The following is a 143,241-nucleotide window of genomic DNA, read 5'->3' on the forward strand; positions in this document are numbered from 1 at the left end:
GGAGGATATTTCCCTAATTATACTTCAAATTTTGCAGAATAGACATTTATCATCATGAATGCAATTCTGCTCAAATGTATACATTTTAAACGTATTGTTTTAATGGCAACATAATTATAATTTTCTAATTAATCAGCTGTTATTTAATAAAAGAAATAGTGACATGATCCACTACTATATTTATATTTCACATAAAAACCCAATAATGCAAATACAGAAAAAAGGAGAGACACATCACAGTGAGTTGTGAGATTAAGGGAGCGATACAGTCAAATTTTAGATCCGTGAATCCAGAAAAATATCAGTTCAAGTCATGTAAGTAAAGCTTAGAGAGGATTTATGTGGAGCTGATCCTCTGCTCGGGAGGTTTTGTAGGCTGGGAGTCACGATGGCGCCTCCCTCTACATTAATTAGCATTTGTGGGTTCAGAATAATTGGCTGACAGATTATAAAAGGGGACATAATATAATCTAATGTACTCTGGTAATGGACCAAATCAAATCTGTAATTACAACCAGATGCCCTTTAAACAACCGAGTGCACGCACGCCTGCACACGAAATCGGTTACTTGATTTGTTAGTGGGTCTAATATATAAAGAAGGTTATAACGGGAGGAGTTTTTCCTGTTGGAATGTAAAGGGATGTGCTCCCTAACTGAGATCAATGGGTTAATCATGAGTCTTTATTTCCTGCTGAGTCTGGGACTCACTTTCATTATCTTCCTTTATCTCTATATTTGAGTTTGAAAGCCTGATCCAGCAGAATATATAAAGCCCTCTGTGATGCTGCTGCACAGAATATGATGAAGATAATCGTCTCAGCCATACAAATCATTATCAAAGGAGTTCAATAATACTAAATCAGCTGTGACAGGGCCTGACATTTCCTGAATCTCTGGAGCTTCTTTCATTCATAAACATGATGAAAACATGCATTTGATGAGTTAAGTAGTTAACACAGTGAATATGGAGTCAGGAGTTCTCATACTCAGGATACACTGAAGACAAAGCCAGTGCTCACAATTCATTAAAAAGGACCAGCATTGATCAGGCGACCCATTTCTGTAGCTCTACCTGGAGGATCTTTACCAGATGGATGCTCACTGCTATAATCAGTGTCAAAGGTCACAAAGGTTCCAAAACAGCTTCTCATCATTGCGCAAAAACACTGAATTATACCATCATTTACACTTAATGCTTTGTCAATGTTTACATACTAAACACATTGTGAGAATTTGTTTTAAAAAGGGAAGATTCATGACAGGTTTTTCGTTTTCCGTCACGTTTTTTTTAAAAGAAATATTATGTCTATTTCCCCTCCCCCTCTTCTCTGGGTCAGTTAGCAGTATATAACCTTGTTAAGCTGGAACCTCTGACGTACAGTTGCTGACATTCAGTGCCTATGAGGATCATTATATAACACTCCGCCACACTTTGCTTCACATCTTTCCTCAGCTCGCAATATCGACTCCTCTGAATCATCGTTTTGACTTATGACAGGAGGCGAGCCGACATCTTATCTGTTCATGCTCTGAACAGTGAAACCAAACATTGTTGTGGGAGTGTCTGTTGTCCCCCCCAGTGGCTGTCACTAAAACCTCCAGACTGTCTTTTTTTTTTTTTTTTTAACGTTCTGATGTTACAGCAGTGGAATCCAATCTGCCTCACCCAATCCATCCTCTCGCCATCAAACTCTCCTCATCCGCCCCATTCTCTAATCCATACCCTAAAAAGGACTGCAGGGGGTGAAGGTTGGATTTGGATGGGTGGGGTTGGGGATGTATGTGTGTGTGTGTGGGGGGGGGGGTCACACCAGGGTATATACAGCCCCCCATATCTGAACCAGGTGGCATGGTGTCCTGGTCTGACACCTGTGTGGATGCTACTGTCCTTTTGTTGTTTTCTGCCTCGTCTTTTCTGCCCGACTTGAAGCAAACATGACTTTCTACAAGCACTCAGGTAAAATCTGACAGGACAGGAATCGCTTTTGAATGTGTTTTGTTATCAGGCAAAAAAAGTTTAAAAAACCATTAACCCGTGGAGGTTTGGTGTCGTTTGTCAGAGCTGGAAAATACATGAACGCATCTTGATCATCTGACGTATTTCAGCCCTTTAGTCAATTAAATCATTTTGATTCCATTATAAAACTTAAAGAACTATTTCAAGTAAACATTTCGAATATCTTTTGTAGACAGACCGAGATTTTTTTGGTGAAGGACAGCTTTTTTCCCTTCATTTTAATGTTTATTTTTGCCAAATAATAACCTCTTTTGTTATATCTCAAGGAGATTCTGGTAATTTTGCCTGACTAATGCCTCATTAACAATCTAACCTCACAAACCCAGAGAGTTTTGTTCAAGCTTCACTTTAAAAAGTTGATGTTGCCGTAACTCTCAAATCTTTCTCTTTTCTGTTTGGGAATGACTGCCATGGTAAATTGTGCTGCTTTATGTTCTAGAACAGGCTTTGCTTGTGAAAGAAAGAACTACAATTATTTATATTGTTCTTTAAGGAAAGTTGCTTGAATTGAATTGAATTTCAGATTAAATGTTTCTGTTCGTTTGCCTACTGTCATTTCACCAGCTCTAAAATCTTTTGTAGTAGTTTTGATTTTTTTCGCCATCTGCGATGCCAATCTGTATCTGTGAATGTTGCCCTGTGACACCTTTACTCCACCAAAAGATAAACATCATGATATTTTAAAGTATTAGTTAGAAAATATACATTTTAACTCAAGGAGCCTACAATTTTAGTGAATCCTTTCAAATTATGTGAGGCACCAAGAAATCACAGATTAACCCATTGCAGAACAATTTTCCACATCATGAAAAGACCATCCTGTGCCGAGAGGTTCAATATATAAACATCCTTCTTTTAACTTCAATCATCAACACACTTAACAATTTTTCTGATCAGATTGTTCCACTGTAGAAATAGTATGATGGCATTAAAGTGGAGATTCAGATCTTTCCTTGGTGTCACTGTCTTTGGAGGCAGAGAACAGGAAGTTTTAGAAACATCGCTGTTGATATGGTTGCAATGTCTTTGGGCCACTCTTTACAGTTGTTGACTCACCTCTCCATCTGGTGACCTTTATCAGTGACCCCCCCCCCCCCACCATCTCCACAGTGGTATCCTCCTGAGTGTTGGTGCATACCATGCCTGTTTGACGGGGGGCAGCTGTCACTCTGTTTGCAACAAAAGATTAAAGTGCTGGCTGGTGCCACAATAGCTACATACTCCCAGGAGTCGTCACTCCACATCCAGCTACATTTGTTCCCTTCTGGAAGGTCAATGCACTTAAAATAGAAAGCCTGAAATAGACCTGGAGGCCGACTGGGGTCACTAATAAGTCCTGCGTGTGTGATTTTGGAGCATTGACTATGCTGAGTGACACTCGGGACCATGATTGTTTTTGTTGTTGTTTTCATTTGTCATTAAAGTATTTATTCCTTTTAAAATACACAAACAGACAGTATTACTTTTAATACGTCTAAAGGGTTGTGATAAATACCTGCATACATAACAACCAGAGTAGATCTTCAATAATCCTACATATCATCATTGATCTTAGCCAGCAGGTGTTCATATGATACGATCTCTAACATTAGTTCCATCCATTTTTTTTATTTTAATATCTGGAAATGATGTACTTTTCCACAATCTAAGGCTCAGACCCGGGCAGCCGTAACCAAGTCCGACCTTTGCCACTGCCAGGCCATATTTTGATATTTTGGGTATTTCTGTTTGGTCTCACAGTAGGTACAATCTTGTCGATACAGATTCATTCTATGAAACCTAGCAGGTGTCAGATACCTATGTATTAACCTGCACTGAGTAAACTTGCCCCTCGCTTCTTTTATATATTTCCCAGTATTTGTATATATTTTTTTAGCCAGAGCTCATCACTCAGATCACACCCCAGGTCTTTCTGCCAGGTGATACTTAGATTGGGGCTGTGGTTTTTAATGTGTCTCCCCCTGTATTAATGCAGCGTTCCTTTATTTCTCATCATGAAAAAAAACAGCTGCATCCCACCAGGAGTGATTATCGTTTTAACCATACATTGAGATTCTCAACGTTCTCACAGTTTGTACCACCGCTACGACCCAATTAGCTGTCGACTCTTCAAAAAAGTACACATGTTTGATTCTTTATTGATGATTCCTGCCAGACGCGGTTACAAAGTGTAATGCAGTAGCTTCAGAAGAAGAGGAGCTGATTTTAATCATAGAAAACATGAAAGTCATGTCAATTAATACATTAACGATATTATATTCCAAGATTTTTACTGTTTTTGAGAATAGTACATCTTTCCAAATCGATTTCAAATCATGACGCACGCCGCAGTTTGAGATCAATGATCTTTGTTATTACAGACTCTCAGGGAGGAATCGGTGACGGCCGGTAAAATCCACTGCTTTATACCGTTTCTCCCTGACCTTGTTTATCTTATTGTATATCCATTATCTAACTAACTAAACCTTTTAACACTGTTTTTTTTTTACATCTTTCTTGTTATTACCTGCCAGTATCTTTTTTATATTTATTGCTTCATCTGGTTTTATCTCAGTCTTATGCTTGAGTTTTTATGGCCGGCTCAGTTGTCACATTGAGGGACTTTATTAGTGTCTTGCGCTTTGTGACTCACTGTAAACTCATTTTATAGACCAGTGCTTTAAAAAATGACCCAACCTAACCTATCCTAACACCACTGGCTGTACTTTGCTGCCATGAAAGACGACGGGGGGGGGGGGGAGGGGGGTTTAGGCAGAGCATGCCAGCTCTCAATCCTCAGTTATGTCTTCATCCCTGGAGCACAGCTGCAGCTTGCTCCCAACACGGCCCCATTTATCCATCCAGTCACACCAGGGGCTCATACCACTCATCTCCTCCACATGGCTGTTTACCAAGTCTCACTCAAACAGCCAGAGTCTCCTTTCATAAATATTTCCTTGTTCCTATGGTTACTAGGACAATTGCCATTCTTGTCATTGTTCCCTCCGTCGCTCCCGTCCCAGCAGCCGGATTAAAATCATATCTGCCGCAAATAAATAAATCAATTCTGCTAAAGTTCAGCGTGTGCTCAGCTGCCCTCGTCGGCATCCGTGCGTCTTGGGAGAGGGGCTCTGTTAGTGATGAAGATGAAGCTCAGTGAGTCCAGGAAACTGATCCCGCTGAATGCTGATGGATGGAAAAGCAAATGTGTTTTCACAGTTTACACTACAACTTCTAATAGAACGACTGCAGGGAGAAAAAAAAAAAAAAGGCAGACAAAACAAGGAGTGGGTAGTTTGTGGGGGCCGGGCTCAGGAGGGAAGATTAAGATGGGAGTGTAAAGGGAATGAGTCAAGTGGTCTAAAAATATGACCTAAGCTTCCCGGGAGAGCTTGATAAAAAAAAAAAGAAGAAAAAAAAAGTATGCGGGACAACAAGCAGACATCTGCGAGCTGCTCTTTTCCGTCACTCTCACTTCTCTCATCCCTTTGGTATGCCACTACCGAGAGCCGTATCTCTGTTTATTATCGGCATGAGAGGGAAAAAGACGAAACTCTCTCAAAATGTGTATATATTTAAAGTGTTAGTGCTCAGACAAACAGGAACTCTTGAACATTATTAGTTCTGAGGATTTATTGCCTCTCATAAAACCTCCAATTTCATTCCCATCTTTGGTCCTCATCTTTTTTTTCCCCTCTGAGGCACAGAATATAGTGTTTAAAGTTTCATCAGTAGAATGTATCTGTTATATTGCTTGAATGGGACCTTCAGCTTTGGCTCGCACTGCTGTAAGAGTCTGAGCCGCGTTAGAAAAGGCAACACTGTCCCCACCTGGTGTTCAGAGGAAACGTCAGAACCAAAACAAACCAAATGTGTGTGTCCATCCCACTCGTGTGACCGCAGGTCCCAGGAGTTATCTGACCTCCACCATGACCGAACGCTTCGACTGCTACTACTGCCATGACAACCTGCACAGCAAGAAGTACGTGAAGAAGGATGAGAAGCACGTCTGCACCAAGTGCTTCGACAAACTCTGTGCCAACACCTGCGCAGAGTGCAAACGCCCCATCGGGGCCGACTCCAAGGTGAACACAGAGTGTGTGTGTGAGAGAGTGACAAAAGGAGAGGACGGTCACAAAAATTGAAATGTTAAGATCCTGTCTTTTCGATTGATCATTTAAAGACGTCTTTCATATCCGCTCCTGTCCAGAGTAAACCCTGAGTGCCATTGTTTCCACACTGTTCACCCAAGTTATTACGTGAATTTATAGCTGGAAAAAGAAAAAGAAAAAAAACAGTTCGACTTTGTAGGTTTGATAAAGAAGCTTCGATAAGCTAATCCAAAACCCTCAGCTCCACAAACTAAGCAAAAAATGTACGATTCAAGGACATGGGCACTGTGAATTCGAAGTTTCAATCAAAGTTTTAATTCAGTTCTAACAGGAATTTTTTTTTTTTTTTACCCTCTAATGTTTTGAAATAACGATTTTGTCTCAAAATTTAAAACCACAATTTAATATGGAAATAAGGTCCAAGAGTCCCAGTGAGGTCTCTAAAGAAACATAACTAAACTGTGGTTTACCACAAATTCCTTTCGAGTCGAATACAAACAATAAAACACAAAAATCAACGTCACATTCCAGACCTCTACTGCAGAGGCGAAACCACAGACATATTTACGCTCTTACAGATCATAAAAGCATTAAAGTTTGCTGTGTTCTCACAGGACCATAAATAGAATCCAGTTATAGTTTTAGTTTTCTTATCTTCCTTTTTTATTTTTATGTGTTGAGATGAAAAGGCCGAGCTGTCATGAACCATAGGACTGTGATATACGGGAGATCCTGACATACGCTGGAGCCAGTAACGTACATTCACAGCGTTCTCCGGTTCAGCCGGAGGTCTGTCCGTCGTCGAGCTCCAAAACGCTCTCAGCACTCGGCCACAGACCGTTAAAATGTGTGAGAAGAAGTGTCATCGCCGCTAATGAGGATGAAACACTTCATGGCACACTTGGTTTCTCCTCTTCCCCTTCAGGAGCTGCACCATAAGAACCGCCACTGGCACGAGGACTGTTTCCGCTGTGCCAAGTGCTACAAGCCGCTGGCCAGTGAGCAGTTCTGCGCTCGAGATGACGGAAAGATAATGTGCGGCAAGTGCAGCTCCCGGGAGGACGGAAACCGCTGCCAGGGCTGCTACAAGGTGGTGATGCCAGGTGGGTTCCATGTTTTACCTTCCAGATTTGATAGAAATCGTAAAGCGCCAAAAGGTTATTTTTGGAGTCTTTCAATCTCAAGAGATCACGAGCATTATGTATTAATGGTGCAAGATGTAATAATGTAATAAATGTCCAATGTAATTAATTACATAATTATGTAATAATGATGCATTTATTTGTAATAACTTGTTCAATATTGCAAGTTATTACAGAATGCAGGTTAAATGATTAAATTCACTCAGTGGCACTTTACAATCTCGTTTCATTTCTTCAAGGAAAAAAAAAAAAAAAAAGAGTTGGCTGGTGGAAATTGGTTTGTAACTTTAAAAGTGTACCAGCCACAACAGCAGTGGATCTAAAAAGTTCAACCTGAATTAGAGCCTTGAATTCAACATTGGCAGGACGTGAAAAAAATCAAAGACTGACAAACTGAATTTTGTCATTATTAAACATAGAACCATGTATGGTTATATACCTTTTTATAATGTTATATATACATTATATTTTATATAATAAATTAAAAAAAAAATTATATATGTATTTTTAGGTTCAATAAAGGGCAAAAGATTACATAATGCACCAAATGATTACAATTTCTTGAAAAAGAAAGTGGAACCCCCACATTTTGTAACAACTGTTGCAATATGTAACAAGTTATTACAAAATGTGGTGTTTTTACATACCGAGTTGAAAATGTGTTACATTATTACATAATGCGGCGCTACAGATCATTTGGTCCTGGGTTTGTGTTTCAGGATCCCAGAACGTGGAGTACAAGAACAAAGTGTGGCACGAGGAATGCTTCACCTGCTTCGATTGCAAGCAGCCGATCCGCACGCAGAGCTTCATGACCAAGGGCGACGACATCTACTGCACCGCCTGCCACGACAAGAAGTTCGCCAAGAAGTGCTTCCACTGCAAGCAGGTACAGGCCGTTCGCTCCACCTGGGTGGGGGTGGGGGGGTGTCGGACTCGCTCCGTGTAATCCAAAGTGTCCCGTCTGCCGTCCCCCCCAAGCCCATCACCTCTGGAGGGATCAGCTACCAGGACAGCCCCTGGCACTCCGAGTGCTTCGTGTGCAAAACCTGCCGCAAGTCTCTGGCAGGAACTCGCTTCACTTCCCATGAGAACAACGTTTACTGCGTCGACTGCTTCAAGACTGACGTGGCCAAGAAGTGCCACGGCTGCAAGAACCCCATCACAGGTCAGGCCAGCGCTTTGTTTTTTGTTTTTAATGAACCAAGACTGCATGCCAGAGGAAATTAGTTTTGTATGCCCTTTGACAGATGAATCGATTAATATAAACAGAATTTTTACTCAGGAAAGATTTAGGGGCATGAAGCTTCCATTCATGAAGATCAATTTGACAATTTCTTCTAAAAATCGCACTTAAGAATTTAGTACCTTTTTGTACTTTACATAATTGTAGTTCATCATTCAGACAAACTATGTCTTAGTGTAGGATAGTTACATATTTAAATTCTTGTGTGCAAATAATAAAGGTATTTGTGTGCAGGGTTCGGTCATGGCACCAACGTGGTGAACTACGAGGGATACGCCTGGCACGAGTACTGCTTCAACTGCAAGCGGTGCTCCCTGTCGCTGGCCAACAAGCGCTTCGTGATCACCGGAGATCACATCCACTGCCCCGACTGCGCCAAGAAGCTGTAAGGCCACACGGTCACGCAAGAGTCGCACCACAACCGACCCTTCCAGTGAAGAAACAATTCATCCTCCTTTGAGGAGTTTTGGTATTAAAAAAAGCTCAAATTTTTGAAATCGGTCGCTTCAGGTGAGACTTTGCTTCATCTAAATATGTACAAGTGTGCACCATAAAACTAATCTAATCTAATCTAATCCAGGATTCTGGATTTGCTTTGCTGGAATCTTTGAGAAGAAAACGCCTGCAGCTGCTCACACATACTGGCTTTCGTCAATAATCTGTTAGATCTCCGAATGTTTGAACGGATTAGGAGGATTTCTGAAACGCTTGATGATTGAAATATATACTTGCTCGTGTATTCTGAATTTTGCGTGGATTTCAATGAAAATCAACAATAAAAGGAAGCAATGAGAAGAAAACCAATGAAAGAGACTTGATGTTTTTTTTTTTTTTCTTTTCTCAAGACTTTATTGTTTTGAACAGTCCATATCATCGCAGAACACTTTAGATATATTTACAGTACAAATTTTTTTTGTTTTTTATTTGCGAACAGGGCGTGGTTAGTAAATCTTCCAGAGAAATATTCATATTCACAGAGTTGCCCAGTTGAGCGGGCTGATTGTCGAGGCCGAGGTAAGTACGAGCGTTCTTAGCCGACTGATGCAACAAACGTACTAAATTCTCAATCTAAGGCACCGTTCTAGTCTATTGTTATAGACGACAGCAGGACCTGGGATACACGCATTATCAGTTCAAGCAGCAACTACAACAACATCCCCCCCCCCCCCGAAAACACACGCTACTTCCAAGTGGAACGAGGAGTCAAAAGCTTTTGGGGGAACGTTCTGAGTTTGGAATGAAACTCCTACAGGATCTGAACGACAAAGGATGTAAATATCACACTGAACTCTGCCACCAGTCGGTACAGTAAAGCTTCTCCTCAGCAACCGTTCCTCAAACGTCGCAATTAGTTTGTGACCGTGCAAAAGAGTGTCAGGTTTCCTACATGAATAATGTACGAACACTAAAAAAGCCAGCAGCTCGGTGGGACACGGTGAATAATGCAGGACGGTTGGCGGAGTCGGTTACATTCTTCGGGCTTATTAATCAAAGCGAGGATCTAAAAAGCCCATAGTCTTTATGTACAGAGATTTTTAGTTTAGTAGCCAGCCAGAGAACAAGGCAAAACAAAACAAAACAAAAAAAAAGCAAGGTCCCCAAAACCTTGTGCTTTGAAGATTCAAGCAAAAGGAATTTTCTGGATTTCACACACTTTTCGTTTGGTGAGTGCGTTCTCCTTCCTGGTGCTACATGAACAATGGAAACCTGAGCTGATGCGCCACCCATCAAAGACAAAAGTGTCTCTGATGACGGTGACAACACAGAGGCACCGCCACGACTCACGATGTGCGTCAGGCACGTCGACGCCGACCGGGACGCCACTTTCGGCTGTCCGCGTGTCGGCGTGCGATTTGGGGCTTTTTCTATTTTGATGGGCCTGAAATCCACAAACATAACTCGTATGAACACATAAGCGAATCTCTACTCAGCCCCTTCAATTAAACATTGTAGTTAACTGAATCCGAACCAACGGAGCCTGAGCCACTTCACCCTAGACATGGCTTCTTTGCCTAATACTGATCATATAATATATAGTAACGCTTAAATATATTTATGTAGAAATGTATTTTCAGATATAAACACAAACAGCCCAATTCCATACCATAAAAAATAGTTGAAATGCTTTTTTTTTTTTGTTTGTTGTCAGAAGTAGCAGCTGGTGTGAAGTGGAATTAAAAGAGGAAGTCACACCAGCAAACGAATGGTTGGATATTTCCGCAGAGCTCACGCCAAAAACAAAACAGTCTAACATTCAAGTTCAGTAACAAGCTCGTCGAGTATTAAGAGTTTAACTTTGTGTGTTAGTTGAACAGCTGAGCGGTGCAGACGCACACGGTGAAGTCACCACTGTTTATGGGAATGAAACTCAACTCAAAGACTCGTGTAAATCATAATGTTAGTAAACACAAGTCCTATATACATATGTAAAACGAAAAAAAGACCTAAAATTGACCAGGAGCCCAGAATCACCAACGGAAGAGTGAATTCACAACTGATTCAACCTCCCCAAGTGTTTCTGAGCCCTCTTGTGGCCAAGGGAGGAAACACACGACGAGGTGAAGTCGGTGAGAGGAGCGGAGAAACTCCCAGAGTAAAGCGCACGACCGGAAGTTCAACTGTGCGTTTGTGAGCCGCAGCGCAACCAATTTAGAATATTTGCACTTGACGTTTAGAAGCGGGGAGAGAGGAAAATGGTAAGGCCATGTCATGCTGCGAAAAGCAGCTAGTCAAGTAATTTTCACGTGAATTATGCAAACGATGCTTCACCCACTGGAAAAACAAAACAAAACAAATAAAACACCCTGACAAAGCAGAATGTTTCCTCCGATACTTCACAAGAGTTATAATTCACACATTCTAATGTGCACCTGTCCTGGAACGTCCTCAACACAGGAGAAGGAAAACAAAATACTAAACTTAGGATAATAATTACAATAACAAAGAAGCCAAAATTAATAAATTACAACAATGCACCCCTGACAACGACAAAACTCTTAAAAAACATCATCAAAACTCGACACAAAATTGGAAGAAGGAACTCGGCAGAAGAGGAAAGAGACCAGGAGCGAGCAAACGCACTGAAGGAATACGTAGAATTTCCCTGAAGTACAACATTTTTTTTTTGTTTTTTTTAAATATATATAGCTTTTCAATATAGTCGTTTCCTCTTTGTGTCGTGCGCACTCAGGGTGGTCTTTCCACTTCACCTTGTGAGAAGGAGGAGGAGGAAGAGGAGGAAGCCGTCTGGAACTGATAGAAGATTTAAGGAGCTCAGCTGGACAGGAACTTCAGGAGTGCAACAGTAGAAGGCTTCTCAGCGACGGCCGCAGGGTCACATCTCTACAGCGGGAAACGGAAGAAACATTCAGTTGGTTATGGTGGTGGTGCAATGTTCCCAGCTGGCACGCTGTAAGACGGTTTTGCTCTGAGCACGTGCAGCCCCAGCCTCACCTGACATGGCTTCTAAAGGTTGATTAGAGGGATGCAGCGTGCCGATGGCGGATTCCTTGTCCTCGAAGGCTACTTTGGTCCCGTCGGAGTTTCCGTCACAGTTGATCAAGACTTGATTACAGTCCTCGGCCTCGATGAGGGGCCGAGCCTTGGAGTGGGCGTTGACGTCGATGAGCTCTTCGAAGCTCCACTGGTTGGACTTGCCGTTGAGGCTCGAGACCAAACCCACCTTGGAGGAATCGTGCTCGTTCACGAACTCCGATCCCTCCACAAGACGCTCTTTCGGAGTTGGACTAGAGACGGGGGAGAGAATGTTATGACAGCAATTTTGGAATCGGAAAATAAAACAACTCAGCTGCAGGGAGAGCAGGAGAAGTGATTGCATAAAGATGGGGGGGGGGACTTCTGAAGGCGGATTTGAATTATATTTCAAGGAACAATCAGCATATAAAAGGTCAAAAGTAACAGTTTGTTCAATTCTATTACACAACTCCAAGCTGAAAATCACTCAGACCAACGAAGAAAGCGGGAAAACATGCCGCAAATATATAATTTCATTCATTGAAGATTCACTTCTGTTCCTTGATGCATTGTTTTCTACACAAATTTGCCTTTGAGAAAATGACAAACTTAATGTTTATCTTCGGTTTGTGTTGTGAGGCTTGCCGGTGGAATTTTAAAAACAAGCCAACAGACGTGGGTTATCTGAGGGCGACAGTCTCTCTCCTGGTTTATATTCCCAGCGCCGCTGCCGTCAGCAGTGATAAGCAGGTCCTGCGTAGGTTTCTATACTCGTACCTTCCTGCCTCACTCTCATCTGGACTGGTGCCGTTGTTATTCTCCTTGTCGTCCGTCTCTGATTTGCCATTCATGCCGCCCAGAGGCCCGTCCTCTGCCACCGGCTCAACAGAGGACAGATCGCATTCGTCTCTGTCCGCCACCATGTCCGCTTCATCAGAATTGTCCATGGCGTCTGTCGAAGTACAAGCCAGTGAAACGGGTCACAGAGAGAATCAAGCAAGCACATCACACATCCGCACACAAAGCGTATGGAAACGGCGAAAGCCGGCGCTCACTGACCTGCGCCGTCACAGTTCATCTGGTCGTCTCCATCGTCCTCAATGTCCTGCTTGTCATCGTCTCTCTGCGCACAGAGAAAGACCAACTATGAAGGCAACAAACGAAAACCAAAGTTTCATACACATTTTTGAATGATCACCTTTAAGTCGCCTTGATCCCCTTTTCTGGTTCTCTTCATTATCTCTTCAATTCTCTGGAGAGACAAAATATATATTTTCAAAGCTAATTCTGAACACAAAGAAAGATCACATTTGGTCAGTCTCAGACACCAGAGAGCTCAAGAATGGTAGAAAAAGAGAGAAAGTGAGGGTTTTTGCAGGTTTATCATTTTTTTTAAATTTTTATTATTTAATCTTAAAAAGTAAGACAGTGAGAGAAATGGGGAAAAAAGACAAGGATCCAGCCAACCGCCATACCTTCTTTCTCTGCATCCGTTCCTCCTGGTTCTGCTGCATGATGCGCTCTCTCTCCTGACGGACCCTCTCCGCCTCCTCCAGGGCCTTGGCCTCGGCCTCTTCTCGTTCCTTCTGCAGTTCGGCTTGTTTCTGCGCTTCCACTTCTGCGAGTCTCACCTTCTCCTCCTCCGCTAAACGAGTGTCTTCCTCCTCTTTGACTTTCCTTTCCTCCGCAAGCTTCTTCTCCTCCTCCACACGTTTCAGTCGAGCCTCCTCGGCTAAACGCTGCTCTTCTTCCTTCCTCAGCCTGAAAAAAAGAGAAATCAGTCTAAGAAACTAAGAAAACACAAGGCGTAATAAGTTATATAAAAAAAATCTGCTGTGTTTTAGCGATCACGTCAACATTCCTATTTTATAGTAGAATTAAATATCATGATTGCACAAGTAAGACAAATTGAGCAGTGTAATCTTAAGTGTACTGATGGCAAATAAACCGAAAAAACCCATTTAAAAAAAACAGCTCAAACGAGCGCCAAATATTTACTACAATTTCACAACAAATACAAGCGTTGTCGATAGTTTGCTCCTAAAATATGCAATGCATCACAAAACAGACATCTGTGCTTTGCTTTGCATTTATAGACTTAGTTTTATTCATAAATCTGGCTTGTTGCTTGTATGAACTGTTATGGAAGATTCAGATTTACAGAAGGATTAAAGTAGCCTTCATATCAGTGAGCAATACTAAAGCAGCAGTTGATTTAAGAGTAATCAAGTGACAACAATGATGCTTGACCGTCACGGCTTCATGTTTGTCTCAAAAGTGCAAATTCTTCCAAAATAAAAGTTATACATGGAGTAAATTAATAGTATTCTATATTGAGAATTCATTCGAGGTTTGACGTCAAAACTGTGATACAAGTTGAACAAGAAGGCCGTTGCTCGGCTAATCCCCCGCCGGAGGGCTTTATATTTTCTCACAAAGCCAGCTCTAAGGCAGCACACTTGGTACACTAGAGGGTGTTCCATGGGTCCTAGTAGATAATTATGTAGAATCTGAAAGGTCTTCTTCATAAGCTATGTCAAAATACGTCTCCAGAGCCCAAAAGGTGTTTTTATGCACTTAGTGACCCTGTGACCTGATATGCAAATTAGGTCATGGTCACCATGGTGCCCCTTCTCCCCAGGTGGAGTGTCCATGTGTGAAGTTTGGTGACTGTGGGCCCAGGAACTGCTGAGAAATGAGGAGAAATGTTTATATGAAAATACATGGATTTTTTACGGAGCCCCTCTGGTGACATTGGTGAAAATAAAATTATTGCTTAATCGCTTGGCCACGCGTTATTAAGGCGTGGGAACGAGATAAATAAGTCGTGGCCACGCGTTATTAAGGCGTGGGAACGAGATAAATAAGTCATGGCCACGCGTTATTAAACTGCCGTCAAGTGAGCCGGCACTCAATTTTAACTGCGCTTTTATTAACGCCTTTACGGAAAAACACAGGTCAGCGTACGGCCGCAATGCTGACAGAAAGACAGATGGTCTGATTTCAAAATGCAATAAAACGGAATCCTTCATAGGTTTACACCCAATTTCACTTCAGCGCAATACTAGGCATACTCCTTTGTTACTACAAGAACTATGAAAGAATATTACTGTAGAAATTTGGAGAAAAGTACTCTTAAACTTGGATGTGTTGATCGAAAATGATGGTCTCATCTAATTTCAAACTGCAATAAAATGGAATAGGTTTATGCCTGATTCCACTTCAGGCAGTACTAGACATACTCCTTTACTACTACAAGCAGCATAAACGAACATCACTGTAGGAATTTGGAGAAAAGTACTTTTAAACTTGGAGCAAATTAATGAAGGCAAGACCATTATTTTTGACCAACAGATCCAAGTTTGACATTACTTTTCTCCAAATTTCTACAGTAATCTTCTTTGATCTTACTGGTACTGGTAAAGGACTATATCTAGTATTGCACTGAAGTGAAATCAGGCATAAACCTATGAAGAATCTTTTTTAATTGGAATTTGAAAACAGGTGTGAGAAATCATTATTTTCGTTAATTTGCTCCAAGTTTAAGAGTACTTTACTCCAAATCCCTATAGTAATATTCTTCGATATTGCTTGCAGTAACAAAGGAGTATGTCTAGTATTGCCTTAAAGTGGAATGAGGCATAAATCTATGAAGGATTCCTTTTTATTGCATTTTGAAAACAGGCGAGAGATCATTATTTTCAACCAACAGATTCAAGTTTAAGAGTACTTTTCTCCAAATTCCTACAGTAATATTCTTTCATATTTCTTGTAGTAACAAAGGAGTATGCTTAGTATTGCACTGAAGTGAAATTGGGTGTAAACCTATGAAGGATTCCGTTTTGGCGCAGTTAAAATTGAGTGCCGGCTCACTTGGCGGCAGTTTAATAATGCGTGGCCACGACTTATTTATCTCGTTCCCACGCCTTAATAATGCGTGGCCACGCGTTATTAAGCAATCATTTTTTTTCACCAATGTCACCAGAGGGGCTCCGTAATTTTGCAACCACGATGAGCAAACCTCAGACCCTACCAATCTTCAAGGTCAAGGCCAAGGTCAGGTCACTTGGTATGCTGGAGGGTGTACCCAGAGTACTAGTAGGTGTGTATAAAATTTCAGAGCCCTAGCTCAAAAACCTAGGCCTCCAGAGCCCAAAATGTGTTTTTAAGCACTTCGTGACCCTGTGACCTACTTAATATGCAAATTAGGTCAAGGTCACCACAGTATCCCTTCCCCCTCTGAGATGTATCCACATGTGAAGTTTGGTCACTGTGGGCCCAGGGGTTGCCGAGATATAGGTAGAAACGTTCGAACGAACGGACGGACGTACGGAGACTGTTTCAAGATCCCCCTTCGGAGCCTATCGGCCACGGCGGGGGATAATAATGATTCTTACTAATTAAACGCATGTATCTGCACTGACCAACTTGGCGTCGGTGTGTGTGTGTGTGTGTGTGTGTCCATTACTAACAAGACCCAAAATGTTTAAAATCGCTTAAAAACTGCATCATGTGCCAATAACACACTGTGTATATTTGTCCTCAGAGGAAACGTACTTTAACCCAAGTCTCTTTTCCTTCTTCGACAGTAACTTTTGCTAACCGACTCAACCAACAAGGGGAAAGATGTGCATTTGGGAGACAATGTTCATTTCAGTGCCAGTGAACTTACTTCTCCTCCTCCTCCCTCTGTACCCTCAGCTGCTCCTCTTTCTCCTTCTGCTCTCGCATCAGCCTTCGGTTTTCTGCCAGGATCTTGGCAGCCTCGGCAGCTGAGTTAGTGCCCGCCGTGGCCTTCGAGTCTGACAGGCAGAAAGACAAATAGAGAAGATAAGCTTAGCACTTTCTGCTCCGTCTCACGCATTTATCAAAGCGGCGCTGACCCCAGGGCTTGGCGTCAGGCCCTTCGTGGGAAACTCGAGCATGAGCAAAGTCGGAGAAGAGAGGCCGCGATTAGTGGAGGAGGATCGCCGTGACACAGGAAGACAAAAGCATAATAGAAAAGAAAGTGGTCTGATCCAGTGTTGTGTAACTTTCACATGATCATGTCTTGGAGAAAACTCATCTGCACTATTCTCCTGGAGAATCCATATACAGTACAGTACATGAGGCCCTACACTCAAACGACAAATTACATATCAATAAAATAAGCTTATCTATAGTCAGTGCAATCAGTATATTATCAATATGAATATGGTTATACTGTGATTTCTAATTGCAATCATATTAAAAGCCTATTCTGCACGTTCAAACACAATTTGAAGGCTTCTCTGCTACTACCAATTTCTTATGCACAGTAAACAGCCTCGTCATGTGCATTCAATCCCAACTCTTGCAGAACACGAGCTCCTCCAGCAGGTGGCAGAAGCACCAAAACTCCAGATATGTGACAGGATGTGAGACCAGCTGGGACTTCTTAATAGGTCTGCTGCGCCACTGAGATTTATTGCAGCCAAAGCTGCTGCCATGTCACTTTACAACATTCAGGCGAGCCACAGACAACAAACAGAATGGTGTGTTTGTTGTCTGGCTGTAAAAACTGATAACAACAAACCAAAACTGACTGCTTGCTAAAGCCGTGCTAAACCGTGATCACAAGGGAAGTATTTTGATAACACCCCCAAGTAAAAAAAAAACAAACAAACAAAAAGACATGATAAGCATCACTAACGACAGAGAGCCATAATGTATAGAAACTCATGATAAAGACTCATGTTGGGTGGTATACAGAATTTAGAGTGTTATAAAACAGCTATTTCTGGCAACATTAAACGCTGACTAGAAATGAGAGTGATGCGCATTCATGGCTGCCAAGATTAAAAACAAGATTGGTACTGTGCAAAGTGTTAAGAGGATCAGTGACAATATGATGTGCTGAAAGTGGCTGCATGTTTAAATGCCCCAGTACAAATATTGGTACGTACCATCAGCTGACGATGGCTGTTCGGACCCGATACAAAGTTAATTTGTGTTTATATGCTCTCTGATCTCTGCTCACCATCTTTGTCTTTGGTCTTGTTGGAATCGGAGGACTGTGGACTGGTAACTTGCACAGGAAACATATCTTTAGACTTGGAGTCTCTCTTCCGTAACATCGGGGGCCCTGTTGGAGTGAGGGCCGGTTTCTGGATGGGCGGGGGCTTGCTTGATGTCGACTGAGGAGACGGGGGGCGTTGTTTCGTTCCACCCGGTGAGGGTGGGCGCATCTTCGAACTTGACCTGCCAGATGAAAGTGTGAGTTGTGCTTATTTTTGATCGACTTAAATTGAAGGTCCGGCGTTCTCGTGGTTAATGCAAGTGGCGAGGCGTCTTACTTGGCTGCTCCGGGCGAAGGCGTCCTCTTTGGAGCCGGATTGGGGGCTGGGGATGGTGAGCGGTTGCGTACTGCCGGAGAGGATGGGGAGGCGGGACGTTGCCCACCTGGTGATGTTAACCGTTTCTCTTTCTGTAGTACCGCACAGACAAGAGAAACAATACAGAATAGTCTTCCATTTAAAATTATTGGCAAACGCTACAATAAGCATTTACTGTAACATGAGAATGACATGTTAAAGTGATCTGAATCATGTAGCTAAGGTTGGCTGACTATGTTGACTTATCACTGAACAAGAGCCACCGCCTCTCTGGAGCTTTCACAAACAGTAAAAAGGCTCCAAGCACATTTTCACTTCAGAGAATAGAGAAAAAAAGCATTCAGTACATTAACATAGAAAAATTAAATGATATTCTCTTGCATACAAACTTGGCAAGTTCCACTATTTTAAATCAGAAAACACATGAGCAAATAAGTACTAAATATTAAGAATAATGTTGATTTTGTCAGATTTGTAATATTACAAAAAGAAATCATGATAATGGAAAATAATAGTAAAATTAAGGTAAGCATGCGAGATTAAATAAACTTGAATGTCATCTTAATGCAGAGTACTATCAAGTCAATGTGTACTTATTCAAACATACTTGGAGGACAACTAATCATGCACATGTGACCACATCATTTAATGCTCCACCCATTTTAAGAACAGGTATCCTTCAATAGCTCCCTGGGTAGAAACATATAATTTCACTGGGTGCTCCATGAAGGGTTGAAGAGAATTAGCTTCATCTCTTTTGCACACAAACAGGAGTTTGTATGAATAAGCTTGCTGTCCCAAAGCTACAATACAACTACTCTATTGCCAAACCCAAAGTAAACGCAATAGCATTCATTTCTATGTCTTCATCGGCATTGTTGAGTTTGAATGTCACATGATGACGATAAAAGGTTTCAATTGATCTATTTCTAAGGCTTATGAGCTATGTTTAGTTCTGTAAACAGGACAGCGATCACACCAAGGTCAACAGTGTGACGCTTGGACACAAACATCCAAGACTATCCTGTACAACTCAAAGTATTTTAACAGATTACTGAGGCAGAAAGAAAAAAGGTCAAACCTATCATTTTAGATCAATGAATAAAACTTTTCAAGCTTTGGTTCTGGCACCGAAGAGGAAGAAAAAAATATTCCGTTTCTACCAGTGTATTATTTTGTCATACATTTTATGGAGTGGAGCATTGCAAAGACACACAAGCAGCCATTTCTACATTGTGATGATGATGCATTTTCCACAGCATAACTCAATAGGGGGAAAAAAACGGGTGAAAAAGAGTTCCTAAAACATTCAACCTTAAAAAAAAGGAAAAAAAAAGAGACGGAATAATAAAGCTTCCTGACTCAGCAATCATTAAAGATGACTTTAACCTCCAGGCAAGAAAACCTCTGAGTCATGAACATGAAGCTGTGATTTTCAATCATCTCTAAACCTGTGGAGGCATGTGGATGGGAAAAGACAATGACCGGTAAGAAAACACCAAACGTTTTGATATCAGGCGTTTGAGTCTGGGTGGGGTCTGCTTTACATGGCCTGATCTGGGCAGAGTCGACCCACTATGGATTTCTTTGTTTCATGCAATGACAATAAAGCCTTTCACAGCCACAGAGGAGGACAGTCGGGTTGTGAAAGAGCGAGTTCGGCTCTATATGCCGCTGAATGAGAACAGAGAGGAGTTACTGATAACCAGCCGGCGGATAAAACTACAGTGGACCAGATTTAATCATATTCAACCTACAAAGGTTAAAGAACAGCTGCAGGAACAACATTTCCCTATGGTTACCATCCTGCGGAGATACTTTGACAGGCAAATGTAGCTGGATACTTGCGTATAAAGTATATAGTATCCATGTAGTTCTCAGAGCTACTTTATGCACTTTCACGTCTTCAACGCCATCATGTAAATCAGGACCCTCTCAAAAGCGTCAACCACAAAATACAATCATGTTTGCAAAACATATAGCAATTTCCTAGTAAAATTAAATAAAGAAATACCACTGCTGGCAAACTAATTTTACAAACACTGCCTTGCCATCTCAAATTTTACATTCTCAAGAATTCTTAAACTAAAATAATTTACCCGAGCAAATGAGCAAACAGTACCATGGTCTCACTCCTCCAACATCTCTTTACATTTTGGACACAGATACGATCAGATCTGCCATCACATCCAGGCTGATCATAGCAGGACCAATATGACTTATAGGGATGTAAAATAATCCAACATTCACTTACACCATAAATTATTGTTTTCAGATTAAGATCAACAGTTCAAGTTACTTAAGCACACTTATTTTCATTGACGTCCATCTCAAAGTTTCCTTTTGTGGGCCACTGGAACTAGTCACAGCAGTGTGAAGAGGTAATCTCACCAGTGAAGGGTCGAGGGCTCCATCGGCCGACACAGATGTGGTCATGCCGCTCTTTTGTCGGTCGATGCTGCGGCTGCGCACTGGACCACGCGGTGGGTGCAGGGGGCTGGCGGAGGCTGAGCGAGGACACAGGTGACACTCTGGTAAAGGACACGGTCATCGCAGGAGCAGGGGAGCACAACCAATGGGTAGGAGTGAGAAGCAACCAAGTTGGGCAGCAAAAGCAGCAAAGACCCAAAAGAGAGAATAACAGGAGGGGGTGAGAGATGGGGAGGGGTGGGGGGGAGTGAAAGGGATGGCAGATGATTGTTGAAAGAGAGGAGAGTGGTTATGTAAGGGGACAAGAGCACAAAAAAAGCCATTTGTTAGACATAGCACTTTATGGCAGCAATAGCTTGACTTCTTAAGCTCTAGCTTGGCTGCAATCACTGCACATATGACAAGCAAACAAACAAACACCACACAAAAAAACCTCAAAACACACCACAGGTACCACAGCTTCTGCACACAACACCACGGCACACCATACATAAAAACTACCACCGACAACAGGAACACGGCACACACGGATTTATTAGTACACTCAACACAGTGAATGCTCATATTGTAACCTCTTGTGCTCATTATGTCCTTCATACTGTAACATCCAGATAAAACAGGAAGACTAACTTTTACAGATTTGGAGAGAATATAAACAGGAGCCACTACTTTAAAATGTTGATTCTGAAATTTAAAGTAACTACAACGGAAGCACTGTCTTTAACAGCGAGTTTAAATTTAGCCTTTAGAGGAAATAGTGCCCTTCCCTGGCTTGCTGTGTCAGATTGAGAGATTAACCATCGTAATCCCAAGACATGGACAACTCTCCCTGTAACAGCCTGGCCACAAAAGTCTTCTGTAATTCATTCCGACTGCATGCTGAGCATCAGCAGCCACGATGAAATTCAACCAGTCATGAGCCATCACTGCGCCAACTAATGGGGATGAGTCATGTTTCTACTGGGGCTACACTGAGCCGGAGATCTATAGCTGCTAATGGATTTGTAATGGCTGTTCAATAAACAACATAGCCTAAAACCGATGCCAGGTATTCAGTTCCAGCTTGGAGGCATCAGGTTTACTATATATATCCTATTTGGTTACATGTACTGTAGGTTATAACATCACAGATGACCCAATAAAGAAGCCGTTCATATAACATAAAGCGCTCAAGCTAACCAGAGACAAAAGCATCCTCTTGTTTCAGAGTAGAGTTTCACAAAATTTGATTTGTGTGACTTTGAGTGGCTATGGAGTCCCCGACACTCGCGTCCAGAACACACGGGATAACAACAGTCTCACTCTGACGCAACAAGAACCAATAGGTAAGCAGCTTAAGAGTAAATCTCCCAGCATGGACTCTGAGGCTCCTCAGATACTGAAAAATGCTCCTGGCCAAGACTGCCCTGCTCAGCTCAGCTCAGCTCAGCGCACAACAGCCAATTGTGTCAGCTGTGAGGGCGCATGTGAACTGAACCCGTGTGTGCATCAATATTTACTGAGTAACTGTGTTCCCTCACATGAGTGTACTTTGCAGCAAATCATTACAGTACATGCATAAAACAGCTGATCGCGACAATGAAGGCTTTAAAATGCGAGGAGCTGAGAACGGGCTTCTGCAAATCCACCACCAAGACGCCAGCATTCATCTGGAAGGATTGCTCCACAAGCAAAGCGGTCTGCAGCATGGCACTGGGATTAACTCATCTAGCATAGAGACACCGAGGGTAATTGGGCGGACTGTCGAGAGCTAAAATCGCAGCGCTGTGAAATGGAGGAACGGGGTCTGTGTTGAGCCATCCTTTCCTCCCTTATCAGGGTCTCCTAAGCGGAGGTTACCTGGAGCAATTGTTCCTTCAGCGGACAGGGCGGCGGCGCTCTTGCTCCTAGCTAGTGAGGCCTGGGTGGGGGTGAGCAGGCGACTAAGGATCTCTCCTTCCACAGTACTGACCGGTGGCCTGCGAGCTACACGGCCGAAAAATCACCGGAGAACAGCAGAGGAGGACAAAAAGGCCAAGAAGGAAAGAGGAGTGGATGAAAATGGGAAATGGAGGCAAAAGAAAGGTCACCATGTGATTTAACAGGACAGAATTTACATACAGAACCAAAGGTTATGTCTCCATAATCTTACATGGGGTCCTTTTTAATGGTCATTTACTTTAAACAATATTCAATAAGACAAGGGTTACAATCAAAAAACATTAAGTCAAGGGCACCATGGAAAACTACTGAGACAGATTAAAGACCCGATTGTCTGGGAATTGAAGATCAGGTAAAACAGATGTCCAAGTAGACAATTAGGTCTAATCAATGGTTCCTTGAGGCAGGAAGGTGTGCTGACGGGGAAATAAACCATTAATGAATTTCAAGGTCAGCAGAGAAATACTATTGGGATGGAAGATGAGAAGTGAAACAGACTGGGGATTAAAATGAAGGGTCAAGTGATGGCGAGATGCAAGCTCATCAGCTTCTGCTGTGTAATGCTGCCGACAGCTAAGATTAAATACGGTTAGAACTTTTCATGGTACAAATGAAGAGGCTGATGGAAGCTCTTCATGTGGACTTGGTCGTCAGTGCCAACCAAATGCAATATTCACAGCAGAAACAAAATACTGCTTGCTCCCAATAAATGGAAGAATTGAAAATTCCCCATTTAGACTACAAATGAGATATTATACCACAGGATGAGTTGAAGTGCTCTTTCACTGATTCGGCCACATGTCCCTCAACGCTCGCTCCTCAAAAGGACCTATATACTCATTCCCTTTAAAACCCCTCACTGAGAAGACATCTGTTGTCGACAGACTTTAGTTAGCTGCTGAGTGCCAGCCTGTGGTGAAAGACGGCACGTCTTGCTGCCGTGCGTCGAGAAAGGAGTGTCAGTTTCTCTGATCTGTGGTTATGAAGTTAATTCTGTGTAAATTAATTGGGGTTAAATGACTGAATTTCATAGACATAAAATGTTCCTTCGTGAATGACAGGAGATGAGTTGTATTATTACAAGGGTTAACTGCACAAGACACACACATTGACATGGGGGGGGAACAGGGTTACAGTTGCTTCTGTATGATGTCGCTAAAAAGACAAACAAAAGCATTTGTGGTTAATAGCAAAACAGAGAGGTGGCCCGTGCTCTGGGGCTGCGGTGGCAGGATGGCACAGACACACACCACGCTGAAGCACGAGTGACTTAAATCCAACTGTGACGTCATCTTTTGGGGAATAAACAATCAACACTTTGTGACAGGAAAACAATACACTGTGTTAATGCCATCGGGCCACAGAACAAAACCTGTGTTGACATATAAAAACAAAGCAAATAAGATTAATACAGAATCAGCAGTCAGTGAGAAACATGGCACAGAACAGAGTAGTAGGATCTGCAAGGTTCAGACGGCACAAAGGTTAAAGAGCTGTGTTCCAGTAAATTACAAAGAAAAGAAGAACTTTGCAGCTGAAGGGCCAATGGAACAAACAGAGAGAGAAACCCTTTGGAGTACATTAATAAAAAAAAAAGAGGGCAAATGCAGCAAGATTAGATGGCCAGCTGGGAAACATCCTTAAACTCCCGACACTGAACTGAAATGAAGATTTTAGGCCCAATATTTCTTTGCAGGACAGTGAAACAAGTGGATTCAGAATGAGAAAGCCTTTTTTTTTTTTTTTTACATAAGAGCCACATGCTTGTTATTCGAAGAGCCTGAGCCTGAGCAATGCATGCCGATTGTTCATGCTAGCCACCTTGATCATCCGATGTCTCTTTATCAGGCTTGGCAGGGGTCTGTCCTCTGCCCACACTTACTCGCGTGAGGGAAGAACTTCTCTTCTTGACGGAACTGCCTAAGAATATGAAAGTGCAGTTATAGATCACCAGCAGGCACTGGGGGGGGGGGGGGGGGATGAAGTCATGTGCATTCCATTTGGCTTTTGTGCGAGTCACCAGGTTAGCGCTGAATGGACTCATCCCAGCTCCAAAGATGAGTTTGCAGAACAAGACAAGAGTTTGAATTGTCTCTGATCAAGCTACCCGATTCCCTCTTAATCATAGTTTATTTTCAGTGTTAACTTTAACAGGGAAAATAACAAGCAGCAGCATCTTGTTGTGGAGAAGCCTCGGCAGGGACAGAGATGAATGTATAATGTAGTGACAGATCATATACTGCACACCATCTTTGCTATGTAAGCTTCACATGCGATGGAGAGGGGATCTTTTGCACCTGTCGGTTGCTTTTTGCCGTCTTCCTTACTGGCCTGAGCAGCATTGCCATTGCTTGGCAACCGGTTACAAGAGGAACTCCTCGGCTTAACACCTGAGAGACAATGATGAAACACTTATTGACAATATTACATCACACTCTGGTACATGGACATTGGGATATATCTGTATATTATATTAATAATGGTAACAGTGATGTCGTCAGAGTGGAAAATTGATATTGCAGTGCATAAAACCTGGAGAAAAAAATTGGGATACTATGCTGTGATAGCTGGAGTATATACACATTTGGTGCTTGAAGGCCCATAGAGTTTTGAAAATTGAAAGTTATACACTGAATACATTTAAGTGTGTCCTCTTGAACCAGAGACGGCATTGCAGCGCTCCTGTAAACATGTGTTAAACCCTCAGAAATAACAGAGGTCAGCTTCCATTGAATGTTTAAATATTTGTTTCAAGGTTTGCATCAGGTCACCTGGTGTTAGTCATCCGGAAAGCTAACATATACACATAAATACACTCACGTGGTTTATGAAGTAACAATCTCATACATTATATTGGGACAAACAGCACTGAAGTACAGGCAGGGGAGGGGAGGGGGGGGAGGAGAGGAGAAAGAGAGGGGTGGGGACTGAAGGAGCCGAGGAGGGAGAGGAGGGAAGGAGACTTACGTTTGTCAGGTGATTTGATGAGTGTGGCAGAGGAGGAGGAAAGGCGTTTGCTGATACTAGCCTCAGACGGCTGTTTCAGGTTCATGGTGGATGTGGAGCGCTTGTCCACTAAGAGGGAGGAGGAGAGACAGACAAGGGAGGCGGGATTTACACAGGAGGCTAGCCGCTGAAGGAAGGAAAGTGGGTGCACACAAGGGAGTACAAGGTTCTGCTAAATCCTAACTCGCTAATAGACAATGATCCATTTATTCATTATGTTCTTTACTCGTGGTCCCAAGATTAACAATTGATTGATAATCCAATATTAATTCACTTAATATAGTCACTGTACTTTTAAAGCCAGGCACTTTGGTTAGTAAACAACAGATGCCGAATATGTGCCTCTCCGGAGAGGAGAGCATCAACAACATCACACCGTCTGTGCCAGATAAATATGAGTTCTTGACTGAATATCATTCAAGTGAACTTCCATGCAGTCACCCATGTGCATGACAATAGGGCTGGGCAATATCCACTAAAAAGCTCAATCACAATCAAAAAGCTATATTTTTAAATGGAAATTAGATGAACAATACCCATTTAAAAACTACTATAAATTCCTCATTTAAATTGTACACTTTCATACTTTTCAGGTTTTCCCTATATCAGTGCTGGAGGCAAAATATACCTTAAAGGCTTCTACGTTTCAATAGCAAGTCATCGCAAAATTCTGACAATGTTTGTCTTAAGCTAATTCCACGTCTCTTTTTCTGCAGGGTTGTGTAGTTCCAGAACATCCAAAATAGCCTGATTTTTGCATGCCGGCTCTTCCTAGCGTGCATCTCTGCCTCCTTGTTTTTCCCCAACACTGGGATGTTTTCCACTGTCCTCGTGGTCTCTTGCAGATCATGTGCTGCTAGTGTGCATGTGAATATTAACAAAGATTGTGAGCTCTCACTGACAATTCATGGCTGTTTAAGATAGTGGCTTATTATTATTTGTGAAATCTAAAATCAAAACGTTTGCATTTCGAAAGCATAAAAAGGTAGTCTATGTAAAAGGAATTTTTGATGGACTATATCCACATGTGCAAAGGTTACGTTTAATCCATTGATTGGACTCTGCTGCCCAGCCCTATACAACCCTGTGTGGTGAAAAAGCCTGATTCCAGATAATGACCCAAAGCACTTCAGAACAAAGGCTCCCATACAACAATGGTTAGTGAAACACTGCCAGTTAGAATGGTAGTTGGGAAGGTGGAAGATGCTGGGAGTGCCGACGGTGGGAAAGGAGGTAACCAGCTATCTGTAGCGCCAGTGCCAGTCCATGCTGCGTTGCTATATCGGTGAGCAAAATATCAACAGATGGAAAAAAAACCTTGTCGATTCCTTGGCGGCTTTTCTGGCGAGGCAGGAGAGATAACTATAGTTACTGGAGATGAAGCGCTGGCATCAGAATCTCCTGTGGGAACAAACAGCTCTCAGGGAGGAGCACTAAAACACAAGGAGGTGAGGGAGGTTTCGTCTTCATGCAAGGTAAGACGACACGGAGCGGTGAAACCTGGCTGAAAGCCAGCATCCTCTGCTTGACACACTGCCTAAAGTCAGAATACACTGGCTGACCAGTGACACGAGTATTTCTCTCTGTATAACCTTGACCTGGGTGTAAAGCATGCATTGTAGCTTTCAAAAGAATTGATCAAAGATTTTAACTCCAACCATATAAAAGATCATCATATTGTGAACTCATCTACATACCTTCTTGAAAAGAAGCAAGAGAATTATGCTGTAAACATAAAATAGCACCTTTTCCCTCCCTGTTATGACAAGCAGCTTTTACCTCGTTGTGTATCTGAATCTGGGGACTGTCCTCCCCAAGACCATCTTTTCTGCCTTTGCTCCACTCGCTGGCTCCGTTCCAAAGTCCGCCTCATCACCGCCTCATAGTGCTCCTGGAGGAAATGACAAGGGCAGATCAAGAGAGAAGTCATTTAGGAAACTTTAACTGTATCACTTCGCAAACATTTTTATTGAAAATGATCATTTCAACACTGAAATGTAAACTTGTGGCTCTTCGCACATGATATACTTTTCATAAAAAATCCACCAATCGTTCAGTCATGCCTCCATCAATGTTGCAGCTACCTTTTCCTCTTCCTGTTTCTGCTTTCTCTTCTCCTCCACGGCCAGCCGCTTCTGCTCCTCCTTCTTTCGCTGTTCATCAACCTTTTTCTGACGCTCCTCCAGCTGACGTTCCACCTGAAGCTTGGCCTTGCGCTCCCGCTCCATGATCTGAGACTCCCGCAACACTAAATTGACAGGAACGACGTGCAGAGAAAAAGTACAAAAAGTTACAACTATCTGTTTTTATATATGGAAATATTTGTTCAAGTGAAGCCGACAAATACTATAAATAAATAAAAATAAATAAATACATTCTAACAGGCTTTATTAATAATGAACGAGCATGTTGTTTTCCCCCCCAAAAAACAAAAACAAATACACAAAAACATGATTTAGAAAATAGAATTCATAATGTATCAAACTGACATGATTATCTTTCAAGAGAGATGACTAAAACATTAAGATTTATAACAAAAGCAAGACACATTTTGGCAATTTTCTTTACAAAACTGACAATTACTCAATCACAATTTTCCACCATCTTATTGTAGCTCTTCATTAGCCAAAGCTATATGATAGACTTACGGATCACCATCTCACCTTGTTGTTTGTCTGCTTCCTCTCGCCTCTCTTTTGCCACTCTCAGTCGGTCGTCTATTCTAAGTGAAGCTCCGTCAAGGACTGTAAGCATAAACATACATAAAGTAAACATGTGCAGCGTGAACAGAGAACATGAAGGGCATTACAGTGCAGCGCAGTGACACACAGGCTTTGCAGGAGACAGGCAGATGTGTGCATGTGACATGTGCCATTAATGAGCTTTGTCATCTGTTACAGTAATAAGATGATGACTGGGGTTAGCCTGCAGTAAGCCATACTGAGCGGTTGGTGGAAGTGTATTGTATTGCATCTAATAGCTCAGATTATGGAACACAATGAGTAGGCCGAGAGGGCAATATCTGTGAGAACCGAACCCTTTCTGTGTCAAGGTGCGGTGTCGTTTACCTGGCTTACACCCCTGAGGTTTAGCGGCGGCGTTGGTTGTAGGTCCTGGACTGTTCCCTGATAGGCTGCGCCGCTCCTCTGCCTGTGCCTGTGCAGCGGCAGCTGTATGGAAGAGAAAACACAAGACACGGCTTACATACAGTGTCAAACACTGACTGTGTCATGTTTGTCGCAGCAGAAATATCAAATAATATAAGCAAACTAAAAGTCTTTTTTTTCCTGTGCTTTGGTCACTCTCCATAGGAATGCCAGCACGAGAGAGATCCAACGGATTTGAAGCTACTTAACAATCCAGCCATTCAGCCATCAGACATAACCGCCCGCTCATGCTCAACCCTGTAGCCAGCCATACACTGCTCTTTGTGACAGGCGGGGAGGCCGCTGACTGCAGCAAGAGACACTACATTCACACCACTGAAAGCCTCCCAGTATACAGCCAGCAAGAACAGCGTTATAGCTCAGGCTTTTAAAATTCAATCAAACGTATAGGACAATTTTCCACTGCCCTGCCTGGAGTGCATGCAGTTCATATACTCACAAACTACTGCTCCAATTAATCTGTTATGATAGCAAGCAAATCATCTTATTTTCATTCTACAAAGACTACAGACACTGTTTTCAGTCACACATAGGCGCATGAAAAATTGCGGTGAAGAGAGACAAGGTCAGGAAGGAAGGAAACATTGAGGAAATGATCAAGCTTTATTTGCCTTGAAACCAGTCCTTTCTCCGGTTCCTTTCCTTCTTGTTAGTGTCTATTCAGCATTACAGAACTGCTGACCAGGAACAAAAGGATCGGCAGTCCTGTGATAGTCACACTATTGATTAATTCTTCTAAATGTTCTGGAAGTCTCTTGCCCACTCGGCTGCAGCCTTCTGGAATAAAACATAATTTAATGTCTAAAATGTTTTGACCACATTTGCAATACAACATTTTTGTGCAGATTTACTCACACATAACATTATGCGTTGAACCACGATTACAAACATCACAGTGGACGGTGCATAGCTGGGCTGAGATGTTTTGGTCCGGCATGGCCCATTACCAAGTCAAAACCAGAGAGCCGAGTAGAACTGAAATGCGGTTGGTTAAACACATGACACCAACAGGAGCTTTGTTTTTAAGGGCCTTGTAGTAGAGCAGTTGCTAGTATTTCAAACGTTGCTGAAAACCAGTTTTTATAGCTTCATATTTTGGGTGTTCTTTAATATTGCTATCAGTCGCTGCCAAAACAAACCAAAACCTTTTACTGTTATTCTACAGGAAGTCAGTCATACTCAACACTACGACCAAAGTACATATGGTGTCCTCGCTGTATGGAAATCAATGCGACACTACTATTACTATCTTGTCTGAAAACCAGAAAATGCAATGGGCTGTTGTGTCACAGACAGATCCAGTGGTAAGCATTGTTTACTAGGCAGATTACCAAGTACATTGTGGTCACATGTCTGAACCAAAGTAAAATGCACTTTATGACAGTTGAGAAGAAGACATATACAGTAAAAGCCAGCATAATCTTGACATATTGGGATTACCAGGGGCTGGGTATACAGTAGCTGATGGGAGGAAATATCTATGCACTGATTGTTAGTCATATACAGCAGCATCAATAATGCTCTGCAGTCAAAGAAGCTTATAAAAGGTTAGTCAGCAGATAATTCACAGGTCACATCACTATTGCTGACATTTTTCAGGTCCACTGTACAAATGTGACCCGAGTCCAAACAAATACATCTTGTTTGTTGTGTATAAAGTATGCTAAGGTCCATGTGTGCATGTATATCATATCATCGATACACAGTATAGAGAGAAATACATTTTGGTGTGCCGACATTACTTTGAACCTACTGACAACACATTCTCATTATCTTCAGGGAATAGACAAGGAAAACAGGCTCTGTTGCTAAGTGAACCACAGAGTGGCTCCAGCGGATGAAGTGCTTCTGAACCACACTCCTAATAATAAAAAAAAAAAAGGACTCGATAAAGGGATGACTCATCAATGAAGACAAAAGCAAAATTTCTCATTTGTCAGAGTGTACATTTCTAGATAACCAATGGTGGGTGTATCTATATATAATGTAAATCTTTCAGCAAAATTACAGTTTGGATTAATTGTGAAAAATGTGTGTATCCAAAGCCTCTTAAACTGAACGAATTACATGAAACAACTATATTTTCAGTGAGAACAACTGCTATGACATTCATGGGCTCAGCACAAGTCTTACACATTGTGCTATCTGATGTTAGAAAACTACATATTCTGGCTTCTGGTGGGATGGACACCCAGACAAGGAAAGCAAACAGGTTGAGTAGGTTGCAGCTGTCGGGCTTAACAATTCAGACTACTTATGCAAATCATCCTTCACTGAAGTATTTTGTTTAATACGCCTCGCTATTGCCGTCAAGACTTCAGTCAATATCGGGGTTTCAAAACAACATGAAAATGTAATAAAACTCTCCAACCAAACGCACAATGTGTAGATTTAAGGTCTTTTTTGAAGCAATGGAAGACATGCCGTTTTCTCAAAAGATCTCAAGAGGGCCAGGTGTCCTACAAATGAAAGAGCCAATCAGAGGAGCTGTTTCTCATCACTTCATCACTATGGAGATCTGCACACATTAACGTTCATCAACACAGCCAAATGAATCAATTTGGCCACATCTTGAAGACACAAGTAGGACAAAACACCTGGTAATCATCTCAGTCTGCAATAATACATCAGACTAATAAATCATTGTTTTCTGTCAGGTAGAATTGTTGCGTTACAGAAGGCAGCAGGAAAACAATTTCCCTGGAATCACCATGTTCTTATGAAACTATCAGTCATATGAAAAGCAAATTGCACCAAACCTGCACGAAAGGTGCTCTTCAAATAAAGGTCAATCGAAAACCTTTTTACCTTTACTGAGTTTTAGGTTGTATTATATCGTGTTGGAAAGATTGTGCGTCTGATGATAAATATAAACAGCACCGTTACTGCAATGTGTTTATGGTTACAGCTCCGCATTATTAGACTGAATGCTAAAAACCAAAGGAAACAGAAGAACATCCTGAGTGTATCAGATATACAGATATACTGATTGACTGATTAGCTTAGCCTCGGGGCTCCAGGGTTATTATGGCTGCAATAAAGACCACCGGGGGGGGGGGGGGGCTGGTGATGACCCAGCTGTGCAGGCCAGACCAAACACAAAACAGGAAGCAGACCAGTCGGGTTCACAACATAACATTAGGCCCTAGCAAATGGCATTCCTCTAATAGACAAGAAAGATCAGATGGCATATGTTTGACAACATCTGTGACACATATTGTTGGCATTGAGGGCAACTTGTAAAAAGAGAGGAGTAAATCAGTGGGTCAGTACTCTGTCACATGGTTCACTCGTTATTGTGCCCTGCAGCATGGTACGATTAAGCAGCTTGTTGCACAGGAAGTGTCTGGTCTGCTAAATATAAAGTGGACAACCATTGGCAATGACTGCCAAGACTATTCAAGGACTTTTACCTCCAACTAAACACCATCAAAGGTGAACACGGCGAGAAGAATTTCCAACCATGCAACGAGTTCAATGTCATACTGTGAGTTTATAACCTGCAAGAATTTCATGAATAATATCATGAGCTGAGAGCATTGCTGATGCACACTCACAAAACGTGCACACACATGCATGCACACACACACACACACACACACACAAACACAAACACTAAATCTTCTATGGGATTATCAAGACTTGCACATGCAAAGGTAAGCCTTGGCTATTTGTAGTGCTCGCAGGACAACGATGACACATCCCAGTTTGCCGAGTTACCTCCGTGTTGAGTTTCAATCAATTTCTTGAAAGAAATGAGGATCATTTCTCATCCATTATAATTTCTAGTTTCCATAAAATAATATTGATCTTACACATCTTTTTTTTTTATCAGCTATGCTCACATATGTACAATATTTGTACTCCAATTCTCTGCTCGGAGTGTAAATCCAATCATCCGGTTGATATTGTGAAAATCATTGCATCGCTTCCATCATGTTTTGCACAATTAATCATTGATGCAATCTGCGGTTTGAATAATAAGCAAATTGACGGTCCAGGAAAACACACCTGACTCCCCATACACTGTGACTCTTGGATTAAATGTATATTTCTAACTCAACTATCACATACTTCCTGTCACAACTAATACATACATTCAGATCTTTAACTCCTAAATGTGGAATGACGTCAAATGAAAGAACAAAATAATTGCGATACATAAGCATACAAAGATGTGAGTATTCTGTGTGGTTCCGTCTCTGTTGAACTGGAGATCTGTCCTAGTTTGACCTTGCATTAAGTTCGCCGAGATTGGCTCCAGTGCTCCACAAAGCCAAACTTGATAAAAGTGGTGTATGAAATACATGGGAGAAACATTCATTACGTTTTAGGGTGAAAGAAAGTCAGTCAGAAGACTTCACTCACTATGCAAATCAACCTATTTTGCTAATCAAATGTTACATGTACATGTGCAGAAATGTACACACACTATCATCCAAATATGGGGAGCAAAGATAAGTCAACAGATGAAAGAGATTTAATAACTTTACTCTCTCTCTTTATGTTCCTCCTGCTTTTAATTCTGCAGTCATATTTGTTGAGCCAGAATCCAGATAGTGTGGTAGTGCGACTTGCAGCAGTGTGATCTCCCCTCATAATAGCAGGGTTCATTCTCTCCTTCCTTACATTCTTGTGGAAATGAGTGTGCACTTGTGTTAAATTCCTAACATTACATTATTGTATTATTGTGCTCGAACTGAAAGCTGGGCAGACCCTGGACATCATTGTCGCGAAGCCAGGGCCTCCGACACGTTCCTCTGAATTTGGTGGATATTTTCATATAGCCACAAAATTGGGTGGACGTAAATTCCAGATTGAAACTCGTGAATTGTAAAGTTCAGGGAAACAGGAAGAAGATCAGCACTAAATATGGTCCAGTTGTTGCCAGGAGTAAAAGATGCCTACACCCAAACGGGGTATGCCGAGAACTCCCTCATACCCTAAAACACTTAAAAAAACAGCCCGACTGCTGCTCCAGCCATAACAAACCATTCATTCATCCATGCCCGCAGATGCAAACACAGTAAACATCCATGTCTAAGTCGAGAAGGGGCCAACTGAGGCGTGGATGAAAAGCACTGATAGAAACTTTGCTGCTTCAGTTGGCCTGTATAGTACCATTTCCAAAAAAAAGTCCCTTCAGCTTGACAAAACAGTTTGTAACACAGAACCAAATCCTTGTTATCGCAGCATCTAGACATTTCATGAAAGGCAACTATCAGGGCTCTGTGTCTGACAGAGTCTGACCCTCCAGCTTTATCACAAATTCAGGTCAGACATTGTTATAGTTGCCCTCCCGAGAGAGTGCAGGGGGGTAATGCCATATGTCAACAAATAAGCATAACTGCCGACCCGTGTTGAACAGTGCAGGGAAGATCACATCATGCAAGTCGAGCTTCATCAAAAAAAAAGATGCACTGAAGGGTGACATTACAAATCAAAATGTACTTTATTAATCCTTGGGGGAAATTCTTTTGACATAGCTCCACAGAGAATCAAAACAGATAAAGATAGAATAAGTAAAATTAAGTTAAATCCATGCACTGGATTACGTGGCAGAAAGGCTAGGTAGCTTTTGTTTTATGTAATAGCATTTGGTTGTGTTGTTCACCGTTTCAGAATAATTCTAGTGATTTTGACCAAAAGATCAGAACAGTTTGGACTTTTAATGAGTTCACCCTTTAAGTTACAAATATTTTGGCTAAAAAAAGATCTTATCATTGTTCCCTTTTAAATGTTCTACCTCTTTATATATTAATGTTGTGGCACATGCATGGACAGCACTTACAATTCTAGGTATAAATTATTCAAAACCATTCAGAAATTGGGCATATATTTACATTATGTTTGTGTTATCAACAAGATGGAAAGGTACTTTCTACTGCAAAGTTATAGCCATTACCAGTGCATTATGTTTACTGTCATTATGTCCGATGCATATGATTAATGCATTTCATAAACGTAATCACTTAATATTCTTAATCGCCTTGTTGTATTGTATTTACTTCATTTCCTTGTAAGGCACAGGGAATTTCCTTGTGTCCTTGTGATAGTATAGAAATACATATACCTTGCCTACATATACTGCCATGATATTAAAATATTAGGTCGTTGAAATGAAACATGTTGGTTCTAGAATATCAATACAAGCAACTATATATGGGTGAAGACACTTTCTGATATCACTAATGGTGTGCGACATCTTGTTTACTCCACCCAGAGTAAACGAGATGCTTGTTGGTGTCTGCTGTGAGCTCCAAATCAGATCTCTGTCATCTTTAATTCAACAGACATGGCAGCAGCTCCTTCCTGAACCTCCAGCTACAAAGCGGCTTCACTCAGCAGTCAACCTGGCCGGTCTCGTGGCCGCACATTGTTCCATTTAGATAGGAAACGAGTGCAAATTATGATAAAACAGAGTTAATAGTGTCGACAGCAGAGGGGGGGAAAGCAACCAATCGAGCACCAAACAACTTTAGCTAAAGGCTAGCTCCTCTTTTATTAGTGCGTGCGAATTAGTTTTCGCAAAAAGTTACCAGAGTGACTAAAAGTGTAACTTCATTGCCTGTAACTTTTTTAAAAAAGGGTGAAAAAGTTGCAGCATTTTTTCCCCCCACGTTGATTGTCAGTAGATAATGGGACAGCGTGCTAACGCTACTTTAGCCGCTGGCCGCGGGGCGCTCGGCCCCGCCGGCTCGAGGCGGCAGCAGCCCGCACAACATCACCAAGTGACGCCGTCAGACGGGAGTCAACTCACAAAAAGACGGCCACTAAAGTTTCCCTTACCCATCTGGGCTCGCAAGCCTTTGAGAGTCGTCGCTCCCTCCGCCATTTCTGTGAAGTTTCTCTTGTTTTCTAGCGCAAGAGGCGCGTTAACACATCGCAGCCGGTAGGACACGGACAGGCGCGCGGACGTGGACAACAGAGACAGGCTGAAAGTGAGATGGTTCACTCCGACTGACTCCCCGCGGCACAACAACCGAACACCCGCGCGGCTTCTTCTGCGTTGACGGCTGTCAAACTGTGGTTTGGTACACTACCGCCACCCACTGGTGGAGAGGAGATTGCTTTCTGGATCAGTGGCGTCAAATAATATCAAGGCTTGATTTGGTGGACTGGACCAGTAAAAACATTTTTTAATCATAATATCTCATTCTGAGAGTTTTTAGCTACCGGGCTCCCAGTTTCAGTCAGGGAGGCTGAAACAGTCCCACCTTTAAGGTTCGACTTAATACTTTTCTATTTGATAAAGCTTAAGTTTAGGACTGCTTCAGGTCACCTTGGACCATTTTATAGAGACACTGCTATAGGTTTAGACTGAGAGTCTACAACCTTCATGACAAAATGCACCATTTTTGTAATTTTCCAATCAATAAAATTTAGAGCTGAAAAATACGTTCAATCTTTAAAATAAGGTGAACACAGCTCCTAAAGTTTCATATATACACCAGTTATGAAACATCAAACAAACTGTATCTTACTTTGCATTTATAATGATTCAATTACAATATAGGATGGTAAATATTTCATTATGTTTTCAGCCGTTTTGGGATTTTCGAATATAAATATTTTATTAATCCCAGAGGGAAATTCATTTAAGCTTTGCTCTACACAGAATACACATAGAAAGAAAACTGAATGTCAAATAAGAAAGGATAAAAATCGAATTAATTAATTTAGAATATTTATTTATACAAGGCTTATCACTGATAAGATTAATATAAGCACAGAAAGGATTAACTCAACCAAAACACAGCAAACACTGTTTACAGGGAGGAGATATAAAGTCTGATTGCCACAGGAAGGACATTTTTGCCATTTTAATAATTTAATCTTTCTAAGCAATCTTTTTTCCTCTTTTAGAAATTCTAGTCATTTTAGAATTTACTCTTTTTTTAGTTATTGTGCCTATTATACACCCGTTTTTTTATCCAAGGGATAAAAGTCATTTCAAAAATGACTTTGTTGTGTAAATAAAATAAAACTTTTATTTAGCTATAACTTAGTGACATTTTCAGGGAGCCACGGCAAAAACGTCAACAAACCACAGGTTGCAGACCCCTGGCTGACACTGCTGGGAGATCTACACTGAGCTGCTTTTCTTTCTCACTCTCAAATTCACTATTACATTTGTCTACATGCCAATCCTTTTCTTCAGGCAAGTGCAATCTCAGCATGAGCCTTTCTTTATTTTGTATTGTTTCCTTTTTGTTTTACAAAATCTGATGGAGCAAAATAAAATAATTCCTTCCATTTGACGCTTGTAATGTTTTTTATTCCAATATTCTCTTGCCTTCAGAATTGCAACACATTACTTTCCCATTGAAGACCGCACAGTGTGGTTCTTTCTCCTGCCTCCTTTCAATAAATAAAATCAACATAATATCCACCAGTTTTATGGCGATAAAACAGAACAGGAAGATATAAGACAACCTCTGTCAGTCCAGGCTTCGACAGTTCTTTGAGTTTCTATGTTTTCCATGTGGAAGGGTTTAATCTTGATACTTCACACTCACAGATAAGGTAATAACTGCTGACTTGAAATTACCTGGAATAATTTGCACTGTGATGGACCTGCCCAGGGTGCACACTGCATTCGTCTATAGCTGGGATCAGCTCCAGGCCACTGTGACTGCAAAGCTGGATAAACAGCTATGGGAAATCCATGGATGCCTGTTTGAAATGGGAACTATTCACCATATGACTTATAACTTATCAACTAAAAGATCAGGGAACCTCGATTATGTTGGCAATCTATTGCGAATTTGATTGAAATGGCCTCCTTCAAAAAAACATGAATCATCAATATCATCCTTTCTACATCGATCGCCATACCCCTTATGTAGAAAGTCCTGTAAAGGCCTGTAAAGACCTTTAGTTAGCGACAAGCTACGTGCCCACTGGCAACTTTTGTTGCCATTCACAGAAATAAGCCCATAAACAAAAATGATTTAACCCAGGTAAGATTTGTTGGAGGAGGGTTGCTCTAGAGACTTGAATGATTCAATAATTATAAATATGTTTGGGGGGAGATCATGACAAATATATGAAAATGACCTCTTTCCAGGAGGATTTGCATTCACCATGTCTTCAGCTGGAAGGAGCAGGAAGCAGATGATGTCATGTGACAAGAAGCACTTGGAAACTATTTTCTATAAGCCAAAACCCTTGTCTTAGTTGTCTACTGGCATATAAGTGGAAAAAGCTGCATTATTATACCTTTGAGATTTTTTATTGTGAGTAGAAAATGACAATGATACACTTTTGATAGACAATTGTTGCCAATGGGGCAAAACGGGGGTTAAAGAGAATATTGTTTTCCAAGCAGCTCTGAGACTCTGAAGTGTTATGTAAGAGAACAGTTTTGACCACACACACACACACACACACACACACACACACACACACACACACACACACACACACACACACACACACACACACACACACACACACACACACACACACACACACACACACACACACACACACACACACACACACACACACACACACACAGAGCCCTTCTATATCTTGAACCAGGTTTTCATCATTTACAGTGTTTCTTAATGTGACTATAAAAAAGTGGATGTTTCTAAGGAAAGTCTGTTATGATGATCATGTATAACCATTAGAAACATACAGATTCACTGAGTTTATGTGTGCATCGAACAAGCTCAAGAAATGACATCTGGAAAGATCTAGTTCTGCCATCGTCTTGATTTTTACAAGAACAAACTGTTTTAAACTTTTTTAAGGTTTCCTCCATATGCATTTGACAGGCTACCTTTCCACTGCCTAAAGTATTTTAAGTTCCACATCTATATGTGTTGATCTCGTTCATTTCCAGTGTGCTAATGGAAGATTATCCCTCTGTTTTCCCTTAATTTTCCCCCTTATTTTGAGAAGTCAAATATGTTTGCCACACCTCTCTGCACCCATGAATCATTCTGTTTAGTGAGTAGTGGCTCGTCTGTTTAATAGACGATAGAGGCGTTAAAGCGAGTAGAAAACTATACATTGCATTTTCTTTGACGAAGATCAGCGCCCCCTAGTGTCAGCAAATAGTTTACTGCACGTTAATAAAACTAAAGCTTCTTCACTTCACATTCTTGTCCAAAACAGTTAATTCATTTTGGAGCCAACACACCACGGTTATATCGGAAATACAGAGTTTATATATAAAATATATTCGGATATGTTCTTTACTTAGTGAACGTTATCAGTAAAATTAAAAAACAAAAAACAAAGAAACGAAGGAACCTGACATAGATTTTGTATTACATTTACTTTTCTAATAGTTTTTAAAAGTAATCATAGAAGGAAGATAAAGCTTACCAGATTGAATGTGGTGAAATTTCTTCAGAGCAGGCGATAAAGGAAAATGATCAGCTGGCTCCCGATGAGAGAATAACACATTTTCTCAGGGCTCAAGGTTCCTTCTCTTACCATGAACACTGCATCCTCTGTCCGGGTGCGTCTCACATGCTTCAGCCAGAGGGCCCGCTCATCTATTTTACATGGTAAACAGGAAATAACACCGCATGTAGGGTTCAGTTACAGTGACCTGGATTTTGTATTATTTAACGCTCAAAGCATAACTAATGACCTTTCACACTGTATTGTCGCGTCACAAAATGCCTCAGACGTGTATTTATTCAAAAGATTAATCGGGAAGTTTGCACAAGTGGGAAAATACATAAACAAATGTGAATTGTTGGCATTCCAGCACCACTCAATGCATTGTTCTACCTTATAGCGATGACACAAAATCATTTTGACATAAAACATTTGTATATAATGTTTTCATTCAGAAGCTGGTTTCTGTCAGAAGTGTGCCATCAGCCACCCTGCAAGTCTTCAAATATCATCTAGGAAATTATGATTTCCACACATTAACAGATTATGAGCATTTGTAGGTGAAACAGTGGTGTAGTGGTTGGTGCTAAACATGTGACCTTCTAATGTGCAGTTATTGGTGTCCTCTTACAACAGTGAGACTATTCAAAACACTAGAATTGATTTCATCAAACGCCATTTGGCAGATCATCCGGCTTCAGCGTTCACTTGTTCACCACCGCTCTGTGTATTCTCGCCACCACTTCAGCGTTGGGTAAGAGTGCGGCGGCCTGGGCCAGCTGGGGCAGCAGAGTGTAGGTGGAGGTGCGCAGGTAATGGAAGAGGTCCGGGAAGCCTCGGAGACGAGCGGCAACCAGAGGTGGTACGCCCAAAGACTGCCCCAGCCTCCTCAAAATGTTGCTCCCAGCAGAGTCCAGCAGCAGCGACAAGTCCTGCACCGAGTCGTAGTCCAACATCTCGATGCTCTGACCTGAACGGCGCAATGAAGGAATGATTGTTGATTTGCAGTTTGGAAATGGAATGAATGCAGCCTATTGGGAGAAAGACGACGGTGGTTTCAAACCAACCTTGAGCAAGCTCCCAGATTTTCTGCAGTTTTTGTTCCATCTGTGACAGATGGAAGAAAAGAAAGAAAGAAAGAAAGAAAGAAAGAAAGAAAGAAAGAGAGTACATTGTTACATTTAAGTGGCACTAAAATACATTTTCCTTATAAGATTAAGAGAAAGATCACCTGACTGACTTATTCAGATTATTATTTCTATTGTTTTACAGAGAATTATCACATATTTTCAAAATAGTCTAATAGTTTTATAGTAATCCAACACCTGAATTGAAGTGATGATAATTATACAAGCTATATTGTATTTCTATAATTCTTGTCATTGTTTATATTTATCTGAATTTCTCTCAAACATCAAATTCAATCCTGAATATGATGGTGCTATGTAGTTGTGGTATTTTGAACCGTTTTTAAAATTTTACGTAGGATAATTATTAGCAGAGAAATCTGCTGATTTTCCATCACAACATAAACATATAGACAAACCATGCCAACACGTATTCACACATGGGAATTTTTACCAGTTCGACAGAAGAAACAAAAGAAGAAGCAAAAGAAAACATGTATACTCAACATAGAATGTTTTCAAATAGACTCACACCCAGAAAAAAAAAAATAACATAAAAAGTAATAAATTCCCAGTACAATAAGATTTTTGTTCCTATAGCGTAAGACTGAAACAACAGTGTAATTTAGATTGTGCAGATTTCAAAGCACTATACCTCCTCTGTATTGAAGTGTTGCTCTTCTGCTTGTATTTTGTTGTCGTCATGCTGACTGGGGTGCTTGATGTTGGTTGTTACATTGATCACAATCGAAGGAGGATGGAGTTCATTGTCCGTACTCGATGAGTTTTTGCCTCTGAGTAAGAAGAAAATAATAATATTGGGGATTTTAATCGGGGATAAAGAGTAAATTTGAATTTACCTTGCAGGATCTTCAGCCGAAACAGTCTCTGATGCTGTTTCTGCTCCGTCTGCATTGCTGAACAGGGGTGAGCACTGAAGCTCTGCTGCCTGTCCTCCAGGTTCAGGCAGCAGCATCCCGGCACTCTGCTCTGTACACGTCAGAAAGTGTAAGTTGCTCCAATTCAAATACGCAAGCAGAAGGCAAGAGTAATTTCACAGATGTGGATTATCATTTAAACTCACGAAATCTCTCAGCAGTCAGGAGGTAAAGCCAAAGCAGCAGAGCAACGAGGAAAATCAAAGAGGCTGTTGCAGAACCGATCAGAACGACTGGAAATGCTTCTGCTTTTCCTCCTTGAAAGAACAGAAAGTTAGTTTGTTGACTCAAACGCAAGTCTTACAAGAAAAAAAAGTTGCTCAGTCAGACCCATGAAGTTACTTACTCCTCTCTTCAGGCTCTTTGAAACTTCCCAGAGGCAACATAACGGCGTGCTCTGCCAGAGAGGTCAAACTTTACATTCATGATGCATATTCCTTTAAGTCTGACAGCATCACTTGACTGTGCATTTAATAGCCGGTCTGTGGCGCTCACCTGGTTTTGAGGGCAAACACTCCTTATGAACTGTATCATGGCTGTAACACGGCACACAGAGCAACTCTGCTTCACCCGTCATGCTCCTGAGCTCATAGTACCTGAGCACACAGCCACGATCACAAGCTTAACACAAAACCAATTGTGGCCGGTGTGACCGGTGTGACGCTGGCATTGTGGCTGTGACTCACCGTGGGAGGCATCGTCCACAGAGGGTGTCGCTGGAAGGTGAACACACTCTCTCCACCCTGCGATTCAGTACGCCGCACTGTGTGCACCTCCTGCAGGGAGCCACACCCGCCTCGGTGTTGAATCGGCCCTCTTCACACCGGACACAGACGCCTTCGCCTCCATCTCCAAAGCCGCAGTCCTGCAAATGAGGGCAAAAACAACCCGTCGTTAAAAGGCGGGCCACGAGATCTGCAGCGACACTGTAACATGAAGAAGAGTTACCTCAGAGAGCTGCTCTCCAGGCAGACACGTGGGACAGGCGACACAAGAGCCATTAGGATGTAGAAACTCAGTCTGATCACAGCTGGGCTCAGACTGCACCGGCACATAGCAAACCTGAAGAAACCGACATGATTTGAAATGATAGGAGGTGAAAGATGTATTCAATGATTTTATAAGAACGACAATGAGAGCACATAAGTCCTGCATTTGAACTGCTGTTATTCAGTGTATAATGTGCTAATGTACAGCACAGCATTTATCAAGTGGCTTATTTGAAGGCAGTTTTACAACATATATGATTATATTTGCAACACTATCAAATATGCAAGTTCTGTAAATTAACTATATTTCATAATGTTTTAAATTGCGCAGTATCCTTTAAATGGCATTTCATTGGTTTAATTGATCCTGCTCATAAATTTGTGTTGAAAATGTACAAATAAACCTAAAACATTACTATTTTTGTTATTCAACATTTTTTTTCGTCAGCGCTGGAAAAATTGGTCACATTTTTTACTTTCGTAGAAGCACATATTACTTAATTAAAATGTCAACTTCAGTAAAAGCAAGGAGGTACATGTTCTGAAATATACTCAATTGCATTTGTCAGTAGCAAAACATTACAATAATACAACACAAAAATATAACAATATGAACATATAAGCCGCAATGATGGCGACAATTAAAATCAAAGTGAAAGTAAATTTTTCTATAAATATAAAGTAACGAGAGGCTAAATTTAAATGTCCTTATTCTGTGGACATGATTGATAGCGTGTTTATATTCTAGTTTATTATATGTATGTATATAACAACATTGAAATATAATTTATCTGGAAACAATACAAGCCAGGCAATGTTTTAAAAATAAGTAAAAGTGATTAAAGTGAGTAAAGGTCAGACATACCCACAGCAGCACGGCACTGAGACAGAGGTCCATTTGCAGAGTGTCCATGGTTTTTCCTCTAAGATGGGATAAGATCCACCTTTCTCACGACAAAAAGTGCAGAAATAAATTAAAAGAACACAATACGTTGAAAAAGAATAAGTTAACACCCTTGACATACTCTGAAAATTTCAGATGAGGTTTGCCTCTTCACTCATTTGCACTCAGCTGAGGCCAGCGGTAGTGGGAAAGGTCTTTGGGAATCCCCTCTATCCCACATCACTTGTGACGCAGGCGAGGTTCCCAAAACGATCACCAGCCATGGACCAATAAATACAAAAACCCCCACCTTGGCGCCTCACGTCACAGCTTCTCTTCTCACATTCCCTCTGGGGAGCCCATTCAGGCCTTGGCTCTGGCTTCTAAAAACGCAGACCGAAGGGGCCGAAGAAAGGGAATTTAAATTCTGAATGAGACCCTTGTTAACAAACCTGTTCGCAACAGAGACACTTTGTGTTTGTGAACGTGCGTGCAGACGGTAGTAAAGTCCTTAATACTGCCAACATTATTACCCTGTTGGGAGCTCAGGTTCACGTTGCAAATTGCAGTGACGTTGGACAGATTGCAGTGCACCTTTTGACCATCTGGTGGTAGTACAGAGCCAAAAAAAAAAAAGTGACAAATAAAAAAGCCTCCTTTAAAGCATTTTACCACCACTGCATTACAGGATATTATGATCATAAAAATTCAAACACGAGACACACAGAGCTTGTTTGGATTGCTTAGGCTCACGGGAAGGCTGTATATTTAACTCACTTTACCATCAGGTCTATACAGTTGTGACTATGACACTGCCATCAAGGGTATATCACACAGGAAGAGTCAATTAGTTTTGTTTGACAAAGATGGTTGTAAAAAGATGTCCAAGATTACAGGAACTCACATCCAGGTCTATAGAGAGCAAACACATGCATGGACACACATGCTCTTTACCATTGTCTTGGGTAGAAATACAAAAAGTCTGGTTTCACATTTCATAATGTAGATTCAAATAAAATCTGTAGAGATGACATTTTATGTTTCTCCAGCTGACCGTGGTCACTTCTGAATATGGGTGATGGCAGTGTAAATTGACATAATGCAGTTGCATTTTACATCCATGGGCAATTTGGAGTGCCCAGTTAAGGTCAAAAATTGGACTGCGGGAATAAACTATACCTGGATAAAAACCCACCTATACACAGGGAGAACATGCAAACTCTGCACAGAGTGGTCCCGAATTTCAACGTAAATTGAAGATTATCTCCCAAAAAAAAATCACCTCACCCATGAAGTTTGAAATGCTCACCAGGAATGTTACACTCGAGGTCAGGTGGAATCATATTGAAGATCAACTATCTTTATATGTTATTAAAATAATCTTTGCTTGAGAAATGGTTTTGTGAAGACAATGGGTTAACGCTGTCATGTTTGTTAGAACTGTTTATGACGAGTGATTAATGAGTAACTCGGGGGAAACTCGAAGGAGAGGGTGTGGAAATCTTCTTATAGAGAACTAAACAGACGCCAGGCAACATTATTCAATCTTCCAGTGTGTGCCGAACTGATATCGATCGCTTAAATTCTTCAAGATCCATTTCTCTTCTGCCCTGAGCTTTTCAGCTGCGACTATGGTGAGTCTTTGCCACATGTAAACTAGTCCATACAAATCTGGGTTAATCATTGCTGTCTTACGTCTTCAAGGTGAGTGTGATTGGAAAAAAAGAAAAAAAAAAGTGTGTTTTGTCTTTCAGCTGATGAGCACTTGATTGGAGCTGAAAGTTCTTCGTTTCTGTTTGCTGTCATGACTTCAATAAGACTCCTGTGTTACCCAGCCGCCGTCTTACTCATACTGTCAGCGTCTTCCCTATGTTCCAGTAAGATTCAATTATTGATCATTTGTAGAACAGTGCAAAAGGAAGAGTGGCGTTAATATGAGGATCTGAAAGTCTGATCTGAGTTTTTGTCATGGGACTGAACTTTGCGTTTATTTCTTTTGCATGGTTTCTTCAGCCTCAGCCACAAAAAGTTTGTGGGGACAGAAGCTGAAGTTTAAGGGGCCTCCGTGTCTGTGGCAGCTCCGCCCGGAGGCTGTGATCCCGGCCCTGGAGGAGTTCAGTGTATGCATACTTGTGAAACGCCTCCTTCCAATAAAATGGACCGGATTTGTTTACAAAGCTCCAGGTAACAGAGAGGTCGAGCTGGGACTCGGGGGTTGGGGTGAATATCTGACCGTATGGCTGTTTGGAAAAAAGTGGAATTTCCAACTACGTATGGCACCAAGGGAGTGGAACTATTTCTGCATCACCTGGTCAGGCAAAGCTCAGCGGCTTAAGATCTACCTCAACGGAAAGACTCTGGATGAGGCGGTGGTGCCCCCAATCCCATCCCGGCACCTCGCTCCGAATGGGACTCTCTCTTTGGGGGTGTCTCACTTCTCAGTGAATGGCGAAGTCAAGCGAGAGAGCGGCACCGACCTGATCGGTGAGATCAGTCTGTTCAGGGTGTGGGGCAGAGAGTACGGTGCGGGGGAGCTGAAAAGGCTGAGCTGTACGGACGGGGATGTGGTGAGCTGGGCCAAAGACCTCCAGCAGAGGAAATATGACTGTCCTCCCGTGCCTGACAGAAACCTGCAGTGTGGTAAATATATATTTCCTCACAATGTTCCCTCACAAGTTAGTTGAGCAGATCCTCAAATACTACGGTTTTATATTGAATCTCCCCATCTGGAACTATCCATGCTTTAATGTGTGCTTGGGAGAAAACTATAGAGTGAGTAAGTAAGTGAGGAAGGAAGTTTCTTCAGTCAACACAATGCGTAAAAACACAGAAGATAAACCATTTCTGTCAACTTTTTTTGTCATTGAGACAATAATCTTTACTCATAATCAAGCTGCAGTTAAACGTATGTACGTTGATTACGTATCAGCAATCCCAATTTCAGAGAGTGACTTGCATTTTCTTTGCGATTCCTGAAAAAGTACATCTTAAAAGGCCTTTAAGGGAACGTGATGCATTTTAGCCTGGTCCTCCCTGAGCAAGATATTTTTCAAAGAAAAGTGAGATTAAACCGCCTTTTTAAATGTCTTGAACATATTTCATTGTTTTAAATCACCGATCAGGTTGTTCCTCAAACAAACCCTTCTTACAGATACGCATCTACATTTATTATTTGTTCTTGCCTTATTTTTTATGAAAAACTCAACACCTTTGAGGCTATATCGACTCTCTATGTTCAAACATCTTGTGGATATAAGGCGGAAGTTTATAATGAAGCGCATTATACATCACAGCTAGTGTGTTAAGGTCGACAATATATTGTATTTTCAAAGTCTTTAATATAACAAAAATAGGATTTGTTGGAGCACAACAGTTGATTTATGATTCCAATGGCCGTCTTTTGAAGTAAAGAAAATAGGATCAATGTTTGATTTCCCCATAATTCCACACCATAGCTCAGATAAGGAAGAATGAGGGCGTTATTTAATTATTTCTTTGTTGGGATCAACATTATTTATTTGCACATACTGTACGTTCCAATCGTGGGAATAACATCTGCCTTAATCCATACATGTGCACACAGACAAAGGAGGAGGAGTAAGTTCTGATAAAAAAAAAAAAAAATCAAGCCTTCCTTTATAATCTTTTTTCTTTCTTTTTTTTTTAATATATATATATTTCTAGCATGGTCACACTACAAAATCCAAATGCAGACATCTATAGTTCAGTCAAACTACAGTTCAAATTGTCCAGGGTCACTGGAGGAAATCACAGATGTCTGGGTATGTACAACTGGCATAAACGTAAGCAGTCAAATTAATATATCGCTAAAATAAAAGTTTGCTTCTTCTTCTTCTTCTTCTTCTTCTTTTTTAATTCAGCTGAAGCTCATATTTCCAAACAACATTTCTGTCCAGGACATCTCAGTGTCATCTCCAAGGTAACACACCCTTTTTTGTCTCTACAGAACAGCCTCAAACATTTTATTTTATTTTATTTTTTTTAACCCTGAGGCTAAAATAATCAAAAGTAGTTGAGTCTTGAGTAAATATTGTTGTTGCCGTTCTTTATGGCAGTTGACAAAGTGTTGTCCTCTGTGCCATAAACACAAACGTATACCAATCACAACAGCTATTGTGGAATAAACTCCTGTAATGTTTGTTTTCTGTGTTCCCGAACAGCCATTCCTGCTATATGGTTAATAATTCTACTCCTCCACAAGTGCAGCAGCCTCAGGTACATTACTGCTTACAGTCTGTGGTTTGAATTTCCAATGAAATGAGCATCAGTGTCCGCAAAGACTAACAAAGTGCTCTAGAAACAAATGGCATCTGTGAATCAGTGGCATATATTGAGGTCAGCTACGGGCAATGTGGGTTTGAATGTGCAATTTAAGTTCCAGCTTTTAAATGTCAGCCGATACATTAGTGGAATCATAAAGCTTGTCTTAATGGAATGAAAAAATATATATTTTCAGAGCTTGGACACACAATCAAACTCTTCCTGTGACAAGTGGTAAGATCAAAACAAAACACACAAAGTGGAGAATTACCAAATACACCAAATTTAATATATTCATTAATCACATTCCTATTTAAAGTTGTTGTATGTTCTTATGGTTTCTTCACAGCTTTAGCTGTGAAGTCTTAGTAAATGTGCATCCTGCCGCTAAAGTAGACCTTGTTCAGGCACACATCACCACACTGTTGAACTTGAACTCCCCGTCCAAGTTCCTCACCCTGATAGCTGACCCCGACACCATCACCATACTTCCTGTGGGTGAGTTTACTCTATGTAGGACACACTCTATACTGCACATGCTGCACTTTACTCACCGTGTTAAAGGATCAGTCAAAGTTTAACCAATGATTGAGACGTGTGTTGCTGTCTTGAAAACTGATGCCTCCATCCCCTTTTTAAAAAAAAAATCTGGATTAGTGTGAATGTACAATAATTGATCTGTTTCTGTATTTCAATGAACCGAAGCACAAAGGAAGCAGCTGAAAGCTTTTCCTGTGCTTCTTGAGTGGTTACATTAAATGGCGTGGCTTCATCACACGAATGAAAACATGACAGAAACTAGCTCACACTCACCTGCAGGAGTCCATTAAGAGCTGAGGAGTGCATTGCTGAATTTCTAAAATTAGAGAATAAATATTGCATGACTAATGATTTTAAAACTCCTGCAATTTCCATAATTAGATTTCCATTAGGTTATCCATTAAAAATGTTCTATTTTAATGCTCCTACTCTAAAGCGTTTTCTAATTTCCTTTCAGGGTTACTAGCAACAGAGCTTCCACCGACTGTCAGCACTGCTGCATCAGGTCAGTGTTATAAACACCATCATATAAAGTTTTTGTGATTGTCTTGTGTCATTGCCTGCAGCTAAATGTGCAAGACAAACTTTGCTGTTATGTGTTTTGCTGTTAACCATGTCACTATAATTTAGGGACTCCGGGTCCGCCTCCTCGACCTACTAACATGTCAGCAGCCGGAGAGCCTTTAGATCCCGATGAAACTGCTGGTCAGTGATGTTTCTGCGTTTTCCTCATTTGTCCTTTATCATCTGTAAAAAGGGATTACTTTGCACATGCACGCCGCAAGAAAATGTAAGATCACCAATAAACCTCAAACACACCGAAAACTGAAGTGCACAAAGGAAACCAATGCATGCACATGTGTTCAGATGACAAACGCTTTGGAATAGAACAAAATTATGTTTTGTAGACATGTAGATCCAAAATACTATGTTGCACAATTTGAATGTCACCTTATTACTGTTTAGTGAATGTGACAGCTTATGCTCCTTTCCTTTCATGATGTCTATTTTCTGTTACTTGAGTAAAGATTCAAATGATTCACTGACTCAATTCAGTTTCTATGAATTTAATAACGTGTCTGCCTTTGTCTTGACTTGACAGAAGTCAGGGTATAATCCTGTGAAATACTTGACCTATCTGTTTAAATGTATTTGCATAATTACAAACACTGTATAATATACATCAGTGGCTCTGTGTTGTCTGTCTGTTTGTCTCTTCAGTCGAAGCAGATCATTTTTTCAAACTTTATCTGACCTTGAATATGACTGGCAATCCCCCGAATCCAGAGGACACAATTGAACGTTGGGTAAGAGATTCAGCCCTTAAGGTCTGTCAATTTAAATAAATAAACACTAATTTATTTTGTGTTTTTGTTTCTTTGTGTTTTTTCGTTTTTGCTGAAGTTGATATACCAGCTGGAAGGGAATAACACCATGACTGTACTGAACCCCATCATAAAAGACATTTCTGGAAAGTGGGTGATCTGCCTTTTTTTAAATATTTCTCCCTCGCTAGCATTTTGAATTCGACAGCTCTAAAATATTCATCTGTAATATTCTACAGGAACATGAAACAATATATGGGGTTGATGGTAAGTCTGAACTTGATTTAGATTTTTTTTGTAACTGATTTAATTGATATAAAAATAAAATAACATAACCATTGCTATATTAAATTCACCAATTCACTGATATTTTCTTCTTCTTTTTTTTTTTTTTAGATTTCACACCATAAACAAAAACAGTAGGTGACTATAATTATGTAACGACCAACAATCCTCAAATCTGCTTGTATCTGTGACTAACTATGCACAAAAAGTAATGACATTTGTATTTGATAACATGTTTATGCCACTAACTCAGGTACAGAACCTAAATACACAACTCAGCAAACAGACTCTGATCACCACTGGAAGATAAATACAGTTTCCTTACTACATATAAAAAGACAAATTAACCATTTTTCCAGTGGTGCAAGATTCATTGCCGAATAGCTGTTTTACAACAAAGAAATAATCCCTGAAAGACAAATCTATGTGCTTTTGGTGCGTAGTTTAAATTTAAATGTTGTATTTTTAATTATATCTATATATCTCGTGACTTTCCCAAACGAACGTTATGTTAACTGCAGGCTGCATATTTTATCCACAGGTTTGACTGCACTTTTCATGTTAAGGTGTACAACACTATCAGCATTGACGAAGCGACATATTTAATCTCCACTTCTCTGATGTCTATCTATCAAAATGGCTCGATCATAATTTCACCTATGAAGTTGGGAATCAGGCACATATGTGAGTTTTTCCAAGAACAAGTAATACAATGGTCAATAAAAATACACACACACACACACACACACACACACACACACACACACACACACACACACACACACACACACACACACACACAGAGGCACTGAAAATATAAATGTCCATTTGTTTTCCTTTCACAGTTCCTGGAAACTGCTTAGAAGAACAAATTAACTCAACATTTTATGGACAATACGATTGGCCTGAAACATTTCCACAAGACCAAGCAGAGATGATCTGCTGGAAGCCGAGCACAGGGAGAGCTTACAGACTTTGGTAAGACATCTCCGCCTCTCATTTTACCGAGTGTGTAGATAATCCAGAGAAAATGAGACTTTGAATAACCAAATGTCCAGATTAGTGCTGAAACGTGACAATAATGAGTCATATACCTTCTCTCTTCTCAAAGGCTATTATCCTGTGGCAAAATATTGGAAGTTGTATTATATTACACCATAAAACTGGATATTACATTATATATTTCAATTATTAAAAAAGCATATATTTGTCTGTGAATGAGACAAAGGATAATAATATATGGACTTTATTACCTTAATCATCTAAGACAATATTTAACTTGGAAATGAAATATTGAAAGAGAACGTTTATTTATTTTGTTTTCTTATGCCAAAAGTCAATCACACAACAAATATCCCACAGCAAAATTATCCTGTTTACAATCCTCTCAGCCATGCATTCAATCTGACCCAACATGTAATTCTGATGGATCACATCCAGTCTGCAGCTGCAGCAAAAAACAATTTCCGATGAGTGAACTATTAGTGTAATGAATGGCTTCAATCTTTTGTGCACCCTCTCTGCCAAATGAGTTATAAATGTCACTCAAGCAATGAGGGGATAATATGGGTAATCAGTTTTATGGTCTCTTTGTAAAACGCTGGTCTCAATGCTTATTAAGAGAATAAATGGTCAGGGGGGGATTTATATAAATTCTGATCACCCCTTGTCAGTAAAGCCGGTTATAATCTTAATAGCTGTGATACACTGTGATGAACATTGTGCTTTGATTCAAGTAGACAGATGAGAAATGCACCTGAGGGTTTGCTGTCATAACCTTCTCCTTCGATCCTCAGTAAGTTAGACACTGAAACAGACATGAGCAGCTGGGCCGAACCTGATTTGACCGACTGCGAACTGCTGGTGACAATATCCGACCTGGACAATGTGACTGTGACTCCTGGTGAGAAAATCAAACACGCATGCAAGCCCAAGTCAATCACTGCTGCTTCAATACACGCCAGGAGTTGATCACTGTTTTCCATCACTGTTTTCCAGGTAACGCGGACGAGGTGGTGGACGTCATTCAGGAACTTGTAATTGCTGAGCTGGGCAATAGTGAGGAGCTCTCTCCCTCCAACCTGAAATCAGTGGTGGAGAAGCTCAGTGAAGTGGTTGATATAAGCAACATCGGGCCAGCTATTGGAGTCGACATTGTCAATATTATTGCAGATATCCTGAACTCCAAAACAAATGTCACTCCAGTGGCTAACAGGTAAGGCTTTTTTGGTGCTCAAGTTGTGACAGATATTTACTGATGTCATTTAATTGTATGCGTTTTCTGTCCATGGGAAAAGCATCCTTAATTTGGCTGAGAGGATGGGGGACAATATGGATATTCAAGACGAATCTCTAAGCATAGCGGCTCTCTCACTGGCACTTTCTATGGTCAACGCAGAGCCAGACCAATTCAGTGGACTCACATTTGGTGTGTCCTCCGTTTCATCAACATTGAACCCAGAGGTGAGATTTCACCATATCGTCAAACAACAGGAGTTGTGAACATTACTTTACCAGTGAAATAACAGCCTGACATGTTAAATGTTAAATTTTAACATCATGTGACATTGTTTAACTTTTCTTCCTTAGATTTTTCTCAATCAGAGTTTTGTGGGTGACCCTCTTCCCGAGACTGCCGCCACCATCTCTTTGCCTTCTGCTCTGCGCAACTTGTTCCAACCTGGAGAGAACAACACAACTCGTGTTCAGTTCCAGTTTTATGCAACGGACGAACTTTTTGAGGTGCCTTTGTTTCATCCCTCTCATTTTCCATTGCTTCTCGATTTTATATATTGGAAGCTTTCTCCTTTTGCTTCAGTGTGTTAAAAAAGTGAATTTTATCTGTAAAAGAATGAAGTTACAACATGTCATCCATATTCACAAAAAGACCAAACCAAGCTTTAACAGATAATTTGGCCTGAAGGGAAAAACAGTATAAAAAATAACACAGGTTTTAGCTGCATTCTCTAATTTATGTGGCAGAGCTGCCATACAAGATGTTCAGTGTCCAACCCTGGGCAAATTGTGAACGGCCTTTACTTATATAGCACATTTTATTATCACCGGAGCAATGTCAATGCAATTCACATTATGAGTCATTTACACCCAAGTGCTCACACAATCATTCACGTGCACTCCGGCAGTGGCAGCGAGGAGGATGAACTCAGAGTGAACTCAAGAACTAACAGAGTTATTAAATGGATTTGATCTCAGTACATGAGCAAGCAGAGACGTGGTTTCAATTATCTTCTTTTGAATTTGCTGCGATCCACTCGGGTACCTGAGATACAGCAGCTGGATAAATGGAAAAATTAATTCACGCAGCATGAAAAATGGAAAACAGCTCGTTTGGTTTTTTTTTCCTCATGAAATAAAATCTACAATCTGCACTACTTCATGTTCCACCTTACCATATTTTACACAATAACTGAATGGGATTTTTAATAATAACAACAACAATAATAATAATAATAACAATTAATAATACTAATACTAATAATAATACTAATAACTACTACTACTACTACTACTACTAATAATAATAATAATTTCACCATAGTGCCATTCCCATTCATCTGGCATCAGATGGAAGTTTTATGTATTGACCCTGGATCATCGATTGAGTCAAATGATTTCTTTTTAGATAATGGTCTGTAGTACATCTTTGCTCCCTCAATGAAACTTTACTCTTGCTGCGATTTCTAGTTCTTCTCGCTTATTTGGACAAGCGTTTCATTCCTAACAGGATCCGGCCAGTAGCACACAGAGCAACTGGAGAGTGGCTTCCTACATAGTATCTGCCAGTATCAATAACAGTCATGTCATCAACCTGCCGTCAGAGGACCGAGTGGTGGTGACCCTGACCCATCAACCTCTCCAACAGGTGACAAGAGTTTCACAGTGAATTACAAAAAGCATCTGTATGTGACTGTAGTAGCGCCATCGCTTCCCTATTTTTACAGCCGGAAGACCAAGTGCAGTGTATGTTTTGGGACGTCCACATGAATGGTGAGTTAAATGTCTGTGTAACAATATCACTCCACAAAGGAAGTTGCACGTCCATTGATACTTGAGACTGTGTGTGTGTATGTGTGTGTGTGTGTGTTTGTGTGTGTGTTGGGTTGTGTGTGTGTGTCAGATGGGAGGAGCGGTTGGAACGGCAGCGGCTGTGAAACGAGGAGCATCTCTCCGTCTCAGACCAGCTGTCTCTGTGATCACCTCACACATTTCGCCCTGCTCCTGGTGAGTCACACAGACTCCCACATCCACCGACACGCCGAGTGCGAATCGGGCAGTTCACAGCTGCTCGGGTGGTTTTCGTCTAAATAATGAGCTCCTCGCTGTGATTCTTTTATGCCAGTTTATCATTAGGCCCCCTTTTGGAGCAGTTTAATCCTGAGGTGTTGTTGAAGGACATGTCTACAGCTACAAAACTAAATGTCGGTATAAAGATGCACCATGATACATTCAGATAACGGAAAATCCACATTTTGTATGACATCATTTGCCTTATTGTGTATATGCTTTGGAAAGGACAATAGTTTTCTGGACCCAGTAATGACATTCAAGAGCAGTTTTCTGCATCAATAATGCAAAAACTGACTGATGCAATGAGTCCAGACTGTGATGTTTACGATATTGTATAAGTAACACTACATTTCTTTATTTCATCAATGTAGATTTGAGTGCTTTTGTGAATACGATTTCATTCTGTCTTAATTTTTAGCATTGACATTTATATAGAGATCACACACACACACACACACACACACACACACACACACACACACACACACACACACACACACACACACACACACACACACACACACACACACACACACACACACACACACACACAGTGGGGTTACTGAGTTTGTTTTTATTGTGTAAAGCATGCTAGATATCATTGGCATAAAACAACTAGTTATAAATAAAGACTGTGAATGGTGTGTAGGTGAATATGTGACTACTTCTCATGCTGAACTGCAACTCTATGGTAAGTAATTACGTATTGTAGAGAATAAAGTGTTATGATGTTGATTTTCCAGGATGTATCCAGAACCCCCATCAGTGAGACTGACAGTCAGATACTCACAATCATCTCATATGTCGGCTGTGGTATATCCTGCATCTTTTTAGGCGTCACTCTCCTCACCTACCTTTTTTTCGAGTGAGTAATCATATTTCCGTGTAAAGACTGAACACAGTGTATACAATACACACTATACAAGCTGTCTTGGTGAGGAAATTCAAGTCTTTTGCATTACAATCTCATCCAACTATTATAGATTAATGCTAAAAAGCTTAAAGATGCAAATCTCAGTCCATGCATGCTCAAATTGTCTTTTAATTTTTCAATATATTTTTTTGCCACACTTCAGGAAGCTGCGCCAGGACTATCCATCCAAGATACTCATCAACCTGTCAGTTGCCTTGCTGGGCCTGGGCATCGTCTTTCTCGTCAATTCGTGGCTGTCGTCCTTCTCCAACTATGGCCTGTGCATCACCACTGCTGCAACGCTCCACTATTTCCTGTTGGCGTCGTTCGCCTGGATGGGTCTGGAGGCTGTGCACATGTACCTGGCGCTGGTCAAGGTCTTCAACACCTACATCCCCTCATACATCCTGAAGTTCTGCGCTGTGGGATGGGGTGAGACTGAAGCTCTTACTGCAGAAGCGAGCCCGTCAAAGGTGGCGACAAACTCTGTATACGTTGTGTTTCCACAGGTATCCCCTTGGTGATTGTCAGCTTGGTGCTGGCCATAGATAAGGATGTCTACGGCAATATTGTGCCTGAAGATGCTGTAATAACGCTTCAGTCCACTGGTCCATTGTAAGCACTGCACACCGAGCTCCACTGAAACAAACACTGGACGGGAAAATGAGGAAATTATTGTCGGAGTGTCGAATCTACGGCAGCTCCAGCCAAATATAAATAAGTTGCATGTGTAATTGATGAGAAAATAATTCCTAAATGAAACTCGTATAACAAGAGTACATAAATAATCTTGTCATGCATATCCTAGGTTAAATAATATGAAGAACAATTGTCTCCCTCCTTCTCTCCACAGCTGCTGGCTGATAAATGAAGCTTGCATTTATGCGACAGTGGTGGCTTTCATTCTTCTGATCCTGTTGGGCAACGTGTTTGTGTTCATCGTGGTTCTGATCCAGATCAAACGGACCCGGGCCAATAAGCCTTCAGATACCAGCCGCAGCGCTCTGCAGGATTTGAGGGCAGTGGCCAGCCTCACCGTCCTGCTGGGCTTGACCTGGTCAATGGGCCTGTTTTCATTTGGGCCTGGCAGAGTGGCGATGATGTACCTGTTTGTGATCTGCAATAGTTTACAAGGTAAATAAAAGCTGCAGTTTGTTTTTAATCACATCAAGTAGATTACATGTTCAATTTCAGGATGTCTTGATATATAACAAAATGTGGTGTTTTGTTTAGTTTTTTTTACAGTTTTATTGTTTTTCAAATGTTTAAGATAGAATTTGGTCAACTTAGAAATGAAAACAGAGTTATTATTGATTAATAATAGAAACACTTTTATGATGCAGAAAAATAAAGAACCATGTTTTTGAGTACAATTCTGGATTCGATGGTAACATAATCTTAATCCACCATAACTGTGAGGTCATCTTTAAACCTAACCCAGCTTCTTCTTGACTATTGATCTACTTTTACTTAACTCACTTCGCCTTTCACTTGAATTAACTTCTGAATTAACTTTTGACCTCAGTGTTTAACTGCTTACCTCTACAGTTTCCTTCTAAGTTAATGTTTAACTTAACAATTTTTCTGGACCTTGCTTTTAACTGCATTTCACTTAACCTTTGACCTTGTGCAATTTTTAGCTTATTGGTTATCTTTATTTGATGGAAATTTATGTTATGTCAAAACTAATAATATCTCAATGACCAATAATGAAATGAATGCCAGTAATGTAATGATTTGAGCAATTTTTAATGTAATAAAGCCAACAACTTACCAAGTGGGTAATAAATAAGCAAAACATTTCTTCCAACCAGAATTGAGAGAGAATTCAGCATCTCTCAAAGAACGAGTACACACTATATATTTTTGATATGTCGATTGCACACAACCGGGAAATGTAGTCCCATTACAATTTTGACTGCAATTATTGCAATTTAAAAACTTTTTTTTTTTTAAAGTGCCACTCCTGACTATAATAACGTTTTAGAACATTATCATAATGTTATTAGGACAATAAATAAAATTTCCAATTACATGATTGGCAAGTCATTGCATTATTGCCTTTATTACATCTAAAATTACCAATATTACATTGACAACATTACATTATTTTCTTGGAAGGTATAAAGTTACATTAACTTAATCCCCAGATTATCTTTAAATCCTCTTTTATCTTACTGGAAGATGTTTTAGGTTATTTTATTTTTTTACATTCTGTCATAAATTTAGATTCACTTAAAGATCTTATACTGTACATAAGAGTTGTATCATAATTTCGAATAAATCCAGGAGTTCACAGAAAAATAGAAAAACATTTTCAACAAAAAAAAAACCCATTAAGTTATTTGATGATGATGGATTAACATTCTGCTTTTGCTTTTGTTGCAGGGTTTTTCGTCTTTTTCTTCCACTGCTTGATGAAGGAGAACGTGAGGAAACATTGGCGAAGCGATTTGTGCTGTGGACGCTTCAGATTCAACATCAGCCGTTCTGATACCAAGGGTGGTCCTGCCAAAAAGAACAATCTTAATAATTCTGATTCACATTTCCCTAGCAGCACAACCACCCTGGGGGCCTCTGCCACGTCCTCATCAAATAAACACTGCCACCAGGGGGCGTAAGTGCGCCTCTGGGTGGACCATTAAACGTGGCTTTAGCTTTTTATATTCCATTAACCATCCCAAAACCTGAAAGTCCTTTGTTATGAGCAGGGGAGACCAGAAATGCATTCACAGTCAACCTTTACCTTGAATATACATTTAAAACTGCCACAAAAGTGCACTGTTAAAATCTGCAGTTCACCATTCAGGTTTACATGAATACTGTCGGCTGAATATTCTGTTCGTGAAACAGTACTGAATAAATTTGATGTTGTATCGTGTGTATATTTGTTCGTGGAAATGTTGCATCTGTGATAATTAGTCATCGGTATTCAAGTAAAATATATTTTTAAAAATTAGTGAAATTGACCTCTGTATTGTCAGTCTTTCTTTATTTCCCAGTGTATATATTCCCAGACTGATTGTGGTGTTTCCTTTTGAAACGTTCTTTTCATATCTAGTGAATTTGTTTTGTCATGGCTTATATCAATTTCATAATACAATATGGACCCAAAATACTGCTAATTACTATGTATGCATATTTGAACAGCAAAACTAGTAAGTGTTAATCAGAAACTGTCATGCATTTATGTCATATGTTTGCAATTTCATTTTTAATCAGGACTGCTTCGTGTGTAGAACCTTGGCTTGTGATATGAATTAACAAGACTGCAATTATGCTCCACTTCAGATGTTTCTGGAGACCTGGAGTTCAGCTAATTCCAGCAACAGTTGTTTCCATACCTTAAATATCCTGGTATCCTGGCATGTCTGCTAAAAGAACACAAAAAAACTACATCACCTTGACAGGAGTGTGTACAGTTCACAATAGCCCATATCATTAATGGATGATCGCCTCAAATAGAAATTAAAATCTAATATTTGTCTTCCTACTTGTTTCAGCAGAATTTAATGAGTAAATCAATCATTAGATTTATGCGAATAGTGCTGACAGCTCCGCTCATGTGTCACAGCAACACAATAAAACAGCTATGCACGTAATTAAGTCAGCACATATTTGTAGTAGGAATGCAAGACTCACCTTACCACAGAACTAGTTATTTTCTTTTCATGCCACATACTACTGCTAGTATAAATGCAGTAAAATTCCACACAAAATGTGATGAGATATGCTGTATGTAACCTCTACTCCTTCTAAAAAAACACAACATATACAAATAAATAATACAAAATGAAGAGGAGGATCTATTGCAGACTGCAAAGGTTAATTATGCCACCATTGTTTTGTCAGTGTATGAAGATTTTTAGCAGATGTAGCTTTGGGAAATAAACAGTTGCGAAGTTTGTTTTTCACTGTGATATGCCGGCATCACCTGCCTGAGACCACAAGGTCAGAAAGGTGAAAATCACACTGTGAACTGGTGTTTTGTGTTTTACTGAGGTCGTGGAAGTTGTAAATGTCCATCAGGCTCGGGAGAAGGCAGCCAACAAGCCTCCTCTTATCTGCTTCAATGCAGCTCCTGTAACACACGACAATGTAGTGTGTCAGTGGGCTCTAAATAGTAACCATAAATTACAAAGAAAATGTGTTGACTCGAGAGTGTATTTGAATTCAATTTTTTTTTTTTAAAGTATGCCCCATTTCTGTTATAATGTTATCTTTCATGCTTTTCAACTTTGAAGACCAGACAAGGGTTAAATCTGTTTTTACAAACATTTACAAGGTATAATAGACATTAAAAGCGCACACACACACACACACACACACACACACACACACACACACACACACTCAAGCCTTGAGGCCTTTCCACTCGCATAAATCACTCCCTGCACTCCACTGCCAGTCTTTAGTTTCCACCAGTAGAGAAACACAAGACCAGCTCTCCACACACAGGTTGTGGTTCTACTGAATCCATGGCCGTGTGGAAAAGAAGGACCTCAACCCCAAAGTGCTCGATGCTGAATTTTGCAAACCGGAATGCAAACGGCTTGATTCCCATCAGAGTTGCCGTTGAACCGAATGTAACTTGTTGACAGTCTGTCTGAAGAATGTTTTTGATGAGTTGTCATTCAGGTTCCAGAAACTTGCTGGATAACATTCTGTCCATAGTCGTCCTCGCTCACGAAGCATCACACACCCTCTTTGACTTCCACATTAAGAAACGTCTTCAGGCTCGGTGGCGGTGAGCAGGGTGTTTTGTCTGAAGGGGATAGCAAAATGACTTCACGCTGGATCCTAAAATTTAGATGATAACTCGGATGTGTTGAACTGAAACCGGAGTTTGTGGGGTTGTTTTTGTTTTTCTAACAATTTTTGAAACTGCTCCATTTTGGTTGATTCATCAGTCCATGCAAGGTTGGACATTGTGGTCCCATTTGGTCAATCACCAGGTCAGGTAAGAAGAGCAAGTTAAGAATTGCTGCATATTGACATTTTCTTCTGAAAGGTTTGTTTAAATGTTCCTCAATGTCACAAAATCCAAGTAATCCATTCTGAACTAATTCAATTTGCTGAGCTATGTTGGCCTGGAATATTGTGCTAACCATTAACCACGTCAATACTCTTCCTCATCTAAGAGCTGTAAAATGCGTTAATATTCAAATCTGTGATCTGAACCTTTGCCTGTTTTTGTACTGTATTTTTTGGCATTTTATCAAAAACTGTGATTAACCAGTTTCAAATGTAGGTCAGCAGTCAGTGATCTTTTTATTGTGAGGTACAAACTCAGAAGTGAAGAGGTAACTGAGTCCTCAGAAGAGATTATTTTACACAAATAAAACAAAATGAAAGAGAAAATAAAGAGAAGAGAGGCAACGTGATGAGGGAATCCACAAATACCCTGGAGGCTTATTTGAAACCTCTACCTTATTACTTAAAGCTATTAAAAGTCAGACGTACAGAAAAACTACAAAAGAATTTCCAGAATAATAAAAGTAATAACAAACTGCTGTTGATCATGTTTTATTATAACATCAAAAAACACCAATAACTGGTTAACAACAGTAGATGTATGAGAGAGCGAGAGAGAGAAGCAATGGTCCATAATGAGAAAAATACATCACAATAATTAAAACAATTTATATTGTACATGTGTATTACTTTCACTGCTAAAGATAGAGTTCACGTCACCAAAGCATTTTTCAATAATATGAAATGTATGAATTCAAAATCGTATCTACATTTATTTTCACTTTAATGGGAAAAACAAGATACAATGTACATTTAGTTATTTTGCATCCAAATCCTTCATTATGAAAGAAAACATCAAATTCAGTCTTCACGACTGACTCATTTTGCCAATTTCTGATGCGTCTGCTTCATGTTTACAGTCGCAGCTGACCCATGGAGGAAAGAACTAACAGCCCCACGGCGGTTAAAGTGGAGGAGCACTCGCAGTATGTCGTCCTGACTTACTTCCACGGAGACACCAACAGTATGGTGGATGCTCACTTCAGCCGTGCTCTGGGCAAAGTGTGCAAGGCCAAGATGCCCGCGGTGAAGGCGAAGAAACCCCGTAAACCCATTAAACTAGGTGAGTATGGACAGTCCACGTAGTAAGATGGCGCTGCCAGCAGAATCAGAGCCTATCTTGGCTTATATTGCATTTGTGGGTTTTTTATTTTATTTAGATTGACTAAGGGGTGAATGTGAGTGTCTCTTTGTCATGGGCTGGTGTAATGTCCAGCGTGTACCGTGCCTTCGCTCATAGTCAGATGAGATTGGCTCCAGCATGCTGTGCGAACCTGGATGGGATGATAGAAGATGAATGGATGGATTGTGGTTTTCTTTTCTACAGTTGTTTTATGTTATCATCAGTTGTAAACTGTATTTGTATCAACGGAAGGACCCACATGCATGGCTCAAGCAACAATTATCCAGCTCACCAGATAATAGGGCCAACATGGCGAAAGCACAGAGTGATAACACAAAACCTCAAGATAACAAAAAAGTGAGCATCAAACCCAGAGCATGGATGTCTGGAACGCAAATTCAAACGATACACAAAACATTCAAACTAAAATGTAAAAATGATGTGGTCCAGTGGGGACCGGCAAAATGGTCTTGGTTTCCATCCCCCCCCAAAAAATGGGTCTTCATAGACAAGGGGCTGGCTTATGACAGGACATGTGACCTGAAGTGCAGGAGACTGCATTCAAGAAGAAAAACTGACAAAACAGGAAGCAAAAATACTCCTCAAGAGCTTCATGTACAAAGTTATTACAACTGTGGGAGGCGAGTGAGTTCTTGAATGATGGCACATGTGAAGTTGATGGAGACAGACAGACAGACAGACATTAGGCACTAGGAACTCGGGAAAAGAGATGGCCGATACCCAATAGTAACATAATTTTCCTCCTTTCCCTGCAGAAGATGTCAACCCCTGTCAGAGCCGAGTCGCAGACTTGTACTCGGGGCCGCAGCCTCCCACTTTAGCCGGCCACCTCCTGACCTTCAACCCCGCAGAAAACTCCACAAACTCCTGGCACTCCTTCACAACCAGGACAGTGGAAAACCCAGGAGTGCCCTCTGTAACATACTCTCTGTCCCAAGAAGGGCTGAGTCTCACCGGACAGCAATACGCCTCGTCCCTGCTCAACCTGCTGCACAGCGACCGCGGCGAGATGGGACCCGACATGGCCTCCTGCTCCAAGCCGGAGCTCCTCCCCGGCTGGACCGTACCCCCGGGGTTCAGAGAGTCTGTGGACCCCAATGTAAACTACGAACCAGGTAATGCCAGTCTCCTTAAAGCAAAAAAACAAAGAAAACTAAAAGTGACAAGGAGTCACAGAGGGCTCAGTGTTTAGACACGTATTAAGATGGTTTACAGCGTTTCACAGGTGACAAATATCAATAGATCCTCAGAAAAAGAAAACATTAAAAAAAAAATATATATTTTTTTTTTTTGCACTGCACAAAACACAAATTGCCAAACTCACTCTTGGTGTTTTCATCGGGTGTGTTTTTCCCAGATGGAGTCGGGTCGATTAGAGTCTCCAGCATTTTCAATGAGGCGACAATATTTTGGATTTACTCACATCTTGGGAAGTATGAGTAAGGACATGTAGACCAGACTCGGTCACGAGGTCATCTGTGTCCTAATTTCAAACACAAAACTAGCATGGTGAATCACTAATTGGGTTTTTAACCAAATACGAAATGCCAGATGGAAACAAAAACAGAACCCTTCTTCCTTAATGTGTTTGTGAAGCAGGGACTTCCTCCACAAAAAGCAGAACGTTTTACTGCATAAGGTGGGTTGAACTAAACAACTTTAGGGATTAATAGAAAAAAATTAAGTATTTGAAAGCAGCAGTGTTATTCAAAACTAGTGAATCACGATCAAATTTGTTTGGACTTTAATATATGCAGAAGATCATCATTTTCTGTTTGGACCTGATGTCCTTTCTTGTTTCTCAGAAACCATGCAGGAAATTGAAAAACATTTTTTTTTTCTGAAATACACTTCTCTACACTGAAAGAAAATATATATCCTTACCAAACAACTTTCAGCTTTCAAACATGATCATGCTCTTTTGAACAAAACCATCTTTTAAATAAAACCCGTTTCCTGTTTTTCAGACCGCAGACTCGAGAAGAAGGACTTGTACTGGTACTGAAGGAAAGACAACACAGCAGCTGAGCGAGGGGAAACAGCTTGAAAACACACACACACACACACACACACACACACACACACACACACACACACACACACACACACACACACACACACACACACACACACACACACACACACACACATTAATTTGGAAAGCATCTTTATATTCGCTCCACAAGTTCTTATTTTTATTTCTATCAAACAGGCTTGACTTTCCCAGAGTCAGAAGAAACAGCCGTGCAACCCTTTGCCTCCTCGCAGTAAAATCTCCTCAACATGTCCGCATGTTCTAACTAGAACTACCTTTCTGACGCTCTCTGACAAACCGGTTCTTCCGCTCTCTCATTCCTCTTGTGGCTCCTTGAGCTCGGTATACTTATATTGCTTGTTGTGCAGTGGAGAAAGACGAGGGACATTTTTTTCTGCATATGGCAAAACCTTCTGAGCGAGGCCTACACTAGTAAATAAACCAGTATTACGTGTGAATATTGTGAGCATCATAAATGTGTACATATTTATGTAAATGGTTGATATCATGTTTACAATTCACCTGGATAGGTTTTATTGCTGTGAGGTTGTTTTATATAAACTAACAAAAAAGAAAAATGAAGGATACTCATGGAATTTGGCTTATTTTCTGTGATCTTGTGAATCTTGAGAAAGGGGACAGGTTCAGTGCAAAATGAAAAAATAAAACCTGAATTAAAAAAAAAACAACCCCAACAACAACCACATAGAAAGTGCAACCAAACGCAAATAATATAGAATAGAAATGTTTTTATGACTTGTCTTCGGTGATCAGTTTCATGCTTTATGAAAAATTGATCAAATACATATATGAGAGATAGATTCTTTGGAAAAATAGTTCATATTGCATTTAGATCTTCCCTGAGATGTTCAAAATGTGAAATGTCTAAAAAGTTATAAATCTCCCAAAAATAAATAAAATGATAATTAATTGTGAAAATGGACTCTGTATTTTTGTGAAGAAAAGACGAATAGTTATGGGAAGCAAAATATTTAGAGAAAATGAACAATGCTGACACCTGATGTCTGGTTTTGTATAACACTGAGTGGGGAAGCAGCAACTAAAGGTATTTATTCAAGTAGTAAATTTAACTTTATGTACGTATTTTCATATTTTGCATGGGTATATATCTGTTCCACAATACTTACAGAAGGAACACTAGATATTGTAATAAAGTGGGTTTTTTTGGGTTCAGTTTCATGTATTTTGTCAGTATTTATTTAATCCAATCGTTTTATTTGTAAAGGCCTTTTGTTGCTCACATTTACATTGTTTTCTCTCTGTGCATAAAAGATTGTTTATCGTGTGTTTTATTTTGCTGTTTTACAACATTTACTTTTAAAAATGAATTAAATATTTTTGACACTGCTGTGAATTGTCTAAATTGTACAAATGCATTAAAAAATACATTACTGTAAAATCAAAAAGTCAGAATTGTGGTTATTTTTTATGCCAGCAAATCATTCCAACTTCCACACTCAACTTCAACACTTAAATCAATAATATAGTTCCAATCGTGACTGTTTCATTCACTCTCATTTATGTTTTGGGGGGGGGGTCATAGCGGTTGCAGACCCTTGGATCAGACTGACTCACACATTACTTAATATTTCACAGCCAATTGCCCATATTTAAGAAAAGCAACAATTGAAAGTAATACCCCAGTTACTTTTACTAAATAATGAGTTATACTTTTTATTTGCCCAAACTAGTAAAGTTACTCCAATTCATTAAAAGACTTTCCTAGTTAACTGGGATCAGCTGGAAAGTTTCAGTGACATGAATCACAGTGCAAAGTGCAAAATGTCTATTTATGTATGTATTGATGGACGGATACAATCTATTAAAATGTGAGACCTACAAGAAAACAAGTGTCGCTCAAATTGTTTTTCTTTTTTGTGTCAGAATTTACATAAAGTGTTACAGAGTTCTTGTTTTTCAGTGATCCTTTTTTAATTGACACTTTACTGACACATAGTCAAGCTCGTCCTTTTTTCTGAATCAGATACAAATCGGTTGTTCCTATTGAGCCGAATAGAGAGAAGCCTGTAGAAATGGGGGGGGGGGGGGGGGGGGGGACCCATTAGAGTGACACTCTCCATCCAACATGTTCTCGAAAACACTATTACTGTTACACGTCATCTCAAAGTGTCAAACAGAGATCACATTAGTCTGTACATAAGCTGTTTTTCTTCCACTCCACCGCCATTCATTTTCACAGCTCCATTCACCTGTATACACTTAAATCTTCACACATCCACATGACCTGTTTTAGTCAGTCGCCCAAAAAGGTGCTGGTGCAAAAGCAGCCTAATTAAAGCTGTGAAAACCACAGTGGGCGTTTCAAAGTCTGGTGTCCTTATTAGAGTAGCCGTGTTCACACTTAAAATGAGGCTCTGTTGACTGGTAGTTTATTGAGGCTTCACGAGAAAAAATGATCACGATCATGACTTTATAAAGTTCATTCTACAGGTTATTTTAGCATCGCATCTCATTTTAATGATTTCCTGGCCATAAGACCTCAGCATTATGACATTGTGACATTGCACTGAATTAATGCATTGGATCCAAACATTGAAATCATCACAATAACATCCAAAGAAAGAAAAAGCATGAAGGCCATAATGCATACTACAGTTCTGTAATAGTACATTGAAATAAGAAGCTGCAAAATTAAGCAAAATATTCTGATCTTGTAAGTTGATCAGTCCCTGTTTTTCTTTGTGTGAAATGTTGATGAGGATGATCACATATTTCAGTCTCATCGCAACCAAAACTGGCCAGCAAGAAGATCAAGTAGACCCTGAACTGAACAGGAAATTAAACTTACTATCTAATCTTTTTTTTTTTTGGGGGGGGGGGGGTTGCTTTTTGTGTAAACATTTTTTTAATAATATACTCCTACCTTTTTTGCACTAAACCCAGGACAATATTTGGAATTGAATTATTTAAAGGATCATATCCTCTCATTTTCGTCGTCAGGCCCAGTTGGGATCACACTGAATTGCATGTGGCCCCTGATCTAAAATTAGTTTGACACCGATGGCCTACACCAAAGTCATGAATTAAACAGTTGACATGACTCCCCTCATGCCAAGCATGGGAGTGACGTAGTGTGACAGATACACTGCATAGAAATTGTATTTTTATTGTTTATAAAATGCCCATACCCAGACAGCTCATATTTGACCAGATATATTCTCTCACTCAGTAGCTCTGCCACAGCCTTTTCTATAGCCTGTTGGTAGTTGACTGAAGCGGTTTGATTTGCACAGCATATAATTTACTTGTCTATCCTTTCTTCAACTGTTCCTTGAGTAATAGCCAATATCTTTTAATTGCTTTGATCTCCGTGTCCACATATATATCTACATATATATTTTCTTTGTGTGAAAATAGATTGAGCTAAAAAAAGACATTTCTGGTGCAGTCGGGCTGCTACTCTGTGTGCTCAAAGATCTTTATCTTTATATCTTGATTCAAATGATGCTTTATTGGTTAACTAGTTTCCTGCCCTATGGCATCTAAAACGTATCTTGACAGATAACTGTATATTTTCTTATTTTCAGACCTTTCGTCGACCAGCGTTTTTGTGAAATAGTCAGACGAGCTCCTCAATCATCCAAATTGTACTGCTTTACCCGTAGGATCAAATCCCACCTGACTGAAAGAAGGATACTCTGTCGACACATATTCATACTTACTGATGTTTCAGATTGAATAATGTGCCTCAAATGCACATTACTGGATTGGGAGAGAAAACCAGACTGTTAGGTGGGAGTTGAAACATTTTCAGAGTCATATTTGTCTTATTTATAAAGTCTAAATTTGTCGACTTTCTTGCTTCTGATTGGCTCCTATGATATTGGCACTCAGAAAGTGTTGAAGTCGTAGGAAAATTGTATCACTCCTCTTTTTGTCATCGTGATTATATGAAATCAATGTGGTTTAAAAAAAAAAAAAAACAGGGTGTAAAGGAAGCTGTGGCACCTGTAGATTTAAGAACCTGATATTCAGATAACACTCTTGCTGGTGGGTCTTATTTAAAAAACTCACATTGCAACAACAATAATTGCATAGAACAATATTTCAAAGGCAACACACACGCGTGCATTGCAAAGAGAGCATTGTCAGCAAGTGTGTGGAAGGAGGAGGAAGCAGACAACCTGTGTCTTTCCAGGAAGCCATCAAGGATTCAGCAGTCGGGCTTCAAACTGTAATCCTCATGCTTCCCTCTTGTCAGCGATAATCATGGCTATCTAATGGCGATCCTTCCCTCCAATAGGGAATGGAGGGGAGGGTGGAGAGAGGGGAAACAGTTGGGTCCGAAATGATAACAGCCCATCGGGCTTCCAACAAACTGGTCATGTTAAAGGCAGCAAGAGGAGAGGAGGAGGCAGTGTTGCAGCTTCTAGATAACATAGGTGACTACAGTTATTGAGATTTATGGACATCCTCTGTGTGACAGCGGTGTCAAAGAGCATGACAATGGAGTGACATTTCACCGGAGCAGTCGTTTCACCACATGGCTATCGCAAGACATTAATGCAGTACAGGTAGAACAATGAGCAACTGTGGGGTTTTATTTGTGATGATTTACTTGATGAAAAGCTGCATACCATGAAAATCAATGACGCAAATGTTCTCAAAAGTTAAGAATGGGAATGACTGGCCACAACATTGCTGGAATTCAAATGGGATAAAACATTTTAAAAAAAAACTATTCTGAAATGTTTATGTGGGAAGGATTTGCAGAGAAGAAAATGCTGAACAGGTGTGAATCTTTTGTTTGGAGCCGCTTCCTCTGTGCTGAAAGGAACCCGTGAATAGAAGAAAGTGCACAGCTTAGCAAAACCACGCCAAAAAGAAAAGTTTGTTTCATTCCGAACTGCAACACGGGGATTAATTTCTGCAGCGGGAACAGAAGAACTAGAAGTTTAGTTTGGACAATTGTTAATCTTGCCAGTATCGGATGTGAATAATCATGAAGCCCACTGGGACTCGGTGTGAAGCCCATTTGAGTCTCTGAGTCTTGAAAGGTTTTGCATTTGCAGCTCGAAAGCTTTGAATTTAGAGGATTTGCTCTATTTACGAAAGGGGTGAACAATGGTTGTTGCTCATGGGTGGAGGAGTGGGGGTGGGGGGGGGGGGGGGGGGGGTTGCATATAACACAGGGGGTGCTGTGTGTAAAGAAGTGCAGTGGGGGGGGGGGGGGGGGCGCTCTCTTAATAACTGAGCTGTTGTGCCTCGGCTGGACTTCACTTTATGCTCCTCACAGAGCGTCCAGCTCCTACTCAGCTCGCCTCTCTCTCTCTCTCTCTCTCTCTGCTATGGTCGTCGACGTGCGCGGCTGCAATTTCAGCACCACAGACAGCTCCCCGTCCGGCTCCCTGTGGGACCCCGCGGCGCCCCCGAGCCCCGGCGGGTTGAGCCGCACCGGCCACACGGTGGTGGCCGTGTGCCTGGGCTTCATCCTGGTGGCGGGCATCCTCAGCAACCTGCTCACTCTGCTCGTGTTCGCAAAGTTTCGCTCCCTGTGGACGCCCATCAACGTGATCCTGCTGAACATCAGCCTGAGCGACATCCTGGTGTGCGTGTTCGGGACGCCGTTCAGCTTCGCCGCCAGCCTGCGCGGCCGCTGGCTCATCGGGGAGTACGGCTGCAAGTGGTACGGCTTCGCCAACTCCCTCTTCGGTGAGTTCCTCCAGAACTTTTCCCCCGCTTTCTCTGAACCAAAGAGTGTAGCATAGGAGTATTTGAAGGGTAGGCGTAAATAAGTTTATACCTCTTCCTTCTACCGTAGGTAATTAAGCGAAATACTTCTTTTCTTTCTTTTCTATGATTTGTATGTTCGAAATAAATATTCATTCATTCATTCATTCAAACACGGCGGACAGCATACACCGCGTCATGTCTTTGTGTGTTGGAGTCGTGCCATTGTGTTTTATAATCTCACTTATTTATAATTCTACATGTGTTAATAGATGCATGAATTAATTAATAAGGGTCTTGCTCAGGGACCCACAGCAGTGACAAATCAGCTGTGGGATGTGAATCTGCAAAGTCCCGATCCCAAGTCTGCTTCTCCACCACTGGGCCACCACTGACCAAACGCTCTTCAGGAAGAAGGTCATGGTTTAAATTATCAGCCAGGCCCTTCTCTCTGGAGATTGCGTGTTCTCCCTCGAAGGTCAACGGTCAAATGAAAAATGCAGGACAGCAAAAAACAATAGGGACACAGACATAGACGGGCACTCGCAGGCTCACTGAGTAAAAAGTAAGTAAAGAAATAAAGAAATAAACCTCCTCCTGAATGTTTTCAATAATGGATTCCAGATTCCCAAAATTATCAAAATCTCAATACACAAAATAATACAAAGTAGAGAGAGGAGAGAGAGGGAGAGGGAGAGGGAGAGAGAGAGAGAGAGAGAGAGAGAGAGAGAGAGAGAGAGAGAGAGAGAGAGAGAGAGAGAGAGAGAGAGAAATGTTTGAATCAACAAAATGAAATGTGACCACAGAAAGCACAAGTAGTTCACACAACACTTCAGCAAGCAAAACAAAACAAATTGAGTTAGGTAGTTCTGACTGAGGTTACATTTGCCTTGTTCCATATTTTCCAAATTTCTGGAATGATAAATAAAAATTTCAAGAGAGGTTGATTGTAGATGTGCTAGGTTTACCACCTCTTATAGACTATACGACTTAAGGAGGTCCACAAGAGTACCTACACTTTTGCTTCCTGCTGCACGGGAAGCCAGTGCCAACGTTTTATTGATCTGAACCTATTAAATTTGTGTCAAGGTGAGAGTGAGTGGGCTTCAACGAGCCATTTCAGAGCGCTTACTCAGTTTTGACCCTTTGAGCTCTCTTTGTGTTCTAACTGCCCCCAGGACACCGTGCTTCACTGCACACACACACAAATCCTGCAGGGGAGAGGTTTGCTTTGCGCTTGCTGCTTAAAAAATACACATGCTTTCAACATATATGGGAACCACGTATGTTAAAAACTTGAATTTAGTGTATAATTCACTGAAGAACTGAATTGATTCTGCATCCAATTTTAAGGTAGCATTCAAGAGGAAAAAGGGAAAACTCCACTATGTGTGTACGTGTGGCTCTATATGTGTATAGATACATCGTGTGAGGGACCTATAGTCTGCTCAGATAACTCTTACTTCCCAGCAGGTGTCTGTTATACTGTTTTGTGCAATTATTCTGTTAATTCATGGAATACATTTAGTACCTTATAGTACCTTATACCCACAGAAAGTCCTGCAAGCTGAGCAGGGAATATTTCACATATACAGTAATTCTGTTGGATGGATTCAGCTGCACAGTCATTCATATCATTTGAACAAAAATAATTAGATAGTTTTTGGTGTTAAATTGACTTTACACTTTCAGAAATTATGCAGATGTTTCCCCTTTATGTCAGTAAAGACTTTATGACTACTGTAATTCATCTGGTGGACTTGCTTCCTGACAGTGGGTTGGGGGTTGCCCTGGAAGGCGAGGAAAGCCTCCTTGATAGGTCTGATTGATTGTTTACTCCTTCTGTTTTCTCTCCTTTACCCCATAAGGGATCGTGTCCCTGGTGTCCTTGTCTATTCTCTCCTACGAGCGCTACACCGCTGTGCTGCGCGCCTCCCAGGTTGACATCTCAGACTTCAGGAAGGCATGGCTGTGCGTCGGAGGCTCCTGGCTCTACTCTCTCTTGTGGACACTTCCACCACTGCTGGGTTGGAGCAATTACGGTCCCGAGGGCCCCGGTACCACTTGCTCCGTCCAGTGGCACCTCCGTTCGGCCGCCAGTGTCTCATACGTGCTGTGTCTCTTCATCTTCTGTCTGCTTCTGCCTCTTCTGCTCATGGTCTACTCGTACGGTCGGATCCTGGTTACCATCAAGAAGGTGAGTTCATGCACTCATGCTCGTGATAGCATGTTGTTACCACGTCACTTTTATAAGCTGTCTAGCAAATAACATTCAACTAATAAACGACATATATTACTCCTGTGGATTTTGGACGTGTGCATCATCCAACAAGGGATTTTCAACCACAATTTACACAATGTACTGACTTGTGTTCAAAAGTTCACTCTGGCCCGGCACAGGTTACCTGTACAGCTCAGTTCTTTTTCCAGGATAACAAGCAGAAAGTTTTACAAGTTAGATCTGCTCAGCTGTGGAGCTTTTAATTGCTGAGAGAATTGGCCTCGGCTGTGGCTCATGGCCATCTAGGTGTTCCTGAGCGGCAAGATTGTGGTTCAGGATTTGAAGGCTGGCTGTCACGCATATGCGACTTGCATGTTTTTCAAGGTAATTTCAAGAAGCCCGAAACCAGATAATCCAAGAAGGCATTGACTGTGTTTACAATCTGTGAATCAATTCATCCGACAGCCGAGGGATTGAGAGGTAACGTCTTCAGGGAGTGAGAAATAGTCAGACTGTGTTCTTGATGGCGGTGACCCCCCCTGCCCCCCCCCTACCCCCCCCCCCCCCCCCTCGCAGTTCCAGTGACTCACTCCCGTCGTTGTGACGCTTACATAAACCTGCCAGTGCCACAAATAATTGGTGATTAAGGGCTCCTAGTGGTTATTGGGTTCTTCCATGCTCCCTGCTTCTACTATTCCTATCGATGAATCACCCAGGTGGTATTTATAGATTGCGGAAGCAATTTGTTTCTCCTGAATACCTGGTGTTATGCAAGCACTCCCCTTTTTTATACCTGGTGCACCCAAGAGAGTCGGAGCTGAAAGGGGCTTTGCAGACTTGATTACTCTACGAGTGAACTGGAGCTCAGCTGTGCACCAAATGAGAGCTTTGCGAGGAAAGGCTTTTCTTGGAATAGCGAGTCTACAGAGCCTTTTCCTGCCTCTTCTCTCATGTGCTTTCGAAGGATTGTGAAGCGGTTGAAGGTTTAACCTGCAGCCCCCCAGCTTGCTTCAGAAGATTGGACTGGAATCCACTCAGTGACCAAGATCACGCTTTCTCTCTTTTCTTTTGAAAGTGGACAAGGCCAATAACAGGAGAAAGACCTGAAAACATGGATAGAAGTTCAAATGTGCCTCCATAACCCCAAACCCATAACCGTATTGATAAAAATACTACAAATAAGCTAGAAAAAAACCAAGAAGAAAATATCCATATTTAAAGTACAAAAATATATTAACATTTCAAAGCAATGTTCAATGATTATTTTACCCTTAGAAACTATAGCAGCTTTTAACCCCCATGAATACTTTAAAAAATCACATTTATCAAGTATCTTTTAGCTTGAACCACTTTTAAAATACATTGTATTGAATCTCACTGTAGCTTTTATCCACCTGCTATTAAAAGTGACATTTTAACCACATTAATTCTTTAAAAACAACAACAACACAACTGAAAGCTTACCTACTTCTTTAATCTTAAATCCTGCAGTCTCCTTTTCCGAAGTCGAAACACTCCAACCAGATGACGTGAGGAAAAAAATGAATTGACTTTTTTTCAAAGTAGAAAAATCGGCAAATAAAATAAATTCACAATTTGCTGCTGATTACAGGTGTTAGGTGGCATCAATGAGTCATGTAGAGAGACAAAAGAAAAGTTATGGCGTAATGAGGAGGAGGGTAATGAGAAGTGTGTAGTCATTTGACAGAAAGAGCAGGGGGCTCTCCCTCGAAGGACATCTTTCCTTTCATAAGGGAGACAAGCTCATGTATTCATGAAGCTCCACGATGGGAGTCACAGTGGTAATTACACTGAGATGTGTCCACAGAGGTATGAAATCAATATTGAATCAGTGACAGGCACCGCAGCCATGATATCTCTCGGCTTATGATACATCATGTCTAATTTTAGTCCACTGTAAACACTGCACACCGGAGAGAACCAATAGAATGATTTAATGAATACACACAGGCTATCCACACTTTCTTTTCAAATCATTTTACTGAATGTTTCTATTTATTTATTTTTATTTAATCTATCTGTAACATGGCCACAACAAGGACACAAATGGCAAATTCCTATATTATCTTTTAGTACACTTTAAAGGTTAACATTAAAAAAAAAAAAAAAACTGGCTTGATTTTGGGATGTGATTTAACTCTGCGATCATGATAACTTTGTCTTGTTCTTTGGCAAAGCAATCACTTGTTATACAGAAAGCTTTGGTGCACAATTTGTGTCATTTTTGACTCTGCCACTAGATGGCCCTAAAGATGGAAAATTAGACAAACACTACACTCATATTGTACTGATGCCTTCACCCTTCATAGGATGATAATATAAATACTACATTGCAGTCTGACTATATAATGAAAAACATTTTTTTTAATTAAAATCAAAAGTTAAAAAGCATTGGATATTTATGTGAAGACTTGCACAATTCCATGGGTTCAGTGCTTTGCTCAGGCACATATTTTCATTAATGCAGTTCATTTAAAGTATTTTCAAGTTGCTTTCTTCATCCAGATGAACACGTGATTGTCATCAATGTACAATTATTAGTTTGAGAAACTGAAAAAAAAAAAATCTAAAGTTAGCAAATATGATCACTTGAATAGTAAAGTAGAGTTTTGAATAGTAAACTTATCTATCGCAAGAAAAACTACAATGGTGAGTAGAATAAAAACAGAGAAATTAGGTGACCGGCCTGACAGATCTGTCAGAATCTGTCAGACTGGCCACGCGAACACGTCAGCAAGGTAAAAATATCCAGCTTCATTTGTCAGTAAAAAACAAAAAACAAAAAACAAACAAAAAAACTCTAAGATAAGTTTAAGAATGACAAACTGAACCTATTTCAGCTATTCTTTCCTTTTCGTGTCTCCAGGTGGGTAAAATAAATCTCCTGGCCGCTCAGCGCAGGGAGCAGCACATTCTGGTGATGGTGTTGTCCATGGTGTCCTGCTACATGCTGTGCTGGATGCCATATGGCATCATGGCCCTGCTCGCCACCTTCGGTCAGTCGGGCCTGATCACTCCCATGGCCAGCGTGGTGCCCTCCGTCCTCGCCAAGTTCAGCACTGTGGTCAACCCCGTGATCTACGTGTTCCTGAACAACCAGGTGAGCGCTGAAGTGCTGATGAATGATCGTCTGAAATAACTGTCTGGTCTTGAATCTAAGATGCAATAGATGAATGGATGATTACAAACACACAACTTGACTAATAGAATAATATAAGAGATACGATTCTTTAATAATAATGGTAGAATGATATAAGAGAGCGATTGCAATTAGCACGATTATTATTAAATGATACATGATTTTGGGATGCTACAGGGAAAATAGAGACATGCTAAGATTGAAATAATATGGTGACCGTGGCTGAATCTCAAATGCAAGCACAAGGAGATGCACTGCATGAACTTGGTTTTTTAACTTGAAGGTGTTTGCGGTGGATTCACATTCTCTGTTCTGTGCATTTACACAGTTTTACAGGTGCTTTGTGGCCTTTGTGAGGTGCTGCAAGGAGCCTCAGTCGGTCCACACAGACGACCACCCAACTCCGAGGACACGCTTGTCAAGTTTCTTCTTCGTCCACAGACAAGCCTCCCTCAGCTCCTCGGAGCCTCGGACCCTCAGCCGGCCCAGGAATGTCGCCCTCTGCGGCGGACGCACCCTTTTTGTACACTACACCCCGTGACATTCCTGTTTGACCTCTCACAGACTGCGACAGTTAAAACAAATCCTTTGTTCTACATAACATGAGTCCATTTTCTTTTTTTCCAACACCGGTTAATACCAGCCTATCAAGACATGAATGTAAGACTTGTTGCCTTAGTTCAGCCTCCAAATGAAGGTTGTTGAATTTGTCCAAGTGCTGACCGAGAGTTTACACCACAACATAGAACAAATATATCAAACGTTGAAAGATGTTCATAAAATAATGCTTTTTTTTTTAAAGAATTCAACAGCAGACACATGACTGCAGGTTGGTTTTGAGGGGTGTCTCTGTGTGGAGAGGACATATTCTCCTCGTCTGTGCATGGGGCCGTATGTAATGTATATATTTCAAATAAATGCTCTGAAATTAAATATATGTGGTTTTGATCATGTTTAAGCAGCAGTTGGATCACAGAGATCATGCACACACGTTTTTCCGTGAACAATGACCACAAAGGTGTGCATTTTTTAATGCAATACAAACAGTTACTGGTGCATCTCAAACTTGATGCATCCATATCCTGCCATAATGTCATATGATGAATAAAATATATTTGTTAATGTGAGGTCTGTTGTTAACATTCGGGATTTGTACTCTGTATGTCCCAAATTTGATTTCAAGCCTAATTTCCTCATTGTCACTAATTCTTTTTTTTAAGATTCACCCAATCAGTTCAAATCGTTCATGAAAAACACTTTTTATTTCCAAATTGAAAATAAAAGGAATTAAAAATCTATGAATAGTGCAGAAACTTTGTTCTAACAAAGATAGTTACTTTTTGTTGTTGTCAAAATAGATCCAATGTCTTTCTTTAAAGCTTTCAAATTTCATACAGCACTGGGTGTCTATCAAGTACAGTTTGAACAAATCAGTTTAATTTGTTTCATTATTATGAATTCTTATTAAGAATGTGTAAAGAATCATTTAAATCTGTTTATGTATAGATCTGTATGTGTGTACAAGACAAGGACAACAAGAAATGATTCAAACATGCACGCATACACATAATGAGGTCACAGTGGTTTGAATATAAGGAAATTACCTTGTTGTGTTTCAAAACATTTCAAAGTGCTTCTCAAAAGATTGAACACTGAAAGGAAAATTGATTGCTACTAAGCATATATAAATTTTGTATTGTATACACACAAATGCATGCAAATGTCAAGAATGACTAGGTTAGATGAAATATACTGATAAAGGTTAAAATAGATAAAAGGACATCAACATTACTGATCAAATTGCATCACCCATCATATTTCTTCCTGTGAAAAAACATCATGAAGCACAACTTTTGCAAAGTTGACCAAAATGAAATTGTGCTACCTGACAAAAAAAAGAAGAAGAAAGAAAGCAGAAAGAAAACTAGGTTGTTAGTTTTCATGTTTGTTTTTTTGTCACACCTTCTAGTGAGTTCGCTGAAATGCATAGCAGCCACCTCTCACCAAAGCAGAGTTCAAAGCATGTAGATTGAGGAGGGTGCAGATATACAGCTGCACGAGAGAGGAGTTGTTCAGATGCTCTTTCGATGCCATGGACATCAGGCCTCTCTAGCTCTGCTCACACTGCTCAGCCATGATCAACACCTACCAGACGAGCGTGGCTCCACCGCCGGTGCCGCCGCGCCTCAGCAGGTCCCAGCAGATCCTCATCCCGGCTCCACTGCCATCCAAGGGCCACGGCAAGCCTTTAATCCGCTTTCTGGTTGGAGTGCTGGTGGTGCACCTATTTCTGTCTCTGGCAGCTTTTCTCTATCTGTACCTCAAACACCAAACGGTAAAACGATGTTTCTCTGGATTTGTATTTGATAGCTTTTAAAAATAAATGTGTTGGAGGGGTTTGTCAAAACTATCTTCCATTGAGCTGCCTTAACAATTTATTCACCTTTTTCTCGTTATTACAGGAAGAGTCTGTTCGATCTGAGGAAAAAGGTACAAATTCCTTCAATAGTTAATGGTATATCTTAAGGTGCAAATATGGAACATATCCAACAATATCTTTACTCTGATAACCAGGTTTGGACTCCTCACGAACTTCTTCTCGATCGTCTGAAAAGAGGGAAACCTCTACCAAAGCCTCAGCAAGCATGATGATTGGCAAAAAACGCACTCGGCCAAACAAATCACGTAAGAGACTTAAGAAAATTCTGCTTTTCATGTTGATAGTTTTACTTTTCTGAACCCTATTCCTCTCTTCCGTTAGCGGGCCTTCTTGAGTGGGACATGAAAGCCTCGGTTCTGAAACACATCAACTACTACGAGACAAGTTGGCTGACGATCCTGCAGCCTGGCCAATACTACGTCTACTCCCGCGTGACCTTCTCCAAGGGCGACCCCGTGCGTCCTCTGGTCAGTAGGGTCAAGCTACGAAACGACAAGAACGGACAGGAGAGTGTGGCGATGCAGGCCTCCTGCTACCTGGGCAGCGGCAATGTGTCCGTCCCCAACATGTGCACGGCCACGCAGGGAGGACTGATCACGCTGGAAAGGGGCAACCAGCTCAGTGTCTGGGTGGAAAACCTCTCACTCGTGGACTATCTGGTCACGGCAACAACATTTGGGATGTACAAGCTATAGGACTCCTAAAAGGACACATATGGACCAAGTTTATTTTTAAGCTGGATGTAATCAGATCTACTTTGGACACTTTTAGAATTAAAGATCTGTCGCATGGATTTGAGAGGCACCTTCGAGCACTATAATTTATTAAACCAGATGTAATGCATCATTATTTGTATTTTGGGTTTATTTATTGTTGTAAATGAGTTTGTGTGAGAGAAATATTAAATATTTAATCTGAAAGATTTCAATACTTGTGTTTTGCATCTGACCCGTTTTAGGTGTTTGTTTGAAAGGAAACATGGAAAATTAATTAAAACATCACTTGTTTGTCATGCAATTTTCTTTTTGTAGGGTATTTCTTCACAAAAAAAGTAAGTCTTAATTAAAAAAAGCACCGATAAAAAGATAGTTAAACATTAGTACTCAATACATGAATTTATAGTAACTTAGTTTCTTAGTATCAACACGGCGAGGCTTAATTTTTTTCTTTTCTTTTTAAAACAGCTGCTCAACAAAGATACTTCGCCCATTTTCTAAAAACCACACAACCTTTTGCAATCTCGCTCAGTCTGGTTTCATTGATGAGGCCAGGTAAAACCACGCAGTTCTCTAGAAAGCAGTGTTCTTTTGTGTAGATGCTCCATGGTTTCTTCTCACTGGTAGACATTACAATAATTGGAATTTTTTTTTTTTGCAGTTTAAGTAAGGTTCATCTTGCTCTTTTTTTTATTTTTCTTCCAAAGATGCAAAACTGGCAATAGGCAGATTTCAATCAGATCGTTATGCACTGTGCAACAAACCCATTCAGGATATTTCCAGAGAAAAAGGCAAAGAATTAAAACACTGAAGTTCAGTTTTCTAATCACAACCATGAAACTCTACTGCAGATACATAGTAACTTCCTGTCCTGTTGAATTGCACAGCTACAGATTGATCCATAAATCACCCCTTGGAAGATATGAATAAGTTAACTTTGACCCAACTGAGAAACAAAACCCAACGTTTTTTTTGTTTTCTTTTTTTAATTTATTCAAGCTGTATTTGTGAAGAACATGAGAAAGCGCCTCTTTCCCAACTCATCAGAAGCAAAAAAAAAAAAAGAAGGAAAGAAAAAGAAGCAGTGCAGAGCGAGTTTAAAGTTACGTCGAAACCCCAGCACCGGTTCACAAGCCTCAGTGGTGCAACACAACATGGAAAGTGTGAATGTGTCTGGAGGAGTGTGTACATGCAGAGGTGGCGCACTCTCACAGGATGTTGTCCGTTCCAGTCACTCCTTCCATCCTGTGAAGGTTTTCTTGTGACTTCATCTGAACAAGTCTGAGCCAGTCTTTGTGGATTTCCACACAACCGCAGGAGTTTTCCACCGTGTGTGCATGAAAACCTCAGTTTCTTATTATATTAAACTTTTAATAAAAGAATAATCATACCAAACTTAAAGTACATAGTATCTCAAAGAAAAAAAAAAAAAAAAGCATTACAATAGTTGCAAACAACAGTAATTGCATAGAACAATCTTACAGAGGCAACACACACACACACGCTCTTGCACAAATATACACACACACACACACATAGAACTTCAGACAAACAAGTTGAAACTGGAGTTTAACCCCGTCTGAACCAGTAAGTGCTCAGGAATTTGAAAACTACAGTATGTGGTGCTGAATGAAAAGTCTTTTTTTTTTCCTCTTTTTTTTTTCTTTCTTTTTTTAAACAGAAACAGAACAAAATGACCCATCTCAGTGGCGAACATGATGAAACAGAGATATTCTGTACAGGAATCAGTTGTAATGCTGAAGACAAAGTGGTCGCCAACAACAACCAAAACAAATGAAAACCAGCTCACGGCAGGAGTGCCTTTGAGCAAGACAAGGACTCGTCTGTAAAAGTACCAGTGCTCTGTAATCCTCCCACGCACGCACACACGCATAACAGCAAGGATTTTGGAGTATAACAGTATTATTTCCTTTCAAAACACTTATAAGCAAAATTGCAACAAGGTCAGCTACATTTAAATAATAATTATACTAAGAGACGTGATTAATTAAAGGCAAATGGAACATGGTGAAATGGCCAGGCTGTGTCACAGTCTAGCCATTTTTGTGTTTTTTTGGTTAATAAATTTTGTTAAACTCATTCAACGTTATTGCTGTTTTCTCCGAACCTGGCTCCCCCATGCTGGCGCTAACCCAGAAGTTGAGCCAGTAAAGCAGCCACCTATTGCATTTCGCCGCCTTTTCTCTGCGATCAGATCAGGCGGTGTGCACATTCAGACCCATGAGAAAATGTACCGCGGCATCTTAGTAAGCATGCAAAGCCCCGTGGTTTTCACACCCCCACACTTCCAAAAAAGCATTTGTGAACGTATTCACAAGAATTCATGCATCTTGTCCTAACCTGGTCCTAAACTCTCTGCATTGACTCATTTTGGGAGGCACTTAAAACAGTTGAGCTTTACATACAGCAACAAATCAATCTCTGCTCGCTCAGGACATCACAGAGACCACAAAAATCCTCTGAAATCTCAAGGCATGGTTTCATTTCAAGCAAAAGTCCTTCCTTTTTGACGTAAAAGTGTTTTGTTTTTTTTCCTTGGCAGAGATTTTGGTTCTGCCTCAACGCAAATTTCTTTAAATCCAGACAGATTAGAATGCAGCAAAACTACATCTATAAGGCTAACACCACAGTTAGACGCTTGGGTAGAAAATAAATAAAGTCTTGTTCATCTGAAGTAAAGCAAGACCACGTATTCCATAAGATAAAATGACTCTTGAATATATTTTAACCTTTCATTTGCATACTCTCATTTACTGACCTACTCAGTTAATTCTTCCCTATTTCTATTATGCAGCTACATCCCTGATAGATTTAGGCCGTATATCTGAATAGCTTGATTATTATATTTCTGATGCAGAATTTTATACTGTAGAAACACTGTACATTCATGCAGTTTTTAAATAAATAGCTGCATTTGGAAGCATCGAATGTAGGATCACGACCTCGCCTATGTGACTTGCTTGAACGCCTAAAAAAAAAAAATGCATGGAAACGCATGAAGTGAATGTCTAAAATGCCCCCCCCCCCCCTCCCCCAAAAAAAGCAAAGATAACAACCATAAAAGCACAGAAAAGTCAGATTTTCCAGCTTCAAATCCAAATGACAAATACAATAGGACAAACTTGTAAAGAGAAGAAAATCAGTCCCCCCCCTTGATAATAGAAGTACATGCAAGAAAACAACTCGATTTGATGGCTTCTGACTCCTTTTCCGTTTCCATCTGAAGCAAACGAAAACCACACTTACGTCCTTGTTATAAAAAAAAAAAAAAAAAAAAGCTCCATCTGCTGTGGAGGGTTCACAGTGCCAGTCACTACGGGCCAGTATGTTAGAAATGCTTGGTTGAGCTTAGCTGCTTCATGAGGAAGCATATTTACAGTCTTGGATGACGACGACGGGTCAGCCATCATCATCATCATATCATCATATCATAGAACTCGGCTCCTGAACTTGAAGAGAAGGAGCTTTGGGTTACGCTCAGGAGAGAGACAGAGCGACTCTGCCCTGCGTGATTGAAATGTGGAGGTGCACACAAAAATCCCACACACACACACATGCACCCGATCCTAAATGTCCCCAAAAACAAATCATGTTTACATTAATGTACACGCCGCAGCCACACCGGGGTGAGAATGGTTGAATGGATGTGCTCAGTGGCCGCCGTCCTCCCACGTGCAGTCGTTCTTCTGCTTGGCCAGTTTACGAACCACTCGCTCCAGCTCTTTGCGAGACTTCTGCTCTTCCTCCAGAAACTGCTTCATCCACTTATTCTCCTGGGGGGGGGGAAAAAGAAGTTATTTATTAGTTTTTGCTTTGTTTTTTTTTTATTTGTCTGGTCGGTTCTAGTAAATGTCACGAACGTGCAACAACTTCTATTTGGACATATTCATAAATGAATGTGATGTTACGCAGAGTTAATGTCTTGACTGGACTGAACTACCACGAATCTGTTATTGGCATTTACAATATTTGTCCAATTCATGAATCATCTTAATGTCCTCACCTTTTTCAGTTCGTGGACCTCATCCTTTAAAGCATATACAGCATCAACCAGGCTCCTGGAAGAAAAAGCACTATGAGTTTTGTCGTTGTTTTTCTTACTACTAACCACTGGATGTGCAAATGAAGCCCTCTCGCACAACAGAAGGGTTCTTCTGTGTAAACATTTAACGGCATAGACAGGATCAATATCACATCTCTGACTCTAATTACAGCAATAGAAATCAGCATCCATGTGTAAATAAGCAGTTTGACACCAGTAATGCAAGTGAATTAACTCCCGTTTGCCTTACTTTTCCTCAATGACCGTCTGGCCATTGCTCTTCATCTCCTCCACAATAATCTTCTCTTCCTCCGGTAGAAGCACCTGAGGGACACACTCTTTCCGCACTGCTGCACACACACACACACACACACACACACACACACACATTACCAGAGGAGTTTTATACGCGTATATATCAGCTGGTGGAAATGTGCAATCTGAAAGGGCATTACAGAAACTATTTGTCCTCATTTGGTAAAGAAAAATATAAACGCACACACACCTGTGGTGGTCTGATGTAGACTGGCTCCTGTGCAATACGCCTCAATCACCCTCAGTATCTGGGCGTCCTCCTCCAGAGCAACTGTGCCTGTTAAAATCATGATGAATACACATTACGTTCACTGTAGGACGCCATGAAGGACACAGCAAGGAGGAAAAACAGCAACAAGCATAAAGACGTATACATATTATTAATCCAAATGAAGCAATTATGTTAAAACCAGATGGGCAGGCTGAATATTTTCCCCCAATTTTTATGAAACGTCCATATATTTCAGATTCATTTGCAATGGAAATCTTTAAAAGTTTTTATTTTTTATTATTTCTGAATATCTTCCAACTTAAAAATGACATGCAAGTGCAGTTAATTTACATTAATAATCTTAATGTGCAAGTTCATCTTTATGTTTTTTTTTTTTTTTTTACTTATTCGTCATTTGTGCCTCTCAAACAAACTATTGCACAGTTCGTACTTTTCCTCGTGTGGACCTCGTCGTCAGACGGCTTGCGGTCTTTCTTTCGGTTTCCGGGCAGGAACTTCTTCATGGGCCTCGGGCTCTTGCTGGAGTCCTGTGAGGAGCACGGGAAGAAATTCAGTACATCTCTGCACACAGGGGGGGGGGGGGGGGGGGGGGGGGAATCGCACAAACTGATACACAAGCCTGAAAGCCAAGACTCCAAACCAAAAAAATGATGCAAGCTTACAGGTAACGTGCAATCCCATATGAACAAACAACATCGAGGAACACAAAACCATTAAATGACAAAAAAAAAAAAAAAAAAGCAGCAAGCATGTGGTGTGGGTAAACTGATCACATCTTTACCCATCGCTAACTCTAGACAAACTGAGAAACCACAAAAATGTTGGGGTTTTATTTCTTTTTTGGTGTATTCGGTTCACAATCCAGAAAAGGCGCTTCCTATGAAGAGCAGGTTAAGAGGTGTTATGAATAATTAACACTCCACACACAAAATACTCAACGCAGTGTCATCTGGAACCAAGAAACTTAGTCAGTCAGACATGCAGCTGGAAATAGATGGTAAAGCCAAGACTGGGACACTCCCAAATGACAAAGATCTCCGTTCATGGAAATGAAACGGGGAAACTGGCTGCAGCGTGTCTCTGAAAAACCTGTGAAAGTGAATCGGATAATTGTGTAAACGGTGGCGCGCAGTGGTTTGTTCCTGGTCGGTTTGAAGGTTCACTGGTTTCACAGTGAAAGAAAAGAAAAGCTCGGCGGTGTACAAATGGAAAGTACATCTATAATTATACCGGTGCCTTATAAACAGCATTTAGATGACTTTAAAAAAAACTAATAGATTGGGAGAAAGGGATCATGTTAAGATTTTACAGACTAATGAAAGATTATCTCCATGAGACACTGGCTGACCACCAATCACTGTAGCGTCGTCATGTCAATGCTTTTACTCTTTATTTTTGGCCTTTTTGTGCTTGTTGTTGTTGTAGCAGAGGCCTATAGAGCCCCAGAACTGTTCTATGAGGATCAGTATGCCAAAGGTCGGGTCGAAAAAATAAAACATCCAACAGGAACGCGAATGAAAAAAAAGAAGATTTTTTTTCTTTTTTTCTAAATATCAACACACAAGGGTGAAGATTTAACATTCAAAATCACCTGGTGAATGGTATGAATTAGTAACCTGTACCATGACAACATATTTGCTCTATTGATTTTTCCCATGCGAATCTGCATTCAAAACTGGACCTGAAAAATAGACCTGGTGTGTAGATGCTCAAAAATAGTTCCCCAAGTAGGCGTACTGCAGCATAACAAAGGCTTTCAAAAGATAACCGACAGCACACATAGTGAGCAACACCTTAACTCGCAACAGGGAATGAAAAAAGAAAAAAGAAAAAAAAAAAGAAAAAAAAAAATATATATATAGCAGACTTGCTGGGCCACAGAACACAGGAAACCAACATATGACAGTGAAAGAAGAGTGAAGCAAACAGTGCAATGACATGTCAGATCAACACGGGGTTGTGCACACTCACACACACACACACACACACACACACACACACAGGCAACCCTGTTTCACTTCCCCAACCCACATCCTTACCCGCACACATACAAACAGACACAGAGAGAGAGAGCTAACCTTACCTTCATGATATAAGACATCCTCTAAAGGCAGAATGGAGAAAGAGAAAAAAAAAAAAGGAGATTTGTGTATGAAAAATACGAAGAGAGAAGGATGTGAAAGAGGTGTGTTAAGAGTCATTGGTGAATATTTGCACCACCTCTACTCTTCACTCATATTCCTTGTGGATGCAAATTGGGAGTGAATATTCCGAAAATGAAATCATTAAAAAAGAAAAAAAAAAGTATGCAGGAATAGGAAAACTGGTCAAAAAGAGTTATGCATTCAGAGGAATGTACATGCAATCACTGCATGGGAGATTGAATGGGTGATTCATTCTGGGTGGACCCGTTTAAAATTACAGAGACATTTTGAGAAGTGCAAGTTCAAAAAGTGCTGACTTGACAACTGTGAAAGCTTCTGCTTTCCCACACAGACCACAGACTGCGCATCGTCTCGCAGACGTGCAACTCGTAACCTGCGGTGCAGTCGCTGCTCGTGGACAACAATTAGTAAACATGTTACACTGGGACACATGAGACCGAACTGTAAGTTTGGTTTCACAGCGAGCACGTTCAGATTTCTCCTAATTACTCAATAATGAAAGCAACCGTGAGATTCGCTTTTGTGCCTACGTCATCGTGCACTTCAGCTGCTTATCCTCGCAGCAGGTACAAGGCTGTGAAACACTTCAGCACATAAAGGAACAGAACGTCATAAATACGTCATTACAGGTATAGTTACTTTTATGAAGAGGGATATTAGTTATTGAATAGTAATAAAACAACCCCTGCTTCTCAGTGGGTAATAAAGTAAAGATCACTCATCTTTTCTATCTGAGAAGCAACTCACAACTGTGGAAATCATTATTCTGTTCCAGTCCTACTTTGTTTTTGTCATCCCTTTACAGTATTTATAGATGAAGTGTTCAGTCAGTTCAAGTACAGCTTGACAGCCACACAGTAAAGTCACAAATCACACCAAAAACAAGCTGCAAAGAATCAATAGAAATACCTACATTTGGAAGAAGTAGTTTTTTGTTTTATGTTAAATAGAGTGTTTGATTGTTGAAATAATGCTTCTGGGGATAGATCGTATATCGCTGGAAAGCCACAGCTCCTTTTTTTCGTGAGCATCTGAAACTTCCAGACCATGATTGTGAGCAACGAGGAACCTGGATTGTGAGGTTGAAATGTGGTAAACACACGGAATTCTGATGGCATAGAGAGGCATTACGCTGAAATCAGTCAATCTCAAAGCAGAAAGTTATGAAGATGAAATTCTACAACCAGCTACATGTCCATTTCTCCACAGTCTGAGATTAAACTATATACTAAGGACAATGTTAATTAAATGAGGGGAAAAAAAAGGTAAATTGCCAATATTCCTTCTTTAAATTGTTTAGTTTTTGTAGAGACCATTCTACAGTTCTCCTACAAATGCATATATTTCTGTCAATGTATTTGAAAGGATTTTAAACAGGTATGAGATTTATTTACCAGAAGCATCGTTTCAACAAAGACATAGTCCGCCAAACACAAATCAACTTATTTCTAGTGTGTAGTTTGTCGCATGGCCTGCAAGAGAAAATACAAACAAAAGGTGGAGCTGGAAAACAAAGCTTACTGTGATTTTTTGCCCTAATGGCTCATTTATAATTAAAATCAAGAACAAGCTAATTGATTAAATGTCTATTCGCAGATATTCAGGAAAGGAGGAAGACTTGAATTTGTGTGACGCAAAACGTGGAAAAGCAGAAATTTGTGCTCGCCTACGAAGTCTACGGGCGAATATTGTCATCATGAGCAAAGTCTGGGTGAGAGGCCCGGAGGAGCCTGGAAACTCCACAAGCTCTCTTCGGTAAAGTTGGTTCGAAATCTGGAGGGCTCAAGGTGCCTTTAAAACCTTTCAGTGGGACTCATTTAATCAGGGTAACAAATGTGTGAACAACAGGAAGCTTCATGTGTGAATAAACGACAAGCACAAATAAAAAAGGGCAGAGGGGAACTGTGGGGGAGCTTTTTACACTCTGACTCGAATGCAAAGACCCCAGTGTAGGTGGGCTTGTGCTGCTCGGCAGCGTCCTACCTCTTTGTAGCCCAGCGCAGCGGAAGGTTTGAGGGGAGGAGCCGGGCGCAGACAGCTGAGAGACCAGGGCTTGCTGATCTTCGGGGGCTCCAGGGGGCCGCGGTTGGCGGCACTGAGGCTGCCAAGGACAGACAGATGTGTGGGCGTACCAACCATGCTCAGTGGCTTGCCATCTGCATTCTATGTACAAAAAAAAAAAAAAAAAAAAGGAATAATATAAATAAAGAAGAGGGGGGAAAAAAACACAGTTGTGTAAGAAGTGTGTTGGAATTGAGTCACCTCAGAGGTGAGACTTTTTTCTTCTCTATGTCAGCATTAAAGGAGGTACTGTTTTGACTTCATGCATTTGTGTGTGTGTTTGTGTGTCCTAACCTTTGAAATGGTGCCTGCAGGACTTCCTCCTTTGGTGAAGGGCTGCAGGTGTTCGAGCCATTCCTGTAACTCTTGAGCACTACCGCAGAATACTGTAATACGGTCGATCATGCTTCCTGCAACACACACACACAATTCAGTGGAAGTCACAATGGCACCTAATACTACGAAATAAGCAACATTTTCACCAACTATAAGCTAGAACAATCCAGTGCAACTATCCAAGTCCAAACATAATAGAGAAAGCTTCAGCACTCAACCATGAAATTAAAAATGTACCTATGTATTATCTCTGTATTGGGTTCCTATTTGTTAACGTTGTCATCTCAATTAATTTTTTTTAAGAACTTTCAATGCAAACCTGCGATGTCAAAAGCGTAGTGAGCATTGTCTACATCTTCAGCATGTCTTGTAACTGTGGTGCCCGTCAGCGGCAGCCGTCCCTGAATGGAAGAAGAAGAAGAAGGGGGAGACAGACAGTATATAGAATTAAACATACAGTATTGGTGCACCTTCTCTGTTTAATCCAACTTCGAGTGGCAGGGTACGGGAACGGATCCCAGTTGACTATTCATGAAGGGAGGTAAACAGGCTATTAGAGTCACAAAACTACCATAAATCCTGTCATTTTAAAATAAATTCCAGGCTCAAACGATGCGAGATGTGTAGGTGTACTTCATCTTATATGAATGCTTGAATTCTACACACACAAGGCACAAATTCTGATGCAATTTATTGAAGCTTGATTGACACATGAGCGCAACGTTGACCAAAACCCTTCAAAACACAGGAAGTGAGGCGAGCGGTTGCAGCATGTGGCATGAAACTAAACTTGTGAACAGTGCCATCGGCACAAGCTTTTGCATTATGAGGTTCTTGTGAGGTTCCTTCAACTTAGAAATGCCGTGTTTGTGTCGTCTTGAACCACTAGAAAAGATTTCTTCAAGCTTAATAAACCCTTTCAGATCCATTAATGTGCATGATCGTCTATCCTTAAACATAAATCGAGAGGAAAAAGCTCGACAGTTACAATATACCTGATAAATGAAGCCACTCATCCGCGGACTGGCAGAGAGCATCACCAACACGTTGGGGAAAAGCATGAGATAGCGCTCCTCTTTTTCCTGAAAGACAATTATACACAAGTTCTGGTTGCACAATTTCCAAAGAGTTCATGCAAAAGCTACAAATCTGTCCCTTTACAGCAACTTGGTAGGTTTGACAAAAACATTAAAAAAAGACGTTGATACACAAACAACAATTACAGCCAACACAGGCATATTTCAGTGGGGGGGTTGGCAACATGCTGCTGATTTGGATAAGCAGCCTCTGTTCTGTTTTGTATAACTGTCACAGTGGTTGGAATGTGGTCGACACTGATCTATATTGGTGCTAAAAGTGTGCATCTCAACCTTTCTTCCCACTACCTGTGTAAGCCCCCTACACAGAAACCACACCATCGGGCAACAATAACCACTTCACATTTGACGGTAAGATCAAATCGGTTTTGGTTTATGAGTATGATGATGTATGATAACAAATATGTAGGTATGGGTTGTATTTGCTACATGATCACAAAAGAGGTTTTAAAAAAACAGTGATATAATGATTACATCATTCAACTATGCTTCCAGGCAAATTTGTGAACTCAATTCCTAAATATATGCTTGAAAAAAACTTCACAGAATCATTTCATACCTTGTACTTGTGCATATGAACAGTTTTTGTAACAGTAATGAAGCAAATCATGCAGATTTCCTTCAATAAAACCCAACAAAAGTCACCCCAGGCAGTGTGGGAATGAAAATATCTCTCACCTCACTGCAGCCGTTCTTCACATGAACCTGGGACATGTAGGCCACATGACCCAGGCTCTTCATGCTGTCTCCCTCCCAGCCCCGCACGGGTTCTGATAATATCTGGAGTTCCAGATTTTTGCGCTTCCGCAGGTCCTGGCACTGAGTCTACACAGCAACACGCAGAAAATAAACCTCATGTGAAAAGTTGCTGTTTGACCGGTGCTTGCTTATTGTTCAAAGACAGTCGGATACATTTATTCAACATTTAATGTGTTTCCATGGACTTCAGAAATACTGAGATGAAATACAGCAGATCTTTATTTTTCTCTAAATATACACCTTAAAAAAAAGAAGCAATTTTTGCCCTAAATCTGGAAAGTAACCTTAAAGATAGTACACTTTCAGGTGTTACAATGGGGCTCTCCCTCTAGCAAAAATTACTATGCAGCATAAGTACTTTTCGCAGTGCATCTCACACCAGACATTCAACTTGCATAGGTAATAGGCACCGTTGCATGATTCTTTTTTCCTGTTTCCTGTGCAACTTTGCAGTGTGTGAGTCACTTTATCTTTTTTTTTTTTTTAAACAAGGAACTCAAAGCCATACGGGGGAAATTGTGTCTCAGAACGATAGGCGTTGAGGTACGACACCGTGGCTCATCTTTAATCCAAGTCCTCCTAAATGGCATTTCAGTTCTCACCCACTATAGGAACAACACGATCATTTGAAACAAAAGGATGGAAAAGCAGCAGACACTTTCATTCTGCTTTTTTTTCTTCCTCTATTCAAATTTGTACTTCACGTACCACATTGCAACCCTCATGTGCATACCACAGTTGACAAAAGGAACAGTTTGCAAAAATAACTCACTTTCAGGTTTTACAGTTGTTAAATATCATAAAAAAATTCTTATAAAACCAAACGACTCACAGAAAATGACTTCACATTTGATTACAATCTTTTTTTTTAAATCTATAATGGCAACAATTAATTCAGAAGCTTTAAAATCTTTTAGTAGAAGAATTGGACAGAATTATATGCAGTTCAGTAAAGAATTGTCAATTGATGAAAAGAGGAAGAACAGGCTTCATTTTTTTATAAAGAAACTAAAAACCTATTTAATTGAAGCTTGTTATTGATTTTTTAATGCCATTTTAAAATGTTTAATAATGTTTTTAGCACTTTGATATTTTCACAAATGTAAAGTGCACTATAAATAAATGCATCATTATCATTATTATTATTATTATTATTAAGAAATCCTTGGTTAAAGAAAACTGGTTAAAGCATCAAGATTCCCCCTTCCTGTCCAAACTTACCACCAGGCTCCTGAACGCTGAAGTTGCTTTGACAATGTCGGTGTAGTCGGGGTGAGCTTCCTGTGGTGCAAACAAATAACAACATCAGGTCAATCAGCACAGCCTGAATCGAGGCCAAGGCCTTCATTGCTAAATGTTAAACCACAGCAAGCATTGGCTTTTCAGAGAAACACAAACAGAGTCCGCTGACAAGAAACATTATTTTATATAGGATTTAGAAGTGAAGTGTCAGATATTGGTCAGATATGTTGTGGATAATTCTGAGCAACAAACTTTAGAGATAAGGCTCCTACACAGTATTTGAAAATGATCAATTAAATAAAAACAAACGTGTGTGTGTGTGTGTTGTACCTCCACATGTCTCTCCAGCTCCTGCAGCAGGGTGGGGTATTTGTCGAGCCTCATGAAGGGCTTACTGAGGCTGGTGGTCAGTGTCAAGATCCCCGGTGCACTCGCTCCCTGGCTCTCCATGAACTTGTCCAGTTCCTCGCTGTTAAAAACACATTTCCAAAACGCAATCAGAGGCAGTATTGGTGACGGCAGCACCCCGACTTCAATGCAAGATATTTCATGAAATGTACGATAAAAGCAACGCCTGTAGCCACACTGACTCTTTTTATATCACACATACTGTATAAAGCGAGTCAATATGTGTGCAAATGACACACTATTACACAACCACACACGGGAAATATTTCAACTTTCTTGTTGTTTGTCAATCAACAATGCAAACATCCAAGCCTGTGCCATTCAAATAAAACGAGTACTAATAGTAGAGTCCTTTTAAATTTCTAAATGACTTTTTTGATTAGTAACTATAATTTTATCGAATCACATTATACACAACAGTGAATGTAAAAAATTAAAAAAGAAATGTCACAACAAACAATATTTTACTCTTTAATAGTCAGGAGCACAACTTCGGTCAGCGGATTTGAGTTGTAAGCTACAACACCATTCATGAGTCTCAATGACGCGAAACCTTGAATCATCAAGTGTTATAGAGCCACGCTGTCTGATAATCAGGTGTGAATGGGTCCGACAAACGAAAAGACTCTGTAACTGAAATGGGAATGTAAAAACTATGAAAAAGAGCCTGCTGACAAAACCACAAATGTATATATCCTGTCAACATTTGGTTTCCTGTGTGTAAATCAATTCGATTTTTAACTAAAAAGAACTGGATGATCATCCTCAACTCTACCTTCACAGACCTCAGCACCAGAATACAACATGGAAACTTTTAAATGCTCAAGTAATCAATATTCTAATATTAATGACCGCCGTTGCTGAATAGGTATGAGTCATTTGATAACCTAAATGAAGGAAAGTTGCAGCACACTGGAAGGACTCAGACAAAGTAAAAGAAACTCTTGATTTAGTCAAATGGAACGTGTGACACCTTGTGGAACAAACACAAACTACAGCTCAAGAACAGAAAGAATCATGTCACAATCTCATGCGGATACCCTTCATTGACTTTGCTCAAATACAACGCATCAATTATAAAAAAATTTAAAAAACTATAGAAAATGATCATGGCTATGTTAGCGCTTTGCTGTGGTCTGCCTCTCAGCCCTGCAGACAATTCTCACCTTAATGCAGAGGAAACTGGGTGACATGCAGCTCACCTGCACCTTTCAGGATAGATAAAAAAAATGGTGCATGCATTCTGTATCTGGCTCTCTTTAGCTTTAACACCTAATGTCTGACACAAATCCTGATCACTGCTCCATCTGTTGATATTACAAATTCGATTATGTTTAATTTCTCTTTTCTAAGTAAAAGCCATCTGCTTGTAGTACATTGCAACCCAGGGACAGGGACGCCCCGGCTTCATTTCCTCTATACTGCGCCGCGATTCCATACAGACTAAGCAGGAACGCATGATGGATGGAACTTTTTATGAGAGTAGTTTTATAACAACATACTTTTGACCTTTACTGCATTACACTGGGCTTAATGCCTCTTGTTACCTTTACTTTTGACTAGAATGTAATGAAATAATCTAATTATTTCACTCTAGTGGAGAGGCTTCCGGCAAAGGCTCAGTGTGACCAATCAAACAAATCCAGAGTGCCACGAAGCTGCACACAAATTCTCCATGACAGCAGGCGCTCCTTTGTTGATGTGCGAAAGAAAAGTGCCTCAATATCAACAATAATTACTGAATAATTCTTTTTAGAACCGAGTAGGATCAAATTTCTGCTACGTTCAGTTCACGATGTTTTCCACTGACACACAAATAACCACTTGCTTGGTGTTACACACACACACACACACACACACATATATGTGTGTGTGTGTGTTTAACTTTGCAGTATATTGTAAGGAAAGGATTATCTGACAAGAATGTGGGGCTCTATGATTTACAAAGCAAACCGTTACACGTCTTAATTTCACGTTAATTCACAAGATTGTCACACCTGAGTAAGAATAACTGAATCATGTATATTATTCCCCTGTTGAAGTAGTTCTTAAGTGGCCTACTCTACACTTTTATTTGAGTAATATTATGCTAAAATACTAATATTTTACTCGAGTGAACCGTTTTACTCATCTGGTTCACACACACTTCATATGAAGAATGATTCCAGTTAGGGTCGCACAAGGGGAACGTTCTGTGTCAAGCTTGTATGTTTTCACTGCGCATACGTGGGTTTTTAATCACAGAATCCCAGTTTCCTGCCAAACTTCCCCAAAAATATAGATTTAAGGCTAATTGATGACTCTAAATTAACCGTGGGTGTGAATGTGTGTATTCGCCCTTTCGTAAACTTGCAAAAAATTAAGAAAACACTCAAGAAAGAAAAATAAATATCCTCCTAATTTCCTTCCAACAAAAATATTTTCACTGTCCTTTTTTTACCGAAGCCAAATTCCTTGTATGTTGAACATACCTGGCCAATGAAACTGATTCTGATTCTATCGTATCTCCCTGATTGGTATAAACTTATGAATGGGAAGAGGTCCTCATGCAAATCCAAACTTGACTTAACCGAACTATCCCCTTTCGTCGATTCAAGTAAGACTATTAATAAGTTTTGGAACCAAAAACTGAAGTAACTTTGTCAACTGTCTTTAACTCACTATATTATGAGAGGAAACTTTGTAATCTGCACCAGTCACTGCAATTTCCCCACAAATCTTGTGGGCTGATGCTCACCTGTGGTCCGTGAGGATGCAGACAGCTGAGGGGTGGCTGGAACAGTAAGCCAGGTACAGAGTCTTGATCTGGCTCATTAGATTTAAAAAGCAGCCGGCCACTCGCTGCTGTCCCTCTGAGACTCTGCAAAGTCAGGCAAGAGGAGGTCAAGTCAAGCAGATGAAAAGGGAGGGGGGAAAAAAGGAGGGAATCACAGAAACGAGACAGGCCGAGTCCTCTACTAACTAACTACAGTGTTTTTGATAAACGCATCAAGGGCATTCAATGACTAGAAAGGATGAGGTGCCTGAAATATAACACTGTGGAACAATTATATTGTGTAAAAAGATGACAAAATGAGCTCAACTAGAGTAGAATGCTGAGAATAGTCATACAAGGCCTTAAGTCGAGTCTAGATATTGTACTTGTAACTTACTTGGTGCAGTCCTCCAAAGCTGAACAAAGTGCCTGCTGGAAGGTGAGGATCTCCTCCAGGTTCCCACACAGGGTGGTGCTGTCTGTGCTGCTCAACCTGGGAACACACACACAGTAGAACGAGTGGAGAGAGTGAAAACAGTCCTCCAGTGTGTGTCACTGGACCAACATTCAGCCCCAACACTAATTATAATTTCAGTCGCTTCAACACAAAACTGATCTGTGTTGCAATTAGATCATAACCAACAGAAATGTCCGTACTCTGCATTCGTGTCATTAGAATTCACACGACTTTGGCACTTGTGCTGCCATACACTCGACCCGTCACAACCCTTCCATTGCTTACTTGTCGCTGGCTTGCAGTGGGCGAAGGTAACAGCTCAGCACGGTTTGTAATTCCTTCACAAACTCGCGTTCATGCTCTAAAATATCCTGCACCACCTGCAAAAGAAGCACAACCAGCAGAAAACGCCACGGTTTCGGATCAGAGGACTGCAGAGAATCTTCCGAGAGTAAAATTTAAACGAACGCAGACAGAAATGGTGAGTGAAGAAAGTGACATTATGGGACGTTATGACGTAGTACTGTTCAAGCAGAGTTCAAGATGAAGCCTGGGTGCACACATGCCATGGAGTATTTCTTAAGGTCAAAAAAACGGAAGAATAAGTAAATGCAGAACGACTTTCTGACAAAGAAACTGATAGATGCCAAAGAAACTAAATATAGCAGTATGCGAAACTCCCAGAGCTGCTGAAGGCCCTGGATCTTGTGGGGCTATCTGGGTTGGCATGCCTCTGAGGTATCACATGGACCTCAGGACCAGTACCTTCGGACTGGCGTGCCGAGGTGGTGGTTAGAATTTTCCCCGAGAGTGTGTGCCTGTCATCGCGGTATCACACTTCTCAGCCTCCCGGTGAAAGTCTATGCAGGGGTACTGCAGAGGAGCCTCCGACCAGCTCTTCACCCTCTCACAGATTATCGATGGGGCATTGGAGTGTGTGATATTATTTAATCTAATATTGAGGAACTGATATTCATCCAGTTTGGCGACACTCACCACACTGTAGTAGTTCTTGGTCAGCTGAGTTCCTTTCGGAGACACTGGCTTTTCTGTCGAGAAAATAAACATTGAAGACAGAAAAGACCCTTGAAGCTCAGACACAACCGCCATCAAATTTATTAAAAGCATTCATACTAAATGCCTAAAACACAATAATATCCATCAGTATGGGACTCCCAAGTTTTCTGTGTGATCATTTAGTAGAAAAGCTGTTGCCATTCCACATCTGATGAGCAATATCTCAACGAGGCGACACCGTGTTGTTGCTGCAAACCAAATGCTCAGACCAGCTGTAGTTTAGATGTTCTTGCTGTGCATGTGAAGGTTTTCTTATTTGATCACGGCTTCATCTGACAGTTGATTGTCTTGTGATTAATTGGTGCATCCAATAAGGACATTGGTATTAATGCTTTTTGCTTGCCTCACCCCCGAATCAAGGTTTGTATCACGCCTCACAATCCACAACCGACTTTGTGACGGCAATCACTTTGTTGTTCTATTTCTCTGACTGATCCTTTGCTCTCTTTCCATCATCTAAACCCAACCAGAAGAGCAGAAAGCCTCCACTTCTGAGCTTGGTTCTGCTCGTTTCTTCCTGTTAAAGGGGAGTTTTTCTCTTCCACCCTTGCTTATGCTTGCTCGTGTGGAATTTCTTTCCGTCAAAGTGAATCACCAATTAAACTACATGGAAATGACTATGTATCCCTATGAGACTGGTGACACTGTTCTACTCAAACACGAACTTGGATCATCTACTCGGTGCGGCTCAACTTACCGAAGGGTTTGATCTCGCGAACGTAGTTGCTGGGAAACCAGCCCGTCTTGCCATTGAGCGTGCCCTCCCACCAGCCGCCCTCCTCCTGCCGCAGCACGTGGATGAGTTCACCTTTGCCGAAAGAAAGCTCGTCCTCGTTGTTCTGCTTGAAGTTGAAGCGAGCTTTTACCATCAGCTGCCCACCGCCGCTGCCGTTCTCAGACATTTCCTGTTCAGAGGGGTTGCCATGGCAGTCGGTAAGACAAACAAGAACGTTTTATCAAACGAGACTTGTATCTTTTGATATCTTTTTTAGCCAATATAATTATTACTTCATTACACAGTTATAACATTGAGAACATTTTAAAGGAAGCAACAAATGTCCTGAGTGAACTCGGCAACTAAACAGTTTTTTTTTCTATAACACAATGAAAAAGAACCGTACCACTGATTTGGATTGTCTACGCAGAGAGCCTTTGGATTTAGCAGATGACAGCGTGTGTGAGGATGTAGTCTGACTAGGAGAGGACGCACCGGACTGTGGACATCTCTCTGCAGCGCAATCTATGGAAAATACAAAGATAAAATACAAAGCTTTGAGTTTTGCACTGTAAAGATGTGCAAATTTAATTCAAGTCTACAGGTTCTGCCATGCAGCCTCACCTTGAAAAATGCACAAACACGTCATCAGCATGATCAGTGTTCAAGCAGGTACAAATACGTCGGGGCTGACAACTTGATGATAATTAATAGGCGTACGGTCTATCGCACCGCACGGCCCCAGGACAATGAACAGACACACAGAGGCAACAAATGCACTATTCCTCATGGAATAATGTGACTTAACCATAAGTGACACAGGCACTGAGATCCCAGTTCAAGCCGAAGTGGAAACAGATGCCAACTGGCAGCCTTCAGAATAATAATCTGCAATCTAGTAAACATACGCTTGGTCCGGGGAGTAATTCTGCCATAACGAACAGACATGTTTCAATGCAACTTCCTCAAAGCACCATCTTCCCTGAAGTGCATTTCAGAAAAAAAAATATCCAAATAAATCGAGGTTGCCGACACCCGGTCGCTCGGCAGTGCCATCGCTCAGCTACTGCAGCAGGACACGTGTGATTTAGGGTCAGTGGCTGCCAGCAGTCCCGCAGGATGAGTGCGCTCCTTGAAATGCTCTGACAGAGGTTTGGAATTCTGTTGCCACTTGAAAAGTGCCACATGGCAGCACTGCAACTAAACACGTGCTCAGGAGCAGAAGCGCTCCCTGTAGACCGTCTATTAAATTCAATTTAATGTTCAGCTACTGAAAGGATTGACTTTTTGAGATGTAACATCAGATTTCCAAGGGAGTCCTAAACACATCATCTGTAAATAACTGCACATAAATATATTGACTCAGAGATATACCCTCTGGCCTATCCACTCCCACATCCAACCAAAACCAAACTCCACAAAATGAATCGTTGACCAGCGAGAAAAGAGGTTAAACACAGAGACCGGGTTTTTTAAGGTAGTTTTGCTACCTACTGAAGCAATGGAGAGATGCAATCCGTGTCAGAGAGCCGAGTAGGTGATGCTTTAATCCAGTCAGTTGAAGCTTTATACTTAAACCGGTCTTCATATAATTTTAAAATTCAAGAGACCAGGATATAATGGATTGTAAATTCTTAAGGGAATAGAAAAGACATATTTAAATGTCCTAATCCAAGTATGTCACAGATGAATAAAAATAATAAGTCAAGAGCTAATTTGGCTTTAGTAACCTCTAATTCAGATTAAATAAAAAGCTCAGCGCAGCAGTTTTGACATTCGACAAACATTTGAATGTACTTTCACATACAGACAGAAAAGCACATTTATCTGGCATTTTTGCAACTCTAACATGTTTAGACTGGAAAAGCTGCAGATTTATAAGCATTTCCCACACACAGAGAGATGTCGGGGAGGATAGCAGTCATGCTTCAATAAAATGATGAAAAGGACATTGAGGGCAGATGTAGGTGGAGCTCATGGATCCCACATGCCCCTCCTCACACACAGAGAAGCTCCACCGGCCCGTCTGGCTCTGCTCTGTGGCCGCTGCAGCTACGTTTGTGTGTTAAATTACAATCACTTACAGTGATACTGACTGAGCGCGGACAGACGATAAAAGGCCGTTTTTATACCATCAGAAAGCAGAAGCTGGGCTCAGAAGCAGATCAGGAGTGATAACAGAGGCCTCTTGTCCATGATTATATCAACTAACCTGTGACTAATCCACTTCAAATCGAGTTCTCTTATGATGATGAGAGAACAGATGCCGAGCGCAGCGCCAGCGTCTCAAAACATTTACATATCAATTCGAGCCAAGAATTTACAGAGGCGTCTGTTCCTCATGTGGCACTGTGGCATACGCACACCCCTCCGAGTTAAACACATCCAAGCCACTGATGATGCATTCAAAGTCAATCAAGGTGTTTGATCAAAGCAACGTGCGGCAGAACACATCAGGCAGCGCTAGAAACAATTAGCCGAGTTACAGGTAAGCGAGTGAAAACACTAATTTTCGAATGATCAAGGTTGTTAATCAAACTCCAAAGGTAGTAAAGGTATGCACTACTTAGATCTCAATAGCAGGGAATCCTTCTGTTCCTTTAACTATCAACCAGGCACATCAAAAATCGGTGTCAACCCAGATAGACGATTCCCAGTCAGACGGCTTAGTTTAAAATTGTGGCAGGGGAAGTAAAAAATTTGGAAAAATACATTTCCATTCATCCGAGGTGACTGAAATGTTACAAATAATTCATTTATAAGAATAAGACGTCTAAATGTTTTTAGTCCCGACATGCTTTTCTTTCCTTCCCCCGCCACGGTTTTAAACTGTGTCTTTATCTGTAAAAATACATTCATATTAATCATAAGTCACTGAAACGTTACAAATAATTCACTTATTTTAATAAGTCGTCTATCTGGGAATCGTCTGTCTGGGATGAAACCTCAATAATCATGATACCACTAACATTGTTTACATACAGGAAAGCCACATGACCCCAACAGCATGAAACCTGAATAAGTTGCCCCCAAAGAAATCCTCCAAACAATTCGTCTAAACCTGCTGCAGCACTGCAATGCAATTTTAAAGGAAACGCACACATTTATACAGGAGCCCGCTCTGAGTGAACACGATTACAAGTCCAGAGTATATCGCGCCCAGAGACACACACGAGGAAATATGGTACCCTGCGTGATCCAAGCTCACACTGCCATGCCAGCTGCCCACCCAATCAGGACTCCAATGAGGTCCATAGGAAAAAAAAACAAACAAACAAACTATAAAATATAACAGAGAAACAGCTTTATCGAAGCACATGCACAATGTATGGGACCTCATTTGACTACTCTTGAAATATTTGGTGGCTGTATATACTGATGATTCATTATTAACACACCGGCACAGAAGTGTTTACCCCAAGTCACAGTGAAGGAAGCTGATGAAGCATTTCATGTTGAAATTTCATCTTACCTTGTGTCGCAAAGTTAACTGCAAGCAACGTAGTTAGAACTTTGCCAAAATTCTCGCCAGTGTACAACCACTCTGGTTCAAACCCCTGGATGGATAAAAAAAAAGAAGATTTTTTTCAGAATCAAAACACCCACAAACCATCTGTTCATACAAGCTGGGATCTATTAAACACAAAAAAAGGTTGAAGTTGGAGCTTTTCCACGTCGACCCTCATAATAATGTTAGCTTAATGCAAATAGGCAGAGAAAATCAGCCAGTCCACATTCAAGCAGAAACAATGGGAACACACACACATGAAACACACACACTAGGATTTAAATAAGCCTGTAACGAACCGGAGATAAAAACTGACATGTTCAAGCCTGACCCATATTTGGAGACTTAGTGATTTGTGATAAAACAGACAGTGCCAGAATCATTTGCGATGCACTGCTCACTTGGGCGCACGCACACACACACACGGACGCACAGCTTGTTGCTCCGTCTCAAACAGCTATCTTCTTTCCTCCAGCAGATTAGATTTCACATTTTAAATAAAACATCTTAAATATACTTTAAAGTAGTAAAACCTAGGTCATGAGCTTTGTGTCGCCTCATCCACAGCTAAGTGTGATCATCACACCACATACAGAGAGATCATCACATTTCTCAGTGTGTGATCAGCCTTGATTTCTGAGGTTTTGTCAGTTTACTCTTCTTTAGAAAAATTACTGCAGTGCAACTATTTTTTGCACATTAGTTATATAGTCCGAGTTTCAACTACAGTGCATCTTGTAATTTGTCCACGCTGAATGTTTTAACATTGATGAGACACTTGCTGACCATTGGGTTTAACCGAATCGTGTCATGAATAAATATTCCCTTCTGAAGCTCCCAGTCGTGTCTAAAATCAGAGCAGAAATCCTACCTTTAAGCTCACAACCTTGCAAAAATCCGAGGCCACGAACAGTGACCGGAGCTTCCCCTTTCTGCATCTTAAGAGCAGAAGTGAAAGCAGTACGACTGCTTTCTTCGCGTTGTCGCAGGACATACAGACACTATTTGCTACAGCAATAAGCCTCCAACTCACCAGATGGATGGGCCGGGTTCGCTGTGGTGCCACAGACCGATAGGTTTGACAGGGGCAGTGCAAAGTCTCCTGCCCATGAACTACTGGCTGGCTGCAAAAACTGTAATTATGGGCTCAGGCCGAGTTGGAGGATAAAAGCAAAGGGGACCTCCCAGACATAACAAGCCAGCTGGGCAGGACTACTGAACCGCCAGTGAGCCAGCCTTGCTGACTCAATTAGCCGTTTAAAGAAACCCGAGTGATGTGATTCAAAACCAGAAAAGATTATTTATAACGCTGGAAAAGACACTAATGTCCAGTGTGGTGGTAAGGCTGTTGCAGTGACGGAAAGAAAAACTCCCAACATCTGCAAGTGGTTTCCCCTCCCTCCCCTTTTCAATATCAGAACATGTTTTGAGTGGTGAAGACCAAGAGAGAAACAAAGGTGTTACAAGGAAAGGAAGAGATGGCAGTCCTGTGGCATTTAAAAAAGAAACTGAAGGCACAAGGGGAATCAGTGGTCACTCCACATGGACGTGCCAAGAAAGCCTATGCTGGCAGGGTGAGTGGATCACAACAGAAAGCAATATTCCCCTCTCCACTGCAACAGGCTAGTAAGTAAGAAGATAATGATAGAGGAAGGTCAGCTCCCGTACAAAGACTAAAGTGACTTGTTATTTTTTTTCCCCAACTGCATTCACATGATAAATCAACTTACCTCAACTTTTAAGGACGTGCATCCTCTTAAAAACTCCTTTATGTTGGCGAGGCAGTCCACTTCAGTCCTCGGGTCCTGGCAATACTGAGCACACGAAATAAATATATAAACACATGCCGCGGCTTAGTATGCCAAACGGATAGCCGACACAGTGCGCACATCAGAGGCTGCGGGCCGAGGCTGCTGTCCAGGCGGCGACGCGCAAAGGCGCATAAAGTGACATTTTATTGTGGCAATCCCAAGTAGGGATTCGTAGTTAACAAAAGAACGGAATTCTCCCTGCGCCCTACTTCATACATATGTATATATAACCATTTAATGCCACGGAGGAGTCAAAGCAGCCACATTTCAGCAAAAACATCCGTTCACTTTGCTCGGTTTCAAAATAAATCCCCGTTTGAACAGGAGCGGAAGAGCGTTCCGGATGGATTAAAAAGGAGGCGGGTCAAGCTTTTAGCTGCTTTTGGTTTTAATGTAAACTATTGTCTGGAGGCGAATGTTTAGCTGCAGGGGGAAAATGTGTGAATACAGCTTGGGGATTGAGCTATTCGACGAAAAAGTTGCTCCATGCGGTCTTATTTTCGCTGTGCGTTGACGCAACTTTGCGCTTTGGCGGCGGAGGAGGAGGAGGAGGAGGAAGAGGAGGGCGCACCGGGAAGAGCAGCCGCTCAGGAGGAAGTGACGAACCCTCTTTGCAACTGTTATTTATCTTTATCAACTTTCTCGTCTCAACCGTCGAATGCAAGTTGCTTGCACCCGCTATCCGTGTCGTTTTTCCTCTAATAAAATGTAAGAAACAGTCGCCGTTTAACCGCCACGCTTGGCCACTTCGGTGCGGTTGTGTTGTCGGTGGGTGTTCGCCACCGACTCGCTCATGTCAAGAATGCGGAACATTTTTTTTTTTCAACCACAACTTGAAATCCCACGTTTGGAAAGAAAAAGAAAAACCCACGAAATGTTGCTGTAACTCGTCGTGCCTAAAAACGCTTGACGCGCGTCAAAACCTGACCCTTCGACTGAGAAATAAATAATAATAAATAAAAAAAAATAACCGTGAGGCCTGCTGCAAGGAAGAAGTTCTTGTCCCTATCACTTTTCGTCAAACCCCTCCCTTCTCCTCCGCCCGTGTGTTGACTTTTGGTGAACTTGCAAAACGCGTAACGCACCTTGGGAGTGAAGCCCGGTACGAGGCGCTCGGTGAGCTTGCAGAGGACGACTCCATCCTTCAGGGAGGTTTTCAGAAACTCCTCCGGGTCCGCTATGTTCTTTTTCGGAGAGCTGAGCACTCCCAGTGAGATCAACCACGTTACCGTCTGCTCCTCGGGATTCATTGCTCCACAAAATGATCATTGCCTAAGCCTGCATTGCATTGCAAGGAAGAGAAGGGGGGAAAAAGAAAACAACAACTGTCTGTCTGTTCCGTATCAATATGCGACTCACATCCGCACTTCTGGTAGAAGTTTAAAAAAAAAAAAAAAAAAAAAGAGGCGGTGGGGGGAGGACGACGCTGTTTTCTACAAGCAGAGCTGATGATCACCCCTACTGGCAAACTGGCACCTCAACACCACCACCCTGGAAATAAAGGCATTTTGAAGCCCCGAATGTTCCTTTAATTTAAACTACATAATATTTGAGAGGGACGAATGAAGTTTTACCGATCTATGTATGTATATATCTATCTATATCAATCGCAAAATCAACAGTTCACAATAATCAACCGAAGCTATTTTACCAAACGGAAAAAAAAAAGAAATCAGAATGCATGTCTGAACATTAGTGGGAAGTACACTTTAATAAATCCCACCCCTTTAACATTTTTTATTTAATCTTTTTAACAGCCACTCATTTAATAATCAATTAATTAAAACATGATACAACTTTTAGATTAAGACTAATTATCTGTTGGAAAAAGTATAAATATATTAATATATAAATTTTTAAATAATATAAAATATAATAACTTGTAATCATGATTAAGGAAGGATATAATTAAAAATATGACAAATACATACACTTATTCTATCAAATTAGACTAAATTTGCATTTTATTCCTGTTTTATTTTTATTTTTTTTTACTAAAAATGTGAAGCGCTTTGTGACCTTGGTCTGAAAAAGGCGCTCTATAAATAAAGTTTTACTTACTTACTTAAATAATTGTGTGACTGCTGAAAGGCATGATCCAAATCTTTATTATTATTCTGGCATCTTTGAGGCTCCTAATCTCCTGCATTTTTAATTGACTTGAACAGTTCGAATATCAAACTGTACAGCTTGTTCATGAGTGCTACGCTATATGCTTGTCATATCTTTAACTGATTCTGAATAAATCACAAAAAAAGAAATGTCCTATTCAAGGCGGATGGGAGACCCTAACCCGAAACCATCGCAATCAGCTGGTTATAAAGTGGTTACTGTGGAACTTCGTTCACACAGCAAATTCCACAATCTTGTTTTCATAGCTTAAAATTATGCAAAAATGCACCCCGTTTCACATTTTGATATTACAATGATCAAAATTTGGATAGAAACTGTAGAAGTGAGCCAAAAAACTCAAAACAAAACAGAGAAGCCTGGAAAGAAATTGTGCCGTTTCTTCCAAGCATTCACATAATTCTGTGTAAATGTCAAAAGAAACTGAAAAGGAGGCAAGTTTATTTTTATTTACATTTTTTATTTTAGTTTCCCTGCCCCCTACCCTAACGAGGGTCTGTATTCCTAACCCAATCTATGTCCTATCCTCTTCTCTCCTCTATCCCTTCATTCCAACCACAATAGCAGAAAGCCTCCAGCTCTGGTTCTGCAAAGGCTTCTTCCTATTAGAGGGAGTTTTTTTTTTCTTTCCATCATCACTTAGGCTTGCTCAAGTGGATATCTTTAAAAGCACCGAGAAATTACTGTGTTGTATGTGGTGGAAGATAAATATAAAGTTGAATTGAATTTGTAATTTTCACCCAAGCAATTATTGACATTTGATTTGTTTTGAATGCTGATTCTGCAGATTATTAGCAATATCTGACCTGGATTCTAATTGTGATATTCGATTCGAAAAAAACACCATCTTTGGGCATATTTGTGGCAATAATAGCCGAATAAAAGTGAGCCAGGTGTTTTTTAAGTCTTTATTAAAAAACAAAACAAATCACCATAAATTGAATTTGATTGAAAATCTCTTCCCGCCTTCTTTCATCGTCAGCATTTTGCTCTACTGGAAGAAAAATATGGACCCAGCGCTGTCAGAGGGCTGCACCAGCTTCTGAAAGAAAAAAAACTTGGTTTTAACTTCAAATACTGTCGTGTCAACAAAGTTACAGGAATAGGTAAACTACAGGACAAACCTGTGTTGGTGCACACCATGCATTGTGGTTTAATTGGTCCAATTATTTAAGGACACAATATCAGGTAAGTTGCAAAAGCTGCTGCCTTGGGAGCATTTCTTCACCCTGAAATGAAAACGTAATATTAATATGTGGCCTTTTTCTCGATGGTGTATTCTTTAAATTTCCAGAAGACGATATTGTAGCCTTTGATCCGAGTGAAACTTTGCTTCAGTGGTCATTCCCAGTTTGGTTGTTCAGATGTTGGCGTTCCTCCAGAGGTCTCCATTGTTTGTACTGACGGGTTTGTAGAAAACGTTTCAATACTGAGAAAATCTAACTTTTTTCATTAAAAAAAAAAAAAAGTAATTGCGAGTGGAAAAAATATTTTAAATGTAATGTGAAATTGCATTATTGCCAATCACTGAAGTTTGGGCAATTGCTTAGTCAAAAAAGGTTTTTTTTGTTTGACGGATCGTTTGGAAAAATAGTTGACAAAAACTTTCACATTGCTGAAGAGGCAAAAAAACCAAACTTCTTGGTATGTTGGAGCACTTGATTGTTAGCTGCAGAAAACGGACTAGAGAGAAAAAGACCGATTTCAGTTGACCTTTTTTCTTTTTTCTCCAGAGGCAAAAGTTGTCTTGACCCTTTTAGTGGAAGTTGAATTACAGGACAATGAGAAACTCATTTACAGATGAGAAACAAAGAGGGTTGCTTTGCTTACCAGCTGTTGACTACCAGGCGAGATGTATTTGCTTGTTGTTGCCTTTGGTTTTGTCGCTGCATGCCATCAAATAGCTCTAGGGTGAGGGATCCATTTCCAAGGAAACTACATTGGAACATTTTGACAGTGACATTTGCCTAACCTTGAAAACAGTAGTGTCCAGTGGGAAGCACATTTCTGTTATGCATGAACTCACGTCGCTTGAATCCTTCTATATCACGAGCAGAGTGTCACCTAAGGTTGGCAGAGAACTTAGGAAAGGAGATCACGTTGTCACTTCACATTCATGTTACGGTCTCTTGTTGGGAAAATTGATGAGCAGTGGTCAATGTGGAACTAAAAGCTTTATTAAGAGTAGGAAAGCCAAATGTATAGGGTAATGCAGTTACCAACAGTACTGAATGTACAAAAACTGACACTCACTTAATGACTGAACTGACATAAGCAAAAGAGACTAAAAAAAAACAAAAACCTAAAAAGACCCAAAACCTTTTACACATAAAAATCTGGGGAAGTTATGAAGAATATCATTTAAACCTAAACTTCGCATCCCACAAACTTAGACATGTGTAGGTCAGAATTCTTCCAAAACACGTGCCGAGTGTGCACGGAGACTGCTGCTTGCTTTAATGTGTCCAGTTCAGTATCTGCTGCGAGCCATTCCCCTATCGACTCGATTGCCGCCGCGGCCGCCGCGTGGCCCTCCGCGACTTGAGCTGCTGTACGAGTCACGGGGAGGGTAACTTCGGTCGGCAGGGGGGGCTGGGCCCCTTTCCTGCCTGCCCATTCGGTCACGGCTAGGTGGGTATTGGTCACTCCGACTGCTGGGGTAACTGTCGCGACTGCCATAGCCATCCCGGGAACTGCTGCCATAGTCATCGTAACGACTGCTTCCACTGCTCCCACCATAGGATGGTGGAGGACCCCGTGAGGGCGGGGCGCTGCGAGAGTTACCTGCAGGGTCAATGGTTCAGGTAATTGGCAAGGTTCAATTTATACATGTTCTTGCACCGTCAAGTGCTCATTGTTTTTTGCCAATAGAATTCTGTGTTGAAAAAAAAAGTAACGGACGACATGTTTAAATGTCACCATTTCGGCCACCTTGAATCTGTAAGTATTTCAAATGTGCTGTCATAAGTTAAGTACAGGGGGGGAAAAATAGGCAGTGTTACCCATTTCAGCATGCCATTGATTTGAGTAGCGATTTTTCCTTTTAGAGCTCCAAGAGTGGGTATTGACGAGGATTTTCAGAAGTTGTCTTGGTGGTTTTTGAAGGTTACTCCTTGAGGGAGTGCTTTGCTAGGCAACACATACTTGACAACCGATGTTTCCAGAGATTTTTGGGGGATTCCTTAAGGCTGCAAACTTTCTGAGGCACGACAAATGGTTTGCACTATTACTTCTTGATATTGCGGCTCACTGATTTCCCTGACGAATGCAGGTGTAACAGGAAGTGACTTGTGAACTTAGGTGTTAGAATTGTTTTAACAGCCAATAGTTGTACATTTCAGATAGCACGAAAATTTTCAAGTTGAACTGCACGTTAGAGACAGGTCGAGAAAGAACATTTTTCCAATGTTGGTGCCTCTGATGAGGTGAATGACGTTCCTTGTGATTGGACGACGTGGTAGCCAATGCTGGGATTTGGTTGGGATTTGCGCAGGTCTTCTTTGAGCCACAGTATTTGTCTGGTGTCATTAAATCCATGGGATTGTATCTTACCGTAACCATCATACGAGTCTCGATAGGAGCCACCACTAGCACGGTCCATGTAGCCTCTTGGCTCCCGGCCCCCTCCGTATCCGTCACGGTCACTAGAACAGGAGAAATTATCATGCGATTCTTCTTGAGAAATTTTATGTTTTTCTTGTATAGTCCACATCAAACCCTGCTCATACCTGTATCCTCTCGACATTGAGCCATAGTCATCTCGCGAACTGGAGTTAGAATATTCTCTGTAGGAATACTCTCTGGGAGGAGGCCCGTAGTCCCTTGAATCTCTGGAATTATAATCCCGACTAGAGTAGCTGTAAAAGGCAATTAACAAGAATGCCATCATACTTTCTTTCAAGATTTCATTGAATTTTTTTTAAATTCATTATATACTTCACATTTAGTTTACCATAATAAATTAGAGAGGGTGATAAGAGTTGCAGAATATTAATCTAGATCTAATAAGGTTCAAAGACTTTCTCATTTGAAATACTTTTACAAAACCATACCCGTCTTTTGAGTTGTAATGGTCATCTCTTGGCGATGGATAATCGTCCCTTCTGGACATCATGGAGTCTCTGCGAGGTGGCGGTGGCCCATAAGGATCCCTGTCCCTCGACATGGGTGCTAAAATATGAAAAAACAAAACAGAAGATTAGGCATCACAAAAAACATAAGCTATAGAAAACATAAATCCTGATTTACTGGAAAACAAATTTTGTTGATCATATCAAAAGTTGGAGAAGATTATCTGTAGCTAGGTATTGCACCAGTGATGCTGATCAGTTATGCAAATGTTGCTGCAATAGAACCAAAAGTTGTACCTACACTCACCTCTGCCCATGGGTCCAGATGGGGCAGATCTTTTGGGTGGAGGCCCTCCATTACGAACTGGGGGCCCTCGCTTCATTGGAGGTGGGCCTCTGGATGACATCCCTTTAAAGAAGGGGTCCATGCTTCCCGAATTATCATAGTAATCTACAAATAGAAGAAAGGAAAAAAAAAAAAGTAAATGCACCAGCGTTGCACTCTGCAGGTTGTAGCATTACATCGAATAAGAATATTTTATGTTTAGGCCGATTCCACAACAAAATTACCTCAACTGATCATAATGCTCAAATATCATACCTCTGGATGGAGGGCCCCTCATGCCACCGGGGCCTCCTCTGGAACCACGGGGTCCTCTGGGCGGACCACGGCTACGTGAATGCATGGGTGGAGGTCCCCGTCTGCCACCACTCTCAAATTGCGGCTTTGTAGCTTGCTCCACTTTGATAGGCTTGCCATCAAGAGACTGTTGTCAGAGGATGAAAATTATGAGAATTTTAAGATGCTGTTCTGTTTTTAACCAACTGCAAAGTAATAGGATAATACTTGCCTTTCCATTCATCTCGCGTGCTGCGTCCTTTGCATCTGCAGGACTTTCGAAGGTGACGAAAGCAAACCCTCTGGACTTGTTAGTTTCACGGTCTTTCATCAAAAGAACTGAAATGTAGAAAGGGGAGGTGAGTGTTTGGTTACGAACTCTTAACACATTCACCGACTTCAGGTACAAAATTCATTCATCTTGTAAAAGCCACAGAAATAATAAAAGATTGCGTTTTGTCTCTCCGATTAACTGTGGACTAAACCTGTTAGGGATGGAACAAGTGATTTCTTGTGTCAATAGAAACTGAGTAACTTGAGTAACGTGTTATGCACAAGGACAGGGAAACAGGTCTTAGATTTGGTGATTTTAAATAAATAACAAACAATGTTTTTCGGGTTGCTTTGGAGTATATGATGTTTGAACCTACCCAAAATATAAATTCCATTAGCTTTATAAAAGGCTTCTCAAAATATGTGGAAAAGGGTTGACTGACAAGCTTAAAAATAAATCAAATATAATCACTGCGGCAATAAAACAATGCGTTGAATATACACGAGAGGGTGGGGGATATCAATGCTAAAACAATCGCAAATCTAAAAAGATGATCCATTTAAGATCAGACGGACACAATAAAGGGTTTTTGTTCACCTTCTACAATTCGGCCATATTTGCTGAAGTACTGCTCCAGGGCCTTCTCGGTTGTCTCCGTGTTGAGGCCCCCGATGAAGAGCTTCCCCGGGCGGTCTGCCTCAGCCATGCTGCAAAATAACTACTGCACCTGCAAGAATAACAAAACAAAAACCAATGCGTTGTCGAGCCATGTAACCAAAGCTAATTGGTCCCTGCTATCGCGACTTCACCGTATACATTACCTTGCTGCTAGCAAGACTGTTGAATGCGCAAAATGGCGAAAAACACGCAAATGAATTTAGCCAGTAATGTCTCTAATGTGAGCGAGAAGTAGTGCAACTAAGCGCAACGAGTCCCCGTATGGTATTTCAGTAGATACGAGAATGAAAATATGGTAGACTTGTGCAAGAGGCTCGTGTAGCGGCTAACTGGTTAGCATCGCGAGGCGCGCTGTTGAAGAACGTGAACAACAGCCTTTGCCACTTCCGTTTGCCGCTTCTTCTTCCCCACAACTTCCGGTAGTACAAGATGTCCTCAGGGAGGACACCGCCACCTACAGTTTTAAAACAGTTGTAACACACCGGGCTGTCATGGGGTCGAATAATTATAGATTATTTATTATACTCGATTTTATCCCTTCACTATGTATGTGCTCCTCCAGGGCTGTTTGCAACCAATAAAGTGTCGTTGTTTATAAGGGCAATGACAATACGATTTCCTGATTCTGATTATAATACGAGGCTGTTCACAGTAGTGTTAAGGGACGAAGCAAAAATAGTTAATTAGAGTACTTAAGTCATTTTTGGGAGTGTCTGTACTTCACTTGAGTTTTTTACATTTATGAAATCTGAATATAATAGTACACACTAAATTATACGATTATATTCAGATTTCCATTATCATTAATACTTCTCGCCACGTTTGGATTAAAAGGACTGTGCGTATTATTTACAGGCTTGGCCTGTCGCTTTACATAATGGAGCATTGTGGTTATTGGATGCATAACGTGTCTCTTTACTTTAGGGAATTGTAGTTTTTTTACCGTTGCGACGCATGGGTGCTGTAAACTCTAAATGAGCAGTAATTCAATGTTCATTAGCTGATGGATTTGTTACCTAACTATCAGCTTTCAGGCAAAAAGAGAAGAGGAGGCAATGAGGAAGAACAAACTACTATTATTACAATCAGCCCTTTGTTAAAGTGCATGAAAACACAGGTGTACTTTTTTGTAAACTGTCGGCCTATAAATGCTTCCTTAGTGATTATGTCTGTTGTAAAACCCTTAAATTGAATTGGATAAGGAATAGATGTTATTTAGGATTTTAAACATGAAATCACTGTTAGAGCTAATTTTTGTGAATACAGGTGCTTTTGTATACTACTACTGTTGCTGTGAGGAGAGAGTGCTCACCACTTTACGTTACCTGCCTACAACATGCAGTACAACAGCAAACTTTATCAGACCATTTGAGAATTCCTAACCCTTCTGATATTATCACCTCAAAATAAAACTGGTGCAATAACAGGTATTATTCGTACAGGAGTATAATGACAAATCATTCTCTTACTCACAAGCTTTTGTCTTAGCTTTTTGTCAGATGTCTGAGAAGCGCTTCTGCATGAAATTTGCTTTGCAAATGAAATTTGGTTGGATGGGTGAATAGTTAAATAGTATGATGAAGGTGGGTCCCTTTTCACAATGGTTGAGAAATGTGTTTTATGACTTTGACATTTTGATCACTGACACTTGTGATTGAAAGTATTCTGCATCCCGAGGCAGTCTGTTTTTTCTCGTCAGGTCACCCCATTGTTTGCATCATCTTTAATACAGGCCAATTTCAGATGCATTGTTTAAAAATCTTTTACTATTGTCATGTGATTATGTCCAATTTCAAACTTTTTTGATCATACAAAATTGCCCTAAAAGATTAAAAAGATGAGGGAAAAAGATACAAGGAAGAGGCTAGAATAAACAAATAGAAGCAAGATCAAGTGGAAAAAATGATTTTTCTCAACAAGGTTAAAGTCCTTTATGACAGCGGACGGTTTTACATTCTTCTTTTTTCCATACGTTTCAAAGCTATAAAGTAGTAACATGGGAAATAGGTTTTGTTTTTCTATATCTATTTTTGTGTATATAGAATCTTAGGGTAATTAAAATTGTGTTAATAGCCAAATCATGAATGGAATTTTCAATAGTCATCACACATAAAACTTGTTCATTTTCTAAGCTTCTTTTTTTAATAATAACATGAAACGTTTCAGTATTAACTTTTGTGTTTATTTATTTACTTACACTAAATACTTGAATTGTTGACACTCTTATGTAAATATAAATAATTCTTTTCATGAAAATGTGTCCTTTGTTGCGATTTGAATTGGTCAAGAGTGAGGGAAGAAATGGGTTTACATTATTTTTGAAATAAATTACAAGACAACTTAGTAACAGGCAGATGGATTTGAATAACATTATTGTATTGTTGTTGTTTTTTTTGTTAAATTTAGAGGAGAACTCTTCAAAGGTCATAAATAAAAAGGCATGATCTCCTCCATGTTATGCAGGTCAACAGCAGGACCACCTCCAGCAACAGACTTATACCACCAAAGTGTACTACAGATTGTATTGGAAATTGTAACTTCCTGACAGACCATAAATCCTCCCTGTAAATAGTGCTCGCTATGTTTTGATTAATTTCATCCTTTCTATGCTTATACCAGTCACTGTAAAGCCTGTATATATCAATATGTAATATTACTTTTTTGAATCATTATTCCGTCTTGTTTCAGTGTGTTTCAGTCTGTGTGGAGGAATGCTTTCAAAGAATTTAACTCTGGGACTAATACATTGTTTATTTTCTTTTCTATTCTATTCTATTCTATTCTATTCTATTCTATTCTATCCATGAGTATTTCATTGTTGTTTAACAAGGATATTGTGAATTGCTGTTAAAGTAGGGTTATGAATTGCTAAAATTGCATTTTTTTAGGTTTATGTCCAGGTGAAACATAAATACAAGGACACTGATGGAGGAGTCGACAAAAAGGAAAGGAAAAAGAAAAAGCAACGTCACTCTTCCACCGTGTCAGGATCATATATCAATATATATGATATTTTCAAATTAAAAGCATTTTAATGTGAAAACAGTTGCGACTACCTTATCATTATCGTTACAATGTTTAACCTATACCCAAACTACAACACAATCAATAAATTATACACACAAAGAGTACATTTAGACAAAACTAAATCTCATAGTCCATTTCTGATAATCAGATTAGCGCTGGTGTAATTTATTTTGAAGGTCATACTGTTTGTTTTGCATAACCGTTTCCGGTAATTGACGGGGAAGGACGGCGACGTCACAGACATTGGCCGCTCAGTCGCCGTTCGCCGAGCGAGAAAGACCTACCGCGTAGCTAGCTGGAGACAGCTACCAAAATATAACCGTCGTTTAGGAGAAGGAGCCCTACTTTCTTGTAGTATATCTAGATTCCCCTCCCCCAGAAACACTGTCAAGATGAAGAGGCGGATACACCTCGGTTCCGTGCTGTTTCCTTTGCTAATCTCATGTTTCTCTTCGTGCTCGGCATTTTATCTTCCGGGTTTAGCCCCAGTGAGTTTCTGTGAAGAAGGCAAAGGTGGCGACGATTGTCAGGTACGGTCGCCAAATAATACTTGCATATCATATCTCGTCCGGTGGAATTTTGCATAATTTAGATTTTGCATTTATGTTTTAGCACGTTAGCCTCCCCCAATCTTCGCTAGCTCCACGGAGTCCCTCCTAGGCCCCGACTATCACCTGGAGTCGGAGTAGTGAAGTAACGCTCAGTTTGTCATAGTGTTTACTTTGGAAGCTGGTGTCACACTTACGTTGAAGCTTAATTACACCAATGGCCATCGATTTTAATCATTAAACCCAACTCAAATAATGATTCACTAACGCTCCCATTTTATGGATATTTCCTGCTAAGGTTACCTGATCAGATCCAGGTTAAAGAAATATCATGGATAACCTGAATTCCGTTTGGCTTAATTGTCTATTTCACCTTTTATTATTTACCAGCTTCAGACCATCTGGTAAAGTATATTGCGGATATCCTCTAAACGACTAGTCACAGCCTGTATCCTATCCAGCCGACTGCACTGAGAGGCAGCTTTGTTCCAAGTTGGGGGGAAAAAAACCCTATAAACTCACTGAAACATGTTTTCTGCCCTTACAGACAGAGATCCAGCTTTTTGTCAACCGCTTGGACTCGGTGGAGTCAGTTCTGCCTTACGAGTATGATGTGTAAGTACTGTTTAATTTACATATGCAAAGCTATGTTTTCCAACCGTTTTCTCTTTTGTATAACAACGTAAATGTATGTTAAAGGTTCCCATTTTGCAAAGACGACCAGGAGAAAAGGCCAACTGAGAACCTTGGACAAGTGCTGTTTGGCGAGCGAATTGAGTCGTCTCCTTACAAGGTCAGTACTATCAGAAAATTTTGGCCCGATTAGATGTTGCATATTTAATTCTCCATGTGGGCCATACTTGCATAATACAGCACATCTTCCATGCACTCATTACAGTTTACCTTCAATAAAAAAGTGGACTGTAAGCCGGTGTGTACAACTCAGTTCAAGAAAGGTGCCAAGATGGATATAACCCACCTGGATTTTCTCAAAATGGGAATGCAGCTGAACTATCAGCACCACTGGTTAGTAGAAGAGAAACTTTCCTGTGATTCTATAATTGTATGGGTTTTTTTCTACTGTTTAAAGTGATTCATGTTCTTGTAAGATTTATTTTTAATAGAAAGCTCAAGCAGCTATGAACATTCAAGTTGCATAAGCCAACATTAGCATTTTGCTACTTTTCTCAGTTGATCCAGACTAAGCTGATGCAGTGGCCAGAATGATGAGGCTGAGGTCAAATTACAAAATAGTCTGTCTGTACTTGCTCTGGTTTAACTGTATAAAAAATAGGCTTCTTAACAACTGTACTGCCGGAAGACAGTGGGCTTCAAGGCAAATGATGTTTTAAACATTCTAAACTAAGTATTTGTTGCAACTCTGACTTAACCAACTTGTTTTCAGGATCATTGATAACATGCCGGTGACCTGGTGCTACGATGTGGAAGATGATCAGAAGTACTGCAACCCCGGCTTCCCAATTGGCTGCCTTGTTACAACAGATGGCAGAGCGAAAGATGCTTGTGTTATCAATGTACGGTTGGTTTTTATACATTTAAAATATTTATTTCACCTCGCTTATCAGGCTTTCAATAATCAGTCACTCAATTCTGAAGTGACACTTGACTGATCACTTAGTTATTTGCAGTGATGTATTTCACATGATTTTAGAGCTTTTAGACCTTTTATAAGTGCAGAGACCCAATTTGATCTAATTTTCTTGGGACGTTTGTGTGAAAAGTTCAATGTCAAGCAAAAATGAAAAGTGGAAAGGTTGAACAGTTTTGCTGAACGAGCAGTACCTGTAGAGCAGCATGCTTTCTTCTGCTAACTGAACAAAGAGGCTGAAGGAGTGAACCAAATCTGCAACTCGACTTGTCAAGTCAGGAATGTTATGCAAATGATGAGCAGTCCATGTTGACTGGTTTTAATAACTGGGATAGTCCCGGTCCTCCTGATGAGCCACTCCGGGCCTGGTATTGAATATATATGTTTTGGGGTTTTTTTTTCTGTCAGGCTGAGTTCAACAAGAAAAACACCTTTTACGTTTTCAACCACGTGGACATCAAGATCACATATCACAGCGGAGCACAGGAGGACTGGAGAGGCGCCCGGCTTGTCGCTGCCACACTGGAGCCAAAGAGGTAACTGCTGTTCAGTAGTAAATCGATGGCACACCGCCGTTTTTAAAAGAAGATATTCTGGTCGTTGTTTTCTAACACGCGTGAAATATGTTTTGTTCACGTCAGTATCAAACATGCCGATGAGAAGAACACAAACTGTGAATCAGGCCCCCCAATGGAAGTCCCTGGAGAGTTTGATAGCGACGTGTCAATAGTTTACACCTACTCTGTATCATTTGTGGTGAGATTCCAAACTAAATAATTAATTAAATGCAACTGTTTGATTTTTTCCTACGGACAGCAATAACATTAGAGGCTATTTCATTCTCCTTTAGGAAAACAATTCCATCAAATGGGCTTCCAGGTGGGACTACATCCTCGTCTCCATGCCTCACACCAACATCCAGTGGTTCAGGTTTGAGAACACTTATGATGGCGTGCGCCATAAAAATCTGATTTCTTTAAAAGGATCCTGAAGCATTTTCGTCGTGGCAGTGTCTTACCCGTTGTGCTTTTTTCCAGTATCATGAACTCCTTGGTTATTGTCCTGTTCCTCTCTGGCATGGTTGCCATGATCATGCTGAGAACTCTGCACAAAGACATTGCCAGATACAACCAGGTGGACCAGGTACTGTCATGGAAATTGTACATTGATTCAGAGTGAGATGTTCATTGGGCCGTCATGTTGCCAGCGTGCAAAGTAACTTTCAGTGCCAGCAGCCTCTTATCATTTGATAATTGTCCTGATTTGAACACATTTTGTAGCCTGGTTGGAAAATGATTAGATGTTAACTGAAATATTTTGCATTGCTTTTTGTCAAGGTTGAGTATTTTTATATCCGCAAAGCCTGGCGAGCTTTCTCACAGATAATTTTTAATTGTGCTTTGGGAAGTTTTCATTCAACAGGGACGATGCACAGTACCCCGAATTATGTTTTGTCGCACTTTACAGGAAGACTTGGTAAAGGTTCCGTCATCCAAGGGAAAAAACACTGTGCTCTATGTAAGCTTATTGAAAGGCTTTTCGAACAAACCCTTCTTGCAGTAATTTAATCAGGTGTTTGGGTGTGTGTGATTCTCGCAGTGGGGGCACCTTAGAATTAATATAAATGTGGTGTGGCGTCTTTTAACTGAAAGTTGATATTTTCTAGAAACTCCCACGTTTCTAGAAACTTTTCAATTCAATCAGCTCACTGACAGAATTATTTTTCCACACTAAATTTGACACATTCCCTTAGGCTTTGCTTCATTCTTCTCTGCTACAAGGTGACATAATATATATATAATATGGCCTGGTGGGTATTTTAACATTTATCTTTTTTTTTCTCCTTGGGGTTTTTTTGTTGTTGTTTTTTTTTTTTAAGACCCGTCGTATCATTTGCAAATGTTAAGCATTTCCTTGTCTATACTGCTGTTTGCCTGCATTCCCAGGAGGACGCACAGGAAGAGTCTGGGTGGAAGCAGGTACACGGAGATGTTTTCCGTCCCCCAAGGAAAGGGATGTTGCTCTCTGTGTTTCTGGGGCAGGGCACGCAGATCTTCATCATGACCTTCATCACTCTTTGTAAGGACCATTTTCCGGTTGCCTGTGTAGCGAAGCACATTAGATTAGAAATAATTATTGTCTTATTAAAAGTAGAGTGACAAATCTTACGAACAATCCAAAGAAGGTGAAGGAAATTGTCACCGTGCCGAGTGCCGGCTTTGTTTAAGTTACTCATGTTGATCCCTTTCAGTCAGAGCCAGTAAAACAGGTCGGTTGAGAACATGGCAAGACAGAAATTCAAACAAGGTGGTGTTCTAGTCACATGCATTTGAAATGTGATTCATAAAGAAGCCAGTGTAAATAATTCAAGCAAAGCATGTTCTAGAACTTGTACAGCAAATACAAATAGTTTTTGATGCTTTAGAGTAATTTAAGTGATTACAACCTTGCTGACATGTCGTGAGTGTATTGATGACAATGATTGACTCCTGCAGTCCTGGCCTGTCTCGGGTTCCTGTCACCGGCCAACAGAGGGGCTCTCATGACATGTGCCGTGGTCCTCTGGGTTCTTCTGGGTACTCCTGCTGGCTACGTGTCCGCTCGTCTTTACAAAAGTAAGTGTGTCATCAGTGATTTCTTCATGGCAGATTACAATCTTAGGTGTCCACTCGGGCAGCGTTACAATCTGTGTGGCTCATCCCGTCGTGATCTCCTTGTTGTCTGTTTCCGTTGTCAGCTTTCGGAGGCGAGAAGTGGAAGACAAACGTCTTGCTGACAGCTCTGCTGTGCCCCGGGTATGCTCACTTGACACATTTGCTTAGTTGCTGCTTGCTTTGCCTCATTGCAGCTTTTCGCTGCTGGTGTCGCTCTGATTCAACCCTCTAACACTGTACACTGAGGCCGTCACTCTCACTTGTATTAATTTGCTCTGTGTCACTGTCCTTCATCCAAAACTTTCCCTCCAGCATTGTATTTGCAGATTTCTTCCTGATGAACCTGATCCTGTGGGTGGAGGGATCCTCAGCGGCAATCCCATTCGGTACGCTGGTGGCCATCTTGGCCTTGTGGTTTGGAATCTCGGTGCCCCTCACCTTTATCGGTGCCTACTTTGGATTCAAGAAAGCTGTGAGTTTGGTCTTTTAATACACTCATTTGCCTCACTGAGGGTATTGAGAGTAAATATTGTGCATGTGTTTGAAATTGTATTTTGTCTCTTTCTCTGATTCTCTACAGGCAATTGAGCAGCCGGTGCGAACGAACCAGATTCCCCGTCAAATTCCTGAGCAATCCTTCTTTACCAAGCCAATTCCTGGTATAGTGATGGGTGGCATCCTGCCCTTTGGTTGCATTTTCATCCAGCTTTTCTTCATTCTTAACAGCATCTGGTAAGAAGACAGGAATGTGGTTTATCTGCGCTCTAGTTCCTATCCAGTCGGTGCAGTTGCACAAAATAACTTCCCTTGTATCGTCGACGTTAACGTAGATGCTTTGTATTCTAGGTCTCATCAGATGTACTACATGTTTGGATTCCTGTTCCTGGTTTTCATTATTCTCCTGATTACCTGCTCTGAGGCCACAATTCTGCTCTGTTACTTCCACCTATGTGCCGAGGTACCCGACCGTCAACTCCTTAGTTTTTCATCTCATTTATCAAACTGTGGTTCTCATCTTATCCCGGCTTCAGATTGTGGGGTGGTAACGTGTCGTTTTGTGTTTTCCGTGTCAAGGACTACCACTGGTGGTGGCGTTCCTTCCTGACCAGCGGCTTCACAGCAGTCTATCTGTTCATTTACGCCGTGCACTACTTCTTCTCAAAGCTGCAAATAATCGGAGCGGCCAGTACTATACTCTACTTTGGATACACCATGATTATGGTTCTCATCTTCTTCCTCTTCACAGGTGAGGCCTTTTGCCAGAGTCTCACTTTCTCTAGGTGTTTTGTTTTGTATGTAGTATTGCAAAGATTTCGTATATGTGCAATGCATTGTTTTATTTTTTGTCTTTATTTAAAGAAATATTGGGGAATGTCTGTACACATAAAGTTCTTCTTCTGAAAAATCTGCATGGTAAATAATCAATGTAGATACTCCCAGAGTTACCTCATAGGTGTTGTTTGCTCAGTGATTTTGAAACCAGTTCACCTTTAGGAGGAATCAAGATCCTGTTAACTCTAAACCAGTACAATATTTGCGCTATTGAACTTGTGTTTGCTAGAAGTCAAAGAGCAATAATTTGAAAAGATCCTTTGTTTTGAAGCATAATGATTATTAGAAGGAATTTTTGAACAGACTTCAGAGTCCCTTTGGTCAGAACTTGTTTTGTAGACTTATTTGGGATCGTCTCTACTATCGGGTTTGACAAGCAGGAGCCCCGTTTCACCAGGGACTTCCTGTTTTTGTTCTTTTGTTGTGTAGATCAAACGGTACATCCACCAACACTCACTTGGTGTTATGGATGAATATACGTCTATATGCTGTCAGTGTTCTCGAACATCTTTGTTTATACACGAAATCCAGCTGTGTGTCTGAGGTGGTACAGATCCTCTAACACATGTTGTGACAAAGCTGGGATGAGTCGAGCATTGTTGCCTCTTTTGTCTCCTTGTTAAAGGATTGACAGACGCTGAGGTGCTAACAACTGTCACGGGCTCTTTCAAGCTTTTTTTTTTTTTTTTTCACCTCACCTCAAGTGATGCCACGGGAGCGTGCGGAAAGGGGATAATGTTAAGGAGCAGATAACAGGCGACTACACGCCTACTCTGCATATCTTCTAAAAATATGCAGCATGCCATGATGTCAGATGACGACGTACTTTATGGTGTTATTCTGCCATTAGGCCAGACAAAAGTTGGGCTCGTCACTGCAGCACTGTGACAGTATCTTAAGACGGAGCTGCGAGTACGAAAAGGGATGAAATGTCAAAAGATTATCACCAAGAAGTAATCCAAGGATTCATGGAAAAGATTATCAGTTTCCCTCCTTGCTTTCAGTTTTGATCTAAATAATCCTAATCTTTCTCATTTCCCTCTTGTGTTGTTGTCTGTCTCATTCACCTCATCCCAGCGTTGCATAGGGATTATGCTGCATGTCCCCCATTGAGCAGTCAGATTGGACTTTTATACCCAAATGAATTGATCCAGGATTTTTACCACGTTGATCAACTCTGAGCTAAGGCAGCCATGTTCTTCCCGTGACAAGTGCTGCATCTCCAAAAGCTTTCCAAGCTGTATAAATTTGATCGTTTTCAACATTTTGGCGGTCTTTTAGTGGGTGTTTAATTTGTTTAGTAAAGTCCCATTAACTTATTTAAAGTGTGCGCTTCCGAGATGTGCAATCATTTCTTATTTGTTTTACCTGCTTTTTGTTTTCAGGAACAATCGGCTTCTTCGCTTGCTTCTGGTTTGTAAACAAGATCTACAGTGTGGTCAAAGTGGACTAGAGGACCAGGGTGAAGGACTGGAGTCCACGGTGTCTCAGCGCTGACTTACCTTAGTGCTGTTTGTGTGATAAACTGGTCTGAGTGGACCTGAACTGAAACCATCTTTTATCATAACAAAAAAAACAAAAACGAACCCTGAAGAACAGAGCCCGTCCTCTTCTGTGCTTTAAACCTCAAACCTGTTGCTATTTTCTTTATGAAGTCTATACACTTTTGTGTTCACTGTTGAGCAGTAATATTTTGAATTGCGCCTTGAAAATCATTTGAGGTTTCAATGATCTAGATGTGATAGTGAGCAGCTTTCGGAAAACGTTTTTACTTTAATTTTCTAAAGAAAGTAAAATGTTATGTATTTTGCTTTTCTACTCCCTCATGGCTAAATGTTTGTTTCTTTTTTCTTTACTTGTTTTGTTGGGGGAAAAAAAAATTGTACATATAATGTAAAAAGAAGAGAGAAAGTGAGAGTGCTACTTAAAGATTGTCACCGTTAGGGAAGTTTTCTTTCAAATTTTCTTTTATTTTTGATTTCATGGTTTGAGAAATGGGAGGGTGTAATTCTTTAAATATCAGTCTGTATTGCAGTTAAGAAATTATATAAAACACTGACATTGCTATGAAACACCCATTTCTTGAGTTTGGTAGCTGCATATTAGGTTGCGTCGCATCAAAGGGTACACATGGTGAAGGAGCACATGTATCACAGAACTGTACGTTACAGCCACGGTGCAATGCTCATAAAGGACGATCCCTCCATGACCTGCGGGATTTGTTTGGCCATGGAGGAGATTCTCAGTTAATCAATAAGTGGTTCAAGAACTGGCCAATTAAATGCATTTTCACCATTTAGATAAGTGGTTTGTGGATCTGTTGACAACATACAACACTGCTTCTTTTTGCTTCAAGCAGTGAGGATTCACCACCACAGGTGATAACAGTTTTTATGAATAAATGCAATTAATTCAATGAAAGCCTTACACTTGTTTTTAAGTCATTTGTTAACGTGCCAATGAATCACTGACTCGTATGTGCTCTAAATCTCAAGTCGTTCTCATGTTTAAAGCCACAGCATTGACTGCAGCGATTTAAAAACAATAAAAAGTAGTGATTTTTTTTTTTCTAGCACATTTTTGGAATATATTATTGCACTTTGACTCAAGTTTCATACAATTTGCTTTTATTAAACAACACATTAAAGTTGAATAAAGTAACCAGAAATAATACCAAGTCACAAAAATATGTACTTTTAAAACATTACTTCTCTTATGTGCTGTCACAATGTAATACACATGTTCATTAATGGAGATTCTGGCGAATTTATTATACAAGATTGATTGTCACCTATAATGCTGCAGACTGGATTTATCCAAACTTCAAATCCATAAAAAAAAAAAAAAGTTCATTTTTTTCCTGAATTACAGCTATCAGAGTATAATAAGAATACACCAGAAACATCCCGATCGCTCGGCCAAACAGTTGTTTTTTCTAAAAGGTAGAAAAACTTGATAGAATCCAAACACGACACTCTTTAAAATAATGCACATATTTTTTTTCTCTTTCTGTTCTCATGAAGACCTTTTTCGCTCAATGAACTGACTTTCTCTGAGATTAGACACAGATTTGTGTGCTTTTAACCTCTTCTTGGCATATATATATATATCATTATCAGGAGGTATCTTTGCAAGTGTGTTCATTAATTTGTTACATAAAATGTTGCTGCATGCAGCCTACACAAAGTAACTGGTGCAAAGTTCACTGGAATGATTTTTTTTTTTTTTTATCACACTTTGTTTCTTTAAAATATATATATATATTTTTTTTTTTACCAAGGGTACTTAAAAAGAAGCCTGGCAATACAAAGGCAGTGAATACTGAATCTAAACATATGGTGATACATTAAAGTAATGTCACCACATCTGTTAAGCTTCAGCTAAAAGAAACAAAGGACTAACAGCTCTGTCATCCCATTGTGTGTTCTGTAACAGGCACAATAAATCACGTTTCTACATTACATTTTTTTAAAGGCGCTTTGAGAATGAGAAAAGTTACTGCGACAGATAAACATGTAATTTCTGCTCAACAACAAAGGGGCACTACAAACACTTCCAAAAGCAAAACCCTGAGTTCATGAATTGCAAACAAAGCTTGTCTGCACACTAAGACTTTAATATCCCAGACCCTCCTGGAGGGTCGAGGTTTAAATGAGACTGGGCAGTTGTGCAGAAATTGCAAAAAAGAAAAAAATTATCAGGGACATCAGTGGTCAATAATTAAAGCAAACCAGTAAAAACACCATGACCAACTTTGTTTTGTCAAGTCAAGGCCAAGTTAAGATTGAATGATTTATATTGGGAACAATTTCAATGCCCATTTAAAGTGACAGTACAATTATTTGATACATCTAAAAAAATACATGGTTTATACAGGTAAAATCAGCAGCTGCAAACACTGACTTCTGAGGCTTCTAGCTCTTAAAACAGCATATATATATATATATATATATATATATATCACCAAAGTATTTTTCTCACAACCAGTTCTGATCTACAATCATAATGGAACAGTTACCAAACCAGGTTTACATGTACATTTGACCTCACATTAATCCAGCTGAATAAGGGTTATAGTGGCTGGAGACCAGGGACAGGTTGCAATCCACCAAAGGACTGACATGAAAAGACACATAATCAGCTTCACACAAATTCACAGATATTTTATCACTTCCTTTAAGCCTATGACAAAATAGTACAAAATGTTTGTGATCAGGTAGGTAGTATTACTGTCAACAACCTCAGAGTTATGTCATACTGTTGAGAATATTAACCTATGCATGAACACAGCACCACAAACTCCTCAAATAAGAGCAATAATGGTCAATGAACACCCAAGGCAGCTCATGTGCTCCGTTTGCTGTGGACTGTGAGCTCTCTTTCAGAGCTGATACTGGTGGAGGTGGTGTCTTTCCGGCTGTCTCTCGACTTCCTCTCAAAAGTGGGAGAGGACGACGTTGTGCACTCCTCCCAAGTTCGAAGAGGGAAGACTCGAGCGGCCAGGCTGGGCAGGTGAGGGTGGGCCGCCATACGGCCCTCAGTCGTAGTGAAGCAGCTCTCCACGGCAGAGCTCTGGTTGGTGCGACCCTGCTTGCAGAAAATCCCACAGAGCAGAGCCAGGAATTCTTTCCTCACACTACGGTGCATGTAGCCATAAATGTAGGGATGGAGGCAGCACTGTAAAAAGAAGAGTACAAGGGCAAGGGAGGATAACCACGGGGGAACAGCTGCTCTGGTGCTCATAGATATCGTGTTCAGTATGCTGTAAGGACCCATGCTGAAAATGTATGAAGCCATGATCACAAAAACTACACGGGCTGCCTTGCAGTGGTAATGGAAACGTCTGTGTTTGATACGAACTGGGTAACGTCTTGCTGAGCAAGGGCCTTCAGGTGAACTGGATTGCTGGGGCTGCGGCTGGGGCTGGGGCTGAGGTTGGAGCTGGGGTTGGAGCTGGGACTGCCGCTGTGGACTGCTTGGTCCCTGGAAGTCCTGTGGGCAAGGCTGGGAGTAGGATTGTGTCTGTATGGGGTGCACAAGAGCGTTCTGTCTCCGGGCTGCTCTGAATACCATCCAGTAACATCCGAGCATGATGAGAACCGGCAGCCAGAATGAAAACGTGGACACAACAACGGAGTAGGAGAGACTGGACGACCACACAACGGAGCAGATGTTATGATGACGGTCAAAGTCTATCGCTCCCCAGCCGTAGAGAGGAGGTGTGCTCTGCAGGAAACTCAGCACCCAGGTACAGATGATTAGATTTGTGCCCAAGTGAGGGGTCATACGGGTGGGGTACGATAGAGGGTGGATAATAGCCAAGTAGCGATCCACAGAGACGACTATAATAGTGTTGACCCCAGCAAATGCAAAAAGGTGCATGAGCACCACCAGAGCTTGGCAGAGCCGAGCGTCCAGCGGCCAAACAACCGGTACCGTGGCTGCGATGACAAAGGGCATGACTAAAATGGTCTGAAGTAGGTCTGCGAGGAGGAGGTTGAGGACGAAGCGGTTCGCCACGTGAAGCAGCTGGGGCTTCCTCTGGAATACAAGCAGGACGACCACATTCCCAAACAAAGACACACACACGATCAAAGATATAAGCACCATCTTCACCACGCTGTTAGCGGTGGAGGACCAGACTGGACCCTGGCCGGCCCCGGAGACGTCAAGCTCGCGTGGAACATCGGTGAAATTCGTGCCCACCGTGGGCTCCTGAGAACTTGACATTGTCCGTCTGACACCAGCGGAGTGTAGACGTGAAGTCAGGTCAGTCCCATCTTGATCGGGAGAACAACAGCAGAGGTTTAGTTTGCTTTGAGAGCCATGACTTCGAAATCCAAGACGTATTCGTTAAAAAAACATCCACAGCATGTGATGACAGCAGTCCAGGAGACTCATCCACGGGCGGCCGCAGACCATAGACACCGATTCTTTGTTCATCTTGATCGCTGATTAATCCCTCAACGTTTCAGCCACCGCATAGGCCTGTTTCTTCTCGCAGCCCACATCTGCACAATGAAAAAAAAGGAAAAAAAAGAAAAGCCATTTTCCCGACAGTTAAAGTGCCACCGTTCAAGCCACCAGCCTCGACAGCGAATGTCCAAATGCTTATCTCTAATTAATGTATAATACCTGCAGATGATCAGTCATGCGGTGTTTTTTTCGGCGGAGGAGGATGCTCAGTCTCCTGCCTCCCGTTTCAGCCTTCAGCTCCAGTCGATGGCAGCGCGCTTTCACGGCTCAGCGAGCAGACGCTGCGCGTCTTCACCCAGCGGGGGTCTCTCATCCACACCGCAACGTCTCTGCTCTTTTCGGATTTCATGGCAGATCAAACATTTATTATTTTATCAGCCCCCGATCCGGGCGCTCGGCGGGTCTTAAGGCTACTTACGGTCGAGTCCTGTCTCCGAGGTGTCAGGGAAATAACAAGGACACCTGCACAGAAATAACCGCCCCCCACTCCCCCCCCCCCCACCCCCCCACCCCCACTACCAACCCCAGCCGGAGCCTGTCAACGACCCCCTCCCATCCCCGATTCCCTTTTTGTGCGTTTCATCATCATCCAGCTCCACTATTTGTTTTTTTTAATTATTTTTTTTATTTATTATTTTTTTTAATAGTGTTCAATTAACCCATCCCCCTAATTGGTGGAATACTTGCATGTAAATAATATCCTACTGGACACATCATATCCTACTGCACATTAATTCGGTTGATACAAATGAACAAAATCTATCTTTGATAGATTTTACTGCTCCCAGAGGCACAAAAGGCTGGATTTCCGAGTACACATAGTCCTCAGGATCTCCTTGGTAACCAGTGATTCAATCAGACCGCTGCTTATGTGTTCTTCACATAATAGGATGCTTGTCAGTGCAGAGGACGAAACAGGACTTATGAAGTCAGTCCTGCATGGCAAACATCCCAGCATCCTGCACACAGAGCTTTTAAATGACCTGCACATGGTTTATTTAAAGAAAAACCTAATAGATCACTAGATTTCTTCAGGCAGGGACTCAATTGTGTGGGTTTTGGATTTATATACTTTTTATGTTGAATGAGAAGCATCATAAAGATTAATTGACATTTATGTCATTATTCATAATATGTTAATAGTTCTTAATCTGTAATATTCTTATTTTCATATCTCGGAGCTTCTTTCTGTACTGCTTTATCCTGTTCAGGGTCATGGGGTGCTGAAGCCAAGCTGTGGATCGAGCTGTCATCTCCCAACTGGAAGACAATTGCAAGGCACTGCACTGCTCCCAATGGATGGATTGAGCACCTTGCATGGCAGCCATAAGTGTTTCAATGTGTGTGAATGGGTGAATGTGATTAGTAGTGTTAAGTGCCTTGGGGATTGCTCAAGCAGTTGAAAAAGAGCTATGTTAGTGAGATCCTTTTGTGAGAGCAATATCGCAGGGTAAACACACAAGAGAGACAACCACACACATTCAGTCACACCGAGGGGAAATTCAGGGTCACCAATTAACCTCACAGCATTTTGGGCTGTGGAAGGATACATTCACGAGGGGAGAACATGAAAACTCCACAATTTTAACAAGTTGTATTTGAACTGATGATCACTCTCACTAGGAGAAAGCATTAACCGCTGTTCTACTGTGCAGCCCTTATCTTTAACCACAATGTGTTTTTTAATTGAAGGCAACAAAAAAAAAAATCCTTGTGTTTTGAAGTTGTTTCTTCCGAAGCAGGACATTGCAAGTTGAAACAAACATGATCAAGTTAAGCAGATCCTTCTCTCGCATTTTTTTATTATCCCTGTGTGTGTGAGACCTGTCACTATGGACAATTGTGCACTAATATGTACAGAGTGTTGTAACGCTGACTCACAGCTGACACTGTCTGATTCACACTGGGCAGAAAATACAGAGGCGGTAGCACATTTATTACTCCATCCTTTGCAGATCAAAAGTAAACAATTCACATATAATGTAATATTAAGTGAGCTATTTTCAACTATGTTCCAACTCTTTCAGGCTGTTATTCAACCTCTGGCAGGATGTCACCAGAAATGTAACTTTGAATTGCTCTGAAGCTAAAAATGACTTCATGTCGAATTAAAAAAAAAAAAAAAAAAACCCTGCTGAAATGAAATGCATTCACATCAACTCTCACATGGTTATTTGAGGACAAAAAGCCTCCACATTTAAAATTTTATGATTTTGTGGATAGACACGTTTTGATCACTTAACTTTATCTTAAAATGTGAAGGGCTTTCCATGAATACTTGTATAAGCCACTGTTTGCCCCTTTTTTTGCAGGGAATGCAAAAATTGCCTCTACATGTGAGGCTTTGCAGAAAAAAAGAAAAAAAAAGAGTTCATTGAGATGCATAGAAAACAAAAGCAGTACTACATTGTTCCATCCAATTAGTCTGTAGCTTACATGGCCTACTAATCAACACTCATAATTAGCCATTTTATTTCAAGTCTTTGCTCCATCCCAGCTATCAAAAAGCCCTTTGATGTGATCATCCAGCACCCTGTGTTTTAGATTTAGATTGCAAATGAAATACTGGTGGCTGCAAATGGGTGGGGAGATGTTTCCCTGTTCTTATGCTGAATGGACTGCGATTTCAAAGAGAGACCCACAGGCCTGCCGCCTCGTGGGATCATCAAACTCACAATACAGTATGAATACTCACAGTGGCCCCAACTGTTGATACCTCCGTCATTCAATTTCTCACTCACTCACTCATCACTACACGCTAAAACTTATGAACCAACAAAAGTGAACACACACGGAGCAGCCAGTCTTTTTTTTTTAATATTCCCTGAACAGTTTTTATACAAATCCTTTGTGAATCACAGACCTACAAACATTATGCGTGGTAACAATCATTCTTGTTTATGTAGACCAATTTATCCATCCATCCATGGTATAAATTGGATTCACTATTGCTTTACAAGTCCCACAACTGGGAAATGTCCAGATGTTTCTGTGGTGCAGCAAAAGAGGAATCGCATCAAAAAAAGTACAGAGGTAAATAAAAAATATGACAAAATATGTCCACTATATAAGATAGAATATACACAATAGAATGAAGGACTGAATAAATCACACACACACACACACACACACACACACACACACACACACACACACACACACACACACACACACACACACACACACACACACACACACACACACACACACACACACACACACACACACACACTTTTACAGAACCCCCTAGTGTTTTTTTTTATATATTTTTGGCCAGTATAGGGGGTGAAACGCTGCAAACAGCACAAACATAAAGCTATATATAAAAAAAAAAAAAAAAAACGCCTCATAAGAAAACATCCAATTTTCTATAGAAAGTACATTCTTTTAAGATAGATATACTGACATTTGTTCTACTCGGTCTGTAGCCAGGATTCCTTTGTGAAGATGACTCACACCCACTGTATTGTAACTGACTTGTTTCTTCACACCAGTGCAGCCTGTTATAGTCAGTGGTGGGAGTTCAGCAGACACTGCGGCTTCTGGGTAACTGCAAACGCCAGCTCATTTGTTCAGCCTGGAGAGATCAGGAGACCAAAGCACAACAAAGAGGCGAGTAAATGTGGACTTGGGTTTTATCAGTTGAGGCATGTTTCCAAATACAAGCACATGTAAATGTAATCAAGTCTTTCCCATGCAACAAGAGATCCAAGTCAGTCAGTTGGTTTCCTTGAGCGCAAAACTCCTCGTGCAGAAAACCAGCCTGTTATTTAAATAGTTAAAAAAAATAAAAATAAAACTTACTGGCTGTGGCTGTTGATGGAGCAGAGGCTCATATTATTGTAGCAAACCAAAAATCCAAACAAACCAAAAGAATCCCAAAATCCCAGAGATTGCAGGAGATTATTGCCAAACACAGAGAAACCAACAACCAAAACACACAGAAGACGTCCCACATACAGTTTATACCACAGCCACCAGGTGAAGACAATCACAGACCCTGGGTCAGGTGAAACAGATCAGGGCGGGGAGCAGCAATCATACAGAAGTAGAGGACGTCAAGGAGCCTGATACAAGAGATGATAGGATCTCAAAGTAACACAAGAAACAAAACATGACACAACATAGCATGAGTAATTTAATAAATTGCTAAAAGCAAGAATTCAACTAATACTGCTGTTGATGTCCTGCAGCTGAAATTGTTTCCAGACCATTGCCAATATTGACACATTTGTTGTTTGTTTTCTTAATTGTTGAATGTTGCCAAAAAAAAACACGTTTTTACAGCAAATACACATAACATATATGTACCCTGGACATAATCTATATGGATGTGAATTGTGTTCTACGACACAGAACTCCATTAATAATTTAAAAAAAAATATATATATAAATGTTCAGTATACTTGATTCAGTCAGATAGATAATTAGGCGTCCTACGTATTAACAGTACTCTCAGTATAGAACAAAGTATTTCAACGCCACTGTAAAAGGTGATCTAAATTAACACATTTCCTGTAGTTACAAGGAAACCAAGGCATGTTGTACTGGATCACACTGGACTGTACAAGGGCACAAATATTTACATGCACAGACAGAAATCCCAGCCATATGAGGGGGAATAGGGGCATAACTTGTGGACCAAAAATCGGATAGTAAATAGTTTGGTTTTTTTTGTCTGATCCCATCCCCACCGTCCAACACACAATTTACTGAAATTCTAGTGCACTGGCAGTTGAAATCTTTTCTTTGTAGCTTGTAGGTGAGGACAGAACTAACATGTGTTTTCTGTTTTTTTTTTTTTTTTAACATAACAGAACATAGTGCTGCAGTTGCTACTTTTTGATGACAAAGTCAAAAGAACCCCCCCCCCCCCCCCCCAAAAACCCAAACAAACAAAAAAACAAAAACAAATATTGGACCATCATAAGCTTCATAGAAGTGGAACTCTGGCAGAGATGTTGCTTTATTTTACACCCTATTCAGATGTACTTAAAAAGGCAACATATGTATAATGTGTTCACACAAACAAGCCGATGTAAAAGCTCTGGCGTACACATGTCAAAAAAAGCAACGACAAGAAACTGGACATGCTAAAATGTGTTGCTCTTGTTTTACCTCTCATATGAGAGGCTTGTGAAGCATCTTTAGAAGCTTAAGCAGTTCCAGTTGCCTTTAAAAAAACGAAACATGACTACCAAATACGACTTTCCCCAGACAAGAAAATATAGCAATATCAAAACATGCAACCTTGAAAAAAAAAAAAATATATATATATATATATTTTTCGCACATTTCTGGAAATGGATTCTTCTAACAGTGTATGATTTAAAAAAAAAATACATGTATGCACTGAGTAATTCAATTTACAATGTAAACAGCATTGCATGTCAAGCAATACAAAAAAACATTTTTTTTTCTTGGCAACCACTCACATTTCTGAAGTAGGTTGGATTTAAAATGTATGAAATATTTTGATGGGTGTAATTCATATTTTTCGGGGGGGGGGGGTTTTCTGACAGAATGAAAAACCATCTTGTGACTTTCCAGTTGGGCCCCGCACAACCGTGTCAAACTGAGATGATGGGCTTATGGCGGAGCTGAGGTAAGTGGAGGTGGTGTTGCGTGAGTCGTCCTTGAACAGTGACATTAAAGCTGGTTTTCCGAAGGCCATGTTTGTGTCTGCATTCATCGTTACTCCGCGGAGCAATTTTAAATCTCCGCGTTCTCCGTCGCATGCGCGTACAAATGTGAACATGATGTAATGGTTGGAGTGAGCGTGCTTTTGATATTTGATATTAAAGAGATTACATGGGAAATCAAAGTCTTGTGACATGAGAGCCATTCCCTTGTTGTCACGCGAACAATTTTAGCGATTAATAAGATTGCGTCTTAATGTGTCTGTCACAGCAATTTCCACAAGTTTCTTTACTGATGCAATTAAAACAAATTTGTAGTAAATCAAATACTTTTTTTTGTCTTGATCAGCCTTTAATAAGACATGCCGAGAAACGTCAACAGGTTATGTAAAAATCCACTCTAATATATGCTGATTTTGAGTGTTATCATAGATTAGTGCCAACAGCTCAGGTAAAAAAGGACATCACAGCAAAGACTGAACGTCATCACACTTAATTTAATATTTCTTAATATGTGGAATGGATCGAAAAAATAAGGATGTCGTTTGTAAAGTTTGGCAAACTTCTATGATTGCAGTTAATTGTTGTATTGATGACGTTGTATAAAGTCAGGTAAATGCAGGCGTCCCTCATTGTAGAAGCTACGGCAGTGCAGTGAATGTAAATACAGTGTTGTGTTGGGACTACAGTGCGTTCCCACACCCAGGACACATAACACACATGAAGTAAATCACACACACACACACACACACACACACACACACACACACACACACACACACACACACACACACACACACACACACACACACACACACACACACACACACACACACGCACACACACAAGATAAAGCATGGTTGTAGTGGGCAACTACAAGAAGAATTTCTGTAAACAAACAGATGACAAACAGATTGAGAGCGGCCATCACAGCACTGCTCTCTAAAGGGAGCCTTTCATTTTACTTCACAATAGCAGTTGTCTCCGAAGCCCAAACAGTTTAGAAGTAATTACTAGTGTTTTCCCCAGAAGGTGATTACTTTGCCACACTTGGCAGCCATTGTTACCGGTCGTGCACCGCACTCATCAGCCCCACAAAGGGGAGAAGTGCTCGATTGATGATGAGCCCTCTGTGGCTCGGAGAGAATTTAAAAGTACTTGTATGAGGCTCTTTCAGGAGATTAACTTGCTATAAGGGCTACCTGCCATGGACACATTCCCTGTATTCATGGTGCTGGCACAAAGACTTTTTAAGAGGGGCACAGCTGCATGAAAGCAAATGGTGAATGGGGATAACACTCACAAAAGACAACAAACCTCAAGTGTAAAGAAATAAAGTGTTTTTTAAGATCGGAGGCGTCTATTCAGTGCTCGGCCATTCCTTCTTTTGACCATTGAGGATCCGGACACTCTACCATCCAAAGCCTCAATCTAATTATTTTAGGACAAGACATGTTATGGTGCAAAGTGGCAAAGAGAGAGCACTTTGGACCAAAGTGCACTTTAATTCAATCATTGTATTTGACAGATCCCCCCCCCCCTTCAAATGGACGTCACACACCAGTTGACTGACACAATCAGGAGTTTCAACGGAAGGCCCCCCCCGGGCCCTTTTAACTACGGTCAGGAATAAAGAAATACCATGCACTCATTAATATGAGCAAATATAGGATATGAGTGTATGTCTCATTTACTGGTGTATTTTACAAAGGAGTGAAATGGTATAAAGAAACTCAGGCTAATTTTTGTATTTTTTTTGCCATAAATTGTGGAAATCTTCAAAGGAAGATTAGACCACAACCACGGGGGCCCAGGTCTGAATCCATTCATTAAGGAAAGAGAGAGAGGGAGAGAGAGAGACGGCATGTGTCCTTGCTAGTCTAAATGTGAAAATTGCTCATGCCATTATTTCAGATGAGAAAGTGGGAACTGAATGGATTTGCTTTAATATAACAGACATGGGATACCACATACAGAGAGACGGAGGGGGGGCCAGACTTCTTTGCTTTTGCTCACACAGTGGAAAGGCCCTGACAGGTGTGCTTTTGTATGCGTATGTCTATGTGAGGGTAAGGCAGATTGTGTGTGTGTGAATGTGTGTGTGTGTGTGTGTGTGTGTGTGTGTGTGTGTGTGTGTGTGTGTGTGTGTGTGTGTGTGTGTGTGTGTGTGTGTGTGTATGTGTGTGTGTGTGTGTGTGTGTGTGTGTGTGTGTGTGTGTGTGTGCGAGACCGTGTATGTGCATGTGAATTTGCGGATGTGAATAAACACAGACGTAAGTTTTGTGTGTGTGTGTGTGTGTGTGTGTGTGTGTGTGTGTGTGTGTGTGTGTGTGTGTGTGTGTGTGTGTTAAGCTTTTCCACACTGTGCTGCCACTCCCTGGTGTCGAGAGGGGCCTTCTCACTTCTTCTTGGTCTGGTCTTATAGCGGGCCACGGTCCGTTGCTGACCTTCACAACAGTCAGACTAACTGATCCTGAGAGAGGGAAAAAGTGAGAGCTGTATTGTGGGCATGAAATTATTTGTAGTAGCGATAGCTCGTGGAGAAAAGAGTGTGTTCACCTGAAGTAAATTCACTCATTCTGCTCATACTTCGAGTCGCCTTACTGGACGGGATTAGTTCGAAACTACAGCTCTCCAAAACCACGTCGCCTTCTCGGTAAGACAATTTAAATTTCTATACTCTTATGAAAGTAGTGAGGAATTTGTTTAACTTCTTTTGTAATTTTGCAAACTTTCATTAAAAATCCCTTTCAAATTTGACACAAACTCGTGCATGCACGATTGACTATTTTAAACGATTCCTGTCTTACAGAACAGGCCCACAGGCCAGCTCACGTTCTGCCAGGTTCTTGGGTGTGATAAACCTCGAGCACTTCAATTTTGACGTCAGTTCCACGGTCAATGAGGTGAATGACACTCTGAGGTCAGAGGTCACCTCAGCTAATTTAGTGATCAGGGAAGTGAGATAATCCAAAGCTGACTCTTGGGTAACCTCTTTGTTGTAGACTCATTGGATGAATTGTTTGACACAAATGTATTTTATTATTTGTTTTTCGATTTTGTTATTAAGGAATTCAGGGGGGAAAAAATATCTGGTTTGGTGTTGCTTCTATTACTGCAGTCGGAGAATGGTGTAGTTTTACATTTGACCACAAGATGTCAGGGTTTGACTAATAACAGTGCAATACCCCAGCCACCCCCTCCACCAGCACCTGAGGGGGAAACTTGTGAGTAGCCTACACATGGTGTGACAGCTTCCCCAGGAAGCTCGGGTGACATTTGCCTCACTTAATGACACAAGCTAATTAATCATTAGCTGTCCCAGAGGTATTGCTGTTAGAGAGGCTTTGTCGTGCCTCTCCTCAGTAGGGGGTCCCAGCTTCAACATGTTATGTATGCATAACTGCTTCATCCCACGCTACAACATCTTAATTCTCACCCGTTTAGCTAGTTTGACTGAACTACACTCGTTCTTTTACAGCCCTTCATCTCGGATAAAGTATAATCGGCTGAGAAATAGAGCACTGTAATTTCTCTCAGCCCCTCGGATGTGATGTGAGGCGATGAAGTCTCGTACTCCATGTAAGGTATAGAACTGGGCCTGTGTTCTCAGCTGTAGTGAGGATAGGAGATTGTATCAGTGGTTAGTTGAACAGACAAGAGTATGGGTGAGTTACATTTGCAGCATCAATGATTTTAACCACATCATTTCATCAAGACCAAGGGAACACATTTAATAATAGACGAGCCCAGTATTATTCACCTCTTCCATTTTGTCGTAGTGTATGCATGTTGTGACTGTATTGCAAGCAGGTTGGAGTGAAGTTGTAGCTTTCTTGTGATGGTGTTCAAACTTTCTCAGTACTAATGATTCATAGTGACTTTAATAAACTTTAGCTGATAAAATATTTTAAATTTGAGAAAATGTGAACCCAACGTAACCAGGCCAGGTGGGTTCTGGGTAATTGTCTCTGGTGTGGTGAACCTGTCTTTCTGTAGCCTCTGAGTTCAACATGACTGACAGAAACTATTTTATGAAATGAGGAGAAAATGAAAAATGCCCCTTGTACATGTTTGCGCCCCTTCAGCATCATTACTGCCCCCCCCCCACTGCGTCTCAGGCTGGTGTTGGACAAGCCAAGCTTGTTTGGTATGGAGTTGGGACTCTGGGTGATGCACCCAGGTTCCCCCTTCACCCACCAGAGAGGACTGTGGGGTGTTGCATATGTGCAGAAGGCCATCGGGGGCACGCGCTGATGAGAGCTTGGCCTGCAGGAGGTCTTTGAAAAATGTTAGAGGTTTTAGGATGAGACTCAAGGTACCCTTGGGATACCATGATCCTTGACACCTGCTTGCTGACCCTTGTGCTTTGTTCTGTGACCTGAGAACGGTGCGTGCATGTGGAGAGGTGCAGACCTGTTACAGTGAATCCAAAAGTTTCATTTGGACACAGATTTAGGTGGCGAATGACCAAATGTTTGCTACAATTTTTTTTGTTGTTGAAAATGACAGATATTGTTAGCATAGCCGCAGGATTGGTGTACATATTTTCAAAGACATCCCCAAATTTGTCTTTATTTTGCATACTGTATGACATTTACCTTTGCAGACTGTTGTTTGCACTGCAGAAGTTAGTAGTCTTGTGTCAAAGTGAGAAAATACTACTTTTGATCCTGGAGCTGGGTACCGTTAATGTAGAATTTGCTTGCCCAGGTAATTCATAGACAGATGTTGCTTTGATAGAATCAATGTAATAGGACTAACAATATGTACTTATTTTTGTATTGAATGTATTAAACACCAGCTCTATTTTTAGACATTTTTCTTTGATGCAATGACCTATTGATATGCAAGGGAGTATCAGGTGAGGCTTTAAGACCTTGACTGTTATTTTCACTTGGACAAACACACTAGATTCTTCATTACCTCTCTAATCATGGGAATGATTTTTAGCTGCTATGAACTGTAGTTTTACTAGTATAGAGTCAATACAGGCCCTTCACTGTGCATAAGATACTAAGTAAATTTGACTTCAGATCCATAGTGGTGGGGAATAAGTCTGAAATAAACACATATCCCTGAGCAAACTCATCTGACGAAGATTAGCTCCATTTATATGCTATTATTGTGCTCACAGTATGTCACCTTGATGGAACGCTACGTGACTTAATTTTTCACTTAGATTTAAAATCTTTTGTGCATGACATCTAAGCCTTGACCTTGTCGATAGAGACACAGTACTTTCCACATTCTTAGCAGGAGGCCTTTGGACATGACACAGAAAGAGATAACTAGACATTACTGTTCTGTGATTGTCAAAGTGCCTGCTGAACCTTTAAGATGCAAAGATGGGTTTGCTGCTGTGTTTGCTGTCGTCTCTGTCTTGAAAACCACCGGGGCGTGTCCCTCCTGTGGGAACCCCATTCACAGGCCTAAAGTGACTGCACCACCTTTTCCTCCACACCCATCTCTGTTCCCTGTCAACAGTGCACATGCACATATACACCTGCACATGCACAAACAATAACATGGAGCAGCCTGTGCAAATATTCCTCACAGTGGCAGGATTTGTGCCCGGGAACATATTTAAGGATGCACACTCGCTACCCGTCCCATCTCAGCGGGAGGCCACAGGAAACAGATGAGGACTAGTCAGGTTGATCAGGAAAACTACAGCCCACCTATACTTGCCGAGCACTGTGCTCCCACTGTCGACCTGTGGGCTTATTAACAATGAATCACTCCAATTTTCTGTAGAAAGGGGAGAGACAGACTTGAAAGGGCCTGTGCCATGAAACTGATGGCGAGCAGAGAAGGGGAGGGTAATCGCTTGTCATTGTGTGCCGTTTCCACTCCTCCTGATTTATAACAAGGGACACCCTGTTGTTCTGCATGCATCAAACTCCGCGCATATCATTTTCCATTTTGAGGTAGCAAGTTTATATCTGAACCTTTAAGATAACTTAGTTACATACTTATTTGTTGTGCATCAAACTGAAACAAACTTTTCAGCTCACGCCCCTTTGCAATTGAAGCTTCTTAACCATGGCTCTTTCATGGTATCAGGGGTGGGGCTAGGAATTGCATGTGATTCTCTATCTCTCGGAACCCCGCAATTACATCTGGCACAACTCTGCATGAAGTAACGCTTTATAAGCCTTTGTGCATCGTGGCTTTGAAGATCCATGGCCTTCTATAAGTTTGCTTTTTGTCCCCCCTCTGTTGTACACCCCCCCCCCCCCCCCCCCATCTCCCCATCCCCCAGCTTTGGACAGAAGACAGAATGTGATGTGTCGTCTCCCTCCCCACACAAAGCCCCAGTGCATTGGACACACCTTGGACAGCACAAAGGATGAAAAGCACGACGAGGCTTGGACACGCAAGACCACGCTGCCAAGCCCGATAAAGACGCTTCAAAAGTCGAGCAGCAAACAGTGGCCTTCTTCTCGTCTACTTGCTTCTTTTGCTTCCCAGGGCCTTGCAGTGGAAGGAAAAAAAAAAGAGAATGAAAGAGGTTGACTGAGTTAAAAGATATTTGTGTCTTTTGCAAATTTATCTGCGTGAGACCTATGAGTGTGTTCTGGGGTAATGTTGTGTCTGCAGGAAAGTAGACGGTGTAAATGTGTGTGTAAACACCTAGATTAACATTTGTATGTCTGCTCATGGTATGAGTGCAGGATTAACCAAAAACATCCCAGCTTTGTAGCTGGAAGCCCATAAATAAACTCTGCTGCCCATCTCCAATCCCCTTGTCCCCTTAGCCGTCTGCTCATAAGGGGCGAGCCGCAGCCATTTAGGCTGGAATGGACAGTGATTTACTGTCTCATTAGGCTTGTTTGTCTGTTTGCATAAAGTTTGGTAACATAGAAATAAATCTCACATCTGGTCATGAATTATACAAGAAAACGAAACTGTACAACGTTGTTTTGAAAAAGAAAAAAAAGGCCATATTCTACACAGAGAACCACTTGACAACGTCGCTCTATTTCTTCGTCTCTTTTTTTTATTCCCTTGTTAGTACACAAAATTATCCAGACATCATAAAACATGACTTTACACCGGTAGCTCCCTCCTCCTTCCTCCTTCCTCCTTCCTCCTTCCTCCTGCCTCACTCACTCTCTCTCCCTCTCCTTCGTTGCCTCATTGAAACAGATGGCGTTTTATGCTGGGCACAATCAGGACTATTCAGCGTCAGGCTGGGCAGGCCCTCCCCACCTGCGTTCAGCCCAATCACAACCTAATGAACACATTGGGAGCAGTCTGTTCCAAATTACTCCCAGTTGGAGCCAGGGCCACAGGTAAACCCCCCCCACCCCCACCCCCACGCCCCCGTCGCCCTCGCACTTTGCCCCTTCCTCTCCGCCTCACCTCCTTTGCAACAGTTGCCTTGCCCACCCGCCCAAAGTGATATTGGCTCCAGCGCTTAAACTCTATCTTTCCCTCTTAATCAAATCAAGATCCATATCTCTGAGCTGTCAGCATTCCAACACAGCTCAGAGAGGCTATGTAAGCAGCGACAAGCATATACATTACATGTGGGGAGATTTGGATTGACAGCTAACGTGTTTATATGTTGGAGCTGAATTGGTTCTATTTGATATTTCTCTGAGAGCTGTTTTTCCTTAAGCGTAAGAAGATTTCTGCTCTTACTGTTTATCATCTCCCCCACCTGCGCACACAAGGACACACACATGTGCACATACAGTGAGAAAACATGAACATATACCGGAGCATTCAAGCCCCCACCAATTGCAGTGGTGTTAACCACATCAGGCCTATCTGTGAGCTGTATCAGCATGTTCCCACCGCTGTCAAAAAGAACTGTTTACGCATTTGTATTTAGATAGCTAGTACTCTTACTTTCATTCATGCTCTGTTACCCAAACATGGCTTCTCTGTATTTCTGTTTTATTTCTGTATTGATGGTGAGTGGAGAAAGATACCTGCTTCTTTCTAACCATAGATTTTGCATGCCTGTCAAGTGCTACACCTGAACAGCTTTTATCGAGTTGATGTGTGTCACGGCGAGCATGGAGCTGTTGTATATCGTAGGCCGTTGACACCAAAAGTGTGCTGTAGCCAAGAGCCTCTGACATTCTGATACACCCTCCAACATCCCCAGGGACAAAAGAATGAAACCGGGGCGCCTGCCTCGTCATGTCTCATCAATTGCTGGAGGACCCCAGAAAACTCAGGCCAACTAGCAGCTGCCTCGTGGGTGTCCATCACTGGATTTGACAGGAGAGCTGCCCTGCTGGCTGCCCTTCTTCACTGTCCCTCTGGTCAATCTACACCTCAATTGGCCCTGCACTGGTGGGTGATGCCTTCTCCTTCTGCCGCATGTCAAAAAGAGCCAGGAGCCCCAGAGGAAGTGCAAATATCCTCTAATGGCCTTGATCCAGATGGATGCGCTCATGACAATAGGCCCCCGTGCCTGTGGTTTGGGTTTTTGTCAGTGAGAATCCCAGAGACCACCACAATAACAGAGCAAAATTATGCATGCAGACCAAGTACCATTGACATGTTAAAGAGCATTGCCAGTTGCTATGATAATTAAGTTAGCTCATTCCATGGCAGAGGGCTCTTTTGTCTTAATATGTCTTTAAAGTCACTTTGGGGACAGGTGGCAGGCCGTAAGACAATAGATGCAAAATGAGAAATAATGGATGCTCTGGGTCACCACTCCTCTGCCCATTTGCTTAACATAGGGCCTTCATGCAGACATGGAGCAGTGACTGTGTGAGTGTGATGCCTCCAGAGGTGTGTTTTGTCAGCTCGACTTTCGATCACTCAAAAGATTGGCACATTCAATGAAGTCCATATGGACATCTTGCAAAAAAAGCCAATTTAAAAGACCAAGTATGAAATATTCAGATATCGGATCTATTCACGACAGTGACAGACGTTGAATTCTTCATGTCTGTTTGACCTGTGGCCCACAAGTATGTCACTTTTTGTAACATCACACTTGCCATGAGTGAAGACTGACCCATTTAAGCAAGCAATAACATCAATAGCATCCCCTCTGTTCACATTGCTTTTAACTAGGATGTTTGGTTACGGCAAGGGGTGTCTGATCTCCCCTGGCCTTCATAGGGTCTCGGTGAGAGTGGCCACTTTGTGTACAGCTGGGGCATGTTTTGCCAGTAAAGTAAAACCAGGAAGCCTTTGAAACCTAACCAAAGCCTCTTCAAGAAAAGGTTGGAAGTTCACTCTTATTTGGAGACTCCAAAGCTTTCTTTCCCTGGACACACTGGGCCAGGTCAAATACTTCAGAAGTCACTTTGCTTGCATTCATGCAGCTGGAGGATGAACTAAGAGTTAGTGAGTGTCTGTGCCCAAGTTTTCTTCTTTAAATGTGTCTGCTGTTTCGCTATCTTGCATTTCTTTTCTCAGGTTTGAACAAGAGCCAAAGTAGTCTTCAAACTGGTCAGTTTATTATTCATTCAAAACAGACATCTAAGCATGAAGCTTGTTTGTACTGCCACATTAATTTTTGTATTTTGCTAAATGATGCCAATCTGCCACAGCAGACAGGCGCTGAGTGAAAAGATTTTAAAATGCGACTGCAGCACTTTCAAGGCAGGTCCTCTGTGTTAACGAGATGGTAGTTAATGGTTCTGCTTTTATGGTGGTGGTCGCATGTATAATTAAGCTGCTGTTGTATTTGTCATAAAAATCACCGGGGGTGCAGGAAATGTTGCAGGAGCCATTTTTACTTTGAGCAGTGGAAAATTAAAACCGTCAAACCTCACAATGTTGTTTTGACATCATTCCAATGTTTATGGATTTTCCTGTGTGGTTGAGGTTTTGGTATTAAAAAAAAAACACTTAAGTGCCTCACCTTGTGTTTGTTGGGGGAACAAAGGTTGCAATGTTTGCACAATGTAGATTGTCCCTTCTGGGAGGTCTTGCCTCTGGTGGTACTTGTTGAGAAGCCTGTTACAGGTCTGCTATTAATGGATGTCTGGCTGTTAGTGACGGTATTCCTGAATCATACATTTTGTGTAGCAAAATGTTATCTACTTACTAAGCAACCATTTAGGAGTCCATTGTACTCAGGGATTTGTTCCAATTGCATGCAATGGGTATAATGCCAGTGCAACATTTTTAAATGGGAGGGCAATCCCATCGTAATAGCCACACTGATAGCCTCTTACCCTAAATATTACCACTTCTCGGGCAGATTTGTATTTATCTACACAAGATGCAAAGACATAGACATTGAATTCAAAGTACCATCTCCGAAAGCAGTGTTCACGCAGACCGTACATTCAACACAATCTCTGACAAGACAAACTTCTTAAGTAGAGTTTCATTAATTCATTTTGAGGACAGCCGAAGAGGTATTAGGAATTAGTCACTTACAAGGATTAACAAGATTTAAGGTGGCAGCTTGTTGGCAGAATGTCATGCACTGCAGACATGGCTTAGATAAGCCTGATGTGTGATTTACCTGCATGGCACCGGCGGTGTCTATGCGAATGAGCTGGGGTGTCATGGCCCCAGTGTCACCTCTACAATACCAGTTCCCTGCTATGCTTATGACTCTGTATCTATGCTAATATGGGAATCAGTAGGACAGAAAGCTCATCTAGCTCGTGCTTTTGCTTTATCTTATCACTCTACTCGCCATGCTCCTTTCTGCACTGCATCACCACATACCTGGCATGCTGTGCACATAAAAGGAATGCAGTCTCTTCTGACTCTTCTTCCATCTCTCACCTTCACACTTTTTGTTGTATTTCTCATTTCTACCTTTCATCTCTTGCCTTACTTCAATGTCTGCAATGCTTTGTTAAATTATCACCCCCTGCTATTTGATATAATGCATTGACAGTGGCATTGAAATCATACAGTACGTACTCAATCTTACTCTTCCAGTTTATTTTACGAGTGTAATCTCATAATGACGAGCCATTGAGTGAAAAATATCAAATCAAAGGAACATCCAAAAAGTTGTCTTCGCCATCAGTTTTTGATCAAGAATGGATGGGTCCAGACAGTAAATCCTGTCTGACTTAACTAACACCCCCGCTCCGTCCCTCTTAGCCTCTTTGTCTCCATCGCGCCCTCCCTCCCTGGCATGATTATTTCTTATCATGTATTTATTTGTTTAATCCACCCCTCCCCCCACAACACTTGGCGGCCCTCTCCCAATGCACGAGCTGCCTGTCTGGCAGCGAGGCCCCCTCATCCCCCACCACCTCCTACTTTTCCATATCAAGTCCCCTTGCCATCCCCACCCAGCTACAGCCCAGCCACAATGGGCGGATGTTGCTTCCAGAGCCTCAGAGCTTCATTCGGGGGGAAGAGACCCCCACCCCTACATTTCATCCTTACATCCCTCCCACTTGCAAGTGGCCACCACTAGCCAACCCCTATGCACATTATAAATAATGGATGCATTAGCATGCATGAATATCTTTTTAGAAGGGGGGGTGCCTTAATTCATTATTAATCCCCTTCAAGGCAAAATGGGCCGGGGATCTGGTAGAGCTATAGGCCTCTGCTGAACACCACTTTTGGGACATCACTTGTCTGTGCTAGGGTCCTCCTTTTCCCAAAATTGGTGACCAACTCCACCCACCCATCTCTTCAATCTTTGTGAGGCTCCTCCTTTTATCCCCTCAAGCTGTGCTTAACACATCTGGATGGGGGGAGGGGTAATCTTTAATAACAAAAATTTGGGGGTTTGGCCTAAACTGGGATTTTAGGATGAACATTTTATAAAGTGCTAAGAGATGGAGATCCTTTAATCTACTCTTGGCCGACAATAAAAATGTATACCGGTAGGTCTCCATCAAGATATGTTTTTTTTTTTTTTTTAATGCGCTTCATGAAGGTGGGCAAAACAATGGATTAAAAATTTGTTTCATGGCCAAATCTCAATTTAATTTTTTTAACACTTACAAGATCATTTTTCAGCCCACCTACATCAGTTTAGGCGGGTGGATGAATCCTGCATATATGGTTTGTGCGTAAAGTTGATTTGGTAAAAGTTGGGCACCCATGCTTCGTTGGCTGGTTATAATTCTCCACTAGTCAAGGGGATGTTACTTTATGCAGGTTGTGTAATCACGGAGCCCTTGACTTTGAAGTTATCACCAATACCATTTGGTTCTGGAGCAGGGCTTGGAGATGAGAGAATGAGAGTAAGAGCAAGGGGGAACAAGGTGGAGGGGCCAAGAGGAAGAGGGTGGGCTGATACAACGGATGCGTACAAACCTAGTTAGAGAGCATTAAGTCGTGTATGTGGGTGGATATAAGGAATTATTGGTATTTTTAACTCTGGAACAGTATGTTGGGTATTTGGGACATCACATCAAATACATGGGTTAGAGGTTAAGAGCATGTGTTTCATGGAGATAAATTACTATACAGGGAATTAACAAAGCATGTGGGTTTGACAGAGTGTACCCCCTAACACTTCTGCGCGTGTGAGTGTGTGCGTGTGTGTGTTTATGAGTAAGATGGAGAATGTGTATTCTTTTATTGTATCTGTGTGAGTCACAGTGCACACCACCACTGCACCACACACCCCTCTTCCACCACTAGGCTACACTGCCTGCCTCCCTGCCTCTTCCTCTGCCTTCCACAGCCATCTGACTGATCCAGCCAATCCTATACAGACAACAGCGCCACATGAGAGCATCAACCTATCAAAAAATACTACACTACACACTCCTGTAAAAGCTCTGGGCACTCACACAGTCCTATACAAACTGGATGTGTGCCTGCTTTACTCACATTAATACAATACACATAATCCTGTTTGTTAGAATCACCATGGCATATAAATATGACAAATCCATGTGACAAAGTCAGACACAGCTTCATTATTCCTGTGTGTAATACTGTTAAGTGCACATGCAAAACATCTGTTACAGTAGCCCATTTGGGAATAAAAGAAATCTTAAAAAGTGAACATTCAATGAGAGCTTTCCCTTATCCTTTACGAGTTTGTAAAGATTTCAAAACAGAGCTGGAATATTTTAGTCTTTGACTTTTAACAAGACAAGTAGTTACTGAAAAAAACAAGAAGTTGGAAATAATTTCTAAAACTCATGTTTATTTGTTTTCTTTTTGTGTGTGTGCCAAGAGTAAAAATCAATGATTGTCAAATGCTTTAATAACAGAGATCTGAAAATCTCCCAATAATAATGTTCATGTTTTGAATGATACGTTCCACCAGAGGAGAGTTGTGAATGTTCCTGACAGCCCAGTGTCTCCAGCTTGACAGTAGTGACAGGTGTTGTTTTGTTGGCATCCAGAGGACTAAGTTTCTGGAATTTTTCGATCACACGTTCTCAGCATGACGCGAGAAGTGACTTATGAAATTTAGGCGCCACCCTGTGTTTCTGAACTTTGTACAACCTTCAAAAAAAATCCTCTTTCTGGACAGATTGTTGAAATATTGTAAAGTATTTGCATACTGATGAGCATCTATCACTGGGGCTTATGGGATGAGGATGAAAGGAGACCCCAGATAGATCAGAGATGTGCAGCTGGGCCTGGGTTCAAAGGTGAAGGGGAGAGATCTGAATAAGGAAAGAAGTGTGCAATGATGGCACGGTCGATTTAAAACGGTCACCTTCTTGCATGTCACTTTAATTTGCCTCGCTGACTAATTATTCTATGGACTAGCACCTGGGATAACTTTTTTCTTTACTCTTTCCTTTCCAGACTTCTCAATGCAACATAAACCTTAATGTTTAAACACAACTGAGAGTAACTGAGGCCACATTAGCAATATGCAGGTTTATTTGGAACAGAATAGAAACACAAAAGCATAACTGTAACTGTATTCTTTAATAAAACGTGAATCCAATGTGACATCAACAGGTGTCCGAGAAAGCGGTGACAAGCATGGCATACATTGTTCTTTAAGAGCTTCATCACACGGTCACGAGTTGTGATGTATAGTGTTTTTGAAATGTGATGATGCCGCCGTCGTTGCATAATCGTGGCCGTAAATGCGCACAGCGCACCAGGAAATGAACCTCGCTGGCGCATCACGGGGGGGGCATAGGATGATGTGAATGTGACGGGTTATATAAAAGTATAGTGCACAGTTGGAATGAGCCAGATGGGATGGTAGCTGTCGTTTCTTTTTGAAAGAATAACGTGATTCTCGTCTGCGTACGGACGTTTCGCTCGTCTGTGACCTTGTGAACTTGCCTGCCGCGTGACCTGGAAAACAATCTGTGTTATGGCTCCCCGAACACCCCTCCACGTCTCCGGGCTTATTTGTACGGGCTATTCCCCTGGCAGGAAGTGACATCAACGGGTCCAAACTAAGAAATATGTCGCAGGACGGGCTGTCTAAAGATGTCCAGGACCGGTGTTTGTAAGGGAGGATGCCTCGCACCGGCTCCACAAAGTGATGCGCACTGGAGAATACAGGAGTGCGCCACACAGGC

General features: G+C 41.0%; 10 protein-coding genes across 21 annotated transcripts in view; 5 read left to right on the forward strand and 5 right to left on the reverse strand.

Moving 5' to 3' along the window:
* The window catches only part of fhl1a (four and a half LIM domains 1a), a 14,424-nt gene extending 5,117 nt beyond the window's left edge, over positions 1–9,307 (forward strand). Inside the window, exons 2-7 of one of the 3 annotated variants that reach the window (XR_013936770.1) lie at positions 5,902–6,083; positions 7,036–7,213; positions 7,972–8,141; positions 8,234–8,420; positions 8,733–9,008; positions 9,079–9,307. Coding sequence is in view for 2 of the 3 variants with exons in the window: in XM_080502305.1 (XP_080358431.1) it covers positions 1,938–1,959; positions 5,902–6,083; positions 7,036–7,213; positions 7,972–8,141; positions 8,234–8,420; positions 8,733–8,887 (894 nt within the window). In the remaining variant the exon portion in view is untranslated. Of the gene's footprint in view, positions 1–1,806; positions 1,960–5,901; positions 6,084–7,035; positions 7,214–7,971; positions 8,142–8,233; positions 8,421–8,732 lie in introns of those variants that run through there. The other 2 variants (XM_080502305.1, XM_080502304.1) reach the window with 2 other exon arrangements.
* A 60-nt stretch (positions 9,308–9,367) lies between these two features.
* Positions 9,368–35,770, reverse strand: map7d3 (MAP7 domain containing 3). 6 transcript variants are annotated; one of them, XM_080502074.1, is made up of 20 exons: positions 35,638–35,770; positions 28,750–28,851; positions 28,345–28,425; positions 27,766–27,929; positions 27,461–27,572; positions 26,999–27,082; positions 25,643–25,750; positions 24,973–25,065; positions 24,497–24,595; positions 22,595–22,720; positions 20,717–20,832; positions 18,287–18,417; positions 17,971–18,191; positions 16,645–16,774; positions 13,448–13,733; positions 13,171–13,224; positions 13,032–13,095; positions 12,750–12,924; positions 11,952–12,244; positions 9,368–11,840 (listed from the first exon to the last, which is right to left on the reverse strand). In XM_080502074.1, the coding sequence occupies exons 1-20, from the start codon at positions 35,681–35,683 to the stop codon at positions 11,833–11,835; spliced, it is 2,493 nt and encodes an 830-aa protein (XP_080358200.1). In that variant the 5' UTR covers positions 35,684–35,770; the 3' UTR covers positions 9,368–11,832. The 6 variants fall into 6 exon arrangements, with proteins under 6 accessions (XP_080358200.1, XP_080358199.1, XP_080358201.1 ...); XM_080502073.1 differs by having other exon boundaries at positions 20,717–20,856; XM_080502075.1 differs by lacking the exon at positions 26,999–27,082 and having other exon boundaries at positions 20,717–20,856.
* Positions 35,771–39,914: 4,144 nt separating this feature from the next.
* On the reverse strand, positions 39,915–43,177 carry LOC308134631 (uncharacterized protein; the record flags this gene model as incomplete). Its single annotated transcript, XM_080502403.1, has 9 exons — positions 39,915–40,180; positions 40,278–40,317; positions 40,993–41,131; positions 41,198–41,327; positions 41,422–41,532; positions 41,771–41,871; positions 41,962–42,140; positions 42,224–42,337; positions 43,130–43,177. 9 exons carry the CDS (start codon positions 43,175–43,177, stop codon positions 39,915–39,917), a joined length of 1,128 nt encoding a protein of 375 aa, XP_080358529.1.
* A 16,373-nt stretch (positions 43,178–59,550) lies between these two features.
* Positions 59,551–64,379, forward strand: vgll1 (vestigial like family member 1). Its single transcript, XM_080502225.1, has 4 exons — positions 59,551–59,759; positions 60,694–60,896; positions 61,733–62,092; positions 62,945–64,379. The coding sequence occupies exons 2-4, from the start codon at positions 60,707–60,709 to the stop codon at positions 62,980–62,982; spliced, it is 588 nt and encodes a 195-aa protein (XP_080358351.1). The 5' UTR covers positions 59,551–59,759; positions 60,694–60,706; the 3' UTR covers positions 62,983–64,379.
* Positions 64,380–68,342: 3,963 nt separating this feature from the next.
* tmtops3a (teleost multiple tissue opsin 3a) lies at positions 68,343–74,646 on the forward strand (the record flags this gene model as incomplete). Its single annotated transcript, XM_080502404.1, has 4 exons — positions 68,343–68,706; positions 70,593–70,921; positions 73,833–74,066; positions 74,434–74,646. 4 exons carry the CDS (start codon positions 68,343–68,345, stop codon positions 74,644–74,646), a joined length of 1,140 nt encoding a protein of 379 aa, XP_080358530.1.
* A 1,593-nt stretch (positions 74,647–76,239) lies between these two features.
* cd40lg (CD40 ligand) lies at positions 76,240–77,240 on the forward strand (the record flags this gene model as incomplete). The annotated part of the gene is made up of 4 exons (XM_080502405.1): positions 76,240–76,450; positions 76,500–76,595; positions 76,680–76,790; positions 76,867–77,240. The coding sequence occupies 4 exons, from the start codon at positions 76,240–76,242 to the stop codon at positions 77,238–77,240; spliced, it is 792 nt and encodes a 263-aa protein (XP_080358531.1).
* Positions 77,241–80,371: 3,131 nt separating this feature from the next.
* Positions 80,372–101,616, reverse strand: arhgef6 (Rac/Cdc42 guanine nucleotide exchange factor (GEF) 6). 3 transcript variants are annotated; one of them, XM_080501726.1, is made up of 22 exons: positions 101,348–101,616; positions 100,182–100,265; positions 98,416–98,500; positions 95,350–95,468; positions 94,926–95,133; positions 94,148–94,200; positions 93,437–93,531; positions 93,092–93,187; positions 92,677–92,799; positions 89,862–90,000; positions 89,511–89,570; positions 88,209–88,355; positions 87,429–87,515; positions 86,753–86,834; positions 86,392–86,507; positions 86,020–86,199; positions 83,955–83,975; positions 82,302–82,398; positions 81,830–81,916; positions 81,575–81,671; positions 81,286–81,340; positions 80,372–81,055 (listed from the first exon to the last, which is right to left on the reverse strand). In XM_080501726.1, exons 1-22 carry the CDS (start codon positions 101,510–101,512, stop codon positions 80,933–80,935), a joined length of 2,319 nt encoding a protein of 772 aa, XP_080357852.1. In that variant the 5' UTR covers positions 101,513–101,616; the 3' UTR covers positions 80,372–80,932. The 3 variants fall into 3 exon arrangements, with proteins under 3 accessions (XP_080357852.1, XP_080357851.1, XP_080357853.1); XM_080501725.1 differs by having other exon boundaries at positions 81,575–81,674; XM_080501727.1 differs by lacking the exon at positions 83,955–83,975 and having other exon boundaries at positions 81,575–81,674.
* Positions 101,617–104,547: 2,931 nt separating this feature from the next.
* On the reverse strand, positions 104,548–108,416 carry rbmx (RNA binding motif protein X-linked). 2 transcript variants are annotated; one of them, XM_080502670.1, is made up of 9 exons: positions 108,177–108,416; positions 107,953–108,082; positions 107,314–107,420; positions 107,064–107,229; positions 106,770–106,913; positions 106,445–106,562; positions 106,121–106,249; positions 105,945–106,036; positions 104,548–105,176 (listed from the first exon to the last, which is right to left on the reverse strand). In XM_080502670.1, the coding sequence occupies exons 2-9, from the start codon at positions 108,059–108,061 to the stop codon at positions 104,863–104,865; spliced, it is 1,179 nt and encodes a 392-aa protein (XP_080358796.1). In that variant the 5' UTR covers positions 108,062–108,082; positions 108,177–108,416; the 3' UTR covers positions 104,548–104,862. The 2 variants fall into 2 exon arrangements, with proteins under 2 accessions (XP_080358796.1, XP_080358795.1); XM_080502669.1 differs by having other exon boundaries at positions 106,764–106,913.
* A 2,909-nt stretch (positions 108,417–111,325) lies between these two features.
* tm9sf5 (transmembrane 9 superfamily protein member 5) lies at positions 111,326–119,781 on the forward strand. Of its 2 annotated transcripts, XM_080501894.1 has the most exons (18): positions 111,326–111,590; positions 112,156–112,223; positions 112,308–112,401; positions 112,507–112,634; positions 113,014–113,143; positions 113,626–113,753; positions 113,859–113,973; positions 114,068–114,147; positions 114,255–114,360; positions 114,685–114,735; positions 115,164–115,296; positions 115,713–115,832; positions 115,955–116,012; positions 116,184–116,343; positions 116,452–116,603; positions 116,718–116,829; positions 116,946–117,117; positions 118,589–119,781. In XM_080501894.1, exons 1-18 carry the CDS (start codon positions 111,453–111,455, stop codon positions 118,654–118,656), a joined length of 2,013 nt encoding a protein of 670 aa, XP_080358020.1. In that variant the 5' UTR covers positions 111,326–111,452; the 3' UTR covers positions 118,657–119,781. The 2 variants fall into 2 exon arrangements, with proteins under 2 accessions (XP_080358020.1, XP_080358021.1); XM_080501895.1 differs by lacking the exon at positions 114,685–114,735.
* A 1,766-nt stretch (positions 119,782–121,547) lies between these two features.
* On the reverse strand, positions 121,548–122,933 carry gpr101 (G protein-coupled receptor 101; the record flags this gene model as incomplete). The annotated part of the gene is made up of 1 exon (XM_080502407.1): positions 121,548–122,933. One exon carries the CDS (start codon positions 122,931–122,933, stop codon positions 121,548–121,550), a length of 1,386 nt encoding a protein of 461 aa, XP_080358533.1.
* Positions 122,934–143,241: the final 20,308 nt, after the last annotated feature.

This window comes from Blennius ocellaris, assembly GCF_963422515.1.
Source record: "Blennius ocellaris genome assembly, chromosome: 9".
Lineage (NCBI taxonomy): Eukaryota > Metazoa > Chordata > Actinopteri > Blenniiformes > Blenniidae > Blennius > Blennius ocellaris.

Coding starts and splice junctions, on each gene's coding strand:
- map7d3 (XM_080502073.1), bottom strand. CDS start 35,683: ATGGCGGAGGGAGCGACGACTCTCAAAGGCTTGCGAGCCCAGATGG. Junction 13,096..13,170: donor GGGATCAAGGCGACTTAAAG/GTGATCATTCAA, acceptor CTCTGTGCGCAG/AGAGACGATGACAAGCAGGA. Junction 12,925..13,031: donor GATGAACTGTGACGGCGCAG/GTCAGTGAGCGC, acceptor GTACTTCGACAG/ACGCCATGGACAATTCTGAT.
- arhgef6 (XM_080501725.1), bottom strand. CDS start 101,512: ATGAATCCCGAGGAGCAGACGGTAACGTGGTTGATCTCACTGGGAGTG. Junction 86,508..86,752: donor CTACGCTTTTGACATCGCAG/GTTTGCATTGAA, acceptor TGTGTGTTGCAG/GAAGCATGATCGACCGTATT. Junction 81,917..82,301: donor CGAGGTCCACACGAGGAAAA/GTACGAACTGTG, acceptor TGATTTTAACAG/GCACAGTTGCTCTGGAGGAG.
- tm9sf5 (XM_080501894.1), top strand. CDS start 111,453: ATGAAGAGGCGGATACACCTCGGTTCCGTGCTGTTTCCTTTGCTAATC. Junction 111,591..112,155: donor AAGGTGGCGACGATTGTCAG/GTACGGTCGCCA, acceptor CTGCCCTTACAG/ACAGAGATCCAGCTTTTTGT. Junction 114,736..115,163: donor GAAAAAACACTGTGCTCTAT/GTAAGCTTATTG, acceptor CTGCATTCCCAG/GAGGACGCACAGGAAGAGTC.
- rbmx (XM_080502669.1), bottom strand. CDS start 108,061: ATGGCTGAGGCAGACCGCCCGGGGAAGCTCTTCATCGGGGGCCTCAAC. Junction 107,421..107,952: donor ATATGGCCGAATTGTAGAAG/GTGAACAAAAAC, acceptor TCTACATTTCAG/TTCTTTTGATGAAAGACCGT. Junction 106,250..106,444: donor CATTACAACTCAAAAGACGG/GTATGGTTTTGT, acceptor TGCCTTTTACAG/CTACTCTAGTCGGGATTATA.
- vgll1 (XM_080502225.1), top strand. CDS start 60,707: ATGGAGGAAAGAACTAACAGCCCCACGGCGGTTAAAGTGGAGGAGCAC. Junction 60,897..61,732: donor CCGTAAACCCATTAAACTAG/GTGAGTATGGAC, acceptor CTTTCCCTGCAG/AAGATGTCAACCCCTGTCAG. Junction 62,093..62,944: donor CAATGTAAACTACGAACCAG/GTAATGCCAGTC, acceptor CCTGTTTTTCAG/ACCGCAGACTCGAGAAGAAG.